Consider the following 137,524-nt stretch of genomic DNA (forward strand, 5'->3'; position numbering starts at 1 on the left):
GGGGATCGTACAGCTTGAATCCTAGAAGTTGGGACTCAAGAGAACCACAGTGTAATTCTCCTGACCACATCTCTCTGTCTCAGGGCAGTCTCTCCAGCAAACCAGTTTCAGACTGACTTTACTCCTGCTTGGTGACTCATGGCTGCAAAGCAGCATGTCCCGTGTTTTATTCTTTCCACTGTCTTTCCTTCCTGATGTGCCAAGAGTCTTCTATTTTCTTTCTGTTTAGCAAACTTCCCTGAGGCTTTCTTTTAGGGTAGGCTTGCTGGCAACACGTTCTCTTAATTTTCCTTTATTTGAGCACATCTTTATTTTTCTTTCTTTCCTAAAGGATACTTTTGCCAGATATGGAATTCAGGGTTGACAGCTTTTATTTCAGCACTTGGAAAATGTGCCACTTCCTTCTGGCTCCCATAGTTTCTGTTGAGATACCTGCTGTCATTCAAACTGCTTCTCCCCCTGGGGGAAGGTATTGTTTTGCTGTCACCAATTTCAAGATTTCAGTTTGTGTTTGGTTTCCTGGAATTTGATTATGCTGTGTTTTGGCATGAGATTCTTTGAGTCCATCCTGTTAAGGATTTGCTCAGCATCTCAAATCTCTAAGTTGATGTCTTTTGCCAAACTTGGGAAATTTTCAGCCATTATTTATTTGAATATTTTTTCAGGATCTTCCTCTTTATTCTCTCCTTCTAAGACTTGGAGGACATGAGAATTAGATCTTTTGTTATAGTCCCACAAGTCCCCGAGGCTCTGTTTCTTTTTTTAGTCTATTTTCTCTCTATTGTCCAGACTGGTTAATTTCTGTTGTTCTCTCAAGTTCATCCATTCTTTCTTCTGTACTCTCCATCAAGTTTTTAGTTTGACTATTTCAGTTGTATTTTTAAAGCATTAATTGATCAGATCATATCCTTATTTTAAATAGACTACATGTGCCTTTTAAACTGCTGTTTTCCTTGCCATATCCTTCTAGCCCCTGTCACAAACTCTACCTAATTCAGAAACACCTTTTAGTGAACACTGTGTACTTTTAAAGCTATGAAATCAGGGCTGGGCATGGTGGCTAAGGCCTGTAGTCCCAACACTTTGGGAGCCCAAGGTGGGTGGGCAGATCACTTGAGGTCAGGAGTGCAAGACCAGCCTGGCCAACATGGTGAAACCCCATCTCTACCAAAAATATAAAAATTAGCCAAACGTGGTGATGCACACCTGCAATCCCAGCTACTCAGGAGGCTGAGCAGGAGAGTCAGTAAAGCCTGGGAGGTGCAGGTTGCAGTGAGCTGAGATCCCACCACTGCACCCCAGCCTGGGTGACAGAGCAAGATTCTGCATCAAAAAAAAGGGGGGGGCTATGAAATCAGCCTCCAGGAATAATGTCAGTTCAGAACAGGTAGGTTCTACTCTGAATAGGTGAGGTCCCCAGTGTTCAAAGAGCTTACCCAATTTGTAACTGTCTTCCTATGGCAAGGCTTGGTGCCTGCATGGTGATCGGATCAGACATGAGTCCTTCTTCCCTATTTCTAAGATTATTCCTAATTTAAAAATCCTAAAAGTACTTCCTGGAGTCCTGGGAAAACCTCCTTTTGGGACCTGGGGGCCTCCTCCCAAATAAATCATGTGTTATGAGACAAGCCTTTTTTAGTTGCCACACTCTGCTACTTTAGTTGAAGCCTAAGGGTCTTAAAGATAAAAATGGCCAATTCATCTTGATTTTAATGCAAGGAGCTTGAATTCAGGCTCAGTCACCTAAGTTTGAAATGCAAGAGTGTCACTGACCTTTAGCTGTGTGTCCTTAAAGGGTCTGTGGGTCATTTGTGTCTGGGACCAATCCAGAAGGCCCAGTTGCTCTGACTAGGACACCAGACCCCAACTTTTGGGGCCCTAAGTCTGGCATACCTGCCGTCTGCTCTCTGGGACAGCTGAGGAGACGTCTGGACTCAGCCCCACTGCTGGTGGATGTGCTGGTCCTTTCCATCCAAGTCACCAGGGCAGGTGGTCAGAAAAGTCCTCCCAACCTTGCTTCTGTTAGAAAGCCCTGACCATCACTCGTGATGGCAACAGGCTGCTACCCCACTTGTTCTGTCTTCCTGCTCCTCCTTCTCCCCCAGTGGGTCTTTAGAGACTAGAAGGTGACACAAGGCTTTCTTTGTCTTGGTCATCTGTGTTCTCTGTGTCAGGGCCTATATTAAGTTTCCTGGCTGCCATGACTAAGTGCCACAAACTTGGTGGCTTCCAACAAAAGAAGTTTATTCTCTCACAGTTCTGGAGGCTGGAAGTCAAGAATCCAGGTGTTGACGGGATTACGCATCCTCTGAAGGCCCTGGGGGAGAATCCATCCTTGCCTCTTCCTTATTCTGGTGGCTGCAGGTGTTCCTGGTCTTGCTGGGTGCATATCTCCACCTCATTTTCATACGGCCTTCTCTTCTCTCTGGGTCTCTCCTCTTCTGTCCCTTGCAAGGACACTTGACATTGGATTTAGGGCCTCTCTGAATAATCCAGGATGGTCTCATCTTGAGATCTTTTACTTAATTACATCTGCAAAGACCCTTTTTCCAAATATGATAATTCATAGGTTCTGGGCATTAAGACATGGGCCTGTCTTTTCTGAGGGCCACCATTCAATGCGTGGAGGGCCCAGTTTTTCAGAAGGGCAGGAGCCTGCTTCAATTCCACCTCTGGAATCAAAGGTCAGTTCTTAGTAAGCTCCTCTAGGACTGCCGTCTCATCTCTGGAATTTCGTGTTCATGGTTTAGCTTGTTCCAGTCCCATCTCAGAACAATCCTGAAGATCCATGTGCAGAAACAATGGCCCAGTTCATTCTGACACCACCCCCATGTAGCAGGAAGTTTTGACCTATCCACGACTGATTTGAAACACTCCAGTGATAAAGACATTGTTTTCTTTCAAGCCATCTGGAAGTCAGAGCAAGGAAGTTCTCCAGTTAACTTTGCCACATCTGGGTGCTAGTGATTCACGGAGAAGCAGCCTTATTCTGGTTTTCATTTTAAGTGATGTTTACAAGGAATTTAAGCAGTCGCCTCTTGAAGGGTCTCTCAATCTATGGCCACTGCTTCTCGCAGAGCCCACTTCTCTATCTAAAAGCAGAATAACTTTTTCCACAACCCTATCTTAGGAAACGTTGGAAGGATTAACAAATTCCTATTTGCAAATCAATTTCAGATCTAGTGGTCTGCAAGTATAAGATGTTGTTATTTTATTTGCTAATTAAAACCATCTCCTTAAAATTTTGCTTTCCTCCCTCATTTGAATAACAAAGAGAAACAGAGATAGAACCACATCTGTTGAATTTTCTCAATTATTTCTGAATATGGAATGGAGAGAAAACAGGAGACATCATGAGCATGACGCACAGACACCGAGGAAACCATCGATGTGCTGCTGGCAGATGGTCGAAGCCCAGCGAGCAAATGTGTTTCTATTTCTGCTCTCAATTAAGTCTCAGCTCTCCAACCTCAAGTTCAGAGTTGGACCTGGTGTTCACTTTTTCTCCTTCATGACAAAATTGAATCAGTGTTATCCTGGTCTACATTTATTTTTTAATATACCTTCTTCCTTCTCGTCATCCTCAGCTTCAATTTTCAACTCAGAAAATGCTGATTACATTAGAACGTCCAGGGTCAAAGAGAAAGGGAAACAGATGGACACACAGTGGGTTAATATTAAGCGATTATGAGGATTATTCCAAATTCTTAAATGGTCTTGACAATACAATTTTTAAAACATTTTAAATTCAAACAGTGCAATTTGTGACTCCGTATTGCCAAACAAGCCAATGAATGTATTTCTTCTACTTCTCGTTTCTGCCCTTTGGCCTTTTAGACCTCAGTGTTCTCTTCTTACATTCTTACATGATCTTAGCCACATCCATCCGAGGGAAGACAGAAAATCCCACAGATCTGACAGTGCTTGCAATTTCTCTGATCTGACAGACACATCTTACACATCTCCTGCATGAGAAATCCCCTTTCCAGAGGCCAGGGACAGCCCTGGATGGAGGATTCTGGTTCACAGCTCCTTTGCTGATTTGTTTGCGTGTGAAACTCTGAATAAGAAATCTCCAGAAGGAGACAGTTCCCTGGAGTGGCAGTGGTGGGCTTTGGATGAGGTTTCCCAGTTCTTCAGGTTCTTTCCATTTTAGAAAGGGCAAGTGGGGTAAGTGGGGAGAGTCCGGCGTTGTCTGGAGATCAGGGGGCCTGGGCAGCGCAAGTCTGTCTGCCCTGCCGATCTCATTCCTCCAAGGGCAGCAGGAAGCCACCTTGCCCACTCGCATCCTGTCCACGAGTGATACGGGTGGGGCTGATCCCACGTAGGTGTCCATGGCCCATTTTGGTTCCAGCAAGCCTGGCTTACATCATGCATCCCTCTCTGACTCCTTCCTCTTTCAGCCTCGCAGCCAGTTTGTCACCAGGTCCCTCTGAGGACAGAAAACATCAGTGCCGTTTCTTGTGTTGCAAGGAGCCAGCTGTGCTGGACCCATTACTGTCACCTTCCCACGAAGCCCTCAAGACACCGCTGCATGGTCACATGGTGACTGTCATATCCACATTGTAAAGATGAGAAACCCGGAGCTCACAGGCCATTTGTGCTGGTAGCTGGGCAGGGGCCAGGTTTGGAGCCAGCCTTCCCGCCGCTTTCCCTTTCCCCACTCACCCTTTCCTCTCCTGCCCCTGCCTCCTGCTCCCATCCAGACTCTGATGCTCTCTATCTTCCTGGGCTATCGTAGCACCTTCCAGGCCGATGCCCCTATTTCCAGCATCACCTACCCTAAATCCTCCCTCCACCATTGCCAAAAGCAATTTTCCCTTGAAATCTTTAAGTCATCAACCTCCAAAGCCTTGGCCAGGCCTTCCTCTCCCTTTATTCTGACCCCTTCTTCCTGCTGGTCTCCTCCTTCCAGCTCCCTTTCTATAGAGGGAGATCACTCTCCTCCTCATTCCTAGGACAACTCCCCCGCTCCTTCCGTCATGCGCCTGCCCTGCTCTGGGAAACCACAGCCTGCCCCTGTTCCCAAGGACTTTGCAGTGCCTTCCCCTGCCCATACCCTGCCCACCTGGGAGCCAGGCATGACCACCTTCCACGGAGTCTTCCCTGAGCGCTTTGGACACAGGGAGCTCTCTGCCTCCCTTTTCTGTATCTCTAGGGCCCTGGAGGCCTCCACAGTGGTGCTCTGTCTTTTGTCTCCAACTGGACAGAGCACTCGCTGAGCTCAGGGCATGCATCCTCCTTCGCAGTTTCCCTACAGCGACTTTTTGGCTCTTCTTTGATGAATTAAACCCTTCTGTCACAACTCTACCATCAAAGCCCTTAGCAGCTTCACCCAGCCCTGCTTTCCTTCCTGGGACCTCTCTGATGTTCAGGAACCCACTGGCTGGCTCCCAGGCTCTCACCTCTCTTTCTAACTTGCCGAGTGATTTTAAACTGTGCTTCCAGAGCCTTCTGTATTTTCTGGGTTCCACTGAGCAGGAGGAGGGGCTGAAGCTGATGGGAGTCTGAGCCTCTACCTTCCACAACCCACCCACAGCCAGAGCAGGAAGCCTTGTCCACTCTGTAGACTGAGCAGCTGCTACCTTCCTGGGTAGACTTCCTGGTTCAAATCCTGGCTCTGTCTCTTCCTCTCTACGTGGTCCTTGGGTGACCTACGCAGCCACTCTGCTGCCTCCTTTTCCTCATCTGTGAACTGGAGAGGATATCAGCCCTCCCTTAAAGGTTGCTGTGAGGATGGGAGTTATCAGAGCATGCACTGAAGCTTCGCTGGGTGAACGAGCCGGTGGAGGGTGGCCTTGGCTTCTTCCGTTGCTTCAACCCATGGAGCTCCAATGTCTTGGAGATTACAGCATGTCTTTGGTAAGAGTTTTCAGCCAGCTGCAGGCCAAGCCAGCGCCGTTTCCTCCTCTATGGGGCTCTGGTGGCAAGTCTTCCACCCTGTGGGAATCTCTCAGCCTCTCCCGCTAGGGCATTTAGCGGTTGGAGAAGACTTATGACAGCAGAGTGAATGATGACTGAGTGCTCACCGTGTTCCCAGGGCTGTGTGGAGCAGCCATGGGCAGCCCTCACATGCCCGGGCTGTTCTGGAGCCCACACTCTCCATCTCTGCAACGCTAAGGCTCATTGACACAGTGCTGGAGTGGGAGTGCTTTCCTCCTGGTGGATCTCTCTGGCCTCTGCTCAGCCCTTCTGAACCACTATCATCTCCGGATAGACATAGGCTTCCAGCCAAGAAGGCAAACCAGACAGCTCCCACATGCCCTGGGCACCAGGTGAATGAGAGAGCTGCCACATGCCCTGGACACCGGGGCTGGCTGAGAACCTGATGACAGAAAGCTGGGATAAAGCTGGAAATATAAACATGCAAGGGAGTGAACAAAAGTACTACCCAAGAGCGGACTGTTTTTTGGTTTTTTGGGGGGTTTTTTTTTGAGTTTAAAGAACAAGATTCAGACTTCGGGTAAAACTCATTGGTGACGTAAGCCAAGCACAGTGAGAAGAAGGGTGATTTGATCCCATTTGGGACTTAACTGACAAATTGCGTTGTTGAAGCAGCGATTTGTCAGAGAACAGCTCCAGGGGCTTGAAGTGTGGATACCAACTCAAGCAGAGGCTGCATGGAACAATCCCTCCCACTCAGGGGGAGCGAATCTAGGACCTCTGGGTTTAATCCTGTCTCTTTCGTTTGCTTATTTGTTTGTTTCTTTGATGTATTGTTCTATTTTCTCAGAGACTTTCTTGATTTTTATCTCCCAAATATTCTGTTGAAAACTTTTTTTTAGCAATCACATGTTGTTGTTTCATAAAAAAGAAATTGTCCAAGGGCTTACGTCCCTCCTGTTTTCTACGAACCTCCTGTTCCCTTTTCATATCATCTTATTCTTGTTTCAAAGATGAACTTGTCTTCTCACTGTGAAGATAAACATTATTTGCTAGGATATTTTCATTCCTAAATTATTTCCATTTCTTTTCTAGTCTATTCTGAAGAGTTCACCCTCAGGCTGGCATTTGGTGCCCTTTTTTTTTCTTCTCTACCCCTTGCCTTGATCATCTTCCAGGTTAAGAAAAAAAATTTACGGCCAGGCGTGGTGGCTCACGCCTGTAATCCCAGCACTTTGGGAGGCCGAGGTGGGTGGATCACGAGGTCAGGAGATCGAGACCACGGTGAAACCCCGTCTCTACTAAAAATACAAAAAATTAGCTGGGCGTGGTGGTGGGCGCCTGTAGTCCCAGCTACTCCGGAGGCTGAGGCAGGAGAATGGCGTGAACCCAGGAGGCGGAGCTTACAGTGAGCCGAGATCGCACCACTGCACTCCAGCCTGGGCAACAGAGCAAGACTCCGTCTCAATTACATTTAAAATCTGGGTCTCTGTAACTTTTGTATTCCAAATATAACTGAACCTAGAAAAAAATTTACTGGTTTATATCATAGTTAACTGACTTACTTCCATTATATATGTAGCCAATCTAGGCTTCAACAGTAAACTGAATTGGGTTATAGAAGGTAGGTATTTAAATGGCTAATTTGGGATTAATTATAGTGACTACAATTCATGCTGTGACATGGTCCTGTTCATTTTAACTAGAATTTCATGGAACAGACATTACCTAAGTGTACCCATGTCCCAGCTTCCCTTGATTCACAGTGAGCCCGCCTTGGTCCCTCTGGTCAGATCTGCTTGGTGTCAGGGTGCCTCCTACAGGGCTTGGGAAATGCTGTGACCCTGGGCACCTTGTCCTTACACTGCAGCAAGTCTACCATGTTCAAAGCATGAGAACTCTGGGTAACATGCCTTGCCAGGAGAAACTGTGACCCCCAGAAAGCAGCAGAGGACAGAAACTCTGCTGATTCTATATATACATATATATATATAGAGAGAGAGAGAGAGAGAGATTTTTTTTTCCCTCACTCGAAATTGTGGAAGAAGTTGGGTAGTGAGGATACCTTAGTGTAAGCTGATTCCAGCTCTTAATGGCTACGTGAGTTTGGGAAAGTAATCTGATCTCTCCAGGCCCTTCAACAGAGGACTCTAGACCCAGCTCACCTACTCTTCAATGTCATGCTGCTGAGTGTGGTTTGGGGAAGGGATGGCATGAAGAGATACTAGCCAGCATGCCCATCTTGGAGTTCCAACACTCTTACTTCCAGGAATCCAGTATTCCTACCAACCAAAACATCGTATTAGTAACCAAGGCTTCCACAAAAAGCAGGCTCATCAAGAGCTTTAAAATGGAAGGCAGGAAGTGACAGGAGCTCTGGTTCCATCCTCATCTGCTATCCACCTCTCTCACTCGCTCTTCAAAGCAGACTTTGAAGAGAACTTTTTAAAAAAACATCTTTATTTGCCCAAAATGGAAAGAGTGATCTCATTAGACCCAGGGCTGTGATTTCACTTTAGGTTCAGTGGGAAGGATCAGCAAGCTCCTTGGTAACAAAGCCCATGAAACATACGCATGTTCACTACAGCAAGTGGACGTTGGCAGGACCTCTGTCATTCAACGCTACATAAACACTCGGCTCCACACTGCAGACTTCTAAAAAAGAATGTACATTTGACTCCATTTCAAGTTGAAGAGAGTTTAATGAGCATCCACGTGTGGTGAGCGTGTTGGCGTCTTTTCTTGGGGTGTGAAAATACGTATGCGTAGCACATGTGTGCATGTGCGTGTGGGGGCGTCCCCCTTCATGGAGCAGCCAATCTTGCTGCGGAGACAAGATTACCTCACATCTGATCATCAGCAGTAATCCCAATGACCTTAATAAAAACAGCAGTCCCCATTTATTGGGCACTTACTGTGTACCGCGTTCTGACCAAGGAGCATTCCAGGGCTCACACGGTGACTGGCACAGAGGACACTCAGTCAATAAATGTTAGTTTCTGTTACATCAGATTTTGCTGTGTTCAGTGTTCCTGGAAGGAGACAGCTCTGATTTGACCACTGACTGAAAAGGCCTAAAATATCCAGGCAGGCTCTGCACTGTCCTCTAGGACAGGTCTCATCACCATGGACATTTCAACTTGCCAGGGTGGAAACAGCCTAGGATCACTCCAAAGCCAACCTCTGCATCCTGCTCTGTTTCTGCAAGATTCCCACTCCAGCCCGCATCTGCCAGGCTGCCTGATGATACCTTTGCAGCTTTTCAGGTAGCACACAGCCTCTACACCGTGATAAAGAACACATTGATCACATGCACTTTCCTCTTCCTGGAGGCCTGCACGGTGTGAAATTCACTGTCAGTCACAGAGACCCTTCAGATCTGGGCAAGACCAGTCTCTCTGGAACCAAGGCCCTGAGTGAGGCATTTTTTTACACCCAGTTGGTTTCCATTATTATTCTAATTGAATTGCCAGCTTCTCTTGAAGTTAGCAAGGTTTGTTCCTTCATGCTTCTTAATTTTACACGTCGGATAGCAGCTCTGAATGTCAAAGCTAGAACAATTCAAAGTGATTTTTTAAATGAACAATAAGTCAGTTAGATTCCTCTGTGGCAAGCGTGTCACAGCTTCCTTTACCCCCAGGTCCCAAAAGCTCCTGCTAATGGTTTCCTACATTATTACACTAATGTGCCTGGGGGCTGGTCTACTGGGAAATGGATCTGTAATAAATATGTCAACAGCAGTGAAGGACAAGAAGCTAGTTCCTCTGCCCCCGGGCCCAGTGGGGCTGTGGCACAACACAGCTCCAGGGCACCATGTGCCCGCCCTGTTGCATCTTTTTGGGGTAGGTTTTGATGGTGAAAGAAGAATTATTGATCTTAATGAGGCTTCCTTGCACATTCGTCAAAACTGTTGTCACATTTGGTCAGAGGCGTCACATGGGGCCCTGGTTAGGGTGAGCCTTAGAAGGAAAATTAAGCAATTAAGCAAATCCAATTGCCTGGAGGCACAAGGGCTCCACAGACCAGACTTCAGCTGGAAAGCAAGAAGACTAATGGGGCTGCGAAGCCTGAACCTGTGACACGATCACTTTGGACTCACCGTGGGCGATGGGTCCAGAGGGAGCAGTGTCAGTTTCCTGGTACTGCTGTCACAAATCACCTCGAGCTTAGCGGCTTAAAACAACACAAATCTATGATCTTCTGATTCTGGAGGAGGAAGTCTGAAATGAGTCTTATGGAGCTAAGGGGGTGTCTGCAGGAATGTGCTCTTCTGGAGGCAAACCCATTGCCTTGCTCTTTCAGCTTCTGGAGATTGTCTATCTCTCTTCCTTGATATGATCACATTGTGACACTCAATCTCTGCTTCTGTCCTATTTCCAGTCTCTCTGACCCTGATGCTTCTGCTGAATTATAAGGATCCGAATTATAAGGACCTTTGTGATGACATTGGGCCCATCCAGACAACTCAAGACAATTTCCCTGTCTCAGGACTCTTAAGCTGGAAGTCTCAGCCAGAGCAATCAGGCAAGAGAAGGAAATAAAAGTCATCCAAACAGGAAATGAAGTCAAGCTATATCTCTTCACCAACGATGTGACTCTATACCTAGAAAACCCTCATGACTCCCCCAAAAGGCTCCTGGAACTGACATACAACTTCAATAAAGTTCCAGGATACAAAATCAATGTTGGAAAATTAGTAGCATTTCTATACACCAATAATGGTCAAGCTGAGAGCCAATTCAAGAAGGCAATCCCATTTACAAGGCCACACACACACAAATACCTAGCAATACATCTGACCAAGAAGGTGAAACATTTCTACAAGGAGAACTAAAAAACACTGCTGAAAGAGATCATAGATAGCACAAACAAATGGAAAAACTTTCCATGCTCATGGATTGGAAGAATCAATATCATTAAAATGGCCATATTACCCAAAGAAATCTGCAGGTTCAACGCTATTCCTTTCAAACTACCAACAGCATTTTTCACAGAATTAGAAAAAAAATTCTAAAATTCATACAGAACCAAAAAAGAGCCTGAATAGCCAAAGCAATTCTAAGCAAAAAGAACAAAGCTGGAGGCATCACATTACCCAACTTCAAACTATGCTATAAGGCTATAATAACCAAAACAGCATTTTACTGGTGCAAAAACAGACAGTTGGACCAATGGAATGGAATAGAGAACCCACAAGTAAAGCCACACTTCTACAACCATCTGATCTTTGACAAAGTTAAAAAAAAATAAGCAATAGGGAAAGGACTCCCTATTCAATAAATGGTGCTGGGATTACTGACTAGCCATATGCAGATGAATGAAACTGGACTTCTCTACCTTTCGCCATACACACAAATTAACACGAGGATTAAAGATTTAATTATAAGACCCCAAACTGTATGAATCCTAGAAGAAAACCTAGAAAACACCATTCTGAACATCATCCTTGGGAAAGAATTTATGACTAAGTCCTTAAAAGCAATTGCAACACAAATTGACAAGTGGGACCTGTTCAAACTAAGGAGCGTCTGCATAGCAAAAGAAACTATCAACAGAGTAAACAGAACAGCCTACAGAATAGGAGAAAATACTCTCAAACTATACATTTTACAAAGGTCTAATATCCCGAATCTAGTAGGATCTTAAATAATTGGACAAGCAAAAAACAACCCCATTAAAAAGTGAGCAAAAGATACGAGCAGACACTTCTCAAAAGAGGACATACTAGCAACCAACAGACATGAAAAAATGCTCAATATCACTAATCATCGGAGAAATGCAAATCAAAACCACAATGAGATACCATCTCACACCTGTCAGAATGGTTGTTATTGAAAAGTCAAAAAATAACAGATGCAGGTGAAGCTGCAGAGAAAAGGGAATGCTTATACACGGTAGGTGAGAATGCGAATTAGTTCAGCCACTGTGGAAAGCAGTTTGGAGATTTCTCAAAGAACTTGAAACACAACCATCATTTGACCCAGCAATCCTATTACTGGGTATATACCTGAAGGAAAATAAACTATTCTACCAAAAAGATGCATGCACACATATGTTCATTGCAGCACTATTCACAATAGCAAAGACATAAAGTCAACCTAGATGTCCATCACAGTGGACTGGATAAAGAAAATATGGTACCTATACACTATGGTATACTATACAGCCATAAAAAAGAATGAGATCATGTCCTTGACAGCAACATGGATGTAGCTGGCAGCCATCATCCTAAGTGAATAATTGGAAGACAGGAGGGTTTGTGTCAGTTAAACTGGAACAGAAGACCAAATATCACATATTCTCGCTTGTAAGTGGGAGTTAAACATTGGGGCTCATGGACATAAAGATGGCAACAATAGACACTAGGGGCTACTAGAGGAGGGAGGAAGAGAGGAAGGAGAACAGGGGTTGAAAAACTAACTGTTGGGTACTATGCTCAGTACCTGGGTGATGGGATCTTTAGTACCCCAAACCTCAGCATCAAGCAATATACCCATATAACAAACCTGCACGTGTATCCCCTGAATCTAAAATGAAAGTTCAAATGATTTTTTTCATGAAAAAAGTAAAAAAAAAAAAATAACAAAAAAACTCTTAATCACATCTGGAAAGTCCCTTTTGTTATGGAGGGTCACATATTTACGGGCTCTGGGGATTAGAATGTGGGCATCTTGGGGGCCATTATTCTGCCTCCACAGGAACATCATCCTAAATCAGAAGACAGAAGTGCTCCTTGTGGGAGAGGAATTACAGGAAGTGAAGCTCTGTGTTAGTCATAGGGTTCTCCTTGGGCTCTCTTGGGGAGAGGGGACAGGGACATGAAAAGCACAGCCTGTAAAACTCAAGGCAGTGTCTGCGAGAATGAGCATGAGAACGATCTTTAACGCCTACATCAGACTTCACTCTTGTGCACTCTTTGTCTTAGTCATTAGGGCCAGCTTACTGGATGTGTGCCATTTTTCATCCCAATTTATAAAAAAACAAATGAGGTCATGAAATGTTGAGTTACTCACCCAAGATCACAACTCTGTACATATCTGTCAAGGTGGTGAGGTCTGCAGACAAATCAAGGCCAGAATGCCCATCTTTCCCTTTTAAGGTGAATTCAAATATTTTAGAATCTCAGAGGAGCCCCTTCCAAAGAAAGGTGGCATTTTTCATGATCACTTTCCCACATGAAAGACCTCACTGAAGGAGCCAAAGAGTTGAAACCCGCAGATGCCGAACGAGCCCTTCTTCCTGCAATGCAAAGATCTTAAGCCATGATTCATGAAGCCAACAATCTGCTGCTGACTCTTCTAAGTGTAAATCAACTTTACAATGCACATTCTCTGCCTCACGTGCTCTTCAGACCCAGCCTCTTCACAGGACGCTGCTTCGTGATGTAAGCTCTGGACAATGTGAGCTGTGGAGTGTGATTAATGCGCCACGTGTCAGCAGGAGGATCAGAGGTTGTGTGTGTGCGTGCCTTAGTGTGTTGGTGTGTCCTCCCTGAAGTTCAGGGCTCTGGGAGTCCCTTCCCTACAGAGAAAAAGGAGGGGGAAGCACAAACTCCATTGAAAAAAGGAGAAAACATCAAAGGAGAATTTACTTAGCATGAAATATTTTCACAACCCAAAAAGATAAGGAATGTTAGGATGAAGAGAAAAAGGAGTCAAGGACAAGCATGAGCTCCAGGGTGGTGGGCAGTGGTCCCTCCTCCCTCCTCACTTGGGAGGACATGAACATGCCTTTGGCTCCTGGGTCTGTGCAGAGCTGCCCTTCATCATCAATACACTTGTCCCCAAACAAGTAGAAACTTCCAGGTAAATCTACAAGTGTGTGGGCCAGCTGTCCTAGCCGATGCAGACTTCCGATCTAAATGCTCTGCCTCTCTGGGCTTGGGTTCCATTGTTCACACCGCTAAGCCTTCCCACACCCAGGTCCAGAAGCATCCTGGCCACATACCCAGTGCCAGGGAAGGGCCCTGGAGACTGGAGGAGCTGAGCAGGAGGCTCCCCAGAGCTGCTTCCAAGGGCAGAGTCATGCTAAGGAAAGTGAGGGTCAGTGCTCAGGGACCTGAGCTATCATTAATCCAGGGGTGAGTCTGGGGCAGGAGAACACAGAAACAGTTCAGGAGGCAAAGCACTGTGCATCAAGGAGCTCTGAAAATGTTGGGCAGCTGAGCCCGTAGGGGTAGGGTACCCGTTTATTTTCTAAAAAATGATACTTGAGAGTGAAAGGGGGGTGTGATTCATACCAACTATGAGGGGCTATCCCTATATGGGTGCTGCAGATGGAAGGGAGGGACCCAGGACCCCACTCGGGACTTCTGCCAAATCCCTGTGTCTCACCTACTGCACAGGCGGGGACAGTGCTCTGTCCACATGGGTACTGGAGGATGGATGGTGCACTGATATGATGCACTTGATGGTATCAGATTTTAAGTAGGGAAAAGCTCACACTTGGAAAACCCCAGAAGTCCCACCTTTGCGAATTTACAAATTAGTTCCCTTCAAGACTTAGAAGACTAGAAAAATTATTCTGAGGAAAAGACTCATCGGCTGCAAGTGGGAGTGATAACTGCAAACATCATGAATGATCTACAAGACAACCTAAATGCTTCTACTGACCAGAGTCTTGACCTGGTGAGGCAACCATGCCACAGGCTTTCTATTTCTGCTTGGGCTGCAGAATGCTGCCAGAGAACAGTGTTCATACTCTAACCACAAGAAGACACCACATAATCTGTAAGATCATAAGTTTTCTTGAGAGCTGAGGGTACAAGGCAAATAGGTGAACCGAACCACAAAGGGTGACAAACCCACTGAGGAGAGTTGGGACATGTGGATTGTTTTATGTTTGGCAAAGTGTAAGAAAAGTTAACATAAAAACAAGCAAAAAAGAAATAGTTGAAACCTAATGGTTTATTAAATGCTGAGTATGGATACATCGTGTTGAATGGTGGCCCCCAAAAAAGGCATGTCCATGTCCTAACCCCTAGAAGTTGTCATTTGATTTGGTAAAAAGGTCTTTGCAGATGTAATTAAGGATCTTGAAATGAGAACATCATCCTGCAGTATTCAAGTGGGTCCTAAATCTTCTGTCAAGTGCTCTTATAAGACATACAGAGGAGAAGAAAGTCACAGAGGAAAAGGCGACATGAAGACAGGCAGAGATTGCAGTGATGTGGCCACAAGCCAAGGAAGCTGGCAAACCTAGAAGAGGCAAAGAATGATTTCCACACTAGAGCCTCTGTAGTAATAGGGCACTGCTGATACTTTGTTTCTAGACTTCTGCCCTCCAGAACTGTATGAGAATTAAGTTCTGTTGTTTTAAGCCACTAAGTCTGTGGTAATTTACAGCCCCCTTAACAAACCAATACAATGGGCTAGCATGACAGTGTAGAATTGACATAGGAGGAAGGACTGTATATCAGATGAGATTGAAGGCTGGCTGAAAGGGGTAAGAGGCACCAAAAGCACCTCTCCATAAGACATGCCCACCACCAGCACCATGACAGTCTACCATGGCCATAGCAATGCCTGGAGGATACCGCCCCTTTCCATGGCAAGGACCTGGAAGTTACCATGCTTTTCTAGAAATGTCTGAATAATCTTCTCCTTAATTTGTATGTAATTAAAAGTGGGTATAAATGTGACTGCCGAACGGCCCTGAGATGCTACTCTGGGCACACTGCCTATGGGGTAGCCCCACTCCACAAGGAGCAGGACCTCTGCTGCTGCTCTATTTTGTGGCTTCAATAAAAGTTGCTGTCCAACACCACCAGCTTGCTCTTGAATTCTTTCCTAGGTGAAGCCAAGAAACCTCCCAGGCTAAGCCCCAATCTTGGTGCTTGCTTGCTCTGCATCAGAATCCCTGGTAATTCTAGGCACAAGAGAGCCTGCACTCACTCACTGACTTTTTTCTATGGACCTTTACCAAGTACTTTTGTGAAAGATCAGAAAGAGGGAAGGAGACCTGAGACAGTCTGTATTAGTATACATGAAAGCCTGCCTACATCATGGATCCATGTCCAATATGTGGCAAAAGCCACGCTGGGAAGGGACAGCTCCCAGAAATCAGGCAAAGATGCTCTGTCTTTCAGGAAGGGGAGGAAGCAAAAGCCATCTTCTTTACAGGAGGGGCTGGAACCTGACTCAGGCACAGTGTCCTGCCCTGATACAAAGCAGAAGTCTGCTACTTATTGCTAAAGGAGGATTAGAAACTCTCTTCTACCCAAGACCCTCCCAGACACTAACAAACAAGAATTTGGTTGTCATGGGGGAAAGTTAGGGATGCTGCCAAAACCCCACCTTTGAGGCCCAGATGTACACCTATGACTGAGGCTGGAACAAGAGAATTGAGAAACCTCTCCTGACCCTACCCTAAGGCTTGCACCAAGTAACAAGCATAGCAGGCTGTGACTGGAAGAGGCTGTAACTGGAGAAAGCCCTTCTCTGTGGTGCAGATGTACAGGGCACATTGAGAGCTGAAGGTATAGCAGAAATATAGAGGGAAACCCTATAGCATTCCAGACCCAAGTAAGCACAGGGAAGCAGCAGACCTCCAAAGCAGAAATTTGAAGCCTGTACCCACTAAAGGTAACTCTAAGAACAGAAATTATACACCCAACTCAACTACTGAACAGATTGCCTCAACTCCTGTACAAAACACCTATCATCAGAAGACATATGCTCACTTCTAGGCATAAGTACTATTTAGATTAGCCTCTACTTTTATTTTATGTAGAATTTTCCACATTCAACAAAAAATTATGTAATACACAAAAAGGTATAAAAGATGACCCATTGTTAAGAGACAAAGCAATCAGCAAAATCAGACCCTGAGATGATCAAGATGTTGGAAATATCAGACAGGGATTTAAAATTACTGTAATTAATATAATAGAAGATCCAGGATAAGATAGACAATACATATGAACACATGAGAAATTTCAGCAAAGAAGTAAATACTATAAAAGAATCAAATGGCTGGGCATGGTGGCTCACACCTATAACCCCAGCACTTTGGGAGGCCGAGGCGGGTGGATCACAAGGTCAAGAGATGGAGACCATCCTGGCCAACATGGTGAAACCCCGTCTCAACTAAAAATACAAAAATTAGCTGGGCGTGGTGTCACACTCTTGTAATCCCAGCTACTTGGGAGGCTGAGGCAGGAGAATCACTTAAACCCAGGAGGCGGAGGTTGCACTGAGCTGAGATCATGCTGCTGCACTCCAGCCTTGCAACACAGTGAGATTCTGTCTTAAAAAACAAAAAAAGTGGGTGGAGTCAAGTGAAAGTGATAGAGATTAAAAATTATTAAAAATGTATACCATACAGTGAATAATTCCTTTGACAAGCTTATCAGAAATGTGTAGAGATATTAGAGGAAAAAATATTATTGAAGTTAACCAGTAGAAATCATCCAAGCTGAAACATAAAGAAGAAAAAAGAGTAGAAAAAAAATAACAAAACAGAGCACTCAAGAGCTGTGAGGCAACATCAAACAGTCTACATATATGTCATTGTAGTCCCAAGAAGAGAAGAGACAGAGAGCAAGATAGAGGGGCAGGAATAAGATTTGTGTGACAGTAGTTAATAATTTACCAAAATTAAGGAAAAATCGCCCAAGAAATCCCTGAAGATCAAAGAAGTTCAGATATATCACACAAGATATATTTCAGGACAAATAGAAACAAAAGATAAAGATAAGATCTCTTTAAAAAAAGTTGAAGAAAAATACACATCACACGCAGAAGATCAAAGATAAGAGCTAGGGAAGATTTCTTATTAGAAATGTTGTAAGCCAACAGACAATGAGGTGGCATCTTTGAATTACTGAAAGAAAATGTTGCTGTGTACCCAGAATTCTATATAATGTGAAAATATTTTTCAGAAGTGAAAGCAAAACAGACTTCTTAAGATTAACAAATAAGGTGTGTGTTTCCTGCACACCTGCACAACAAAAAATATTAAGGAAAGTTCTTCAGAGAGAAAATGTATGATATCAATGATACCAAATGCCTGTCTGGGTCTGTACAAATAAATGAGGAATGCCAGAACTCATAAAAATGAGTAATTATAAAAGATATTGTTTACTTACATTTTAATCTTTTTCAGAGATGATTGACTGTCTAAAAGCATAACAATGGTAAAATTCATAACATGTGAAGAATCAAAATGCATGACAACAAAAGCACAAAGAATGAGCAGGAAATGGAAGTACACTATTGTGAGGTTCACATACTACATGTGAAAGGGTATAACAGTATTTGAAGATAGATTGTGATAACTTAAAGATGCATATGGTAAACTCTAAGGCAACAACAGAGGGAGAAGGAAAGAGAGAACATTGTAGAAATAAATCAATTATAAGGTAAAATAGAATATACAACAATATTTAATTAATCCCAAAAGAAGACAAGAAAATTGGAAAAAAGGAACAGAGTGCAGAATTAATAAATGATAAACAAGTGGGCCCGGCAGGGTAGCTCACGCTTGCAATCCCAACACTTTGGGAGGCCGAGGCAGGCGGATCACCTGAGGTGGAGAGTTTAAGATCAGCCTGACCAACATGGAGAAACGCCATCTCTACTAAAAATACAAAATTAGCCAGGTGTGGTGGCGCATGCCTGTAGTCCCAGCTACTCGGGAGGCTGAGGCAGGAGAATTACTTGAACCTGGAGAGGTGGAGGTTGCAGGTGAGCCGAGATCATGCCATTGCACTCCAGCCTGGGCAAAAAGAGCGAAACTCGGTCTCAAAAAAAAAAAAAAATGGTAAACAAGTTATAGATTTAAATTCAACCCTATAAGCAATTACATGCAGACGCTCCAATTAAAAGGCAGAGATTGTAAAACTGGAAAGGAAACAAGACTCACTGTATGAGTAAAAAAAAACAAAACACTTTAAGTGCAAAGACTTAAAGAGGTGAAAAGAGAAAGGCTAGAAAAAGAAATACCATGTAGAGACCAATTAAAAGAAAGCTGAAGTGGCTATAATAATTTCAGAAAAACTAAAATTCAGCATAAGAAATGTTACAAAGACAAAGAAAGAGCTTATAAATCACTCGGTCAATTCATCAAGAAGACATCGCAATCCTAATTGTGTTTGTCCCTAGTCCTGAGCTCCCAAATGCATAAAGCAAAAGCTGAGAGAACTAAAATGATAAATGGGCACATCCATAATGATAGTTGGAGAGTCCCATACTCTTCTGTCAGTAATCGATAGAAAAAGTATACAAAATAATCAGGAGGGCAGTAGAAGATTAGAAAACCAGTACCAACCAACCTGACTTAACTGACATTTCTCAGAACACTCCACCGTCTTCAGAATACACATCCTTTTCAGGTGTACACAGAATATCCACTAAGATAGAACATGTTCTGAGCCATGAAACAAATCACAACAACATTAAAAGGACTGAAATCACACAAAGTGTATTTTCTGACCACAATTTAATCAATTTAGGAATGAACAACAGAATGATATCTGGAAATGCCACCAATAGTTGGCTGGTAAGTAGCAAATAATTCTTAGGTGGAAGAAGAAATACAAAATAAATTATAAAATGATTTGAATTACAAAGTAAAAGTAAAACATATCAAAATTTGTAGGATGCAGGTAGTCGTGCTTAGATGGAAATTCATATCATTAACTGCTTATTTTACAAAAGGTAAAAGGTCTGAAACCACTAAAATTCCACCCTAATAAACCACAAAAGGAGGAGCAAATTAAACCCACAGCAGACAGAAGGAAGAAAATGATAAAGAGCAGAAGTAAAAAAAAAACAGAATCATAAAAACAATAAAATATCAATAACCTCTTATCCAGAATGAATAAGAAAAAAGTGAGAAAATACAAAGTACCAATGTTAGAAATAAAGCAGATACTACAAAAATTAAAGGGATAATAAGAAAATGTTATGAACAACCTTATGACAATAAATTGGATAACTTAGATGAAACAGAACAATTCCTTTAAAAACACAAACTACCAAAATTCACTCATGAAGAAATAAACCACTTGAATAATCTACATCTTTTAGAGAAATTGAATTTATAGTGATTTGAATGTATTTGGATTCTACAAGGAAAAGCACAGGCCCAGATGGCTTCACAGATACATATTGCCAAACATTTAAAGAAGAAATAATACCGATAGCATGCAAGTTTTTCCAGAAAGTAGAAGTGGAAGAAACACTTCCCAAATCAACTTATGAGGCCAGGATTACTCTGATACCCAAATCAAGAAAAGGCATTACAAGAAAAAAAAATCAACTGACCAAAAAACTAAATTAGACACAAAAACCCTTAACAAAATATTAACGAATGAAATCCAGTAATATATGAAAGTGATAATATGTCATGTTCAAGTAGGGTCTATCCTATGGATGCAAGGTTGGTTCAACATTTGAAAATCAGTGAACATAACTGGCCATATCAACAGGCTAAAAGTGAAAAAAAAGATATGAAAAAAATGATATGATCAACTTAATTGATGCAGAAAGAATATTTGGCAAAATGCAAAACCAATTCATTATTTAAAAACAAACTCTCAGAAAACTAAAAATAGGGGGGAACTTCTTCAACCTGATAAGGAGCATCTATGAAAAGCCTACATCTAACATCATACTTCTTGGCAAAAGACTGAATACTTTCCTGCTGTGATTGGGGAAAAGGTGAGGATTTCTGTTCTCACTGTATTTTTCAACGTTGTACTGGAGTCCTATCCACTGAAATAAGTCAAGAAAAAGTAACGAAAGTCACATAGATAAGAAAGAATAAAAACTCTTTATTCATAGGCAACATGATTATCTATGTAGAAAATCTCAAGAATTTACATAGAAGCTCGTAGAACAATAAATGAGTTTAGCATGGTCACAGGATACAAAGTCAGTATACAAAGACCAGTTTAATGTCTGTATACTGTCAATGAACAGCTGAAAAAGAAAACATTAAAAGTGCTGTTTAGCATTGCACCAAACCAAGAAACAAACAAACAAACAAATAAAAATAATCGCCTAGGTATAAATCTAATAATATATGTTAAGGATCTGTTACAGTTTTGGAGACTCAATATTATTAAGATCTCAGTTGTCCCCAAGCTGGTCTGTAGATTTAAGGCAATGCCAACCAGGATGCCAGCAGGTATTTTTGGTAGAAATTCAGATTCTAACATTTATATGGAAATGCAAACAACTTAGAATAGACAAAATAATTTTTTAAAAGAAGTACAAAGTTGGAGGATTCCCACTACTTTAAGACTTGCTATGAAACTATAGAAATCTAGACAGTGTTTTATTAATATAAGAACAGATATATAGTAATGGAAAAGAACAGATAGCTCAGAAATAGTCTCACACGTACACGGTCAATGGATTTTTGAAAAATTTGCAGGAAAATTCAATTGGAAAAGAATATTAATTTCAGTAAGTGGTGCTAGAATAATTGAGCATCAACATGTAATAGAAATCAACCTCAACATTAATTTTACACTGTAAACAAAACTTTGCCAGAAATAAATCACATAAATAAAAGAGCTAAAGCAATGAACGTTCTAAAAGAAAATACAGAAAAGGTCTTTTTGATATCTGAGTTAGGCAAAGATTCCTTAGATATGATACAAAAATACAAACCGTGAAAGAGAAAGTGATAAATTGGACTCTCTCAACATTGAAAACTTCAACTGTTTGAAAGACTGTTAAGAAAATGAAATAAGATGAAAACTGCGAGAGAAAATACTTTCAAAATATACATTAAATAAATAAATTTAGAATTTATATAAAATTCTTATTTATAATTTATATAAATTTAGAACTGTATTTAGACTTTATGTAAAATTCTTATTTAGAATTTATAGTAAGAATTTATATACATTTAGAATTGTATTTAGAATTTATATAAAATTCTTACCTATTTAATAAGAAGATAAGTGAACAAATTAAAAATGGGCAAAATATTTGAACAGATGTTTCACCAAAGATGACAGACAAATGGCAGCTAAGTATATTAAAAGATGGTCAACAGATCTTGAGATTCTTGTAATGCCGAAGAAAAAGAAAAAGATGTGCTCAAAGATGATAGGACATATGGGAAAGACACAGGTACCAACATGAAAGTGACCCCAATGGTCAAAGCTGAGGCAATGAGAGCAACAGCATAAATGATAGTATTGGATTATACCCCACAGTGTAGAATAAATATCTATTAGTCAATAGTGATATAAATAACAAATAAATAAATAAACAGGGAACGGGAACTGCTCTTCTTTACAATAGAATTCTAATTCGTAAATGAAGAAATAATGCAAATAGAAAATCACTATTTGGCAAGCACCACAATAAAAGCTGTTGCAGGCAAGAGTCACAGATAGATGTTAAAATTATTGAGTAAAAATAGGATGAAAAACAGGATAGTCTCCTGGTCTCAAAGTCTCTTCCCACAAGATTCTTACTAATTTGGAAATTAGTAATTTCCACACTAAAGGAAAAGGGGTCACTTTATAGTAGAGAAAACTAGCATTCACCTAACCCAGTTATCAAAGCTGCATCAGCAGTAATAATACATTCCACATACATTATATCGCTTCTGTGGTATTCTTACCCAAAATGCATAACCTCAATATGTTCATGAAAGAACATCAGATGAACTCAATTTGAGAGTCATTCTTTAAAATCACTGGCCAGGACTTGCCAAAAGTGTCGAAGTTATGAAAGACAGACTGAGGATCTGTTACAGATTAGAGGAAATTTGACAGTTAAATTCAATGTTGCATTCAGGGTTAAATCCTGGACCAGAAGAAAAAAAGTGTAAAAACAGGAAAATTTGATTAAGTCTATAGATTAGTTCATAGTATTCTATCCGTGTTAGTTTCCTGGTTTCCACCACTGTACTATGGCTTTGTGAGATTGTGGGAGACTGAATGAAGGGCGTACGAGAACTCTCTGAACTATTTTTGCAACTATTATGTGAATCTAAAATTATTTCAGAATAAAAATGACATTGGGTAGAAAAAAAGCCAACATCATTAGTCATTAGAGAAATACAAATTAAAACCACCAGGAGATAACTGTGCATCTACTAGAATGGCTAGAATTAATAAGACTGGTGCTAGCAAGCACTAACGAAAATGCAGAGAAACTGAATTTGTTTCCTGTCTTTATTGTGGTAAAAAGACCCATCTGACGCATTTACGGTGTTGCACAACCACTACCACTACATATGAATAGTTCCAGAGTCTTTTCATCAGCACGAATGAAAACACTGTACCCACTAATACTCACTCCCTATTCCCCTCTGTTTTAACATATACCCAGGATTTGTTTTAATCGGGGGAAATAAGACACGCAGATATGGAAATGACTGTCATGAAGGGAGGAGTTTTATACTGACAGGTCCCTGGAAACAGGAGGTGCAGTACACCTGGCAGAGTCTTATGGCGAAGCACCAGGATCAATCAGGAGGCAGAAGAGGTGAGAGGCAAGAGTGTGAGAGATCCTCGATGGTGGTTTTCACTGCAGAGGTAGGGCAGGGTGAGCAAGCTGAGCATGTTTAGGATGGAATAGCTGAAACAATTTCAGCAGGCTCTGGGCTATAGTGGTCCCTAGTTGTCAGGATCTGGCTCTGGGGTGATTTAGGGAAGGGTGGGTAGTGTTATGATCTGCAGGAGGCTGATACAATCAGGTGGATGGGGATATTGGTTGGTTTGCAAATCAAGACATGCTCTCAAACAAGTTGTTTGCTATCTCCAGGAATTAGCAAACCCTGGGAGGGGCAGTCCCTCCCTGGGTCTGCAAGGACCCAAGATGTCAAAGCACCATAAAACACAGAAAATAAAAAAAACATGATTAACACATGCCCTCCTCCAAACCCCTGGCAATGACTCGTCTGCTCTCTGTCTCCTGGTTTGCCTATTGTGGACATTTCATAGAAATGGAACCGTATAATATGTCGCCCTTGTTTTTGGCTTCTTTCACTAACGTACTGTTTTCAAGGTCTGCCCATGTTGCAGCATGCGACAGTACTTCATCCCTTTACATGGCATGGCTGAGTAATATTCCATGGTATGGCTGGACCACATCTTGTTGCCCATTCATTCATGCATGGGCATGCAGGTGGTGTCTACATCTCAGCAATGGTGAATGATGCTGCTGTAAATATTCACGTACACATTTTTGTTCGAACAGCTGTTTTAATTCTTTTGGTTACATACCCAAAAGTATTAATAGGATTGCTGGATCATATGGTCGTTCTGTATTTCACTTATTGAGGAGTAGCCAAATGGTTATTCACAGTGGCTGTGCCATTTCACATTCTTACCAGCAGTGGAGGAAGATTCCCATTTCTCCACATCCTTGCCAAAATGTGTCATTTTCCAGTTTTTGTTTTTTATGTATCATAGCCATCGGCAGCTGAATTTGTCTACATTGCTGGTGGGAATGCAAAATGGTCCGGCCATTCTGGAAAACAGTTTGGTAGTTTCTTCTAAAGGTAAGTGTACACCCTCACAGGACCCAGCAACCAAGCCCCTACAAATACGAGAGATTAAATTGTCTGAGAGAGACCTGAGAGAGGTGAAACACATGTAGACAGAGGCAGCTTGACTAAAAATCACTCTAAACTGGAAACAACCTAAATGATCATCAGCCAATGAATGCATGAGCAATTGTAGTATATCCAGACCATAGAGTTCTCAGCCACAGAAAGCAGCAGGCTCAAATATGTGCAACGGCATGGGTGACCCTCCAGGGCATGAGTCTGAGGGTGAGAAGGTGGACGCGAAAGGCTGTTTTCTGTCTGATTTCATTTTTATGACAGTCTTTACAAAGCAAAACAGAAACAGAAATGAGATCAGTGGTTGCCAGTGGCTGGGACGGGGAGGCAACTGACTGCAGAGGGGTTCAAGAGCACTCACTGGAGTGATGAAAGTGTTCTTATGGAGATAGTTCCACATAGGAATTTTAAACTTGAAATGGATGGATTGCACTGTATGCAAACTATACCTTTTTAAAAATGGTTTTTTTTTAAAGCTTGCATGCTTTAGACAGAGCTGCTTTTCTGCTTTGTATGTGGAGCATGAAAACCAGCGTGCAGGTGGAGGAGCTCACGGTGTCTCAAGACACACAAAAGTTGCAGGAGGACGTGCACGTGTGGGAAACTGAGTCAGTTTCTCGATGTCAGCAGCAAGGACTCACAAGGCTGTTGGTTTTGTTTTTTACTAGGTGTTGACAGCGCCTTCTCCTTCACCTTCTCTCTCTCTTTCTCCTTGTCCTTCCTCTTTAATGAATTGACCATTTTCCTTAATTTGAGCATAAAGAAAATATCTTGTTACTTGAAGATTTCCACCACTTGCATTGTTATTGATTTTATACCAAAATATTATGTGTGAAATCTTCCTGGAAGAAAATACAATATTCCAGAGTCCTTGCACAAACAATTTTTAGAGAATGAAAAATTAGTGTCAATATTTTCCTCCTATTACATTTCAAACCTCTTTACTTCTGTGTGTGCATCTGCCAGCAGACCTGAGAGTGCTTCTGCTGAGCTGCTCAGCCGGGAGTCAGTGGCAATCCATGGATTTCAAATGGATTAAGACCACAGGCGACACACCCATCATGTGTGGCCCAGGGAAACAAAGGCCACACTCTCATCCTTTGATACCGTTTCATGAATTTCTCCTCAGGGGGAAAAGTAAGTATCTGTCAAATAATGCAATAGAGTCGTTTCACTTTCCTCTCGGAGTTCAGCATCTCTTCCGTGGGTAGGCGTGAGGGCCTTTTTGAAGGAGGAGGGAAAAATCCATCAGGAGTAGCAGAGGAAAAAGAAACTGGAGGGAGAAGCCTGGAGGGAAAGCCCGGAGCAGGCAGGCTTCGGCGCCTTGGCACAGAGGGAGGGGAAGCGGCGGCACTCCTGGCCGCCATCTATCCATCTTCCCTGGCAGGAGATGAAGAAATAAAGAAGGGAAACGGAGTCAAGGGAAATCATTAAAAACATTTTAGAAACTGTACAGCCTAGAGAAGTAACATATCACTCCATATCCCTACCTACCTACACACACACACACACTCTCTCTCTCTCTCTCTCTTTTCTGAACAAGGACACTCCATGGTTCTTTCCTGGTCTCTTGGGAGAGGCCTGTAGCCCACTCCAACTGCCCCGGAAAAGAGAAATTTACCATACACCCAGAAATATTCACCCCAGAAGCCTGCTTTGATGTGTTTTTATATTCCAGATATAATCAGTTTTAACACAGGAGTTTAATTCCAAGTTTATTGCTTCATACATGTTAGGTCAAACCTGAGTGTTTATTTAGATAAGTGTTCAGAACTTTTTAAAGTCAAATTTTCAACTCATGAGTTTAAAGTTTTCTGAAGAACATTTTGAAACATAAACATAGTTTTAATTTAAGATCTGCTAAGGCTCAAAAGTGTCATGCGGAAGGGAGGCCATAATTTCTAATTATAAAGTATCGGGGGCGATAAATTCACATGACCTTTGCAGGAAAGTTTATGACCACTCCACCACAGGGCAGGGGCTTTATGAGGGGCCAGGGCATGTGTGGCCACCAAAGGCCCCTGCATGTTATTTAGACAGAGTAAAAAATCACACTCCCCGCATCCCCAGGCCTGCTCTTTCGACAGCGCCACTGAGCCGCAGAGTGTGATACGTAGCTTCAGTACTTCAGTACCAAACAGGGATTTCCACTTCTGAAAATAGAACCGGGACACTATCATGCTGAGGGAACCCTAGGGATCATTCACCCCACCCTGTTATCCACAGAGGGGAAACTGAGGCCCACAGTGGCAAAGGGAATAACCAAGGTCATCTTCTAACCAATGACAGAAAACAGAATCCAGACTTCCCCTGGCCTGGGTCGTTTTCTGATCTTCCCCATAGCCTCGTGCTGTGGCTAGGTTTTGCTCTTTTTATTCTTCTCCTTCTCCTTCTCCCTCTTCTTCTCCCTCTCCCTCTCCCTCTTCTTCTCCCTCCCTCTCCCTTCTTCTCCTCCTCCTCTTCTTCCTCTTCCCCTTCCCCTCCTCCTTCTCCCTCTCCCTCCCCCTCCCTCTTCCTCCTCCTCCTCGTCTTCCCCTTCCCCTTCCACTTCCCCTTCCCCTTCCTTTCCCCTTCCCCTTCCCCTTTCCCTTTCCCTTCTCCTTCTCCTTCTTCTTCTTTTTTTTGACAAGGTCTTGTTCTGTCACCCAGGCTGGAGGCAGTGGCGTGATCGCGGCTCACTGCAGCCTCGACTTCCTGGGCTCAAGTGATCCTTTTGCCTCAACATCCTGAGTAGCTGGAACTACAGGCACACACCACAATGCCTGGCTGACTTTTGTATATTTTTTGTAGAGATGGGGTCTTATTATGTTGCCCAGGCTGGTCTCGTACCCTGAGCTCAAGTTATCACCCATCTTGGTCTCCCAAAGTGCTGGGATTACAGGCCTGAGCCACTGCAGCTGGCATTTCTTTTCTTATATGATAAAAAATAAGTGTTTCAATTGCCTGCCTTCCCACTCTCAATCGGCAATGCAGCAAGAGGTGGTGGGTCCAGGTGAGCTCCCACATTAGCCCAAGCCAGTCTCTAAACACTTCGCAGTCATGGGAAGAGAGGCCAAATTCTGCAGCTCCCACCTCTTGACTCCCCGCTCTCAACTCCCCCTTCGCTGCCTCCTGTTCCCTCTGCTGCCTCCTGTCCCCTCTGCTGCCTCCTGTCCCCTCCCCACCCACCGCTGTTCCTTGTCTGGCTGGGCACTGGGCTGGCTTCCATCTTCCAGATGGATCACTTTTTTCTTTAGAACTCTGGTTCATTTCCAGTTGTCTCCAGAAGGAAATCCAAACTCCTAACTGGTCCCACAAGATCGTTGGGAGCCTGGTCCCCACCTTCCTCTACGGTGCTGCCAGCACCCCCAGTGGACGAGCCTTGCTTATCTGCCCAGCACCTCTTTCCACTCTCAGGGCACCAACCTGCCCTTCTTATCCCACCCCATCACAGGAGCCCCAGCTGGAGTCAGGCCAGGAGAGCCCCATGCCTAGTGTCTCTGCCAAGCAAGAGAGGAAGGCTGTTTAATGAGCACTGCTGTCCTGGGAGGATGTGACCCTGGAGTATCCCACCTCCTATCATGCACAGGAAGAAGCAAGGCCCACACACAGAGGGAGGCAGAGCTAAAGCATGGAGAGAAAGGAGAGGGATATAGCATCATTGAAACTCCTGGATCCAGCTAAGCCTGAAGCCAGCCCAAGCCTGAACTTCCCAAGTAGTGAGCCAGTACATTTCTGGTAGGCAGGTTCAGGTTGAATGTCTGTTACCTACAACCAAGAGAGTGCTAACCACTGAGCCCCTGAGGTCTGAGCCACAGGGTGCTCTCCGTTTCAGGGACATGAATGCCTCCTGCATGCCTTTGGGTCTTGTCACAGCATCATCTCTTCGCCTGAATGAGTTTTCCTCCCTCCTCTGCCTGGCAGATGTTACTTGCTGTATTAGTCAGGGTTCTCTGGAGGGATAGGACTATAGGAAAGATGTATCTATGAAAAGGAGTTCATGAAGGATAATTGGCTCACATGATCACAAGCTGATGTCCCACAATAGGCCGTCTGCAAGCTGAGGAGAAGGAAGCCAGTCCAAGTCCCAAAGCCTCAAAAGTAGGGAAGCCGACATTGCAGCCTTCAGTCTGTGGCTGAAGGTCTGAGAGCCCCCAACAAAACCACTGGTGTAGGCCCAAGGGTCCAAAAGCTGAAGAACTTGAGTCTGATGTTCGAGGTCAAGAAGCCCCCAGCACAGGAGAAAGATGAAGGCAGGAGACTCAGCCAGTCCAGTCCTTCCACGTTCTTCTGCTTGCTTTATTCTAGCCTTGTTGGCAGCTGATTAGATGGTCCCCTCCCAGACTGCCAGGCGGGTCTGCCTCTCTTAGTCCACTGACTCAAAGGTTAATCTTTGGGAACACCCTCACAGACACACCCAGGAACAATACTTTGCACCCTTAAATCCAATCAAGTTGAAAATATTCACCATCACACTTGCCCCTTACTGATGTCTTTCCAGGCACCCTCCAACCCTGCAGATCATTCTCTTCTCAGTCTTCTCAGTGTGGATTCAAAACCCCATTACATCCCTCAGCATGCTGTCTTATAAAGTATCTGTCGGCCCGGCAAGATGGCTCACGCCTGTAATCTCAGCACTTTGGGAGGCTGAGGCAGGTGGATCACCTGAGGTCAGGAGTTCGAGACCAGCCTGGCCAACATGGTGAAACTCCGTCTCTACTAAAAATACAAAAATTAGCCAGGTGTGGTGGCTTGTGACTGTAATCCCAGCTACTCAAGAGGCTGAGGCAGGAGAATCGCTTGAACCCGGGAGGCAGAAGTTGCAGTGAGCTGAGATCACACCATTGCATAGCAGCTGGGGTGACAGAGCGAGACTATATCTCAAAAAAAAAAAAGTATCTGTCTATTGGCTCCTACTTCTTAGCACAATATGAAGCACAGTAAATAATGATTAATTAGAAGTTACTGTATTAATAATTTGCTGTGTTTGATTAATTTCTACCCATAGTTGTACAATAAATTACATTTTTTTTTGAGGTGAAGGCTCGCTCTTGTCCCCCAGGCTGGAGTACAATGGCGTGATCTCAGCTCACTGCAACCTCCGCCTCCCAGGTTCAAGCGATTTCCTGTCTCAGCCTCTTGAGTAGCTGGGATTACGGGTGCCCACCACCATGCCTGGCTAATTTTTGTATTTTTAGTAGAGATGGGATTTCACCATATTGGCCAGGCTGGTTTAGAACTGCAGACCTCAGGTGATCCGCCCACCTCGGCCTCCCAAAGTGCTGGGATTACAGGCGCGAGCCACTGTGCCCAGCCACATGTTTTTTTTTAATTAGGGTGCATCCCCAGTATGAGGTGAGGAGAGATGCCACCATGATTCCTATGATCCCTCCACACGGCCTTCATTTGAAAGTGCTATGTTTGAAGAAGTTAAATGAGTAGGGAGCTGAGCAGGGCAAGAAAGTGAGGGCATAGGATGTGAATGACAAATTTGAAGATTAAAAATCAGGGCAGGACAGTGAGAATTGGATACGGTTTGGCTGTGTGCCCACCCAAATCTCATCTAGAACTGTAGCTCCCATAATTCCCACGTGTGGTGGGAGGGACCTGGTGGGAGGTAATAATCATGGGGGCAAGCCTGGAAGGAGCTGGAATGTTACTCTGGAAAATCTGAGCCCAAAAAGAGAATCTGGCAGTGCTGACAGATGAGAGGGTTTGTACTGAAAAAAAGGTAAATGTGTGAAAATCCACATTCTGAATGATGAGATCCCCTGCCTAAGTCCCTTTCCCTCCTAAGTCTCCCAAGACACTGGAACCCAAGCTTCTGCCCCAGAGCAGGAGGTGGAAGAATTCCTCCCTGGAGAGAGGGGCCAGCCACAAAGAAAAATAGCAATGACTGGAGGGTCTTCCCCCAAGTATGACTGAGTCCCCAGCTGATCATCCCAAAGTAAACCTACTAGTGACAATGGTCCCTCTTCTCACATATACACCACACACACATGCACACACACAAATGCACACACACACACACACACATGCATGCAGTGCTGCCAATCAACTCTTTAATGACAAAGCCCTCAATCTGGGCTTGGTCTTGTGACTTAGCCCATGGAACACCGGTACATGTGTCAGGAGCAAAAGCTTGGAAAGCATTCGCCTTGGGGCTTGTGCTCTTCAGACTGTGGTTGGAGTCCTGAGACCACAGCATGAACAAACTCAAGCCAGCCTGCTAGAGAAGCCATGTGCAGGAGCACTAAGGGGTGAGAGCTGGTGCCTACTACCACCAGATCTGTGACAGAGGCCATCAGGCTTAAGCCATGAGATGACCACAGGCACATGAGTTGACACCAGGCAGGACTGCCAAAACAAAAAAACAAACAAACAAACCAAAAACCACCTGACTGAGCACAATCTGAACTCCTGGCCTACAAAACTGTGAGCAAATACAATGATTGGTATTTGAAGGCACTGCATTAGAGGGTGGTTTGTTACGTGATAATAGATATGAGATAGATTGGAAAGGTGTAAGAACATCAGCCACCTGGCTATCTGGGGAGCAGGAAGTTTCAGGTAGGCTTTTGTGTGGTGACATGCACTATGCAGGCAGGAACTGCCAGCAACCCAGAGTGACAGGAGTGGAGTGAGCCAGGGACATAGAACCTGGGATTAGAGAGGTCATGGGGCATGATCTTTGTCCGGTTGGGTGGGCCTTACAGATGCTGGCAAAGACAGTCATTTATACAAAGTAAAATGAGCCCTTGGAGGGAGCGGAGCAGAGGAGGGGTGAGATCTGACTGCATCCTGATGGCACCATTGAGCCTGTCTGCTAGCCCTGGATTTTCTGGAACTGGCTGCCCTAGCCAGGGGCTAGATGACTTGCAACTTCTCAAGTGATGCTGGGTCCTGCCTCCAGGAGGTGTACCTCTCTTTCTATGATGTTACTTAGCATGGACCAGCAGTGCCTGAATCCATTCTTACATAACAGAGATGTTATAATTCTACCGTCTGTCCTTCATTTGTTATCTGGAACACTTCTATAGAGTGAAATATTTTCTCATCAACTCATACATTACATTGAGGTATAATTCAGTAAGGAAGGCTAGTTACATGCATGATTCTTTCCTTTTACTTACCAATTTTTGGGACTGTGAGTCCATTTCCTAGCAACAGCCAAAAATGACCAATAAGTTTTGTATTCAAGTAACATTGAGACTTAAGGATTTTTACCATCTGTGATATGTTTCTGTCTATTGCAGTTACTTTTCTCATTCATTTGCCCTGAAGTGGGGAAACACTTTTCAGTTCCTTCCTGGTCCTTTTGACATGGATGTGGTAGTTGTTGATGGCTTCCTTGCCTTGTGGTGTAGTAAGATGCTCCAGGCTTATCTTGTTTTACCCTAGATCTAGGTCAACCATTTCTTCAAGGAGAGACCAAAATCTGCACATTAGCGGTGCTCATTGCCAGTGGATGGCTCATTGTTCTAGTTCTTTTCAGTGGTCAGGGTCAGGAAATACAGACCCAAGCCCATAGCTGATGTTTCCAACAAATTTAGAATTACATGGTTTCACTTAACTACTTCTTCTTTTTTTTTTTTTTTTTTTTTTTTTGAGATGGAGTCTCTCTCTGTCACCCAGGCTGGAGTGCAGTGGTGAGATCTCAGCTCACTGCAAGCTCCACCTCCTGGTTTCACACCATTCTCCTGCTGCAGCCTCCTGATTAGCCGGGACTACAGGTGCCTGCCACCATGCCAGACTAATTTTTTGTATTTTTACTAGAGATGGGATTTCTCCGTGTTAGTCAGGATGATCTCGATCTCCTGACTTTGTGATCTGCCTGCCTCAGCCTCCCAAAGTGCTGGGATTACAGGCTGGAGCCCAGCACACCCGGCAACTTCTTTTGTTTTACATTCGTACCTCTTTTCTTTGAGGTTGGAGATCTTGATCCCCAAAGACATGAACATAATTATTCATTTGGCTTAGCTCACAATATAGTTTTGGAATAACAATAGCAATTTTATTACTAGAAACATGAATGCTGAAAGGTTTAAGCCTTTTTTTTGCAGTTCTTTTTGCCTTTAGAGTATGTTTCACTAGGGATATAAGGCAATTATAGTGTTTTAAAGCTAACTTAAATTATTTCTGTCTGCATGGTTAAGCCACCAATATGATATACATTTGATGAGGTACATTTGTGTGATTTTGCTTTCGATTTTTTAGGGATTTCTATTTTTTTCATTTTACTTGATTATATATATATAATTATATGAACATTTACATGATTCCAAAGTCAAATCTAAAAAACAAGATTTATTTGGAGGGACTTGGCTCCCATCCCAGCCCCCTACACCCTATTCTTTCTGATTCTATTTATGTCTTGTTTGATCTTTCCATTTTCATTTTTTAGTTGAAATTTGGTATATATTCCAGGTTAAAAAAAGTCATATAAGTTTGATGCAAGAACAACTTTGATTAGATCTCAAAGGCATTTAAAAATGTGTGCCACCTGGGCACAGTGGCTCACGCCTGTAATCCCAGCACCTTGGGGGGCTGAGGCAAATGGATTACTTGAGGTCAGGAGTTTGAGACCAGTCTGGCCAACATGGTGAAACCCTGTCTCTACTAAAAATACAAAACTTAGCCGGGCATGGTGGTGAGCACGTGTGATCCTAGCTACTCAGGAGGCTGAGGCAGGAGAATCGTTTGAACCCAGGAGGCAAAGGTTGCAGTGAGCTGAGATTATGCCACTGCACTCTAGCCTGGGCGACAGAGTGAGGACTCTGCCACAAAAAATAAATAAATAAAATAAAATAATAAAATAAATAAAAATAAAAACGTGCCAAAGGCCAGTGTTAGCTCCACTTTACAAGCAGATGTTAGTGATGTCAAGAAGTCAAAGCCAAAGAATGGGGGGAGCCCTAGCGTCCACCTTCTGAACCACAGCCCAGAAGTGTGGGTGTTTCACCAGGATTCCATTATGGAGAAAAAGGCCCACATTGCTTAAGCAGGAAACGACTTATTAGAGGCTATGATGGAATCGTTTGTGGAGCTGGATGAGCAGGCTCTAGGTAGAGCTGTCAAGGCTGGCTTCTGAGCCATACTGCCGAGCTGGAGTTGCTGACTCATTGCATCCAGAAACCAGTGAATCCAGAACCACCTGGAATCAAGGAGCTGCTCCTGCTGCAGCCAGCTTCCGAGCCACAGTGCTCCTGCTGTACACCTCTCCAGGAACCCGATGTGCAGACCACACCTCTGGACATCCGGTGCCTGGACACCATGCTGCCAAGAAAGCCAAACACCTCCACCCTGGGCTGACCAGCAATGTGCAGGCATCTGCCCATTTCCCTACATATCCCTAGAAGTTCACCTCACCGATCAGGGCTGCCAGAGCCTGAAAAAGGTCATTTTCATCTTCCCATCTGCTGCAATTCAAGAAGAAAGAAGAGAGGCTAGATGGAAAGGAGGATGAGGACCCAAAACAGGGAGGAATGATGCCAGCAGGAGATGATGCTGTTCAATACTGCTGGGTTAGCAATGTCAGACACTCCAGGGCAGGGCCATTACACTGCAGCTGTGCCTCAAGCACCCCACCCCCAGGGATTTCTCAAGGGGATTATTTTTTATTTTCGATTTTTTAATGTTGATTGGAATCTATAACATTTACATTTTTTCTTGACACATTGGTTGGACATATTTTTGGGGTATTTTGACACCTGTACATGATGCGTAATGATCAAATCCAGATAATTGGGATGTCCATCATCTTGAACATTTGTCTTTCTTTCTGTTGGAAACATTATAAAACTTATTTTCTAGCTATTTTGAAATTATTGTTAACTATAATTTCCCTACAGTCCTGCAGAATACTAGAACTTATTTCTTCTATATGACTGTATTTTTGTACCCCTTGGCCAACTTCTCTTTGTCCTCCCTCTCCCTTCCCCTTCCCGACCTCTGGGAACCATGATCCTATTCTCCACCTCCATGAGATCTGATTTTTTTGGCTCCCACATGTGAGTGAAAACACAATATATTTGTCTTTCTGTGTCTGGCTTATTTCACTTAACACAATGACCTCCAGTTCCATTCATGGTGATGAAAGTGACAGGAGTTCATTCTTTTCATGTCTGAATAATATTCCATTATGTATATATATCAGAGTTTTGTATCCATTCATCTATGATGGACACTTAAGTTGATTCAATATCTTGATCATCATGAAGAGTGGTGTGATAAACACGGGTGCACAGATACCTCTTCCATATAGTGATCTTTCTTTCTCTTTCTTTCTTGCTTGCTTGCTTGCTTTCTCTCTCTCTCTCTCTCTTTCTCTCTCTTTCTTTCTTTCTTTCTTTCTCTCTTCTTTTTTTTTTTTGAAACAGAGTCTCGCTCTGTCACCCAGGCTGGACTTCAGTGGCTTGATCTCAGCTCACTGCAACCTCCGCCTCCCAGGTTCAAGGGATTCTCCTCCCTCAGTCTCCTGAGTAGCTGGGACTACAGGCGTGCATCACCAAGCCTGGCTGATTTTTGTATTTTTAGTAGAAACAGGGTTTCACCATATTGGCCAGGCTGGTCTCGAACTCCTGACCTCAGGTGATCTGCCCACCTCAGCCTCCCAAAGTGCAGGGATTACAGTTGTGAGCCACTGCACCCAGCCAGTATTTACTCTTTTGTGTATGGCTTATTTCACATAGCATCAATGAACTTCAAGATTAATTCACATTGCAGCAGTTACCAGGATTTCCTTCCTCGTGCTTCAGCCAGCAGAGTAGCTGGGATTACAGCCACACACCACCATGCCTAATTATTTGTATTTTTGGTAGAAATGAGATTTTGCCATGTTGGCCAGGCTGGTCTTGAACTCTTGACCTCAAGTGATCTGCCCACCTTGGCCTCCCAAAGTAGCAGTGGGGATTTTTAAAGGAGAATCCTGCCTGTACAGGATGTGTGCCCTGGGCTTTAGGTTCTGGCTCTTTGTAAGTAGGATTCCATCCTGCTGGTGTCATTGCTGAAGTTAGGCAGAAGACTGGCTCTTGGACTTGACAACCAGAAAGTGTTCTGATGCCTATCACCAAGAATACATTGCATTTTACGACTAGATTTGAGAAGCATCTTCAACCTTGGTTTTTAGAACTGAAAAATGCTTTTACAGTGACCCCCAACCCCCACCGCTGCTCTATCACACTGGGGAATGTGCTGGATGATTGAAATCTCTGGGGATGGCAGATGGTTGCAAGGAGGCATAAAGTATTGCCAGAATAAAGCCAACAATACATGGTACAAGGATAGCTTTTTCCCAGACAGCATATTTCTGGCATTCAGCAATATGATGCTGAAGACCCCTAGAATCTACACAGAAATGCCAAAACTTTGTCAGATAATTCTCAAGAGTCCATCTCTGAAAATTTGTGGTTTCTTAAAATAGTGGGTCATGTTCACTGTCACCTCAGTCCAAGAGAAAATAATTCAAAACGAAGGCACCAAGACTAGTTTGATGGAAAAGTGTCAATGGAGCGCTGTGTTAGTGTAAGACTGCCACTGCGCTAATGCTATTTGCTTTGCAAATAAGGAAGTGCTGTTTGACTGGGAGATGCTGTTACCAACGCCCGGATCAATGTCATTGATTCATTGATCTGTTGGATTGATTCTGTCACACAATTATGGGCTGCTCTGTCATCTGCTCTCAGTTCACTAAATTCAGGTGGAGGTAACAACCCACTAAGTCACTGGGAATGGAAACTAGACCTTTAACGATATCTTGGTTCGTGTCTCTTGGCTCCATCAAGAACTTCATAGAGTTAAACTACAAAAGGATCTGCTGAAGAACTCAGGTGGGTTCACCTGTGCAGGCATTTTGACAAAAGGTAGCGACAATAGCATTCAAATATATAAATTCATTGCTTTATTTAGGTCCTGAGAGTTTACTAAATTTTTTTCACATCTGAGCAAATACACAGTTTCTTATCCTAAGAAAGCCCAGGGGCTGTATAATTGCATCCTATTCTTTTTTTTTTTTTTTTGACACAGTCTTGTTCTGTCATCCAGGCTGGAGTGCAGTGGCATGATCTTGGCTCACTGCAACCTCCGCCTCCTGGGTTCAAGCGATTCTCCTGCCTCATCCTCCTGAGTAGCTGAGATTACAGGCATGCACCACCACGCCCAGTTAATTTTTGTATTTTTAGTACAAATGGGCTTTCACTATGTTGGCCAGGCTGGTCTCGACCTCCCAACCTCAGGTGATCCATCTGCCTCGGCCTCCCAAAGAGTTGGGGGATTACAGGCGTGAGCCACCATGCCCAGCTGCTATTCTTGAAGACTATCCCCAGGTGACAATCCCTGCAGTGTCATTCTACTGCAGCAAGATTAAAGCCAATCTAATAGCTGTCAAATTCGCTGTGAAAACATATCACCTTCTCTTACTTGCTGCCCTAAGGAAAATGCGCAGTAGAAGAATCTTTCAGAACACCAGGTCATTTTTTAAAAAAAACACAAAGTCACATGAAACAAAGCACACCTTTTTACATATATGAAAGGAAGCATTCACAGGATTTTCCATACTCAATAATGAATAAGTACCCCAAGAACTGTATTTACTTCCGTGAATCTTTATTGCGTGATATTTAACTGACGTCCAAGTGAGCCTGGGTGGTCCTGCAAAGAATATTGACACAGAGATACATTGTATTACTTATGCTATTAATAAATTGGCTTTATTAGCCTTATCACTGACTTAATTTTTGACAGAAAAACTCAAACTAAATCAATAACCTGAGTATTATTTCCCAAATTGATGACATTTTCATTTGGGTTTTAATTCAGCAAATTCCCCCCCTCAAAAGAGAGGAATGCTGTCACTTCCCCAGCCAACCTGCAGGTGACGTTGGAAACGCTGCTAAATGCCACTGTGCCTTAGTTTCTCCTATTTATGCAAGGGGTCACGGCCCAGGTAATGACTCAGAGGGGCTGGCAATACAGCATAAGAAAGACACTCCAAATTCCGTTAAGCAAGGTTTTCCGCAAGCAGCCGTCAGTATCACAGACTCCAGGACTATAATCATTGTTAAAGTATTTTAAAATAGACAAGACACGCCATGAAGAAAGTGCATCCAGACGGTTGAACTGGGCTGCTGGTTATGACAGCTCCAGGGCGCCCCGGGGGTCGCAGGTGAAATCCTCCAGGCCCATCTCCCCAGGCAGAAGTGAGCCTACAACCCAGCTTGCGCTCCCCTTCCAGGGCGCCCCAGGGGCTTCTGGTCCTCAGAGCAGGACTGGGCCCTGGGCTGCTCAGGACCAAAGCTGAGTTGTTTTTCTTTCAAACTAAACTATGAACTCTCTCTGCTGGAGAGAGAGACAGAAAGAAGGACAGAGAAAGAGACACACCGACAGAGCCAGAGTGACACAGGGGCATGCAGACAGGGAGACGAGGGTGGCGAAGCGGGCTACCAGGCAGCTCCTCTCCTCAGTAAAAGCCCTCCGCATCTGGGAAGGGGGAGATGTCGCTGAATCTGGGTCCTTGGACCCACACAGGGTTGGTAAAAGGGCAGCAAATCGCTATTGTCACTGCTGTGAGCAAAGAAACCAGGGAAAGGCCAGTTCGGGAAAAACAGGCCCTTTCCATCTGACGTGAAGCCCCAGGAAGGGCTGCAGCCCAGCACGGGCAGGACGGCTGGGGACCTGGCTTCTCTCTCTCTTGTTCCTTAAATTTTTATTTGAGAATTTTTAAGAAACGGACCTGGAAAGCTATTTTGCTGGGCTAGAGGGGCCGGGGCCTTCCCAGCGCGGAGGAAGGAGGGCGGTCAGGCCCTCAGGCCCGGTGGGGCTGGGTGCGGTGGCTCTGTAGAACCTTTAGTCATTGAACTGAAGCCCTGGGTCCCGTGCGCAGACACTGCGCAGGGCGCTGCCACCAAGTCACATGCATGCGCGGGCCCGCTCCTCGGCGTTCTGCCTTCCTGGACGGATTGTTGGTAAAATGTCCCCTAGAACGGCCGGAGCCAGGGCCCTCGGACAGGGGCGCGAAGGGCCCGCTCTTTGCAGTCCTCGGGTTTCCCAACGCGGTGGTCGTGGCCCGCGGGCCCCACCTCGCGGCCCGCCTGGCCGGCGGGAGGAGCAGCGGAGGCCGAGCACTCCCCGGCCTAGGGTTCAACTTCAATAAAAGGGCCCAGCCCGCCCTTGATCACGCGGCTTGCCTGACAGCCCGGCTCAGGCCGGGGCCTAATTGAGCCCGGGTCACCTGGGAATAGGTTCAAAGGCATCAAAGCCGTAAACCACCTCCAGGCCCAGAGCCAGAGCGGCCTGGCGAACAAAGAGCCCCCGAACCACTTCAAACGCGCTCGCGCTCGGCGTCCAGATGGCCCGGGGCCGGGGTCCGTGGTGTCGCTCACCGAGGCCGGGCCCCACACTCCAGCCACCCTGCGCCCTCCTGCTAGGAGCTGCCCGCGGGCGGCCAGCGCAGCGGAGGCTGGGCCTGGGGCAGCCTCGTGCAGCTCCCGGAGCGCCCTCCGTCCTCTGCTGACCCGCGAAGCGAAGGCGGAGCGCAGAGGCTGGGGCCGGACAAGGCGGGCCGGCAGACGCCCCAACCCGCGCCCAGCAACCCGGGCAGGGCCAGCCAGGCGGGCGCGGCGGGCACCGGGCGCTCCCGCAGAGGCTCGCTGTGGCGTTGTTTTAAAGCAGTTAGAAGGAAGGTTTGGGAAGGGCGTCGGGGCCGGGGCTCCCCATTAAGCCAGGGTGAGAAATGGTCCCCGACAGGCACGCTGGCCCGAAGGGTGGCATCTCCACGGATCTTGGCGGCATGTCCTTGGGCACGGGCGTCTCCGGGGGTCCCGACTGTCCTTACACTGGCGGTCGGGGCACCGAGACCCCTGCCCGAGCAGCTCCCCAGACCCCAGGCCTAAGCTTGCGGGCCGCGGTGCAGACTAGCTGTGCGCCCGGGGCGGCCAAGACCCACGCAGGTCGAGGAGGCTCCTGGCTGCGTCCTCATCTTCGGGGAGCGCATCTGGGGCTGGACTCACCTCTCGAGCCCCTCACGCCCAGAGGGAGAACCCTCCAAAGCCCAGTGGGGGCCGATCTCTACGTTAAGGCTCAGACAAAGCCAGGCTTGGCTGGGCCTAGGGCTCGGGGCGGCCTGAGAGTGCCCTGCGTTCGGGGTGGGGGCGCGGGCGGCGGGCGAGGACCCGGCCCCCGGGATGCCCTCCGCGCCGGGGCCGAAGGGGGAGGCAAAACTGAAAGTGCCGCGCCGGGGGGCGGGGGCGGCCGGCGAAGGCCCCAGAACTTGTCCTGCCCCCGGCCACCGCGGCCAATCAGCGCGCCGCCCTAGCTCCTGACAACTATTTAGCAACCCAGCCCGGCTAGAGTTTCCAAAAAAGTTAGAATAACTTCCTCTCCCGGAGACCTCGGTTTTGCACAAGCCGGCCTTGAAATCAGAGCCTTTCCAGCAACTCCGAGAGCGTGTGCTCGGCGACCGCGGGCTTGGCCAGCGGCGCGCGCTCGGCGCCCCGGCGCCCCCAGCCCCACGCGCGCCGGGCGGGCGCCATGGAGGAGGGCTCCAGCTCGCCCGTGTCCCCCGTGGACAGCCTGGGCACCAGCGAGGAGGAGCTCGAGCGGCAGCCCAAGCGCTTCGGCCGGAAGCGGCGCTACAGCAAGAAGTCGAGCGAAGATGGCAGCCCGACCCCGGGCAAGCGAGGCAAGAAGGGCAGCCCCAGCGCGCAGTCCTTCGAGGAGCTGCAGAGCCAGCGCATCCTGGCCAACGTGCGCGAGCGCCAGCGCACCCAGTCGCTCAACGAGGCCTTCGCGGCGCTGCGCAAGATCATCCCCACGCTGCCCTCTGACAAGCTGAGCAAGATCCAGACGCTCAAGCTGGCCGCCAGGTACATAGACTTCCTCTACCAGGTCCTGCAGAGCGACGAGATGGACAATAAGATGACCAGCTGCAGCTACGTGGCCCACGAGCGCCTCAGCTACGCCTTCTCCGTGTGGCGCATGGAGGGCGCGTGGTCCATGTCCGCCTCCCACTAGCGCCGCGCCACCCACCTCCGGACCGGCGCGCCAGGGTAGGTGCTGAGCGCGCGACGGGCGCCCTCCGCTGCGGGGGGCGGGCGGCAGGGGCGCAGGGGCACTGGGGCCTGCGCATGTCTCCTCGGGGAGGCCCCGCGGGCCGCGGCGGCGTGGATGCCGTGCGCTTTTCCTCTTAGCAAGGAAGGCGGGCGGGCGGGACGCTCACAGTCCCAGGGACACCCCTGAGTGCAGACTTCCACGCGAGGGTGTCAGTTGGGAACCAGCGGACCGGTGACTCCCCGGGTGGGGTCTTAAGACACTTAGACCAATGGTCGCATTTTTCATTCTCGGTGGTGTGTGGGTGTCCGTGGTTGGCGGCGGAAGGAGCGAGCATCAGAAAAACCTCCTGGGGCCGGCTGGGGACTGGGATATGAGGACCAGCTGCCGTTTGCGTCCGCCGCAGCGCAGGCCGCCGGCGAAGCTGCCTGAGCCGGGTGGTGCCGGGAGAATGGCTTCGCTTTCTTCCTGGGCAAGGGTAGAGCGCGTTCATCGGGCGGACACTCAGATCTCCCCAGCTGCTCGCGCCCGGGGTCCCCGGCCGTCGGCTCCCTGGCCGGCCCAGTGGGCGTAGAGGTGCGGGCCTGCGGCTCCGGGGTTTGCCTGGGGAGGACGGGAGGAAACTGCCCTGCGCTTCGGGGCCAGAGCAGCCACAGGGCCGGGAGTGCCCGAGAAGAGCCCTGGGCCGAGAGCGCAGAGCCTGGAGCGCTGAGGCAGGGGGGTCGGACGTAGCCGCGCGGAGCCCCAGGGCGCCGGCAGGCAGGTGGAGCTGACCTAGGAGCTGGGAGCCCTGAGTCCCAACCTTGACCATGGAGTGCCCGGGAGGGGCCCCGCCCGTGCCGCGTCCTGGGTCCAGCCCCGCAGGGGTGGGCGAGGGGTCCAGGCTGGGAAACAGGTCTGGGGGACAGGGAGGCTGTGCGCGCTGGGCCCTGCGCGAGGAGAAGGCTCGGGGGACACAGCTGCCAGGAGCACTCGAAGTTCTGGTTTCCTCTGGAAGAGCGATTAGGGCGTCCTGCACCGGGTCCTTTTCACCAGACACCTTCCAAGTCCCTTTAGACAAGCTCGAGCCACGGAGGCGCCGTCCTTAGGCTCTGTGAGCAGGCGAGCCCCTCTCTCATCCGCCATCCAGGGCCATTGGAGGGGCACAGGGTTCTTTTTGCTGGGGCCGCGTTAAAAATCCTTCCCCCTTAGTATGTTTTAGTTCCTCGCACATCTTGCGATGTTTTTATAAAAGTCTCTAATTCACACAGAAGGAATTTAGATTAATCAAGAGCACCCGGCCGCCTATTCTCCCAAACATATCTATTTCTTTTTTTATGTGGTTCTGTAATATCTGCGAATGTTGTTGCTGAGGCCACGAAAAGCTGATCTAGCACAGGTGGGTTTTATTTCATTTTTTTTTTAGCTTTTATTTCGGTGTCACCAAAAATTCTTTAGATGAAAGAACCTCCTGAGATAATGATAATTGTATAGTTTTTTAAAAATAATTTTCAGAAGAAAATAACTTGTGGGAATCTTCTCCTGTCTTTGTCAAAAACAGATGGAAAGTGTCTCAATCACATATTTCTCTAGGAAAGTTTGGATTGGCTGAGTACGAAACGCTACAGTGGGGTAATACATTAATTCTGGTTTTTGCTGCCTAAATAATGAGCTTCCATTAGTTACTTCCATTTATGCTTTACCTCATTCATGGTTTATAGCACATCTGAAATAAGAACAAACAGATGAGGAATGTCATCTTTTTAAAAACACACACATTGAGCCGTGTTTAAGGAAAATGTCACTGTAATTATCGTTAAGACTGCCCTCCAGAAAATTACTGAAAACAAATACCGGTGGATATGATGCTGCTAGAATTTAGCAGGAACATTTAAAATTCATTTAAAAATAATCACACTCCTCAAAACTTAGAGAATCAGCCATAGGTAACCATTAAAGATTATAGAAAAATAAAATGCAATACATGTAATAAATAAGTACAAACAGTGCTAAGAGCTTGTTTGGAAAAAAGCCCTTGAAAATATAATAGATAATTACACAGTTAGTGGGAGAGCTGATGATCTATAAGGAGCCTATTTATTTTTATTTTTACATACTGGACTATAATTGAGTAGTTCAAACAAGCTAGTTTCATTAAACAGATACTCTAAAAGAAGAGAAAAGAAATATGGAAAATTTTTATCCATGAGTGATTCTGGACACACCTTGTTTTTATTTATCAGGCACGTTAGGCAGACATCCTGTCATTCCTTTTGTTTTTAACTCATTATTCCCTATAAGATCAATACAATTATAATTGGTTTGATTTCCTGAAAATGTTGCTAAACAGCATTTGTTTTTATCTGTAGCATTTCTAAGAAGCATTAATTATATACATCAGCAAAGAATCTCTAGACATTTCAGTACACTGCAAGTGATTTTAATGTTTGATGTGGGATGTTTTCACGTATGTGAAGAAAACTGCGTTGAGACTAACAGCAACAGCAGCACAAAGCCTAAATTGTCCTTTGAAAGGAAGAGAAACGCAAGAGATGGTGGAGCGCGGGTGGTGCTGATATCTATCCTGCCTTTCTTCTTTGGCCTGGTATTTAAAAGCACAATTAGACAATAAATCAGGTGTCTTTGGCCAGTCAGTTGGATTCATCTAATGGAAAAATCTCAAAAGGATTTTTTTAGTATTCTCATTAAATGCCTGCACCTTCGGAGCAGGGTCCCGGCCACCTGGCTTGGAGGGTGGGGGAAGGTGACCATTACTTATTAGACATTTGTCCTGTTCCCTGCTGTGTGGTTAAAGAAAACATCTTCTCTAACTTCTGCAAAGTGTGCACAGATTTTCAATAGGTTACCTTACTCAACAAACTTTGTTTTTCTGAGAACTTTTAGCTACTTTGAAGAAAATGCATGACCCCTTCACCATCTAATATATGTTAGCCTTTTCCTCCCTCCTGAAAATTTCCTTCTCAAAGGTGTTTGTTAGCTGCTGTATTCAGGATGCTAGAAAATCAGTTCTTCGTGGAGAAGAACAGAAATGCAGAATCCCAATGGAGCTTTTGCTTGCCTAGAAGAAGTAGAATGAAAGGCTGAGCTCCCTGGAATATAAGCAATGTTTGGTTACAAATAAGATCTGATGTAGGGATTTGACCTGTTAATGTGGGTCTTGTCCTCTTAAACATCAGCAGTCCTTTCGGCCTTCCATCAGGGAAGTCTTGCTACTCATCTTGCTGGAGAGGGACTTCCTCAGACTTCAGTGGCTATTTGAGACCATTTGAGATAGAATACTTCACTGAGGTGTCCTGAAACTCATATTTGCAGACAGATCTTGAGCTGAACCATGTTCTTGTCATCCTTGCTTCACTCTCTTCTGGGTAGACGGCACAGATGCCGGATTCCTTTTGCCTGGCAAAAAAATTAAAAAAAAAAAAAAACCACACACATAAAGTAAACTCTTTCTGAGCAGAGCACTATAACTCATAACTTTAGTTTAAATCTGGGCTTTAAAAAAAACAAATATTTTAATAAGCCAATTTTAAAGGCTGAACTTTTATGACAGTTTTTAAGCTTAGTATTTATATTAATCTATTCTCACTGGTGTCTTTAAAAACCCTGTGAATGCATGCTGGAATGTCTGTTTATGTTTGTGTCTTTTCCTGGGAAAGGATAAATGTGCTGCAAAAAGCAAACCAAATACAGAACTCTCCGCTAGCAGAGAGTTCACAAATGAGGCAATAAAATTCAAAGAAGAGATGAATAAGTTACTGTAGCCAAGGAATGGAAAACCATAAAGGAGACACAGAATCTAATCGATACAGACATGGATGCTTTCAAATGTAAAGTCAAGATGAAACACTACAAACAGAAACTGATTAGAAAGATATTCCACATGGTCACCTGAGTCTACACGTGATAAAATTGCATAGCACTAAACACACACACACACACGCACATGCACATGCACACACACACAGGAGTGTATGTAAAACTGGTGAAATCGGAATAAGGTCTGGGGACGATATTGACGCCAGTTTCCTGATTATGATAATTGCAAGATGTCATCATTGGGAGAAAGGAGTGAAGATATGAGAATCTCTGTATAATATTTCTTGCAACTTCATGTGAATCTAGAATTATCTCAAAATTAAAATAAAAAGGTATTCCACAAAAGTATTAAATCTATATATTTAGATAAGCAAGTTATCTAAGAAATTACTACGAAGCTTTATCTCAGAGTAATAAACTAAAAATGTGACTTGAGCAAAACTCCACATTTTTTTTTCTGACGCCATTTGAGGAATCTCAATATATTTCCAATATATAACTAATTAGAAGTGGTTCCCTATAAGTCTTAAATAAAGAGTAGTATCCCAGAAATATGAAAGGCAAAATACCAATTATAATAGCAATACATTTATTCCTATACTAATAAAGAAAATATTTTACAAAAAATTTTTGGAAATATCTACCTTAAACTGATACCTGTGTTATATTTGCTTTTTAAGATACTAATTTTATATTAACTTTCATTAAGCATAAACACACAATTCTAAAGCCAATGATTTATAAAAATTATTCACCAAGAAGTATAGGGATTGAAGTTTTAGTATTTGGAGCCATAAGCAGTGGGAGGGAGAGGATATAGCAGAGGAGGGAGGGAGAAAGAGAGAGAGAGAGAGAAAGAGAAACTCAAACCCTAAGCCCAGTTATAGTTATTTTTAATGAATAATTGTTTTAGAAACATATTTTCTGTTTTTGTTTGGTAGTAACCCTTTGAATGAGTTTGAGTGATATTAAACTATGCCTTACCGGAATGCTGATTTGGAAATGAGGGCGGTAGCATTAACAAGGTGAATTTTAAGCTCTTGTAAACTGAGGCACAGTGTGATTTTTCTTCAGCGATTATTAATGGTTGTCACTTCAAAAGGAGACTTGGATCTGAAATTGGAAAAGCCAGCACATAACTTGATTCTGACATGAGGAAAATTTTTTAGTGTTTAGTCGAAAATAGAGTCATTTTGAACCCAAAGGGTATCTGACATGCTTCAGATATCTGGGCTATTTCATCCACAACTGCGGTGTTTAGAATAACATGATGATCCTGTGATTCTGAGGATGAGAGAGCATGATTGCGTGAGCTGAGTGCAGTATCTACTTGTCTACTGGGGCTGTCCCTCACTGAGCAGTTTTCTATCCTAACAGTGTTTTCCTCTGTTATTTGACCAGGGAAAGATTTAGATGACCCAGCTTCTGTCGGAGCCTCATGTAGAACTATAGTTTTACTTCTCAGACCCTAAGAGCAGTGCCTTTAAACTTGGACACATCTCTCCTTTCTTTAGTTCAGAATTTCCCTTCACTGAAATGAAAGACAGGGTTGAACTCAAAAGAGCTTTCGGTTATCACATTCGATTATCCTGGAAAATACTCCTGTCTTTTTAGTTCACATTCTGCCTTAAAAAAATAGCCATCAGCGTCTTCTGGGAGGAAATGGTAAATTTTGTTATGTGGTCTGGCATTAGATTCCTATTTCTCACTGTCTAATTTGACGGACAGTTCACCTCTGTGTTTCTGGATATGCAGGTCTGGTGTGTGACTGACCGGAAAGATTTGGGCAAACCCCTTGATTTGTATTAACCCTTCGACCTTGACTAAACATCAGACCCCACCCTGTGGCTGAGGTTTGTGGCGTGGTCACAGACAGAGCCTTTCCAGAGCACCAGGCAGAGCAGCTCCCCCAGGAGGGGCTAGGGCAGCTTTTTAGCCTTTTGCTGTGAGAGGGGAGGGTTAGAGATCCTTTTGCTGTCTTCCCCGTGGAGAAAAAAATGTTGCAACTTTCGTCGTTACTACTGTTTTTCTATCGCTATGCAGACAAAATGCCACCCGAGCATTTCTGTTCAGTCTCTGTAAGTAGATGCCCCTGCTGAAGGGTGGAGAGATTTTGGCCTGTTTCCGAAGCAGGGGCTCCATGAGGGACAGCTTGGAGCATGAACAACCTCCTAAAGGAAAGCACAGGCCAGTCATGTACAGTCTCGGGCTCTGCCGCCACGGTGGCTTTCTTTGTCTGTTCTACTTTGAATTAGCATTCTGTATGTGAAAATGCAAGCAGGCAGCGTTTTGTTTTAATCACGAGATCTAGAAGTACCGTTTCCTTTCCTTCATCTCTGCTCTTTGAGTGGTTCGTGTGGCCGGTGCGCAGAGCGCTCGGAGTCGCAAGCTGGCTGCCTGCGTGGACTCCCTGGACCTGTTACTTGTCCTTTAACTTCCACAGCTCAAACTTTTAGCTCGGCGGAAGAGCGCACAGGCGCGGCGGGAGCTAGCCTGCAGGGTTGGCAAAACCTATACCGACTGGGTCCCCTCCAGAAAGTTTGTGTGAACCTTAAATCTCAGTCTCAAGGAGATTGTTTTGTCTTGATACATAACAGAATAAGGCAGTTATCATTTCTTTGGGAAATGCCTAAAATACTGCAAATTGGAAGGGAAGGGAAAGGAAGGAGGAGAAGGCATACTCCTCTTTCTCAAATCGGGCATCTACACGCCTCTGTTCACATCATGGACACTAATGGGTGGACAGCGTCTTCATTGAGGATTAGTTTTCCTGAAATCAAATATTTATATATATATACACACACTACATATATACTGGTTTGTAACTAGTCAAAATCTTCAGCATATGCCCAGCCGCCTGGCTTTCCTCTCTTTCATGAGAGTCTGCATGTGTAGATGGGAAGCTAGGAGAGAAAGATGCGAGCATTTTGCATTCTTTTTTCTGTCTGGGGAACATTTCTTCTCCAGCAAGTCTTTCCTACCGCGTCCCCCAAACCAGCGTATACTCTTCTACATTCTTTAGTTGAAATAGCATCTTTTAAAAAAATGATTAACTGAAGTCCACTTGAGGTTTCACTTTATAAAAAAGTAATAGAGGAAGAACGAGAAGCCCACCATCAGGTAGGTCCCATGACAGCTCAGTCACCCGTGGAAATACAGACTGTAAATACCGAATGGCCGAGGACCCTCTGAGCAAAGCCTCGTGCGGCCCGTAGATGTGTGCTCAGCACCCCCGCCTCGGTGTGTGCTTGGCGACTCCCTCTCCTTCGTGAGATCATGTTACTATTTTCTAAAAGTATTGTTTCACTGATACCAGAAGTGCCCCAAACAGATATCTGTACCCTAAGAATCCCAAGGTGCCCTGTTTTTGTTGATTTCTCTGGTGTAGAAGGACCTGTTTCAACGATCCCCAAACTCCCTGGGGGCCGTGTGGTGGCTGTGGCAGAGGGGGTGCATCCAGGACTGGCGTTATATGGCCCCCGAGGTAGGGCCAGGAGAGAGCTTAACTTGAGGTCCAGTCTTGTGTGATTGCGAAGGTGTTAATAGGCAGGGTCCAGGTGGCCCATGCGAGCCGGCAGCATTGGAAGGGTAGAATTAATTGAAAGGCATTTTACTGGGTGTTAAATTATTGCTAATTCCAAAACTTTCTTTCAGACTATTTTTTTCTGAGAATAGAGATTTTCTTCTAATTAAACAACAGGCAAAAGATGAGCACGATTACTCACCTCTCTGCTCGTTTCAATGTTGCTGTATGTCGTCTCCTTTCTTGTTTTACTACAGTTCACAAGTGAATAATATCATGTAATTTCAGTGTGGAACAATGTAATTTCCACGTGCGTCCCCAGAAACCCTGTGCACATTAATCTATCATTTATAATTTATAACATGGAAAAGTCTTTTTTTATGGAGGACAAAATAAAAGAGAAGATTAGGATGTGAATAGGTCAAGTGATATATAAAGAATTTCACAAGGGATCAGGGCTACGGAAGGGACTCAGGTTCTCTTAAGACCAGGTCCCATTCTGTATTTATCTCCAGGATTGTGTTGGGGCCATGTGCCTCTCTCTGCTGCTGGCCACAGGAGACCCAGCACCTCTTCCTCAGTGTCCCTGAGAGACCTAGAAGACAGCGGTTTTTCAGAAAAAGCACCCTTCCTGCCATTCTCAGAAAAACAACACTGTAAATATCCAGCAGGGTCCCTCCACACTGCTGCAATAGTGCCATGAGGGAGGCTGCTGCAGACACTTGAAAAGGACCTCAGGTGCCTTCCGCTCCTGTTTGGTCCCAGGCATCAACACTGCCCAGCAAAGTGTGCCAAAGAAGCCCCAGAGGGGGCTCTGCCTCTGAGGGGCCTGTGACAATCACAGGTGATTCAGTTGCCAGAGAAAGCAGAGGCCCCCAGAGGAAGGTGGTCAGGGGGCCATCTGCTGTGCCTGGGGTCAAGGACCACTGGAGGGAGCTTGGGTTGGCTTGAGACTGTTCAGGGGAGGGGCACCATGACAGGCGGGCCCTCCCATGACAGAGGAGCCAGGGAGCAAGAGGAAGGACGCTGCTGGCTGTTTGCAAGTAGCTGTCCCACCACCCTGGCACTTCCCTGGTCCATGAGGCTGGACGGGCCTTGCAGCCCATCTTTGCTGAGGCCCAAGTCACCTATCAGGTCGTGCTGATGAATGTCTGAGCATGAGCTCAGCGCGGCTCAGCATTTGCCAAGGTTAAGGAAAGGAAGTGGTAACTCAGCATTGATTTCCTCCCCCGGGATTTAATAGCGATAGATCTAAACCTGCAGTCAGATACCACTTTAAAAGCCTTGGCTCATCTAAAGACAGCTTCCAAGAGACGATCATGCCAGGCCATCGCTGAGGTTTGCAGAGGAAGCAGAACCAGCCCTGTCTTTGCTGAGAGAAGCCAAACGACCATCTTGTCTGTCTTGTAAAGCAACCTTCTGCTTGAATAGCAGAGCTCTTTGAACGGCAATAAATTATTACATTGAGGCTGGGCGCAGTGGCTCATGCCTGTCATCCCAGGATTTTGGGAGGCCAAGGTGGGCGGATTACCTGAGGTCAGGAGTTCGAGACCAGCCTGGCCAACATAGCGAAACCCCATCTCTACTAAAAATACAAAAATTAGCCAGGTGTGGTGGCACACAGCTGCAATCCCAGCTACTCAAGAGGCTGAGGCAGGATAATTGCCTGAACCCAGGAGGCAGAGGTTGCAGTGAGCCGAGATCGTGCCACTGCACTCCAGCCTGAGCGACAAAGCGAGATTTCATCTCAAAACAAACAAACAAACAAACAACAAGCAAACAAACACCATTACATTGGGCAGATGACAGACTTTGTCCTCCCGGCTGGTTCCTCCAAAGCCAACTGGCCTGGGGGTTCTCTGTACCAGGCTTTTGGACAATCAGCTTTGTTGTACTGTTTCCTGAAAGTTGCAAATATTGTTGAATGTTAATTACATAATTTCACTTTTTCTAACCAGAAAGAGGAAAAGAGGAAGTGGGGAGACAGAAAGTGAAGCTGCTGTGCATTTCTGGCTCCCTGGGCGCATCCACTGGGCTTTCGCCTACTTGGTTCATCACAACGTGAAACCATAATTAACTAATTCTGAGAACTTTTAAATGCTTGTGACTATGCATGATCAGTGTGACTCTCTACAACAGATTTTGCAATTAATTTAAGTCGCTGTTTCTGGAATAAATTATATGTGATTCTTCCCTTTAGTAAGCTTTTTTGAGGTGGTATTTTTCTAATTTGGAAAATTCTAATTGGGCAGAAACCAAAGGCTGTTGACTTTGCGAGAGGCAAGCTAGCTCCCCAAGTGACTCTCTTGGGCAGAACCCATTGTCTTGTGTCTGGGGGATTCACGGTTCAGAATAAGACTTGACTGAAGTTAAGTCTTGACTGAAGTTAAGCAGTGGAGAACACTTTTCTGCCCTCAGCCTTGCAATTTCCCATGTGGTCTGAGGCAAGTCATGGCCTCTCTGGGCCTCAGTTTCCCTGTCTGTAAAATAATGGACTAAGTTTCTTATAGCCCTCTGGCTACTAAAATTCTAAGAACCAACATAACCCTGCAATTCCACTGCTAGGTATATACCCCAAAACATTGAAAACAGGTGTTCAAACAAAAATTTGTACATGAATGTTCATAGCAACATTATTCGCAATAGTCAAAGGATGGAAGCAGCAAAGTGTCCATGAACTGAGGATCAGTAAAACGTAGCCCATCCATACAATGGAATCTAATTCAGCCATAAAAACAAATGAGGTTGGGCACGGTGGCTCATGCCTGTAATCTCAGCACTTTGGGAGGCTGAGGCGGGTGGATCACCTGAGGTCAGGAGTTCAAGACCAGCCTGGCCAACATGGTGAAACCTCATCTCTACTGAAAATACAAAAATTAGCTGGGCATGGTGGCAGGCGCCTGTAAACCTAGCTACTTGGGAGGCTGAGTCAGGAGAATCTCTTGAACCTGGGAGGCAGAGGTTGAAGGGAGCCGAGATTGCACCACTGTACTCCAGCCTGGGCAACAAGAGCGACACTCTGTCTCAAAAAAAAAAAAAAAAAAAAAAAAAAAGTGTAATATGTGCTACAGCATTGATGAATCTTGGAAACATCATGCTAAGCTCAAGAAACCAGATGACTACATATTGTGATATTTGGGATTTCATTTATATGAAATGTCCCAAATAAGCAAATCCACACAGGCAGAAAGGAGACCGGAGGCTTCTCGGGCTTCATGGCGGGGTATCGGGGGTGAGTGCTGAACAGGTGTGGAGTTTCTGTTTGGAATAATACAAAACACTCCGGAACTAGATAGCGAGGCTGCCTTCACAACAAGGTGTATGCACTAAATTCCACTATACTTTAAAAGCTCAAATGATACATTTTATATTGTATGTATCTTACTACCATCACCAAAAAAAAAAAAAAAAAAAAAAAAGTGTAATATGTGCTACAGCATTGATGAATCTTGGAAACATCATGCTAAGCTCAAGAAGCCAGATGACTACATATTGTGATATTTGGGATTTCATTTATATGAAATGTCCCAAATAAGCAAATCCACACAGGCAGAAAGGAGACCGGAGGCTTCTCGGGCTTCATGGCGGGGTATCGGGGGTGAGTGCTGAACAGGTGTGGAGTTTCTGTTTGGAATAATACAAAACACTCCGGAACTAGATAGCGAGGCTGCCTTCACAACAAGGTGTATGCACTAAATTCCACTATACTTTAAAAGCTCAAATGATACATTTTATATTGTATATATCTTACTACCATCACCAAAAAAAAAAAAAAAAAAAAAAAAAAATCCTACTTCCCAGACCATGTGCATCTCTGGTAACTGAGGTGTTCAGTTGGGGGTGGAGGGGCTAAGGGGCTAAGTGTTCACCCATCACTCACTTTTCAGAGATGTTATCCAGTTTATCCTCCTGCTTCAGCGCTTATCCAACTATTCTAGTTGTGCCTATGAGCATTTTCCTTTCGACATCTAGTTCCTAATGTGTTTATTCACACACACACACACACACACACACACGTGCGTCAAACAATTCTGAGGCACACTGTTTCTTTTGCCTGCCCTCTGCTTTTTGTGACATGTCGATTACACCTCTTGAAGCCTCTCCACAGTAGACTGAGTTCTCACCCTCTGGGGGCCGGAGGCGGAGAGGGATTTACTCTAAGTCTCCATGCCTCTTGCAGTCAGCCGCTAGATGAGAGCCAGAAGCATCTGCCATAACTGTGGTGGGGGAGTCTGGTACCTGACGGGAAGACACACAAGGGTGGCCCATGAGTGCACACCCCTCGCCTCCGTCAGCAGGCTGTCCACAGCCCAGGGCTCGTCCGCCCGCTCGGTGGACCACTTCAGGCTGGTTCTGGGCTCAGAGGCCCTCAAGGGGTTGGTGCCACCTCCAGAGTCATGGGATTCCTGCTCTTCGTGTGTGCAGGTGCTGCTCCCAGAAGACAGGGAGACACCTGGAGACACCAGGAGGGTGGCACTAAATCGTTCAGCACCAGTTGTGTGTTTTCCTTCGGTTGCTCACTTTTCTTTTCCTCCTTCCTGATCTGTGCACCCTTTACATGCTCCTGCCCACCTGTGTTTGAGACACTGTCAAAACCACCCACCCAAGAGGATGGGCCAGAGAGCCGCTGTGAGTGCCCCCTCAGCTCTGAGTGCTCCCTCGGCCACGACGCCATCCTGTTTCTTTCTAAGACATCATCGCCTTTGTGGCGTTATTCAGTCCGATGTTGAGACACTTATAGAAGCCCCAGAGATGGTGTTGGGCTCCAGGATTGTTTGAATTTTCAGAATCCAGACTGAGGGCTCAGGAGAACTTGGAGCAAATCCCAAAGGATCTCACCAAGGGCTGACTTGCCAAAAGCAGACAAAAACTGTTCTGGGCCAGGCGCGGTGGCTCACGCCTGTAATCCCAGCACTTTGGGAGGCCGAGGCGGGTGGATCACTTGAGGTCAGGAGTTCGAAACCAGCCTGGCCAACATGGCGAAACCCTGGTTCTACTAAAAGTACAAAAATTAACCAGGTGAGGTGGTGGGCACCTGTAATCCCAGCTACTCGGGAGGCTGAGACAGGAGAATCGCTTGAACCTGGGAGGTGGAGGTTGCAGTGAGCCGAGATCAGGCCACTGCACTCCAGCCTGGGCGACAGAGCAAGACTCCACCACACAACAAACAAACAAGCAAAAAACTGTTCTATGTGGTGCTGCTGTTCCCCCATTCCCAGTCCCATTGCTGAGCAAAGAGGAAGCCACTAGAGAGGAGGCGCAAAGGGAAAGAGATTCCCAAAAGCTGCCGAGAGAGAGGATTCCAGATGGAGATGGGAGGACTGGCCGCTGGGGCCCTGGCCGCTTCCTTACTTAGTTAAGTTGTGCAGTCGGCTTGACAGGAACGTGGGTCACCCTCAAGCCAGACACATCTTGGTCTCATGGCCCCCATCAGTCACCACCGCAGGGGTTCTTCCCGCAGCTGCCGAGGCGCAGAGCCCAGCTGCTTTGATTCATTAGCACATTATTCACATTCGTAACACAGCACACTTGCTTTTCCTGGGGGACGCTCTGCTCTCCTTTCTGGCCACTTCTGCTTTGTGGTAACTAAATTGGAGGCTCTACCATGTCCAGCCTGTGCTCTGTATGCCTGGGGGGATACTGGAGCCAGCGCCCAGTGAGTGTAGGGTAACTAGAAAGGGCACCTCCGTCACTGATTTTCCCACTGACTTTCAGAGACACCATCTGGATGCTCTGAGCCAAGTCGGCACCCTTAGGCTCCGGGGCACAGTGTTTCTCCCTTGTCTCCTCCACTCCTCCTCCCTGTCTCTATCTCACTATCCCTGAAGGCGAGACTGTGGTGTCAGAGAATGCACTGAGTCAGCGTGCCTTTTAGCACACTTGCCACCACCTGACTAACAGCAAAGCCAGGCTTCCTGGTGAATCCCGTTACGGCCGTCCCGCTTATCTATGGTTTCGCTTTTCGGAGTTTCAATTACACACAGTCAACCACAGTCCAAAGTTATTAAATGGAAAATTCTGGAAGAAAAATTGATAAGTTTTAAATTGCACACCATTCTGAGTATGTTGATGAAATCTCGAGCTGTCCCGCTCCATCCCACCGGTCTCTGGCTCATCAGATAGAAAATACATACAGTATATATGGGGTTTGGTACCATCCTTGGGATTGAGCATCCACTGGGGGTCTTGGTGTGTATCCCTGTGGATAAGGGGCCTACTATAATTTCATCCCACTGAGGTGCCATGGCCCAGGCTAGCAGGGACAGCTGTGGACGGAGCACCACAGCCACACGTGGACGGAACACAGCGGGACATCAGGCCGGTGTCTTGCAGGTGGCAGTGGTGAACATCCAGTGAGCTGAAGTGGTGTTTACTAATGCAGGCCCTTCCTACCATCTGCTTCCAAAAGCTGACCATTCCAAGTCCAGCAATCATAAATAAAATAGCAAAATAATAACTCACTAAATTAAAATTCTAAACTTTCATATACCAAAAAACCATGACAATCAAAAATTCTAAAAGAACCAGGAAGAAAATATTTACAATCTATTTTGCAATGGGTTAAAGTTCTTACTAGAAAAAGGCCTTTAAAAAATTTAAAAAGACAATTACCCAGTAGGAAATATGGGCAAAAAGTATGAATTCATAAAAGGAGAAATTCAGTTGGCCAACAAACACATGAAGTGTTGAACTTCAACAGTAATCTAAGGAATTTGAAATAAAACAGAAGGATACTATTTTTTATTAAATTGGAAAAAATACATAATTATAAACCCCAGTACTGAGGAAGGTGGGGGAACCATGCCATCCTATTTGCCAGAGGGAAGAAAAACTGCACAGCCTTTCTAAAGGAATTTTGATGGTAGGTGAGAAAAGATCTAGGACTGGAAATACCCTTTGCATGAACAATTCCGCTTCTAGGAATTATCTTAAGTGAATAATGGCAGAGCTGCCTAGCAACAAAGAAATTCATATCAGCTTCATTAATATTGGTGACAAAATTAAAATGTCCTGTGAAATCGGTGGGGTAAACTCTGCTTGGTCCATATGCTGGAACACTAGGCAGTCAGCAAATGTGTGTTGTAAGTGGATGTTTAATAAAGTGACGGCCATGATTGTAGGGTGGAGCAGTTCATACGATCTCAGGTTGGAGAATCAAAGTGTGTGTGTGCGTGCATGGGTGTGTTTGTCTGGAGAGAGAGTGGCAAGAACGAATGTCTCTGGACCAAAAGTTGATGAAAGAGCTTCCTTTCCTTCTTATGTTTTTTTTTTTTTTAATTTCTAGATTTTCTAGATGCCCTGTATTACTTCTGCAATTTGAGAACACAAATCCAGAGGTGCCCAGTGCTTTGTAAAGATAGTGTGGCAGGCACATGCTGACCGACCCTCCCTCCAGAGAAGGGCAACCACTCCCAGTCCCATCATAAGGCGGTGCAGTGAAAATACAGCTGCCACCCACAGAGGAATGCCCGCACCGCAACCCCCACTCGGTGTTATGACTTAGGTACTCGCTGAAGTAATACAAAAGAGTGGCCTTCAAAATATATTTTTGTATCTTCTGCAATCTGCATTAAAGACACCCGTCCGTCATTTTCAGAAGAGGCCTTTCACGTTAGGATAATTCAGAAGGATGCACCCGGAATGTACCAACGCGGCTCCCTGATGGAGCTGGCGACGTCCTTTGGCAATGAGGGCTGTGCGGTTTCAGCTCTCCTGGCTGGCCTTTACCTGCTGGGCAGTTCCCAAATGGCACTTCATGATGGGACCGGCGCTCATCCCCACACTGTCAGTGTTAGCATCCTCATTTCTTCTGCCTTTTTTTCACTCCTCTCTACGTAGTTGGGGATATCTGTTGTTAACCATAAACCACTTCAGCTTTGGGGAAGCAAGCGGGAAAAAACCACAACGAACCCCTTAGCCGTTCCCCGAACCCAAATTGAGAAGAGGTGCTTTGACCCCGACTCACTCAGTAGAGCTAGAAAAAGCCCTTTCTTAGCTGCTAGAGACGTTTTATTCACTTTTTACCAGGATCAAAGATGAAAACCACGCGTCCCCCGGCCTTGTATGATGAATGACAAATGTATGGGACTGAGGAGAGGTCGGCCGTAGAGTAGGTCTACCCCCTGTCCGCGGGGCATCCCTGCGTGCCAGCTTCTCCAGAACCTACAGGGAGGAAGCACCAGGCTGCATCTCCTCGGAGGCTGGAGACCAACCAGGCACCGAATCTCTCGTTTCCTTTCAGATTCTTCGCCATAATCTAATTTTTGTTAAGCCTCTCTTCCTTTACACCCTGGGCTACATTTGACACATATTTCTGGCAAATTCTGGGACCACCCTTGTCAGATGACCAAATCCTTTTCAGAGAGATGACTGAAATATTTGTAAGTTTCCATCAGCATGGGGGGAAGGGGCTGGAGGTGAGGGGAGACCTCTCGGGCTGTGCTGTGGTATCCTCTCTTCTCCACATTACACCCCAAGCACGCGACTGTGAGTGGCGACTGGGGCCTGATCCTCAGTTCGAAGACACAGATGCTCACTGCTGTAGAGACATAAAGAAACCAAGAGGTTAACGGCCAGGGTTAGTCCCCTCCGCGGGCCTCCTGCATGAATCAGAGCCGACTGGGAGCAGGAGTGACTCAGAGCCATGGCTTTTTGTCCTCTGGCTGTGCAAATAAACAGAGCAGGAAGGTTTGAATGGGCCAGGCCTGGAGCAGAGAGCAGGGTTGGAGGCGGCTCCCAGTTCCAAGGCGAGCCCCACCCCGCCCCCAGGCCAGGTCAGCCCGGGGAGGGGAGAACTAAGGGCACCAGGCAGCCCACCCGGCCCGGCCAAGACCAGCAGGACAGGGGCCCAGAGGCTGGTACCCCCCGAGGTGCGGGGGAAGAGGAGGTGGGAGGGTGCGGGGCCGTGGCTTGCTCTGTGGGGACACTGCCCTGGGGTCCACCCTGTCCCGGGGTCCACTCGGTATAGGCACCCACCAGGCCTGCACCCTGCCCTGGGAAACACCCGTGGGGCTGTCCTCTTCTCTGAGCATCTGTGAGGGGTTTTCCTCTCCTTAAGGCCCCCTGGAAGGTCCAGAGTGCAGGGTGTGTGGCCCGGCCGGGCCTGGAGATCCGCCAGGAGCAGAGAGCTCCGGAAGGCCTGCAGGGAGGACCCGGAGGATGCATCTACTGCGAGGCTCGGTGGGCCTGGCCACCCGAGGGGCCTCTTCTCTCCCACTGCAAGCTGACTTAAAGGGTTTGAGAAACGATGGCAAAGCCACATTAGGTCACTCCATTGTTGATAGTCCACCCAGCAGGCATGCAAGCACTGGGCAAGCAAAATTATTTTCATCCTCAGAATGGCCCCATTTCACAGCGGGGGAAACTGAGGGACCCGTGTAACTCCTCAGCTGACAGCACAGACAGAGCAGTGGGCAGAGCCAGGAAGCAAACCCAGCCAGTCCGATTATCTAAAAAATGAGATTTTTCCCTCCATGCCAAGTATGGCCCCATCCTGCTGAGTCGGGTCATTCCGTCAGGGCTCTCTGCTTCAAACGACGGCGCACAGGGACCTCCCCATGCAGCAGGGAGTACCCCGGAGAGTGAGGGGGGCCTGGATCCAGCCGGGCACCTGTCGGCGTTCCTACACCCCTGCAGTCTGCTCTCAGGTGCTCCTGCGCTGGGAGCAAGGCCTGAGGCGCTGGTGTCAGGATTCCCCGTGGGAGATCGGGTAGCTTCAGCCTGGGCACAGGAGCCTCTGGGTCCAGAAGTGAGCAGATCAAACCCCTGCCCTACACACATCACCCACCTGGCGCCTCCTGGCTTTGGGTGGCCCAGCCACATGCCTGCAGGTTGAGTCTTTGAATTTGCAGTGCCAGGGCCAGCTGTGCCATCTGCTCTTTTGGAGTTTTTTTTTTTTTTTTCCTGTGGCATTAGACAGGCATCCTCTAACCTAGAGAACCCTCACTACCACTGCTCAGAGGTCCCTTTTTATACCTGGCGCCAGTGAATACACCAATTTAGATGCTCTCTGTAGGTAGGGAGCAATCCCCATGGTCTGTGCGATGTCACCTTGTGTGGTGGAAATGCCATTCGCTGTGATGAACCCTTTCCAGTCACTCCACCATGCAGTGCCCGGCCGGGGCCGGATCGGCCCTTCTTCCTGGTCCCATCTCCCGGGATCTTCTGTCCCCTCTTCAGGCTGTTCTTTGCATGGTTAGCCTGGGGTACCTTTCCCAGTCACTGATCTGACTCTGTCGCTTAACCTGTTAATGGAATAGCATGAACGATGCACCCCACACCACGTCTGGTGTTACCCGGGCCCACTGAATGTAGGTTCCTTTACCCCAGTTTCACCTGCTGCCAGTGGGATGGCCAGGCCTGCCAGGCCCCGCCCAGGTTCCCCATGGCACGGGCCCTGCCTGCTCTTCTGTGAGCTGCCTCTGAGCCTTGGGCACCCTCCATGGTGAGCTCCCCAGGCCAGGAGCATGTCTGTCCTTTTAACCCTGTACCCAGCACTTGGAGCAGTTGCCAGTAAGAACGGGGGTGAGGAGGTGAGCAAACCCACATGCTTGTCCTTAAAGCATGGCACCTTCGGCCAGGCACAGTGGCTCACACCTGTAATCCCAGCACTTTGGGAGGCTGAAGCAGGCAGATCACAAGGTCAGGAATTCGAGACCAGCCTGGACAACATGGTGAAACCCCGTCTCTACCAAAAATAGAAAAATTAGCTGGGCATGGTGGTGTGAGTGCCTGTAATCCCAGCTACCTGGGAGGCTGAGGCAGGAGAATTGCTTGAACCTAGGAGGCGGAGGTTGCAGTGAGCTGAGATCGCGCCACTGTACTCCAGCCTGGGTGACAGAGCAAGACTCCACCACAGACAAAAAAAAAAAAAAAAAAAAGCATGGCACCTTCATGTTCCATGGCTTCACGCAGCTCTCCTTTGACTAGAATCTCCCCTATGCCCGACAGGACTGCCTCCAGCGTCCCCTCCTTGGGGAGCCTCTAACCACCCCTCCTGGTGGCATTTGTGGTGACTCCTGAGGCCTCGTACATCCCCTAGTGGCCTGGTAGCTGCGACGATTCGTCTGCCTGTCACCCCGGGAGCACCTTCAGGACTGTGTCCTTGTCATGTATCTGGATGCCTGGCTCAGCCCATGCCCTGCACAAGTGAGGGTCATGGAGGGAGCCTCTGTTTCCCCACCAAGTACACAAAGAAACTACACTGTGTCTGATGCAAACGCATGTTTTCTGTGCATCTGTGATTTACAATTCCCCGGCTGCCTTCCAAGCAGAACGCACCTGGCAGCCTGAGGGTCTTGTGTTTGCCCCAAACAGAGGAGCCAGCCTCATGTTTCGAGGGCCTTTTCCATCCTAGAAGCCAGCAGCTGGAGGGAAGGAGGCTGGCTGTAACATTGGAGGGGCCGCAACCCCCACATTTCTTCTGCAGAAGAAAAAGGGGTAGAGGTGGAGAAAGAGAGGGAGAGGGAGGCAGGGAGGGAGGGGGAAGCCACTGTACATCCTAGCCTGGAGGCATCTCGGGGGAAAGTGATTCATCTGATCTGGGATGGAAGATTATTTTGGGGAGTAAAATGCCCTGCCTCCAACACACACACACACACACACACACACACACACACACACACACACACTCCCCTCAGTAAAATACTCAGTTATCGCCAGGCTTTATGCAGTGGCTCTGGGGGCAGGGGCACAATAAAGAGAAGTCCCAGCCAGCTCCTGGGGCAGTGTGGGCTGAGGAAGAGGCTGGGAGGAGAGAGTTGTGGCTGGGAACCCTTCGATAAACAGGAAAGAATATTTTCCCTTTGGCACAGGCCTGGCATGGAGGAGCTGTCAGCAAGCAGGCGTCTGAAGATTGAGATCACAGAGGGGTGGCCGAGGCTGGGGCACAGGCTGGATGCAAGGCAGATGCCGCATGGAACCCTTAGGTATTGAGTGCCCTGAAACTAGAAACTGAAAAGGCAGTCACATCCTCATCAGAAAGAAATCGATGGTGAGTTAGGAGGCCAGGAGGGAAGCAGCCGTTCCCAGAGCTGAGGGGCATCCCTCGCAGGCGGGAGGGAGAGAAGTGGGAGGCAAAGGCTGGGGATGGCCGGGTGGCCCTGGGACCAGCAGAAGGAGCAGGTGGGCTGAAGAAGGTGTTGGGGCAGAGACTGTGGTCAGCAGAAGGCATGAGAGGGGCCACCCTCCTGCATGGAGTGAGGCTCGGGAAACGTGGAATGAAAGAAAGAAAAAATGAATGCAGTATAATGGAAGTTCCAAGGAAAACTGCGGTTAGGAAGGTGGCTGGCATTCTGGAATTACCTCCCTGACCAGTGTAGTGACCCACAAAGACCGCATCCCTCAGACATCAGCCCCGTGCCCTGGGTTCCCTCTGGGTGCACCTGCCCAGGAGGTCAGGCTTTCTGCACGTGGCTCCCAGGGGCTCTGCTGAGAAGCCCTTAGACATCATCTAGTACAGCCCCTGGGCCCTCTCTAGGGTGCAGATGAGCTGGTGAGCTCCAGGCCTCAAACCCGACCACCCAACTGCCTGGACACCCCCGCCCCCCAACCTGCTCTGGTAAGCATTGGGCTTCTGTCCAGATGACACAGCTAAGCAGGGTTTGGAAGAACAAAAAACAAAACCCAAGTCTGCCCACTTCGGACAGGGGCAGGGTGGAGAGTCTCAGTGGAGGATGGGGGACTGGCTAAGTCAGGCAGACTCAGGGGGCATGGCCAGACGGATCCCAGTCTCCTCCCATTCCACATCCCTACATCATTCTATGGGACCACAGGAAACCAAACTGGCCCTTCTTGAGACAGAGATGGAAGATGCTGTTTCCCACAGTGGACACCAATCAGCCCTGGCTGTGACTGTGTCTGTGGGACAAGCCGTGTTCTGAGGTTGGTGACTCTCTGGGATCACCCGCCGCCACCATGACCGGTGTCCTCTGTTGCTCACATAGTCAGGCATCACTGGCCGGGCTCAGTGTGGTGCCAGCGTAGGCTGATCCACAGGCATGGTAGGGCCGGGACACAAGCCCGCGGCTCAGCAAGGCTGGAGGGAGTGCTGCGTGCCAGCCGGTGCAGGGGCTTGTGTCCATTTGACTCTCAAGATGGTCCAGTGATGGGGGTGGCATCCACCTGCATTCTCTCGCATTTTCTAGAGAAAGGAAGTTCATCTCAGAGGGGTCAGTTGGCATCGGTGTCTGGGCTGTGAGAGACAGTTTCATCCGCACCAGCATCAGGCAGCAGATGGCACGGGTAGGTGTGAGGGCAGCAAATGCTTGGCGGTTTAAGTGGTTTCCTTGCAAAGGACAAGGCTGGGGAGCACGCCACTGAGAGAAAGGCATCGACTCCTGCAAAGCCTGCTTCCGAAGCAAGCAACGTGGACTGGTTTGCACAGAATGGGAAATAGGTCCAAGTGCGGTGAGGAGTACTTTAAAGAAAGGATTTCACAAGCGGTGCTGGCACAGGCCACTGCAGCTTGTTTACTGCCACGGAGATGGAATTTCATACTTTCAAAAGGAACAATCTGGGATCTCTCGATAAAACTTCCAGGGCACAGGCAAGGAAAACAAAAATAGACAAATGGGACTACGTCAAACTTAAAAACTCCTGTATATCGAAGAACACAACAATGAAAAGACAACCTGTGGAATGGGAGAAAATATCAGCAAATTATCCATCTGATAGAAGGGTGCTCTCCAGAAGAGATGCAGGACTCCTACGATTCAACAATAACAATTAAATAGCCTGCAAAAAAGTAGGCAAAGGCCTTAAATAGACATTTCTACAAAGATGATATACAAATAGCCAACAAGCACATGAAAAGATGCTTGACATTGCCACCCATCAGAGAAATGCAGATCCAACCAGAAAGAGGCACCAGCTCACACCTATGAGGTTGCCTTCTCATGCCTGCAATCCCAGCATTCTGGGAGGCTGAGGTGGGAGGATCGCTTGAGGCCAAGAGTTTGAGGGCAGCCTAGGCAACCTAGTGAGATACCATCTCTACAAAAATGAAAATAAAAAAGTAGCAAGGTGTGGTGGCCTATGCCTATAATCCTAGCTACTTGAGAGGCTGAGGCAGGAGAATCACTTGAGTCCAGGAGTTTGAGGTTACAGTGAGCTATGCACCACTGCACTCCAGCCTGGGCAACAGAGTGAGACCCTGTCTCAAAACAAACAAACACAGAAAATAAATGTTGGTGAGGATGTGGAGAAATTGGAACCATTGGGCACTGCTGGTGGGAATGTAAACCAGTGCTACAGAATACAGTATGGAGGGTCCTCAAAAAATAAAATGCAGAACAAACAAAACGTGGTGTGTACACAGACACACAATACACCTCCCACACCCACACCACACCCCACACAACAAACCACACACCCCCCACACACCACACACCCACACCACACACACACCCCACACCCCACACACACATCACACACACACCCCACACCCCCACACACCACACACACACCCCACACCCCACACACACATCACACACACACCCCACACCCCACACACATCACACACACACCCCACACCCCACACACACATCACACACCCCACACACCACACACCCCACACACACCACACCCCACACACACACCCCACACCCCACACACACATCACACACCCCACACACCACACACCCCACACACACCACACCCCACACACACACACCCCACACTCCCCACACACACCACACACCCCACACACACATACCCCACACTCCCCACACACATCACACACCCCACACACCACACCCCACACACCCCACACATACCCCCCACACCCCACACACACACCCCAAACTCCCCACACACACCACACACCCACACCACACACCCCACACCCAACAAACACACCACGTACCACACACAAACCACATACCTCACACACACACCACACACCCCACACACCACACACACACCACACACACACCTTACCCCACACACACCACACACACCACATACACACCACATCCTACCCACACACACCACACATCCCACACACCACACACACACCACACCCCACACATACCCCCCACACCCCACACACACATCCCCCCACACACCACACACACACCCCACTCCGACACACACCACACACACACCACACCCCTCACACACATCACACCCGCCACACACCACACACACAAGCACACCCCACACACACACCATCACCCCCGCCCCACACACACGCACACACACACCCACACGATGGAACGTCATTCTGCCTTTAAAAAGGAAGGCTGCCCCGACAGGGACCATAGCATGGACGAACCCTGAGGACACGGTGCTGAGTGAAATAAGCTGGTCACAGACAAACACTGTATGTCTCCACTTACACGAGGAACCTCGTGCAGTCAGATTCATAGAGACAGAAGGCAGAACGGTGGGTGCCAGGGGCCGAGGGGAGGAGTGGGCAGTGTGTGTTTAGTGTGGACAGAGTCTCAGTCTGAGAGGAGAAAAAGAATTCTGGAGATGATGGTGGTTAAGGTCGCACAGCAGCGTGAATGTCCTTAATGCCACAGAACTCTGCGCTTCAAAACGTTAAGACGGTAAATTTTATGTCATGTGTATTTTACCACGATTAAATTATTTCCGGGGATGTTTCTGCCACATTAACTGGAAGGCAGGTGACTCCTGGGCCAGAGGGGTCCCACGGTGGGTCCTGCCTGCCCCCATGCTCTCTACCCCCCAGCAGTCCCTGGCCAAGGGTCCTGGGCCACTTGATGCCCTCAGACTTGTTGCTCATTTAACCCTTAACCCAAGGGGGTGGTGTTCCAGGGTGAGATTTGGGCTGGACACTGGACTGGGCTGTAGGCCAGGACGAGGGCCAGGCCAATGTAGGGGGATTGCGAGGCCAGAGGAGTGGTCTCAGGTGCACCACCCCGTGCACGTCAGGGCTTCCAGCACATTCTACTTGGAAGTGATGCTTACAGATTCTCAAGAAGATTGTATCCAAACCCTTGTAAAATTTGGGTCCTGTTGAGTGTCTTTTTGTTTATCTGCATTTAGATCTAGTAACATTTTGGCCAACCCTGTGCAGGGAAGGGCGATGCTCTTTCTTTTCCAAGAATTGGGGTTAATCGTCCATGAATTTGATACAAATGTGAGTCTTCAAGGTCATTCAGACAAAAGCTTTCAGACATTTTTGAAGCTGTGAGTTATTAAATAGGTAGCATCTACCCATGGGGGGAAGTAAGACACAGGCCTAGCCAGGGAGCAGGCACAGGTGCCACTAAACCTCTGGCACCAGGACGATTTACTGGACAGGTGACCAGTGTTGTTCCCATTCTGCAGATGGAAAGTCCGGAGGTCATGGGCATACAGCCTAGAGGCACACGCTCCGCAGATGGTTTTGCGGAGCTGGTATCATGTGGGGCAGCTGCAGGGTCCTTCGTGTTGCCCTCACATTTACTGAGCCCTGGCTCTTTGCAGTCCTTCTGCTGGGTGCTGGAGACATAAGAATGACTAGAATCTGTCTCTCCTGTGGAGGACTCACCATCCACGTCCAGCCAAGGAGACAAATCTACTGACAGCCATTCATAACACTGCATGTGGCTGTTGTACAACAACGGTTAGCAAACAAAGAAAACAAGGATGCCTTCTCCTGGACACAGCAGGGAGGCCAGACCAAGGGGTGGCACTTTGGTGGATCTGTCATGCAATCAACAAATGCTTGTTGAGAGCCTTCCACGTGCTGGGCTCCACATTAGAGACCAGGATATGGCGGGGAAGAAGTCAAGACAGTTCCTGTCACCATGAAGCTTGCCATGGGAGGGGAGGGGAGGGGAGGGCAGGCAGGAAGCACACAAGACAGCAGATGTGGGCTTGCTGACCACGGGTGCTGAGAAGGAAGCAAGAGGATGGGGAAGGACGTCTGAAGAAATGATGCTTGAGCAGAGAATGAATGGAGTGAAGGGTCCTGCCCAGGTTGAGGATTAGGTGCGCAGAGCCTGGGGTATGCTCTAGGGGTTGGGAGTGGGCAGGGGGATGGCTTCGTAGTAGACGGGAGCGGCAGAGATGTGCACGCATGAGCACGCACAAGAGCTACCGGGTCCTGCTGAGTGAGATGTTCTCAGGAAGGTGCACACCGTGCACAAGGAATACACAACAGGCAGGTGGGTCCGAGCGCCCCTCCCTGCACCCAATGCCTGGTGCTAGGGGAGGACAGAAGCAAAGCTGGGCTGAGAGTCATGCTGGTCTTGGAAAGGCTTGATGAGTGGGCCTGAGGGTACGTTCCAGAACATCTCGTTATCAGAAACCAAATAATAAAAAGCCTTTGTTCATGTCTCATTCAGGAGAAGCTGGAGGCCTGTGATTCTTCTCCTTTACTGTCTCTGCCTCCAAATCCAGACTGGGAATGGGAACGTCATTGTGCATCAGCTTGAAACTGGGTTGGTGGCCTGCTCTAAACTTGCTGATCCATGTTCCATCAAGGAAAAAACTCACTTGCAGCTCTGTACCTCTCTGAGATGGGGTTCATGTGTTAGAGGAGTTAGCAGCCTGTTTGGAAGACAAGGGGCCTGAGCTGCATCCCAGGCAGGATGCTGATGAAGGGGATGGGGATTATCTTTTTCAATGATGAGGGATGGGATCCCATGTGCAAAGAGAACCACACCCTCCTGAGAATTTGGGGACCAGGGCTGGTGACTCAGGGAAGTGCAGCCACCACTGTTCAAGGGAAACACAACTTGGGAACATGGCTGCCCAGATGCTTTTATTCAATCCTCATGCTTTACAGCATCCAGGACATGAAAATCTAATTTGTTTGAAAACTTAACTTTCCTGCTGTGGGTATCTTAATTTCACGTGCAGTATTTCTCTTTAGTTCCATGTTATTGGGTCTTAAAATGTCCAATTTAGTTACTTAAGGCTCTTCTTTTGCAAAAGAACAGAAAGAAAAATGTTAAGGATGCAGGCCCAGGAGACGTTGTGTTATCCCAGGACGTCTACAATAAAAAAGCGAGCTTTCGAAATGATGTGTGTCCTCGTTGGACGACTCTCTCCCTGGTGAATGCCAGTCTGCACCAGCCCCACCTCCTGGCCACTAAATATCTTTAATACCACATAGTACATATATTCATTCACCAGACATAGCACATTGAAAAGGCCCGGAGGAGTTTCTCTAAAGATGCAAATCTTGGTACTTTGCTTGTTTCTTGGAGAATCTACAGAGGCTCTCTGCCTTGGATGCTTACCCAGGATTCAGGTAGAAGAGCTGCCTGCCCTGGGCTCCCCACAGCACCTGGGTGTGCACCTGTGATTCAGGTAGGAGAGGGGCCTGGGCTCCCCACAGCACCTGGGTGCACACCTGTGATTCAGGTAGGAGAGGTGCCTGGGCTCCCCAGGGTACCTGATTTGCCCTTCAGGTGCAAGTGAGTTCTCAGGGGTGAGATTCTATGTTTTGGTGCCTCCCTCTCTGCCACACTGGCCCCTTCCTTGTGGAACATGTGTCTTCTTCCAGGCTCTGTTGATGACTTCATATAGAGTGCACAAAGGAACAAAAACAATGAAGTTGACCAAGGAGGAAGCTGGCTGGAGGGTTTGGAAGGACAGCAGAGCAGGCACAGCTGGAAGGATTTATTTTTCTCTTGCTACCAGAAGACTCAGGACACAATGCAGAAAATATGAAATACATTCATTCATGGGCTTTCCCATCTCTTAAATGGTTTGACCCAACTGGGCAAGCCCTGGCTGAAGAGATTGGACATCTGGAGTCCATCACTGTCTGAGGCCACGGTGGACCCAGCTCTTTTCTTTTCTCTGGGGTGAGATATGGTGGACACTCAGCCCTTTAAGGAGCCCTGACCACAGATGAGACAGAAGGTGCAGCTGTGGGTCTTCTCCAAGAAGAAGACGGCCTCTTCCGCGACTCCAACAGCAGCACCCGCTGGGTCAGACTTGTCACTGAGCGTCCAGCAGCTTCCTCTCTGGCGGAAAATGGATTCAGCCAAAAGATCAAAGACGAGGAAATTTAGAAGTCCATGTGATGCTGGCCAAGCATCCCAGTAAAGGGTATATCCTCTGTGGCTTTGTTTTTCACGTTACTGGCATTGGTTTGCTTTGTTGGGAAGCTATGCAGGGTTGCACATCACCTTGTAACAGAGGTTGGCTTCCAGGGGGCTGGACGTTTATGAACAGATGGGAGCCAGGAAAGTGCCGTGAACTTCAGCTCCCTGACCGGGGTCACGGGAATGCCATAAATCAGGCCAGACAAATTCCCATGATGTCGGTCACTCGGCCGAGTTTCTGGGGGTCATGAGTCTCTTCGCATTCTCCCCTGTCCCCAAGTTCCAAAAAAACAAATAAATAGATGGAAAGGTTACCTCACAGATCCTTGGCAAAGACCCCTGGAATAGCACAGCTTTGTCCCGAGTGAAAGTTTACTTCAGAAAATTCTGATGCAATGGAGAAAAAATAAATCGGGTGAGGGAGCCTGTGGCTTGTGGGGCTCTGCTATCCAGCAGGGCTGGAGCAGGCGCCAGGGTGCAGGGAGGGTGGGGGGCCCCAAGGCCCTGGCCAGGGTTCACATCCTCATCCCACTAGCTGTGGACGTGGGGGACCCTGGTAGAAAGGAAATCTGTCCAGTGAGCTGTGCTTGTCAGAAATCCTCCCGGTGCACCAGTCACTGCCCTCTTGGGTGGGTGTGGGTGGAGGGCGGATGGCCACATGGCCACTTGGGAAGTTCGGGAACGGCTGAACCTTACTAGAGTGAAATCAAGTCAGGCACCCAGGCGGCCTCTGCAGCGGGCACTAGGGGACTCTCAGCAGCTCAGAACTGTCCTTACTCCTAAGGAGTTTGAAATTAGGAAGCATAAAACTTAGGGGGAAAAAATGACTACAAAGTGTCTCCTGAACTGGCCCCACAACGGACTGCAGGCTCCAAGTGCTCCCTGTCTGGGTAAACGCCTTCTGCTTTCTAGGACTGCCCCCTCAGTTATTAAGCCCACTGCTGTGTCAGGCCAAGGGTGCAGTGATGGCAGAGACAAAGTCCTGCCTTTGGGGACAGTCCCCAACACGGCAGCAGCTAGATTAGAAAAAATAAAGATGAGAAAGCCTCTCAGAGCATCTGTCATGGTATCTGCCAAAACCTGTCAGGGATAGGAGAAACTCTCTCTCAGTAGGAGCTTAGATTAAATTCTAGGTAAAATATAAGAAAAGTACACTCAGCGATATGCCAAAAGAATAGGGCACTGTGAAGAAGGTGGATTTATTTGTGGAATATCAGGGCATTCAGATGCCTTTGCCAGGTTTCTGACACGCTTTGGCAATATGTGTCAAAAGCATTGATTGCTCAGATCCTTGGATTCATTTATGCAATGAGGCACATCTATAGTCAAAAAAGGGAAATAAAGGGAATCTATTCAAGAGATACTAAAATGCATCTGAGAAAAATTTAACATATTTCTGTTATTAAAACCTCCCTGTCTGATGTTTAAAATCTCAATAAGCTATCATAAAGAGATTCTTCCTTACCTTCAGCAGATCACCTGAGGTCAGGAGTTCGAGACTAGCCTGGCCAACATGCTGAGACCCTGTCTCTACTAAAAATACAAAAGATTAGCTGGGCGTGGTGGCGTTCACCTGTGGTCCCAGCTACTCAGGAGGCTGACGCAGGAGAATTGCTTGAGCCCAGGAGGTGGAGGTTGCAGTGAGCTGAGATCGTGCCACTGCACTCCAGCCTGGGAGACAGAGCAAGACTCCATCCCAAAACAACAACAACAAAAAGCCTGTGTAGCACTCAAGTCTTTTGTATAAAAGTCAGCAGGTCTCTCGCCAGTATACTGTTTTGTAACATTTGTCTCAAACTTTAAAAAATGATTCTATATGGATCACGAAAAAGACATAGACATAGGGCTGTTGGCAGGCAGAAGATAAAAATATTAACATTTGTAGACGATACCATTGTTTACTAAGAACCTTGCTGTCTACCCCATATCAAAAAAAGAAATCATTTGAAAATCTTTAGAAGAAATGAAACAATTTAGACTGAAGGCAATTGCTAAGTGAAGATAATTTTTCACAAGCACTCTCACACACACTAGCGATAAGCAATTCAATCACATAATGAAACAAAAAGATGTCATTCACACAAACAAAAATATTTATGCTTATGAGATACCTTATATACGTTTGGTGAGAAATATGGAGGACTTTTATGAAGAAAAATATCTTAGCTAGAGAGTCCAATAGAATATTTTTTGAATGAGGAGTTCCATTTATTAGGACTCTGTTTGGAAATACATATTACTGTGAACATATCATTTCTTTTACAATTTAATTTATATATTTAATGAAATGTTTAATTCAATAAAATTATTCTCAGGTGCACCTGGAAGACTAAGAGAGCAAACACGTCCAAGAAACTTATGAGAAAGAAAAGTGAGGAGAGAGGTTTTGCACTGCCAGGGACTGTAATCCAGAACTTTAATATTCAAATTACTGGGTGCACTGGGGGCCAGGCAGAAAACGCAATGAAATGGAACTGTGGAGAGCTCAGGGCAACCCTGATGCTTGTCCTATTCAGGTACAGGGTAAAGGAGACAATAGCCACGAAGAGGGTGGATTATGCAGAGCATAATTCCAAAAAGGAATTACGTGGAGACTGGTTTTGTGCAGGTCTACCCAAGAACAGCCCAGGAGCTTGTTAAAGGCTGATGTTCTCTATTAGCTGGTAAACAGCTCTCATGGTGCCCTCTCCCCTGCTGTACCCCTCCCTGTCCATGCACCAGCAATTCAATAGTTAACCCCTGGATCCCTGTGCCACCAGTGGGGGCCTAGGACATCAGCCACCCCAAAGCTCACTTATCCGGGTCTGGCTTGCAGGCAGGCCCACTCTTGCCTTTTATAGTTATTGTGACACTTTACTTTTTCTTAGAATTTTCTAATCCAGAGTTAAATGGCCACCAGAGAGTATAAACACCAGAGCATGATGAGAAAAAGAAGATGTCAGCTCCTCACCCTAGCGCAGTGGGGCCTCCAGAGCTTATTAAGGCCATGGGAATCTGCAGACCCAGTCAGCATCCCAGGTCCTGGTGATTGTCAGAGGCCAGGCTGTGGGGACATGGGTCACCTCTCACCACTTGCTGTAGGGCTCTGGCATGGTGCAGGTAGCAGCCCCTGTTGATTTTTTTCCCCAGTGAAGTTGTGCTCCTCATTTTAACCTGGAGTTTATTCCTCCAGGAGGTAAAGCAGAACACAAACCTTTCTCTGAGAACAATAGCAACGCACAGATTTAATTCTGAAACAGGGGCTCTAATAACCGTCTGTGACCATGGGGGCAAATGGAGTGGAGAAGAGAGGAGGCTGTCCCAGCAGTGGGGGGTCTGTGCTCTCAGCTGGAAACTCAGTGTGTTCTCTCTTTACAGACCTCCACCTTCAGGAGCTGACTTTCCTCTAATGTTTCTTTAAATGCTAATGTTGGCACCTGCGGTAAGAACTCGGATAATTACACACACCAAGTGAAGGCATGTAACTGTGCAGAAGGGCTCAAACACCCAAGGATGAAAAGTGAGACCATCGTTTTAAAAAATTCTAATTGTATAATATCACATCGCATGTATGCTTTATACAGAGAAGAATCCAGCAAGCACAAAAGGCAAGCTGACTGAGGTTGTCTTGGCCGTCCTGGGTGGACACACAGCCTTCCTGGCTCTGTCCCCTCTGAGACTGTGAGCCCCTCCTGGTGGGGCTCTGACCTTGCCTTACCTAGACCCATGTGTCTTAGAGAGGCTTCGAGTCAGTACCTTCTTGATGAGACCAACAATCAGGGCTCTGCTGGGCTGAGTGGGGGTGGGGGTAGAACATCAGAAGTGGATGACCTCTTGAAAAGGTGACAGTCCCTCCCTATCAGCCCACAACTGTTCTGGCTTCCTCTTGTTCTCCAGTCGTGATTATTAATAGTGCCCCTTTCATTCCCAAAGCATCTCATTCTACATGTTGGGTCATGTGGTTATCCTGTCCAGCAAATGCACACCTCCCTCCAGCTGGGACTACCTGGCCACTAGGCCACACTCACCACTCCTTAGGGTCACTCGTGGAGTCTCCTAAAATGCCCCTTCCTTGCTCTGCCCCACTACCCGCCCCCCATTCTGACATGCCCAGCTAGGAAGGCATGCACTGCAAATCACTCACCCAGAAACCAGAGATCTAGTGTCAAGTTAGTGGTTAGCAGGATCCCCTGGCCATCCTGGATCAAGCACCAGCTATTGAGTTGTGGACATGGACAGCCCTGCCAGACCTTGCCCCATGCAGGCAGTACCTATGGGAAGTTCCCTGGACCTGCAGAAGGGCATGATTGGCTGTCCTATTGTGGTGTGGTCAGGGAGGGCTTCCTAGAGGAGGCAGCACTGACCAGCACTCAGAGGTGCAGAGAGCATTCTGCACAGAGGGAGAGGCAGAGACAGTTTATGTGGAGGACCTGCTATGACTGCCAGCTAGGGCATGGTTCAAAACCCAGGAGGAATGAATTCCCTATGGAGAGTGCTTGCCCTGCAGGCAGAGAGAGGCCTCCACAGGGCACTGGGCTGCCAACATTGTAGGGCATTATTTAGTGTGAGTGTTAGTGTTAGTATTAGTGTTGGTGTTAGTTTTGATATTCGTGTTAGTATTTATTTGTATTCATGTTAGTGTTAGTATTAGTATTAGTATTTATTAGTATTAGTGTTAGTATTAGTATTAGTGTTAGTGTTACTATTTATTAGTGTTAGTACTAGTGTTAGTGTTAGTATTTATTGGTATTAGTGTTAGTGTTAGTATTTATTGGTATTGGTGTTACTGTTAGTATTAGTGTTACTGTTAGTATTTATTAGTATTAGTGTTAGTATTTATTGGTATTAGTTTAGTATTAGTATTTATTAGTATTAGTGTTACTGTTAGTGTGTCAGTATTTATTAGTATTAGTGTTAGTGTCAGCATTAGTGTTAGTATTTATTAGTGTTAGCATTAGTATTAATGTTAGTTTAGTATTTATTAATATTAGTGTATGTGTTGGTAATATTTATTAGCATTAGTGTCAGTGCTAGTATTAGTGTTAGTGTTAGTATTTGTTAGTATTAGTTACTATTTATTAGTGTCACTGTTAGTGTTAGTGTTAGTGTCAGTATTTATTAGTATTAGTGTTAGTGTATTAGTATTAGTGTTAGTGTTAGTATTTATTGGTATTAGTGTTAGTGTTAGTATTTATTGGTATTGGTGTTACTGTTAGTATTAGTGTTAGTGTTAGTATTTATTAGTATTAGTGTTAGTATTTATTGGTATTAGTTTAGTATTAGTATTTATTAGTATTAGTGTTACTGTTAGTGTGTCAGTATTTATTAGTATTAGTGTTAGTGTCAGCATTAGTGTTAGTATTTATTAGTGTTAGCATTAGTATTAATGTTAGTTTAGTATTTATTAATATTAGTATTAGTGTTGGTAATATTTATTAGCATTAGTGTCAGTGTTAGTACTAGTGTTAGTGTTAGTATTTGTTAGTATTAGTTACTATTTATTAGTGTCACTGTTAGTATTAGTGTTAGTGTCAGTATTTATTAGTATTAGTGTTAGTGTTAGTGTCAGTATCTATTAGTATTAGTGTTAGTATTTATTAGTGTTAGTATTTATTAGTGTTAGCATTAGTATTAATGTTAGTGTTACTATTTATTAGTATTAGTGTTAGTGGTGTTAATATTAGCATTAGTGTCAGTGTTAGTATTAGTGTTAATGTTAGTATTTATTAGTATTAGTTACTATTTATTAGTGTCAGTGTTAGTGTTATTATTAGTGTTAGTATTAGTATTTATTAGTATTAGTGTTAGTGGTGTTAATATTAGCATTAGTGTCAGTGTTAGTATTAGTGTTAATGTTAGTATTTATTATTATTAGTTACTATTTATTAGTGTCAGTGTTAGTGTTATTATTAGTGTTAGTGTTAGTATTTGTTAGTATTAGTGTTAGTGTCAGTATTTATTAGTGTTACTGTTAGTGTTAGTGTCAGTATCTATTAGTATTAGTGTTAGTGTCAGTATTAGTGTTAGTATTTATTAGTGTTAGTATTTATTAGTGTTAGCATTAGTATTAATGTTAGTGTTACTATTTATTAGTATTAGTGTTAGTGGTGTTAATATTAGCATTAGTGTCAGTGTTAGTATTAGTGTTAATGTTAGTATTTATTAGTATTAGTTATTATTTATTCGTGTCAGTGTTATTGTTAGTATTAGTGTTAGTATTTATTAGTATTAGTGTTAGTGTATTAGTATCTATTAGTGTTAGTATTAATGTTGGTGTTAGTATTTGTTAGTGTTGGTATTAGTGTTGGTGTTAGTATTTGTTAGTGTTAGTGTTAGAATTTATTAGTATTAGTGTCAGCATTAGTATTAGTATTAGTGTTAGTATTTATTAGCATTAGTTAGTATTTATTAGCATTGGTGTTAGTATTAGTGCCAGCATTAGTTCTGGCTGGGCTGGGCTGGTGTCCTGGGTCTGAGCTGTCTGCATCCCCATCTCGGCCCCTCTTGAGCGTCTCTCACATCTGCAGTCCTGCACAGCCCAAGTCCCAGTGGGAATGCTGCATCTATAAATCCCTACATAAGGAAATGTTATCCAGAGGAGCCACTTGGCCTTCAGATGGGAAACGTTGGACATGACAAGGGCTTTAGGGAGGAGAAGGTGCCACCTGCTGTGTGCCTGGGTTTTCCATCCAAGAGAGCCCGTGGGCATCACAGCCACTCCATGAAGGGACTGCCTGGTTTTTCTCTTCCTGTCTCTCTCTCCATCTGTCTCTCTTCCTCTGTCTGTCTGTGTCTCTCTGTGTGTCTGTCTCTGTGTCCCTGTCTGTCTGCCTGACTCTGTCTCTCTCTCTCTGTCTGTCTGTGTCTCTGTGTCTCTCTGTGGTCTTGTTTAGGGGCACTTGGCAAGTCAGATTTAACCCTGGGCCTCTGGCTCCCAGGTCTCTGTTCACACGCCAAGTCCCACTCGCCTCCTCTTCTCTGGGAGGCTCTTTTCCCTCCTCTCCCAGCAGCAGCCCAGGTCCCCTGAGCCTGAGGGTCTGCTATCTGCATAGTGCACTGTCCTGTGCTTCCCGAGAGCGTGGGAGTCCCCAGCCTCTTTCCAGCCCATCCAGTGCCTACCTGTGTTAACTGGACCCAAAACCTCTGAGGCCATTCTGTAGGGTGGTGGCTGGAAAAGAGATCAGCACTTTTTTCCACTTTTAGACTGCAGCCTGGACAGAAATGCAAACGCCTTGTGTCCTGTGCTGTGCCAGGGTGCCCTGCCTTACAAAACAGACAGCTCTGGAGAAGCATGTGTAAATTTAATTTGGGGTAACATTGACTCATGTTAGGATCATTTGAGCCTCTTCACCTTGACGCCAATTGGCCTCCGAGGCAGCACCGACTCACACTCCAGCTTAGCTTGCCTTGGTGCCCTGCCTTCCAGACCAGGAGTTAATGATCTGTAAAAACACTTAAATTCATGGGGAAAACTCCTTCTTGAAAGGAGCAAATGTGTTTGTAACTTACATATTCCTTTTGTCCCATGATGAGGGAACTTCCTGGGAGGCTATCTGCTTGAAGTCCTGGGAACTGATATCTCGATTTTAAAAGTCCTCCACGATCAAATCTTCTTTTAACAAAGTCAAAGGATGCTTTCTGGGTTGCTCTGCTGGAAGCTGGGGCAGGTGACCATGGTCCAGGAGTGGCCCCTCGGATGGATGCGGGTCAGGGAGGTGTGGTCCAGGGTGCAGATATCTGAGTCCTTCCTGATTTGAGGGCAGCTCTTGACATCGTTCCTTCCAGTTTGGGGGTGAGATGGACATGAACATTTCTTCTGTGATTCCTTCTCCTCTAGGTTCCTTTTTTCTGTGAATTCTTCTAGAAACCTGAGCAGGGCCTTTGCGTTTCTGAACCTCCATTTTCTGCTTTTTTATTTACTTGGGTAGTGCTCGAAGTTCCTTGGAGGACAGCCGCGGTGTTTATGTGACTCTTGTTTTATTACCGGGATTGGGCTGGTGACGGTTCCTCCTCCCAGGCAGTCGCCCCTCGTGGACTGTTTATCCTTGTGGAGACGTGCGGGATCCACGAACACCGTGGGAGCCAGCCAGGGCCCCACAGGGCTGCAGATGGGCTCCGTTCACCACATTGCTCATTTTAAAAATTCTCTGCTGATTTAAAATCCACTCAGCTTGCCGCTGTAGCTGGTGGTCTCTGAGGAGCTGAGCTGGCTCGCTTGACATTAAACAGGAAAAATAAGGAGAGAAAAAACAGAAAGTGAGGAGAGAAGGGACGGGAGACGCCAGAGCTGCAGAGCAAGGCAGAGATGGCCCAAGCCTAGCCTTATCACTCCCTACCCTTTAATTCCAATAGAAGGAGAAGGATGGGGATTTTGAAGACAGATCAGGGAAAACATTTAGCATTTGAGCAGAAGAATTTTCTAGAAGCGTGGCCAGGAAGGGGCTCTGAGCACACGGAGGGAGTTGAGTTAGAAGAATTCCCAGCTCCAAGGATCCTGAGAGGACCCTGGGGAAGACCATGTTGATTCCGTGCCTTGCAGAGAGGGAGGCGGTTTTCAGGAATGAAAAGCTGACAGGGTTATGTTGTTGCTGGTTTCCCAGCTGTAAGATGCACATAACTGTGGCTTTTCTCTCCTTCTGCATCTGCAAGGCTTCGGTAATTGATGGCCGATCAGAGTCACCGGGCGAAGCCAGAGCCGTGAGCAGCGCTGTGGTTTCCGTCCTTCCCTCTCCTCTGCATTAAATGTGATTGGCCTTTCCCCTGGGGTTAATCTGAATTCCCCTAGGGTTAATCCAAATTCCCCTAGGGTTAATCCGAATTCTTCCAGCCTTCCTCCCTTCGGAAATCTGTGCTCAAAGTTCAGCCCGTCCACAGAAGTCACCGCGAGCGCCCACCCAGCTGAACATCTTCTGGGAAACAACGGGGCTGGCACTTACAAGCCAGTTCTTTAAGATGGGGTCGTTGGCTGCCGATCATGCCTGGGCTGAAGTGCCAGTGGGCTGCCAAGTCTGCCTCAGGGATCCCAAGGCTCCTGGGCCTGGGATTGCAAGACTCTGAGTCAGGGCTCCCCACCTTCACCTGGAGAAGTGAGGTCCCAGTGAGGCCAAGACCAGGCCAAGGTCCCCAGACAGCAAGTGGTACAGGTGAGGCCGGAGGGCCGCTTCCCATGCTAGTGACCTCATGCCACAGGTGTGTTCTGAATCTGGGGCTCTTCTCTGTGTAGGGCTTCTCCCCCTCCCCTGCCTGGCCATGCCATAGGTGTCCAGGTTTAAGCCCCAGAACAAGATTCTAGGCATGGTCTGATTCACGGGCACATTCAAGGGTGTGGTTGCCGCCCACAGTCCACCAGACTGGGCTGGCGAGGTGAGAACGGCACCTTCACACCTGCCAGGGAGCTGGTGCAGGCAGCAGAGGTGAGGCCCATGGAACATAGCTCTATCATGGAGAAGGGCTCAGATGAAGCGTCCAGCTGCTGCTGTCCCATGGTCCAGCAGACCCAGCCCCCAGTGCCGGCAAAAATGTACCTCGCAGGCCTCCCCCAGGTCAGGAGCACAGGGAGCCTTCCGGAAGCATGGCCAGGAAGTGCCTGCTCCCTGGGGCTGGCTCACTGCTGCCAGAGGAAGATTCCAGGGCTGAGCTGCGCACACCCAGTTGACTCTTCCCAAACCCACCAGTCCGCAGGTCACTCCAGCTCCCCTGAGTGGTGTGGGTAAGGGGCAGAAGAGGCCAGGGCATCAGTGGAGCATCCCCCCATGGAAGAGAATGTCCACGTGCTCGTGGAGGCACGTTTCTCCTGAGAAGCCTGGAGCGGGTGGGGGTCAGCCCTGGTCTGTTAGGAGCTTCTTCACCTTCTCATGCCTCTCAGTCCTCAGTGCCCTCCCAGATTGTGCAGATGTGGGCAGGCTGCACCACTGCAAGCATGAGGTGCCCCCTCCCTCTCAGGGTCCCCATGGCCGGGTGTTCCGAGCAGAACCCTGATTCCTGCCCTGCCTCGTTTGCAGGGTGGAGGTCCTGGTTCCCCTGGATGGTAGTCAGTCTTCCCTCTGTCCTCCCTCAGTGCCACACAGTACCTGGCCAAAGCCGTCATACTGCCTGACTCAGCTTGCTTTATTTAGTCCAGGCAAAGTGATGGAAAATGAAAAACTGGCCTTCTGTGGCTTTACAGTGCACATTTGACCAAGGGAAGAATCAGCCCAGAAACGTACATTGATGAGTCTGCTGTTTCTTGCTGGCTATCTACTGTCCTTGACGTCTACTGCATCAGCCATGGCACACAGGAGATGTCTGGTCCTGCACCTTACCAGTGTCTTGTGGGTGTTTGGTGCCTGTTAGCAGAGCAGGAGAGATTCCAAGTGCCATTGAAAGTGATGGTACAAATTCACCATCAGGAGCCCCAAGAGTCCTGCAAGCCACATTATAAATGCTTTGGCTAGCCCTGGGGAGATGAAGGGAGTATTACTGGGAGGCTTATCAGGATCACATCTTAAAGAGAACCAGTGGGTTTTATACATTTTAAAGTATATTTGTAATCTTGGTTTTAAAATCACATTACTGGCCAGGCGTGGTGGCTCACACCTGTAATCCTAGCACTTTGAGATGTTTGGGGCCTGGGGCTCACCAGCTCCAGTCTGCACCCCCAGAGAAGGCCCAGAGGCTGTACTGAGGCCTGGACAACATGGTGAAAACCTGTCTGTACTAAAAATACAAAAATTAGCTGGGCGTGGTGGCAGACACCTGTAATCCCAGCTACTCAGGAGACCAAGGCAGGAGAATCTCTTGACCCTGGGAGGCGGAGGTTGCAGTGAGCCGAGATTGCGCCACTGCACTCCAGCCTGGGTGACAGAGTGAGACTCCCTCTCAAAAAAAAAAAAAAAAAAAATCACATTACTGATGATTTTCTCACTAGGATATAAAATGCACCGTGAACTTTGTTCCACAAACAGCAGAACGGCTCTCACGATGCCTGCCTGACCCTCTACTGGGCTCTGAGTCCCAGGCTGCAGGGAAAGGTCATTATCTTCTGAAGCACCAAAAACCCCAGGGCAGAGCTCTTCTTAGCATTAATTATGTTTTCTACTCAACAGTTCAAATACCCGCAACCGAGGGTAGACTATTTGGGGAAAAAGTGGTTTCTTTCTGCATCCTTTTGTTTTGCTAAAAGTTTCATTTATGAAACTTCTCTGGTCCCTCGTATGAGGGAGAATTCGAATTTCCTCTCAGAAGATGCCGTAAGGGTTGCTAGTGCCTTAAAGATGAGCATATGTGTACGTGGTATTCCCTCCCCCAACGCAAGCTCACCTCACCCCAAATCTAAGGAAGTACACTTCTGGGCTATTGTCTGGAGCCCCGGGGACATGGGAGGTTTGAGGCTCCAGGCCTTATCTTGGTGAGTGATTCTGGGAGCCACCTACCAGTTGAGTGGAGCGAAGGGTGGAGACGGAGCGTAGGTGGGGATGCAACGTTGGAAGGGTCATGTCTTTGGGCAGTGGGGGCTCTGTTCTCACCACAGATTTCCAGTAACAGGAGACTCTTCCCACCAGAGGCAATTCTGAATGATGCTGCCATTGCCAGACCTTCTGCTACCAAAGAGAGCGAAGAGGAAGAGGGGGCAGCATTTGGTCAAGACAGCCCTTGAAATGTTGGCGGGAGTGAGCACATTAGCAATGGCTAAGAACATGTTTGAATCATTTGTAACAACCCAGGACAGAGATGCCACAAGAGGACTTCAGGGAAAGGCGAATCCACTCATGCATCTTGGAGTTGTTTTTTCAAGTTCAGAAAATGAACCTTCACCAAGGTCTTGGACCATGAAGCAGAGACGCTGGTGCTGACTCTATCATTTGAGCTCCTAAGGGCACTCATGCCCAGTGAAGCCTGAACACCAGTGACACCACCAACACCATCTCGATGTCCCACCCCTTAGAGGAGGAAGAGGACACAGAGGGGAGCCCCGGTAATAACCCTCCTTTCCTCTCTTCCACCCCACCACATCATCTCAATAAAACGTGAAGGTAACTGAATGAGTACGGCTCCCTCATCATCAATTTAATCCTCCGTCTCTGTTGATGTTGGTCAGTTAAGCTTATTCACGGGCTCATTCAGTATCTCGCTCTCTCCGTCTCTTTCCCTATGAGACTTACACTCCTCCGGCCAGATTGTGGTGCCCTGGCCATTTTTAGGAATCAAATCCAGGCATTTGGCTGAAATTAATGCAATTAAATCATCAGTTTCTCAAATGCCATCTACAAATTACTTTTTTGTTTGTTTTAGACAATCCTTTGTTTTGGCACTGGAGGCAGACTCGGTGGCTCCCTGGAAAGTTGACTCTCTCCCTTCACACTCCTCAGAGCCCCTGTGGCTAGGCAGGGCCATAAGACTAGTTCCAGCCAATGAGCTTTGGGAGGAAGCCTTGGCACAGCTTCCAGGCTAAAGTACGGAAGAAGCTATGTGCAGCACGCCAGGTGTCTTCTGCTGCCCCAAGTGCCTGAAGGGGCCGCAGGTTCTCAAGACCGTGGAGGCTTTACCAGCCTGATTCCCTTCGTGACTGCGTGGAGCAGAGTCCCTGCCAACCTGAATGAGCAAGAAGCAAATGACTGCTGCATGAACCACCTGAGATTCAAGGGCTTCTTTGTTGCAGCATGAAGCCTAACTTGTTCTGCCTGACACAGCACTGACGTGAGCAGAAAAACCAACTCATAACCCACGGTCGCCTCTCGTGTTGTCCTGAAAGCCCTATGCAGGTGGACTTTGCATGTGAAATGGGTGGGCCATTTAAAATTCATGTGAGGGAGCTCAGTTCCGAAAGGCACTTTTCACTCAAGTTTTTTTACAAATCACAAAATGTTCCCAAGGTGTAACCATAGCTTCATTTGTTATTTACTAAATGTAGCTCTATATGCCAGATTTCTTTAAAGTAACTCAAAGGTTAGGATGTTGACAGATGTAACCATTTTGCACTTTGCCTAAGTGTTATTTGAATTCTTATCTTTGGCTCAAGGTCTACTGCCCTGTTTTCAGAGTCCTGTCTCCATTTCAGGTTTTGTTGAAGTGTTCTTCCCTCTGCTCACTTTCATCCTTCTTGTTTGATTGCAGGGCCGTGCTTTGTTTTAAAGCAGATTCAACCTGAATTCTTTAAAACTGCACAGAACATCTGCATCACATCTATTTATTGACAAAGCTTGATTAAAGACAACCTGGGAGGGAGGTGGATTTCTGGACCAAGGATTGAAAGTAGATGGCTGGATTCCCTTATAAACATCGACTTTGACACTGCTCTGTATATTCATAGAGTCTGTATTAGCAAAATAAATTACTCTAGGATGTTGAGATGAAGTTTAAATGGTAATTACATGCATTAAAAATGGCCATTTAAGGAAAGGATGATTCCCACGTACGGAGTGTAAGGAGTCGTAGCTCCTGATTTAGTCAGAAATATTGTAGCAAACATTTGGAGACTTCAGTTCGCTATGCAGCTTGCATAATAACAGCGAAGTCCTGTTCAGGATCCCTAGATCTTAGCTCTGCCATATTTCAACCAAAATTAGTCATTTCTGGCTTTCAAACTCAGGAACATTGTTGCAACTCATGAAGAAGTAAATGTGAATATTTGGAAAAATACACAGCTATGCATGTCACACGTGCATATGAGATTCCCACAAATGACCGTCCAGGCTGATTCTAGCAGAGAGGAGGAGACTGGAGATGTTCTTTGACACGCAAGTGGTTGCAAATGTTCTCTTAAAAAAATTCCAGTGTCATCCTTGGGCCTGCCCTAGCCACACATTCCCAGGGTGGCAGCAGGCATCATAGGGCAGGAAGGGATCATCCCTGGCGCCCTGGAGCCCTGGATCCCGCAGAGGACTCCTGGAGGCAATCTGAGAAGTCCAGCCCAAAAGAAGAGCCAGGTTTGACTGGACTGTCATTCAGTTCCCCGAATTACACTGACTTCTGAATCGTGGACTAGTTAGGAACAATGTGAGTGTAAAATCTCCACCCTCAAACCATGAATTCAGTAAATCATGACTCGGGCAAACTTGGGACAAGGGTGGCCCTTCTTAGAGAAGCAGTGTGTGTATATGTGTATCTGCATGTATATATGGTACATATATTTATATATACACATATATACACGTGTGTACCATATATACATAGACCGTAGACGGTGGGTGTGTATAAATATGTGTACACCAGGTATATAAATACCAAAGACCCTAAAGCCACTGCCAGCCTGCTCTTCCAGATCCCAAACTCTCCCCCACCCATCCCTGTGTTTCTTGGGTCCAGAGCAGAGCTCGGCACTCACTCTGTGCATGATAGGTATTTGTTGTTGAGTTGTGTCATCTCAAAGAAAATTGTATTTGTATTTATTCCTTCATAGTTACCTGAGTTATCTAAGCCGCAGTGAATAGTCCTCTACAGCCCTAGTGCAGTCGTAACATGGAGTAGGATTCCACCCCTCACAGGCTGGTGGCCACATTTGTAAATGACTGCTCTCATGCTGTCATGCTCTGATGCTCTGATACTCAGTGGGTTAATTACAGACTTCTTAACATTAAGTGAGCACCTGCTACGTGTTGTCCCACTTGCAGGGCAGGTAGTACCAGCCCATTTTATAGATGAGAAATGGATTGCCAAGGATGATATGTAAGTGTAAGAACACACCTGTCGGCGAGGGAGCCCAGCTTGCTGGAGAGAAGAGCTGCCTGGGTGGAGGCTGCCCAGCCTGGCCTGTGCCTTCACAGAGGTCCCAGGGAGTGCAAATGGGCCGGGGGGAGCCTGCTCCCAGGGCTTAGTTTTCAAGGACAGCTGCGCGGAGGATACATTCTTAAAGCCATCCCTGGAGAGCAAGGTTCACCTGGGGCAGTGGAGCAGCCGGAGCAAAGGCCTGCACTGGCCTCTGCACATGGCCAGGGAGGTGACAGTGCCAGGGATGCCACACAGCCAACAGCCTGCTGGGCTGGGGTCAGCCAGGCCACCTGCCATGCTTGTGGCCACTCCAGCCTGTATCCCACAGATGCTGACCACTGCTCTGTGCAGGACCAGCACAGCAAGAGCACACCCCGGCCTGGGCAGGGCAGGCACCCTCCAGAGGCTGGGTGAAAGGCCGGCACCTCCCCATCTGGTGTGAAGGCGTCCTCAGCTTAGGAGATGGCCAGTGAGAGCCCGCGATTGCACAAGGCTTGTGAAAGAGAGGGAACGCATTCTAAAGCCACACAATCCAGGTGATCCTTCCCCACTTAGGGTTTTTGTTCCAGAAGTAAGACCAGAAATGTGTGTGCATGTGTGGCCAACTCTCATTCATGTTATTTTCTAGTTCTGGAAAAAAATTCACTGTTTAGGAAAATACAGAATATTCAAAAACACATTGAAAATAAAATCAAATGCCATAAGACTCGTTGGAGCATGCTACAGTTTATAAACATGGGGTTTTATTGCAGGACTGTCGAATTTTTAAAAATTGAGTAATCATGACTATATTTCTGTATCTCTTTACTTGATCCTTGAGGCTGCGGGTCTTCTGAGGCAGGGGGATTAGTCTCTAAGCTCTCGCATCAAAGACAGCCTGAGAAGGTGTTGAGGGATCTGTTCTCCCAGGGTCTGCCCTTCCCAGATTGAAATTGTTCTGCCCACCGTCATCACAAACAGCACTGAGACACTTGACTCCTTAAAGTTCTCAGATGCCACGGTGTAGGCTCACCTGCACCCCGGGACCTTGCCAGCTATTTGTGGGCTGATAAGAATCCGTGCACTTTCACTCCCGTTCTCGGATCCCCCGAGGTTCGGCGCGGCCCGGCTCTCAGTGCTGCAGTTCTCTCACCACTTTTAGACGGAGGACACCGATTAGATTTGTGGATCATGACATTCGCAGTCTGATCTCAAAAATGAAATGTCAGGAACTGCAGCCTTTTGTTAGAGTCTGATGCAGGAGATCTCGAACACGTTTTCCAGAGCCGTCCTCAGCCCCAGGTGCTCTTAGATCAGCAAGGCCACCTTGACCCTATCGGGAGCATTCGGACTCCTGGTAAACCTCTCTCAGTGGACAGCAGAGCTGTGCTTGTCAACGGCCTCCGGGCCCAGCGCCCTCACTGCCCTGGTGGAGATTATCACTGGTCACGGCTGATGACTGGCTGAGCACCTGTGTGTCTCCTCAAAAGGAACCTGGGGCTTGGCCGGCGTGGCCTCTTCCTTGTGCTGGTCTGCATTTCTGCCTGGACTGGTGTGTCTGTTTGCTGTCCTGAGGCCTGTGGGCTCCCAGGTGTCTGTGTTCCAGTGTAGGGGGAGCTGGAGGGTGAGAGGACAGTCTGGCAAACGTCCTTCCCCTGGCAGATCTAGGAGGCATGTGAACAGGGGGACGGCTTCCCCCAAGAGGAGGCCGAGGTTCTGAAAGGCAGGTGGGGGCCTCGAGACAAGAAAGCGTGGAGGTTTGAGGGTCAGGGGTCATCCTTGGCTGGCTGACAGCACCCTCACTCTGGGAGCTGGAAGCTGGAAGACAGAGGCGTGCACATTTTCCAGGCTTGAGTCCAAAAACCTCGCTATTCTCCGAGTCTCTGCTGCCTCGCTGCCTTCCTCTGTTTGCCCCTAGAGACCCAAGCGCTGGGTTTGTGGAGTCCGCGGGGATGTCTTTCTGTGTGAATAAGCAGCCACTGAGTGTGGGAGGATTGAGCTATGTAGGACAAGCTGTATTTGTGCACCTGCCCAAGATGGGACCCAAGGCGGAACCACTGAAATTTAGCCTTGGAGTTCATTCATGGAGCCGCTGACCACTTACCCCTTCCTCTTCAGCTTGTGCCTGCTGCTGAGCCATGCGGGTTCTGTGTTCTCTGTTAGGTGCGGGTGTGTGGACTGGAACCCGCCTGCAGCAGCCACTCCCACCTGCCCTCGGGACCCTGACTCTACATGGGCTGAGCCAGGCAACCACCGGAAGGGTGAGTCCTTCTCCAGGACTCAGCGGGTGAGACTCCAGCTCACCTCACGGCGGAACGCAGACACCTGAGGGCCTGCAAGCCTCAGGACAGAGAGAAACAGAGGTCCAGGTGGAAATGCAGAGGCGTCACGAGGAGGGGGCCATGGCCTGGGTGCATGTGCGCTGTGCTACATGTTACACGTGAGAAGACACACAGATGCTCCGCCGGTCACCAGTCAGGACCTTCCCCCGTCGCCTGTCCAGCCTGGGCTGTTCACTCATCCTGTCCAGCCCCTGAAATTTACTTTTTCCCTCTAATATGGTTTTTTTTGTTTTGTTTTGTTTTTGTTTTTGTTTTTGAGATGGAATCTTGCTCTGTCGCCCAGGCTGGAGTGCAGTGGCGGATCTCGGCTCACTGCAACCTCTGCCTCCCAGATTCAAGCAATTCTCCTGCCTCAGCCCCCCAAGTAGCTAGGACTACAGGCGACTGCCACCACGCCTGGCTAATTTTTTGTATTTTAGTAGAGACGGGGTTTCACCATGTTGCCCAGGCTGGTCTTGAATTCCTGAAATCAGGGAATCTGCCTGCCTCAGCCTCCCAAAGTGCTAGGATTACAGGTGTGAGCTGCTGCACCCGGCCTTCTAATATGTTTTTTTCAGTCACCACTACAGGCCTCTACTAGCTGATTTTACCTTAACTGAGGCAAAGTCTTCAACACTTAGTGTGTGCTAGTTGATTTCTTAATATGATGTGTTTCTCAACAGAGATCAGTCTTATTCATGTGGTGCAGAAGTTCGAGAATCTGAAATGGGCTAAAAGTAACTCAGTCCAGCGCTTGGGAAGCAAAAGGCCGGTCCCTGTTGCAGAAAGGCCTGGTTAACCACGCCCCCGAGCGCTCCGCCAGAAACTCCAACTCTGCAGGCCGAAAAGCACCTCCGCCACACTTTCAGCTGAAATCTGAGTTCCCAGGGATTCGTGGGACCCGGCATTGAATTATCGGAGGATTCTTCCCATGGCTTAGGTTTTTGCATGCTTCTGAATGTAGGTGAATAGATGCAAAAAATTTCAAAAATAGCTTATTGTATCAGAGGCATTTGAAAAAAAGACTGCCCAATAAAACAGATTTAAGTAGAGTTACTCTTGTACACAGTTTCGCATTTTAAAAACGGCCTATTTTTTCAAGATTAATTTGAAGGACTAAAAGCTGGCCTTAGTTAGAGATATGGCTTATGGTCAGCGTTGTTTAATTATTCAGATCAGTTTTATATCCCCCAGTTAAAAATTGTTCAAGGGAGACCGTCCCAGAATCATTCTGCCACACTTCCCAGGCTCCGCACTCCCCAGAAATACAGCCTGTGCCTCGCCACTCTGAAAACAGGCCCCGGAGCCCGGACACCTGGGCTTAATTCCCAGGGCTTTGTTCCTCCGCTCTCTGAGCAGAGTGGCTTCCTGCCTCTCAAAGCCTCCGTGGGCTCAGGCTCGGAACGTGGAACACGGGAGCATCGATTGCGTGGACGGTTGAGAGCCTTCAGCCGAATCCCAGACATGCAGTGTGGGGCCCGGCACTCAGGAAACGCCGAGCGCCGGCCGCCATTGTTCGCAGCTTCTGGCACTTTCGCTGTCCCATCAAATGTGTGGAAGACCATTCCCAAGGAGCGCCGACCCCCTGGCCTCCGCAGCAGCCTGCACCCGGCTGAGCCTGCTCTTCTGAAGTCCTGGACCCTGGTGACCTTTCCAACGCCCTGTCCTCCTGCTGGCAGGGGGTGGTGCTCACCAGCCCTCCCTTGACATCCCCTGGTGTCAGTTCTCCCTGGCCTTGCCTCTCCTATCAGACGCCTCCTTCCCAGCCTCCCCCTCCGCTTGCCCCTAAATATCTGCCTCCTCCAGTTCTGCCATGGACGGAGGTGTAGATCAGGAATCTGAGCCCATCTTTGGAATCCAGAGGCCTGGGTTCAAATCCTAGCAAAGCAAGCATCTCAACCTCTGTGCCGATTCCTCCTCTCTCGAAGGGGAGAATAAAGTTGGCCTCAGTCTGGAGAATCTGCCTGTGAAGCCCCCACCCTCTTCTGGGGTTCCCAGCATGTCGCTTTGCTGTGTGAACTTGCCCTTCAGAGTGTCCTGAGGACTCCAGCAGCTCCACGTGGCTGACACAGGTCTTGTTGCCCCCGAGATGACTCCTCTCCAGATCTGAGTCTAGCTTCTGGGTCAGGATGCACCCAGCCACCCAAGCAGGGCCCCTGAGCCGCCCCTCGCCACCCCCACACTCAGCGGGTCACCGTGTCTGGTGGGTGGCCCCTTGCCGCCTGCACAGCTGCTGTCTCCGTGTGGTCCTGGCCTCCCTCTGGGCCACTGGGGGAGCCGCCCTGCCCAGGCCCCACCTCAGGGCCTATCCCCTGCCAGCCAGAGCTACCTCTGACAGGGAGATCTGATGGTGTCTGTGGCCCCCCAAACCTTTCCTGGCCTCCTTGTCGCCTTGGGGAGTCCTGCCAATTCCTGTCCCCTCCCCAGAGTCAATGCTTTCTTTACCCCCAGATCCCTCTCCCCACCCTCCTGGCTGTGCCTCCCATCTCTGCCTGTGCCCACAGGCCCTTCCACCCCTCTCAGCTGGGACTGACCTGCTTGAAGACCTAGCTGCAATCCTGAATTCTGTGACGAGCTCTCCAAACCCTCAGAAACATAACTGTCACCTTCCCTGTGTGTTTATTATGGACCTTTTAATCTCTGTATTATAATAATACATTTGTAGTCATCACCTATATTTATATTTCATAGCAAGATTGTTGCAGACCTGAACGTACTTTTATTGTACTTTTATTATTATATTTTTGTGATAGTGATTTGTTCTGCTGCTTGTCTCCCCAAATGAACTGTGAGCTGGCTGAGGCAGGTGCCTGCGTCAGGCAGAGTGCCCTACACCGGCAGCCCTTCTGTCCATATTTTCGTTCGCTGCTGCTGCTGTTGCCGCTGCTGCTGCTGCTGCTGCCGCTGCCACTGGGAAGGCTGTGTCTTCAGATAGTCATGTGTTCTGTCAAAAGACATTTGTAAAGTTCATGCCCCTGGTTTGGACCAGTGTGTCAGTGCTGTGGATACAAAAGGTATTTCCAGCCCAGGGCTTAGCTGACTTGCATTCTGGGGGAGATTCTGCACCCACTTGGTGACTCGGGATGTCAGGCCCTTCCTCACCTTCCTGTGGCCCCGTTCTCTCCGTGTCTGAAAAGACACTGCTTGGCCAGATGGCCTCCAGAAGGGCCTCCAGCACCACCAGCTGGAAACGGGGCCCGCAGGGCAGTTTGTGTTCCACCATCTTCCACTCATGGGTTTTATTTGGAGACTGAATTTGGTGGCATCTGGAGAAGTTGTGACTCACGGGTTGAAGGGGTTCCTGGACTTGCAGGCCCCAGGTACTGGGAGCAGTGGAATGCTCTCCTGCCATCTGGCTGCTCGTGGCTGGCCAGCCCTCGCTGTGTCTGAAAGTTGGGAGGGGTCCCTTTGCAGTGCTCGCAGGGCACTCATCGTGGGCAAACGGGAAGGTCTTGCAGAGAGGAAGAGGGTGGGGCAGATCCTGAGGGACCGGTCAGACCCTGCAGCCTCAGCCCTGGCAGAGCCCGCCCTGGAGAGCCTGGGGGTTGCCAGGTAGACGGGGCAGCTCTGCAGGGTGGCCTCTCCAGCCATGATGCTGGGGGCTCCAAGGAGGAAGGAGCCGGCCTGGTCCGCTGCAGACAAGCTCGCCCTCTCCTCTGGTTTCCTTGGGCTGACTCCTCCTTGCCAGATAGGCCATTCCAAGCACAGTCAGCCTGAGTCCCTGAAGCCAAGCCCAAGCTGAGGGAGAGAGACAGCCTGGCTTCCAGCTGGCGTGAAGTCCTTGCTCCCCTGGAGGAGCCAGGCCAGGCCGATAGCCACCGGGAGCCCCGGGGTTGTAAATATGGTCATTCCCACATTCCCAGCAGGATTCCTCCTTCTCAGGCGCAGCAGGCAAGCCGGGGTCAGAGGCATGAGTCATGGAGCAGGGAGAGAGGGGCGGGGATCCGGAAGACGGCTCCGCAGTCGCCTGACTGCACCCTGCCTACTGACCCTCCAGACCCTGACGGCGAACGCCCCATGTGTGGGGCATTCAAAAGCATGCCTGCCATGCCATCAAAGCAGACAGGGATGCAGAGAGCATGGGAGACATCCATAGCATGGGGAGCAAACAGGCCACTGTCCCCAGGGCCACCAGGCTACGCTGGAATCACAGGCTCCCTGCAGGACCCTATTTCAAGCCAGTGGTGCTGGAAGTCCCTCTGGAGGCCGCCTGGCCGAGCAGTGTCCTTTCAGAGATGGAGGGACCTGGGCCACAGAAACGTGGGGTGGGGTGTGACTTATCCCAAGTCACCGGCTGGTTCCCTAATATCAGGCTGCCACCTGACCACGTCCTGAGCCACTTGTCTCAAAAATCCTCAAGGCCCTGTAAGAGCTCAGAGCAGGCAGCACCTGGTGCATTTGTCTGACCAGCAAACACCCATCAGTCCTCTGGGGGTCCTAGGAACTTTGGGGTGTGAGTGGGGGAATCTCACCCATGCAGTCATTCCTGGGAAGGCCTGACTCTCCAGAGGGGAATGGGGCCAGCCCCTGCCACACACACACATGCTCTGGGATTTTAGCTCTAGCCCATTTCTTGGAGTACCATGGGCACGTGGTGGCCTCCTTGTCACTCACCAGCCTGCTGAGAATCACATGGCAGAGGCTTCCACCCGGAGCCCGCAAACAGAGACCAGAGGGTCCTGCCTGTAACAGTCACTGCTTCCGTTTGGAGAAAGATAGGCACGCCCCAGGGGGAGGGAGGCATCGGAGTTTAGGAGTGAGGGGCGCCCTGGCATTCAGGAGAACATTGTTAAAGACAAATTAATCCCAGAATTCCAATTGTTTCCTGATTCCCATTTGCTTCCAAGAGAGAATAGAGCCTGCTTTCCATCCCTTTCCTCTTAGCCTCACCATCATCCCACAGAAATATTCACCAAATCCTCCAACGCCCCCTTTGAAAGTCACTGTCAGCGACAGTGTCCCTGCGTTCCTCCTGCCACACTTCTCCCTTGGTTGCAGACATTGATTCTTAGACAGTCCTGTGGTGGGACTAAGGGGGGATGGTAAGCTTTTGCTGTTTCCCTTGTGATTTTCTGTCCCCTGTGCGCCCCCCTGCCCCCATGTTCCCCAAGCTTCCAGGGCCTGCTTACAGCTGGAGGAGCCACAGAGGTTGGCCAGGAGGAGGGGAGCCTAACCCCCAAGGACACCTGCCTTTTTACCAAGTGGGCACCCCTTGCCACCTTCCCCCTACAGCACCCAGCAAGGGTGGCAGGGCAGCTGACTTCCTGACATGCCAGGCCCCACCAACCCAGGCCACCCTGGTGCCTGGCTCCCTAGTGACGAGTGGCTTTTCCTGCTCAGGGCCAGCCTTGTGCTCAGCTGTGCAGCCTCCGAGGTCCCCTGCTCTGCTTAAAGCTCGCTGTGCAGATGCGGCCTGGAAGGAGGCGTCACGCTCTCTACTGTGAAAGCAGCACTCTGCATTTCCTCCCCCGCCTCTGGACAAGGCCTTTGTCAAAAAGACAGTGCACTGGGGAGGAGGTTCTAGGGTGGAGGTGGCCAGCTTCATGCTGGCACTACCCATCCCAGCCCGGGCTGGCAGCAAGCTGGGAGCCTCCCCGGAGCCGCCTGGCCCTCGGTGGCCAATGGTCTCTTTGAACCCTTACCCAGATGGAACAAGGAAACTCGTTCAGCAGAGCAGGAGGGACTCTCCCGAGAGTCTCCACGGGGCCTGCTGCTGGCACCCTGATGCCTGCCCATTGGGTGGGTGATCACTGAGGCATGGTCCACAGTGCCTGAGGACTCGGCCTGGGTGCACAGCTGTGTCCACTAAGTGTCCGGCCTGCCCCCAGGCCCTCCTGCCTGCCTGAGACTGTCTCGAGGGCTGGAGGCTGTGTCAGGACCCTTCGGAGGAACTGCAGCTGGTGAACGTGGTCTCAGGGCCCGGGTGCTGGGGGGTGGGGCCGGCCCCTAGCAGGGAGCATCTTGCCTGTAACCAGCTGCCCCGAGCAGAGACCATGTTGCCTCTAACCAGCTGTGTGACATAGTGTGGCCCAGCCTCAGCTAACCCCTCTGAACAGGGCTGAGTTGTCACAGGAGATGAATGGCAAGCCCGGATATGTTCGTCTTTCTGCCCAAAAACATCTTAGATGAACTGGAGATTTTGTCAAAGTGCAGATGTGGACTCTGAGGCTCCGAGGCCTGAGACTGCCTCTCTGAAAGCTCTTGGGGAATGGTGCTGTTGCTGGTCCGGGAACCAACTTCTGGGTAGCAAGAACTTAGAATGCCCATGAGGCCATTGTGGATGCAGAGATCGCTTGGGTCTGTTGGATTGGTACAAAAGGGGAGTTCCCGCCAGCCGCTCCTGAGACACAGCTCAGGTTGGGCTCCGTGTGGGCGAGAGCTCCTTGGGTGCAGCTGCCTTGAGGGGGCTGGCCTTGCTTTCTCCTTCCTCTCCCCTGAGGTGGGGGTGAGTGCTCTGTCCACTGTGGGGAGGAGGCACCCATGTCGGCCCAGCCTTCCAGATAGTGCCCTCCTGCTAAGGGCTTTGAGGCTTCCACTGGGGTGGGGGCTGGATGGGCAAAGTCCTGGAGGGGAGGCCCAGGGAGAAGTTGGCAGAGGGTCCCAGCCCTTGCGTCTTGTGGCCTTTCTGTCTGCCCAGGTTCCCTCAGCCACAGCTTTGTTATTTGGAAGCCTGTGGTCAGGCAGCTCTGGTGCCGGCTCCTGGTGGACCCCTTGGCACTGTGTGGTGGTTGGGCAACGTGACCGATGACTGCTTCCCTGCATAGTACGTGCCTGGGTCAGAAGGTGGGCAGAGGCTCCCATATGTGCCCTGCTGCCCTCCGGCATCCGACCTGGCACGGCCCAGCGTTACTGGCCTCTTTGCTGTTGGTATTTACAGCCCTGACCATCATCTATCCGGTCCTGGCCTTGGCCTGCCGAGCCATGTGCCTGCTGGCCACGGGAGCCACCTGCTTGGTCTGCACGGCCCCCGCATCCCTAAGGCTTCCGCTGCTGGTTTCTCTCTGGTCTCTTCATTGCAGTCCCTCTTTCAACAAATACTTAATGAGCACTTACGAAGTGCCAGGAGCTGTTCTAGACCCAGTTGGGGAAGAAAACAGCTCCTTGCTCTCTTGGGCTCCTGTTCTCATGGCGACATGTGTGTTGACCATAGATCAGGCAAGGCCAAGCCTTTCCGGTGAAGTAGCTCATTGAGCCCTCACAGCACCGATGCAGCACGTCCTATTGTTACCCTCACTTGGGTGTTTTGCAGAAGTGGAAACTGAGAGCTGGACAGGTTAAGCCACTTTCCCAAGGCTGCGCCACAGAGAGTGGCAGCTGGGTTTCAGCCTCGGGCCAGGCTCCGGGGCCCGTCTCAGGGAGAGCTCAGGAAACCAGGCCTTGGAATTGCACACACGCCTCTCCATGCCCATCCCGGCATGCCCTCACCGTCCCTCCTTTCACAGATTTCCAAATGGTAACATTCTGCATTCCTGGAATAAACCCTTCTTGGTCATCTGGAATTGATTCTTTAAATAACCGACTTGACTTGATTTGCTAATGTCATAGGATTTTTTGCATTTAGATTCACAGGCGGCAACGTTCTAGCCTTTGGTTCTGATGCCATCAGGACAGGTGTCCAAACTGTGTCATCTTTTTATGAAGGATGCGGGGTATGGGTGGGAGCAGAGGGTGTATGGGAAATCTCTGGACCTTCCTCTGAATTTTGCTGTGAACCTGAAGTGCTCTAAAAAAATAAAGTCTGAAAGAAAGAAAGAAAGAAAGAAAGAAAGAAAGAAAGAAAGAAAGAAAGGAAGAAAGAAAGAAAGAAAGAAAGAGGAAAGAAAAGAAAGAAAGAAAGAGAGAGAGAGAGGAAAGAAAAGAAAGAAAGAAAGAGAGAGAGAGGAAAGAAAAGAAAGAGAGAGAGAGGAAAGAAGAGAAAGAAAGAAAGAAAGAGAAAAAAAAGAGAAGAGAAAGGAAGGAAGGAAGGAAGGAAGGAAGGAAGGAAGGAAGGAAGGAAGGAAAAATATTGGGAAGTGGTCCTTCATCTTTAAATTCTGGAATAGTTTAATATAGATGGGAATTGTCTGTTCATAGAAAGTTCTATTTAATTCTCTCATAAAACAAGCGGGTTTGTTATTCTTCGTGGCATAGACAGACCTTCATAACCTGGCCCACATGTCTGATGGCTATCGACACATTTGGGTTTCCTGCTTTTTCTTGGGTGAGTTTGGTAACTCGGACAGCATGAGAATTAAGAGTGTGAGTTCACGAATCCGATTGTCTGGTGTCAGTCTGGCTCCTGCTGTCCTTATTCGTTGTGTGACTGGGCAGATAGAAGCTCGAGGTGACCGGGGACCCACAGATGTGCCTGGTGTGGCCGGCAGCTGTAGGGGTTGCGCACCCCCTGGACTCCTGCCTCCAGTTGACCGTGGGCCTCTCAAGATTTTCCTTACAGCCTCTTTCCTTCTCCCCAACATTCTTATTTGCTTGTTTTGCACTGGGGGATTAGTCCATCATTTGTTGTCGTGCTTGCAGAGAAAGAAGCCCCAGGAATACCTTTCCTTTGGACAGAAGGCATTTCTAGTGGAATTGCCCAGGAGCAGCCGCTGAGTGGTGCACATTCTGCGACTGCATTGCTTCTCTCGCTCTCCGGCATGGTCCCTGGACTCGCTGGGTATGGACTTTCGGGGCTGCCCTGCTCTTTCCACCAACACTCTGGACATTCTGGGAGTGTCACTGAGTGGGAGTGGTGAGCTTGTGGGAAGCCAGCATGCATCTTCTGGTTGTCTAGGTCTGGAAGCCGTAGGAGGTTGCCCTACTCTTAGAGCCCAGAGATTTCTTCATGATTCAGCTGGGTTGCCCCTCCTCTCGTTTTCCTTCCTGGAACTTGGTGTTCCCTTTTAGTCTGAAGATTATCCTTATAATCTGAAGATAATCCTGAACGTGGAGACATGTTCCTCTGCCATTTTTTCTGATCGTTTCTGCCCTATCCCTTCTCCTTCCCCCCGCCCTTTTTTTTTTGGAGTCTCGCTCCATTGCCCAGTCTGGAGTACAGTGGTGCAGTCTCAGCTCACTGCAACCTCCGCCTCCCAGGTTCAAGTGTTCTCCTGCCTCAGCCTCTGGAGTAGCTGGGATTACAGGTGCATGCCAACCATGCTGGCTAATTTTTGTATTTTTAGTAGAGACAGGGTTTCACCATGTTGGCCAGGCTGGTCTCAAACTCCTGACCTCAAGTGATCCTCCTGCCTTGGCCTTCCAAAGTGCTGAGATTACAGGCGTGAGCCACTGTGCCCGGCCTCCTTTGCCTTTTGCTCAGCATGCTGGGAGACTTCCAGGAGCACTCTCTGATATATTCGTTTTTTTCATTTTTAAAATTTGTAAACCTTCTTCTGTTTGTTTTGTTGTTTCCAGCAGTCCTGGTTTTGTTTCCTAATGGTTCCTTTCTTTGAAGCAGACAGTTCTGGTTTTATCCAGGCTCCTCCTCAGAGGGTGAATTCTGCTGCTCTGAGGCTAGCTCCCTGTCCGGAGGCCTCTGCTAGGTGTTCAGCCTGGAGGTGCCCCCTGAGTGGCCCTCGAGTCCCTGAGGTGTCTCCTTGTCTGTTGTGCACTCAGGCCGATGGGAGGTCTCACTGATCACACTGAGCGGTTCCATACCTCTGGTTGACTCGGGGTGGCTGAGGTGGGCGTCTGAGGGGTCAGGAGGCTGTGTCCAGACTCGGCAGGGGGCAGAGAGCCCCCACTGAAGGACCGCGCCCACCAGGCACTCAGGAGAAGAGAGGACTGGCTTTGCGGGGTGGCCAGGACCCATCGAGACCCATGGGGGTGGCTGGCAGCTGGGACTTCTCCATGTCTGTGAACTCTGCTGTGATCTCACCCTGGCACGTTCCCTAGCCCTGAGCATCTGGAAGCCCAGGGTTGAGGGTGTGGTGGGGGAGGGAGAGGAGGTGGGGGTGAGAGCGTTTTCACGTGAACTGGGTGATGCCAGGGTCCTATGGAGGCAAAGCTCCTCCGCTGTGATGCCAGGGCTGAGGACAGGCAGGGAAAGCTCAGGGTAATGAATGTCCTGGACATCCGCTCTATGCTGTGGACCATGGTCACAGCCCATGCTTCTGTGGCCAGATTCTGACCCCTGATCCTCACTTTTGCCCCTCCAGGGTCCCCTGGCAGAACCTCGGGGTATGTAATGGTGTGTGTGTGTGTGTGTGTGAGAGAGAGAGAGAGAGATATGGGGTATGTGTGATGTGGAGTATGTGTGTGTGTGATGTGTGTGGTATGGAGTTTGTGTGAATTGGGGTGTGTGTGTGATATGGGGTATGTGTGATATGGGGTATGTGTGTGTGATGTGTATGTGTGGTGTAGGGGGTGTGTGGTGTTGGGTTTGTGTGAATCGGAGTGTGTGGTGTATGTATGTGTGTGGTGTTGGGGTTTGTGTTAATCAGGGTATGTGTGTGATGTGTGTGATATGGGATGTATGTGAATTGGGGTATGTGTGAGGTGTGTGTGTGATGTGGAGTGTGTGTGGTGTGGGGAGTGTGGGTGATGTAGGTGTGGATGTAGTGTGGGGTGTGTGTGGTGTATGCATGTGTGTGTGTGATGTGGGGTTCATGTGTAATGTGAGTTGTGTGTGTTGCAGTGTGTGTGATGTGAGTTGTGCGTGATGTGAGTTGTGTGATATGAGGTGTGTGATGGGGTGTGTGTGATGTGTGTGTGATGTGGGGTGTGTGTGATATGGGGTGTGTGTGATGTGTGAGGTGTGTGTGATGTGAGGTGTGTGTGTGATGTAGTGTGTGTGACGTGGGGTGTATGATGTGGGGTATGTGCGTGATGTGAGGTGTGTGTCTAATGTGAGGTGTGTGTGATGTGTGTGTGATGTGGGGTGTGTGTGATGTGGGGTGTGTATGTGATGTGAGGTTTATGTGATGTGGGGTGTGTGGAATGGGTGTGTGTGTGATGTAGTGTGTGTGTGATGTGGGATGTGTGATATAGTGTGTGTGACGTGAGGTATGTTTGAGGTTGTGTGTGATGTGGGGTGTGGGTCTAATGTGAGGTGTGTGTGATGCAGTGTGTGCGTGATGTGAGGTGTGTGTGATGTAGTGTGTGTGTGATGTGGGGTGTGTCTAATGTGAGGTATGTGTGGGATGTGTGATTTAGTATGTGTGATGTTAGGTATGTTTGAGGTAGTGTGTGTGTGATGTGGGGTGTGTGATGTGGGGTGTGTGTGATGTGGGGTGTGTCTAATGTGAGGTATGTGTGGGATGTGTGATTTAGTATGTGTGATGTTAGGTATGTTTGAGGTAGTGTGTGTGTGATGTGGGGTGTGTGATGTGGGGTGTGTGTGATGTGGGGTGTGTCTAATGTGAGGTGTGTGTGATGTAGTGTGTGTGTGATGTGGGGTGTGTGTGATGTGGAGTGTGTGTGTGATGGGTGTGTGTGATGTGAGGTGTGTGTGTGATGTGTGTGTGATGTGAGGTATGTTTGAGGTGTGTGTGTGTGATGTGAGGTATGTTTGAGGTGTGTGTGTGATGGGTGTGTGATGTGAGGTACGTTTGAGGTAGTGTGTGTGTGATGTGGGGTGCGTGTGATGTGGGGTCTGTGTGTGATGGGTTTGTGTCTAATGTGAGGTGTGTGTGATGTGGGGTGTGTGTGATGTGGGGTATGTGTGTGATGGGTGTGTGTGTGTCTGTGTGTGTGTTCGTGTGTGTATGTCTGACTAGAGGAGATTTCACATGTGTGCTCACCCCCCACCCTTCTTCCCTGCCATGGTGGTTCTGACTGTCCAACAGTGTCCGTGGTACTTTGCCCTTGCCTTTCTGTTGTAGTCTACCTGCACTTTAAAAGGTGATCCTTATCTTCCCTGTGTTCTAGTTGCTTACAAACATGCTTCTGCCCTGCTAGATTTCTCTGATTCATCTCAGCTTTTTCAACAACTAGCAGCATTCCTGGCACATGATAGATGCTCAAATATGTCGCAGGAATGGAAGGAAGAAAGGAGGAAAGAAAGAAGGGAGGAAGGGGGAAGGAAGCGGAAGGAAGGAAGGGAAAAATGAATGAATTGGTGAAAGGATAAATGGATAAAAGGAAGGAAAGGTGGATAGATGAATGGATGAGTGGAAGGAATGAAGGACGGGTGGTAGATCAATGAATGGATCAATGAAGAAATGGATGGATGGAAGGAAGGAAGAAAGAGAGAAAGAAAGAGAAAAAGAAGGAAGGAAGAAAGAAAGAAGGAAAGAAAGAAAAAGAAAGAAAGAAAGAAAAAGAAAGAAAGAAAAGAAAGAAAGGAAAGAAAGAAGGAAGGAGGTAGGTGGGTAGCTGGATGGGTGGACAGGTGAGGAGGTGGATAAATGGTCTTAGAGTGAAACCCCTCTCCCTTGGCCCACGCTGCCTCTCCTAGCCTTTTCCATAATGCTTCTGTCCCTTTGTTAGGCCTTGGGGATATAGAGTTGAATGGGGCCTTTCACCTGCTCCTTAGGGCCCCGGTCTGGTGTGGAAGAGACAACTGAGGCACTCTCTTGGTCCAGCCACAGCTTTGCAGCTCCACCACCCCCTCCATCCCGCCACTCCTGGGCCAGGCAGGCAGATACAGGGAGGTAACTGCACGCAGGGCGCATGCACACAGTTCCAGGTGGCCTGTGTATGCAGGAGGCACTCCCCAGCCCCAGATGTTTTACATTTGTTGCAGAGAACACGGCCCATGTCAGCAGACATGGCTGGGGTCAGGGTGACATCAAGGGGGCCAGGCCCAGAGGCGCTCGGTCAAGAAGACTAATGAACCTGCCGCCCGTTTCTGCCTGAGCCTGGGTCCCCTTGGGCATGTGAAGCAAACCCTGAAACCCACCACTGGCCAGGGGACGGCCCCTGTCATTTTTGGCTTTTCATGGGTGATACGGTATTTCCCCTCAGAGGGCTGGTTCAGCTCATATATCAAAAGCTGTGGTAATTATTTCCTCCCACTGAGGAAGGCTTCCATTTAGCTTTCTCTACCCCCCCACCCCTTATTAATTATCTAATTACAACCACATTCTCCAAGAGAGAGCAGCCTTTGACTTTCTGCCCAGGACCACTTAAAAAAGGCTTAAATATTTGGAGTGCTCTGAAGTTTGAAAAAAGTGTGTGTACGTGTGTGTGTGTGTACTGTGTGTGTGTGTGTGGTTTTCATATGCATGGGTTTCAGGGAAAATATGTCTTGGCCTTTTCAGACCCTTGTCTTGGTTCAGCAAAGGTTCCCGGAGGTCTCTGAGGATGTAGGCTGCTGGGGTGAAGCCTGGGGCTGGGGGTTGGGAGAGGGCTGGGGGTGAAGGAGTGGAACCACACGTCCCCCCTGCACACTGCTGCGTAACATCAGACACCCACACCCACAGGGACACACACGGACCCACGCACACGCACACAGATGCACACACCCACACAAAAACATGCACACTGACACTCCCACAGGGACACACACAGACCCACTCACGAGGATGTACATACTTACACACACACACAGACACATGGACCCACTCACGTGGATGTACACACTTATAAACATGCACACTAGCACTTCCACGGGAAAACACACACATGGATGCACACACTCAGACATACACATGCACACTGACACTCCCACAGGGACACACACAGACCCACTCACGAGGATGTACATGCTTCCACACACACACACATACACGGACCCACTCACGTGGATGTACACACTCACAAACATGCACACTAGCTCTTCCACGGGAAACACTCACACGCATGTACACACACACATACACGTGCACACTGACACTCCCACAGGGACACACAGACCGACTCATGGACGCACATGCTCACACACACACACGGACCAACTTACACGATGCACATGCTCACACAATTTACACAACTTGCACATGGACACACACTCACACTGGACATTCTTTCATACTCACCCACTCTCACACTAGTGGGCACACTCACAGACACACACATGGTAGTCACCGAGCACCACATCACACGTCCCTCCAGCTTCCACATCCTTCCCCCAGTGCCTGGGGCCTCCCTGGGCCTCCTTCCCTGCGGCAGAATCCTCACGGTGACCCCTCTCCTGGCGGCCGTCTTGGGGAGCCCATGCCTGCCTCTGGGCTGACACCCACCCCTCCCACCACGCTCAGCCCCTCTGCGGGAGGAGGGTCTCATCACGCTGGTTTGCCCCTTGGCTCAGGGGAGCTCTCCAATACTTCTCACTGAACACTCACCTCCAGCAAGCTCTGCAGGTCAACTGGCTATTCTCATGTTAGTGCAACAGGTGTGGGAGTGAGCACTTACACGGGCAGGCCCTGTGGGGGTCAGGAAAGGTCCCAGGGCTCAGGGCCAGGCTTCAGAGATCCCTGCTAGAGCTCAGGTCTCCTGGCAGGGCCGCAACACAGCCTGGGGGCTGCTGCAGGATGGCCTGGGTGTGTGGCAGAAGCGGCCCTGAGGCGTGGTGCGGGGCCCACCTGTGTTCGCCACACCCCCGACCAGGTGCTGATGCCACTGGCGTGTCCCCCGCCCTGTGGGACCCACTGAGGTGCCCCAAGACCTTGGGCTTATGACACCACATCCCTGTGCACCCTGGGTCTCAGACGCTGGCCCCGGCCTCCTCTCAGCACCTTCTCTTTGAGCTTGAGAGGGAGGTGCGGGATTGGGGTCTCCACCCCGGCTTCCTGGAGGACCTGGACTTTCCTCCTGCCTGTTCCTCTGCAGGTGGGAACGAGGCTCTGGGTAGCGCCTGAGCGGGTTCTTTCCCCAAGGTGCTCCCGGGACAGCTGGTTGCAGCCCCGGAGCTGCACCAAGCCTGGCACACCCACAGTTTGATTGGCCCACAAGTGCACTTAGAAGTCACTTGTGTGGCACGAGGGGACCTTGTGGGGCTGGAAGAACTGTGTGTCTTGATCACAGTGTGGGGTGCAAGAAACAACATGCATGATGAAACTGCAGGAAGTACACATACACCACTCTCACACACACACACACAAACGCACACAATACACACACAAACGCACACAATACACACACACAAACACACACAATACACAAAAACACACACAAAAACACACAAACACTGCATATACCCACGTGCACACATAAACACACACCATGCGCCACACAAATATACCACACACTACACACACCCACACTGTACATACACACACATACACACACATACCACACACAAACACACCACACCCCCACTTACAAACACACACCACCCACACCACACACAAACACACATCACACGGCACACAAACATAACACACACTACACACACACCCCACGTTGTACATAACGCACTACATACACAAACACATACCACACAAACACACCACACCCCCACATACACACACAAACTCACGCCACATACACCACACACCATACAAACATACCACACACACACAGACATACCACATACACATACACACAGATAACATATCATACACACTACCCACTACATACCACATATACGTACCCCACACCACACACACATACATACGCCACACTGTACACATATACCCCCCACACACAAAATGCCACAACCCCCCACACAAACACACACCACATACACCATGCACCATACATACCACACACTACACACACACTTCACACTGTACATAGACACCACATACACACACATACCACACACACACAAACACACCACACCCCCACATACACACAAACACAAACCACATGCACCACACACCACACAAACATACCACACACTACACCACACACCACACACAACATACCACACACTACACCACACACACACACAAAACATACCATGTACACTACACACTATATACCACACATACATACCCCACACCACACACACCCACACAAGTAACATGAATAAGCTCTTGGTCCATACTGGTGCCAGATGCCTGGGTGTGATGTGGTGACACCGCTGTATGTGTGGCATATAATGTGGTATATAATATACCATATGGTATGTTGTCTGTGTGGATATGTGTGTGGTATGTCTGTGCAGTGTGTGGGGTGTGTGTAGTATGCAGTGTGTTTGTGGTGTGTGTGTGTATGTGGGGATGTGGTGTGTGTGTGTGGTATGTGTTTGTGTATGAGGTGTGTATGTACAGTGTGGTGTGTGGTGTAGTGTGCGGTATGTCTGTGTGGTGTGTGGTGTATGTGATGTGTTTGTGTGTGGGAGGGGTGTCATGTGTTTGTGTGGTGTGTGGTGTATGTAGTGTGTTTGTGTGTGTATGTGGCAGTGGGGTGTGTTTGTGTGTGGGGTATGTGTATGTGGTGTGTATGTAGTGTGGGGTGTGTGTAGTGTGTGGTACGTGTGGTGTGTGTTTGTGTGTATATGTGGGGGTGGGTGTGTTTGTGTGTGTGGTATGTGTATATGGTGTGTGTGTAGTGTGGGGGGTGTGGGGTGTGTAGTATGTGTGGTGTGTGTTTGTGTGTATGTGGGGGTGGGGTGTGTTTGTGTGTGTGGTATGTGCATGTGGTGTGTATGTAGTGTGGGGTGTGTGTAGTGTGTAGTATATGTGGTGTGTGTGTGTGTATGTGGGGGTGGGGTGTGTTTGTGTGTGTGGTATGTGTATGTGGTGTGTGTGTAGTGTGGGGTGTGTGTAGTGTGTAGTATGTGTGGTGTGTGTGTGTATGTGGGGGTGGGGTGTGTTTGTGTGTGTGGTATGTGCATGTGGTGTGTGTGTAGTGTGGGGTGTGTGTAGTGTGTAGTATGTGTGGTGTGTGTATGTGGGGGTGGGTGTGTTTGTGGATGTGGTATGTGTGGAAACTGGGTGAAAGGCACGTGGGACATCTCTGTGTTGTTTTTGCAACTTCCTGTGAATCTGTAATTGTTTTGAAAGCACACATTTTAAAGCAAGAATCAGCCGTTGACAGCTCCCCCCAGCGGCTGACCCACTTCTCTGCGTCCTCCTCGCTGAAACACAGCCCTCTGCTGCCCGAAACCCCGCAGCTCCCTCGGGCCTGCACTGAGCCTCTCTTGTCCCCAGGCAGCCTGTTGTGAGGGGCTCACCCACAGCCAGACAGCATTCACGGCTGCGCTGAGCACGGGCCAGGGGCAGGCCCCGGGGTGGTGAGTGTGAGAAAGGGCACTCACTCGGGGGTGGGAAAGGGTGCTCTGGGCTTGGCCTGGCCTGGGGGGCAGGGGTTGCGGAAGCCTGGGCTGGCCCCGTGGCAGTCACCTGTCCAGTGTCTTTTGGGAGGAACGTGAGTAGAACAGAGCCAGCTCTCTCAGGGCCTGCCTGCACCACGTCCCGTCCCACCCAGCGTTGGGACAGTCTCAGGACGATCCTGCAGGAAGCTGAGAGAGGCGGCCGTAGCTCACCGTCCCCCTTCCTTATCTTCCAGGCTGTCCGTCGCGTCGGCGGCGCAAATGGAGTTGGGATGCATTCGAGTCTGTAACTTCTGAAACCTGAACAACCTCAGGAGGCCCCCACCTCTGCCCTCCACCAGCGTCGAGAGAAGGGACAGCAGTGACATCGGACAGAAGACCCGGGCTCCCGTCCTCCCCCAGGACGGTCCCCACATAGGAAGGGCACTCCCAGCCCTCTTGCTGGTGACATTGTCATGGTCATCTTGTCTGTTTGGATTTTTCTTCTGGGTCTTATGTTTGGGGGGAGGTTTATTCTTTCTGAAAATGTCTAGATTCAGGAACACATTTATGAGGATTTGGATTTTGAATTTGTATTTCCCTCTAAGTGCCTTTTTTAATGTCTATTTTTTTAATAAAACAGAAATGCATTCTTGTACGATTCTGTTGAAACTGGACCAAGGCTCTCAGAAGAGGACCCTGAGTTCCTTCCCCTCCCCTGAGCCTCTGCATGATTGTTCCAAGTCAGCCTGGAATTCTTATTTTCATGCCGCTATTCTTTTTCTTTCTCCATGATTGCTCGGCTAGCCATTTTTAAAAAATATTCTTTGTTCAGTGTATATGTTGCTTGTTTGTTTTATTTATTGAGATATTTTTACAAGCTAAGTGACTGCAGTGTGGCTGTGTATCCTGCTCCCCACCCAGGAAAAATAAAGACGTCCGCGCAGCCATGGTCTCCCCATCTCTGTTCTCATCTCTACTTCGCAGCTCAGGGCTCTGCCTGAGAGAGTCAGAACCGGTTGCAAGAATCACTATTACTTCACTTTAAAAGGCACAAGAGAGGATGTGAGACATTTTATGCTGTGCATATTTGTAGAAATTTCTAGAAACTACCAACTCTAACATGGTTGCCAGTGTGAACAGACCCAGGCCTGGGAGAGCAGAGGGGGCCTCAGCCCTTTCCCAGTGCCTAGTCCTCTGCTGCTCCCCAGCAGCCTCAGCACAAGAGACCATTGCTGTCACACCCACGCCCCGCTCTTGATACAGAAGCGTGTCCATCCTGTGTGCCGCCCCTGCTGTCCAAAGTCAGGGCCAGCCTTCCCTGCTGCTCACCCTGGGTGGTATTCCCTGCTCTCCCAAGCATGGCATTCATTTGTGCCACCACCTCCCTGCTTCTCTGAACGAGTCACCGTCTACTCCACGTGCATCTGTGCCGTGTTGACCATGAGCGCAGCAGGCAGCTGGCTAAGAATGGAGCACCTGGGTGTGCGGGTTAGGTTGGCATCCTGTCCAGAAATCCCACAAGGACCATGATCTGCCATCAAGGAGAGTCAGCCCGGGTCTGGTGCAGGCGGGCACCTCTGCATGAGGGCAAGGGCTCCATGCCCTGCCCGCTGCCTCCTTATCATGCCAGCACCCATGGGCACTGGGGGCTGGGTGTTGCTTGTGGACCCCAGGGTGGAGGCTTCCAGCTCTGGAGACTGTGGGTCACCAGGTCACTATGCTGAGCCACCAAAGGCATGTCTCCTGGGGGGCACCGGGTACCGGGGTCTGCTGGGTGGAGCTGCCCACCAAGCAGTGGACACACAGAGCCCACCCAGCTCCTAGACAGAGCTTCTGGAAGTAAGGGTCACTGGCAGGATGGTGGTGGCCTGTGAGCCTCATTTCCCACTCCTACCCTGTCCCCAGGTCCACCACGGCAAGCACAGGAGCTCTGGAAACGCCAGCATGGCCTCAGCTTCCATCTGGCTCCTGTTGGTGACCTTGGTGCAGCACTGGCTTCCGCTGGGGCTGGCATCACTGGGAGGGGTCTTGAGCGCCTGTCTAGGTGACAGATCCCTGAAGCACAAGCCCCAGAACCCACTGCATGCAACAAGCACACAGACATACACACACACACATGCCCAGATCGCACATGCACACACCACACACATACACATGCACACACCACACACATGCATGCACACACCACACACACACACGCCCACACTACACACACACACACAGACATGCAGGCACACACACACCACACACACAATGTGTGTGCACACACTTGGCACACTTCAAACACACGCACATGTACCCATGCCACATGAATGTATGCACATACACACAACCAGCATACACATGCACACGTATGCACACACGAGACTCTGGGGAGATAGAATGGGGCAGCTGTGGTCCCAGCAGCGAGAGGCCCTGCCCTTCCCGGTACTGTCTGGCATGCTCTGCAGAGGCCTGCGGAGGCCGCGAAGACTGTGAAGGCCACGGTGCCCTCCCTCCTGACGTGAGTCAAATAGAAATAATCCCGAGTCATGTAATGCAAAGCTGATGGACGGTGGGGCCAGAGGAGCCTCTTGCTTGGTTTCCAAGTTGAAAACTTCATTCTTCCTCTGCCGGGTGCCCTCAGTCTGGTTTCCTGCTGAGCAACAGCCGCTTGTCACCTTTGTGGGGGACCCAGCCCTGTGAGTGTCCATACCTAAGCCCAAGGCAGAAGGGGTGAGGAATGAGAGGGCCCTGTGCAAATGAGGGGGCACCCTGGCCCCACGTGGGAGGTCAGGGATGGAGTTCAGTAGGGGCCTCAGAGCAGTGACCCAGCTGAGGGGGTCATCCCAGGGCCTCCCTGCGGCGGCCGCATCTCTGGGCATCACTGGCTGCTGCCTGTTCCCAGCCCACCTGCTGCACACTCTGGTGGGCATATCAGGGTGTCTCCCTCCCCCAGCCCTGGCCTCTCCTGGGGTCTCTTCTGGGGCTTTTGTCTCCAACTCTGGGCATCCAAGGAGCGGGTCACCAACACCTTAGGCTACGTGGAAATACGCGGCTGTGAATACGGGCTCACTTCCTGTTTTCACCCCCGCACTCACATTCCTGGAAGAGATGCCGAGAGATGCTGGCTTCCGGAACACGCGTGTGTGTGTCTATGGCTCCATACGCATGCTGGCGCGCATGAATTTGTATGTGTGCGATGCATGTCTATAGACGCAGGTACGTGCTCTCCGGTAACCTGCTGCTGGCTCCTCCTCCCCAGGCACGTCGTGGGGCCACTTCCCTGTGCTGGCTCCTGCTCCGGGGTCTCACAGCTTCTGTGGGGTCAACCAGAGCCCTCTGCAGTCATGGCCCTGAGAACAGACCTGTGTGAGCTGGTGTGCACATGTTTTCAGGGTCAGATGACTGGTGAGTCCGCAGAACAGGAGACTGTTCAGAGCCCCAGGGGCTGTCTAAAGGCAAACCTACCCCAAACCCGCCTCACTTCCACCCGTGTTCAAGGGCAGCCTGACAGAGTCCCCAGCTGTCAGGTGACCAGGTCAGCCTGAGGTGCCTGGGTGCAGACGTGGGGTGAGGGGACCTGGAGGGGGCAGCAGTGCTGCCGGGACCCCTGCACCCAGCCAGGCACTGACATCGCAGACCATCCTTGAGGGAGGGCCGCTGGCCAGGCAGGTGGGTGCCTTGAGTCTGAATTTCCCCTCAGGGCGAGACATGCTGGGGGCGGGGGCTCCTCTGCAGGTCCGCAGTCTCAGGTCTGAAACAGCCTTGGGCCTGTGCAATGGCCAAGACCAACACATCTTGATGGAAGAAGTCTCACTCTTTGATTTTGAAAGCGACTGCAGACAGAGGTGGGGCTTCCAGGTTGTAGCTGATGGAACACAGGCCCCATGGGAGCCAGGAGTCATGGAGCAGCAAAGAGGCAACGGGAACTCAGCCCGAGGTCAGCCATCTCCCTGCAGCCCCAGTGCCATCTGCAGGATGCTGCGTGGCTCTGAGCGACATAGTTTGAAGGGTTGCTGGCAGCCCTGAGCACCCCAGAAGAGGAGGTGGGGGCCCTCAAAGGAGACCAGACAGCCTCTGGTTAAGGCAGAGCGGGGATAGGCTGTCCGGAAGAGTGCGACCTGGGTGGGCAGAGTGGGTCCTGGGGAGAGGCGGTATCTTCTATGTGGCTACAGAGGTCGGGTGCAGCCTGTGTTATCCTGCGCCTGCAGGGCCATGAAAACGGCTGTCAGTCACAGAAACGGTGCCATCGGAGGCTCTTTGAACACCTCACTGTGTGTGGCATGGGTCTGCCTGCGGGCCGCCACACGTAGGGGCCAACATGTACAGAGGCACTCTGCTCCACAGATGCCTTCAACCCACAGGCTAAGATGCCATGTCGTCTGGGGCCAGGGCCATCTGAAAGAGGGGGCACCCAGAGCAGTCACCGCATGCAGAGGAAGAGTACGGGCATGTGGCCTACCCCTGTGTACCGTCCCTGCATCCTGCTTCTCTGTAGGCAGGGTCATCCACACTCTGTCTCCCGCTTAAGCCCTTTGGCTTGGGGCGAGACAGGTCTAACCCTCCATCCACGGAGCACCGCCTCACTGCCCACACAGGACGGGAACCATCTGAGCTGCAAAGGCCAGAGCAAGCGAAGGCCCGGAGAGCGCAGTGATGACAGCCCTCATGGGATTGAATGTGGGCACCTCATAAACCATAGTGCAGAGGTCCGTTCTGACCCCGGCCCGCAGGAAGACTCAAAGCGTCCTTTCCCTTAAGGAAGCCGACAGCTGCCTGGGAGGGTCAGGGCTCTTTAGAAACAGCCAGGCCCTTTGCCTGCTCATGGCCACACCGGTTTGCACCCTGGTGGACTTGACTTTCCCCCTCCAAGCCCCAGTCTCCCTGAGATGAAGCCCCCAATATCTACTTCTGGGCCTGCTTGTTGCCAACTGCCAGTTCTGTCCTCCTGAATAAAGACTCTCATCCTGAGCTGGGCTGGGCTTGGGGCTGCCTTTTTCCTGCCGCCCCATCCAAGGCTGAGTGGACTCGCCCATCCTCCACACATATTTCCAGCAGGTCTCATCACTCGCTGACTCAGTGACTCAGGAAACAGGCCCGACTGCTGAAAGAAAGTGGGGAGGGCATGAGTGGGAGCCAGAGGAGGGGAGAGGGATGGGAGAGGCGCTGGGGTGCATTGGCCGGGAAGGATGACCAGGCCATGCCCGGGTTCCGGGGGTCTAGGGATGAAGCGTGGGAGGGAGCAGGGAGGGCAGGAAGCTGTCCGGCAGCTCTGCATTGCAGGATGCGTGTTTAGGTGTGACTGGTTACACATGCATGATTATCAGTGTTTCCCCCTGAAATCCTCCAAAAGATATGTTTACGTCTGAACCCCTGGAACCTGTGAATGGACCCTACTTGGAAAAAGTCTTTGCAGATGTAATTAAGTTAAGGATCTGGAGATGAGACCATCTGGATTTGGGGTGGCTCCTAAATCAAGGATGGCCTTACAAGAGAGGGGCAGTGGGAGATTTCAGAGAACACTGGGAGATGATAGAGGCAGAGATGGGAGTGATGTGTCCACAAGCCGAGGAACGCTGGAGAGCAGCCTGGAACAGGTGCTCCCTCGGAGCCTCCAGAAGGAACGAGCCCCACCCACACCTCGATTCAAATTTCTGCCCCCAGAACTCTGGGAGAATCCACTTCTGAAGCTATCAGTTTGTGGTTGTTTGGTGCAGCAGCCACAAGGAACAAATACAGCCCCCAAAAGTGACATCAAAGAAGGAATGACCTGTGAATGCACAGGAGAGAGGGACGGGGGCAGCCTGCAGACAGGAGACCTCGGGAGATTCATGGAAGATGAGTGGGAAAGGGTGGGCAGCCCCTCGGCTGAACCTCGAAAGGGGAAATGCAGCAGGAGGGCCTGAGTTGGGGAGGCTGGACCAGCAGGCTGGTCCCAGAAGGACTGGGGACTGGCAGGTGACAAAACCTCTAATTCTGAGGTACAGCATGGGGCTAAAGCCGCAGGACCGGCTGATGATCTGCAAGAGACATGGGGAGACCCTCTTCCCAGCACAGAGTTGATGACCACTCTCCCCCTCTCCTGCCAGCTGGAGGGGTCCAGTAAGTGTCTGAACCCCAGCACAGCTGTGTGGAGCAGGTGGAAACGGAGGATTCAGGGTGACTCTAGGAGGCTCCCCACTTCTCCCCTTCTCAATGCCAGCTGCTGGAAGCCCAGCCTTGCCTCTCCAGGCAGGAGGCTGGAGAACGCCTCTCAGCTTCCATTATAAATGGACACCCGGGACAGACAGGCCAGAACAAACACACAGAAGAAAGAGCACAGAGGAAGGGGGAGAACCACGTCAGAGGTGCCGCTGGAGAGAAGGTCCCATACCTCCAAGATACAGCGACTGGCGAAAAAGAGAACTGAGAATTCCAGTGATCTCCTGTGAATTAGGAAAACCATTTCTTGAATGGAAATTTTAGTAGCAGTTTTGGAGGATGAAATGAGAGAAATCACACGCAGCAGGGCAAAAAGACAAAGAGAAGAAGAAAAAAAAACAAGATTTGAGCAAGAATCCAGGAAGTCCAACGAGGAGTCCCAGAAAGACAGAACAGAGAAAAACAGGATTCAGAGCTGAGAGGCGTGTGTTTCTGGGTTGAAAGGGCCACGGGAATGTCCTACACCGAGAAGGAAAGAAGGAGGAGGGAGGGAAAGAAGGAGGAGGGAGGGAAAGAAGGAGGAGGGAGGGAAAGAAGGAGGAGGGAGGGAAAGAAGGAGGAGGGAGGGAAAGAAGGAGGAGGGGGGGAAAGAAGGAGGAGGGGGGAAAGAAGGAGGAGGGGGGGAAAGAAGGAGGAGGGAGGGAAAGAAGGAGGAGGGGGGGAAAGAAGGAGGAGGGGGGAAAGAAGGAGGAGGGGGGGAAAGAAGGAGGAGGGAGGGAAAGAAGGAGGAGGGAGGGAAAGAAGGAGGAGGGAGGGAAAGAAGGAGGAGGGGGGAAAGAAGGAGGAGGGAGGGAAAGAAGGAGGAGGGGGGAAAGAAGGAGGAGGGGGGAAAGAAGGAGGAGGGAGGGAAAGAAGGAGGAGGGGGGAAAGAAGGAGGAGGGGGGAAAGAAGGAGGAGGGAGGGAAAGAAGGAGGAGGGAGGGAAAGAAGGAGGAGGGAGGGAAAGAAGGAGGAGGGAGGGAAAGAAGGAGGAGGGAGGGAAAGAAGGAGGAGGGAGGGAAAGAAGGAGAAGGGAGGGAAAGAAGCGCGGCCGGAGTGGCATACGCGGTGCTGATGTCGAAGCGCCAGTTCTAGGATGATCGAGGGGGCTAGTAGTTATCGTCCCTCTCCCCTGCCCAGGTTCTGAGCAATATGGAAAAATAAAACAACAGAGAGGCGGGAGAGGGCTAAGTGTCAACTTTACAATCAGTGGAGGCTCAGCCAAGTTCAAGACCATCTGTGGGAACCCAGTGGGCCTGCCCTGGGGTACCCAAGCCTGCTACCTTGCCCACCCACCCGGGCTCTGGGACTAGAAGGAAGGTGGGGTGGGCTGCAGGAACCCGTGATTCTTTCTGAATCTCCAGGGACATCACTGCTCCACGGTGGAACAGAGAGAGCCATGCGGGGAGACAGACTACAGGAGACCCCATTGTGAAAACAGGAGTGGGGAGAAACCGGGCCCCCGGCCTCAGCAAAGCCTTGTCCATTGGAACCACATTGGACGGCCCCACAGCAGTGCTGGGACAGTGGGGTGATGCCTTCCACCCCCGGTGTGTGGACCCAGGTGCCCTGTCAGTTGTGAGTGCAGAGTAAAGACATCAGCAGCAGCCCCAGACCTCCCCACCAGGGCGTGGCAGAACACCAGGCCCACGCCCAGATTCCACGGTTTGAGGGAAGTTTGGCCAGAGCTATGTGCGAGGTGCGGCAGAGCGTGGGGTGCTCACAGCCGGGGTGGCAGCAGGCGGTGGGCTGCCACTGGGGAGGCACGGTCACTGGAGCCCAAGACACTCTGTGGAGGCTCCTGAGGGCTGTGCATGACAGGGAAGGACAGAGCCAGGGTAGAAACTGTGGCTTGCTGTCCTCCCCGCCCACCGGTCCCCTTCCACAGGCCCCCACTTACCCTCGACCAGAGGGCAGGGAGCCCACAGATGCAGCAGGTGGGCACAGAGCAGGGATCTCCCGGGCAAATGGGAGAAGGTCAGCTCCCTTCCCCGCTGGCCGGGCTCAACAAGCTCCCCAAAAACTAGGGCGAAAACCAGCAGATCTGGGGAGCAAAGCATCCCACCTAGACAGCAACATCCCAAGCGGGGTTCCAGAGTGGCCTCGGGCAAACCAGCCCAGGGCTGGGCGCGTCACCAAAGAAATGTCTGCGAGGAAAGCAATGGCGCTGAGAGACCCCGGGTGTTTTTTGTGGTCTTTTTTTTTTTTTTTTTTTTAAGCAAAGTTTGGGGCTGAATTAGTGAAAAGTTCATAAAAAGCCACACACGCACCAAAAAAAAAGAAAAAGAAAAACAGGAAACAAACAATGATTAACTTGAAGAAAAACGAAAAGTTTGAAAAGGAAAGAAGTGAGATTACAGTGCAGTATGTGATTTTGTTTTGTGAACTGTGATTGCATCACACAGCTATAACTACGGAAACAGTAAAACAGATTCAACTATTAATTAAGACTTAATTTTGAGAGGCACACGAGGAGCAGAAACAGGTGGGAAGGTGGATGTTAAAGAGCTGAGTCCTCGGCTCCTGGTACAGAAAGACAGAAGATCCCGTCTAGAACTGAAGAATTCATAAAGAACATTCTAAGCATGTTATCATCATTATTATTATTAGTATCATTATTTGAGATGGAGTCTCGCTTTGTCACCCAGGCTGGACTGCAATGGCGCAATCTGGGCTTACTGTAGCCTCTGCCTCCCGGGTTCAAGAGATTATCCTGCCTCAGCCTCCAAAGTAGCTGGGATTACAGGCACCCACCACCACGTCTGGCTGATTTTTTGTATTTTTAAGTAGAGACGGGGTTTCGCCATGTTGGCCAGGCAGGTCTTGAACTCCTGATCTCAGGTGATCCACCCGCCTTGGCCTCCCAAAGTGCTGGGATTGCAGGCGTGAGCCACCATTGCCCACCTCAGCCTAAGCATGTTATTTTAAAATGTGGAGATAAATACCAGAAGAAATGGATAAAAACACTGAAAGAGCCCTCCCAACGCTCGGGCTCTGGGATGTGAAAGGGAGGGAGAAAAGAGCTATTTTCCATTTTAAGCTTGTTAGTATTTTAGGATAGATAGATAATAGGTAGACAGATAATAGGTAGGTTGGTAGATAGATAGATAGATAGATAGATGATAGATATAGATAGATGATAGATAGATGACAGATAGATGATAGATGATAGATAGGTGATAGATAGATAGATAGATGATAGATAGATAGATAGATAGATAGATAGATAGATAGATAGATAGAGATAGATTCATCTGAGATTAAAAGCTTAAACTTAAAAATTACACCATAGTGAACAGGGAACACTTCTACGCTGCTGGTGGGAATGTAAATTCATACAACCACTATGGAGAACAGTGTGCAGATTCCTTAAAGAACTAAAAGTAGAACTACCATCTGATCCAGCAATCCCACATCCCACTACCATATCTACCCAGAGGAAAAGAAGTCATTATACCAAAAAAATACTTACACATGCATGTTTACAGCAGCATAATTCACAATTGCAAACTCGTGGAGTCAACCCAAATGCCCGTCAATCAACGAGTGGATAAAAAGCTCTGAGATATATATATGATGGAATACTATGCAGCAATAACAAGGAATGAATCAACAGCATTTGCAGTGACCTGGATGAGATTGGAGACTATTATTCTAAGTGAGGTAACTCAGGAATGGAAAAACCGAACACAGTATGTTCTCACTGATATGTGGGGGCTAAGCTATGAGGACTCAAAGGCATAAGAATGATACAATGGACTTTGGGGATTTTGGGGGAAGAATGGGGGGCGAGGGATTAGAAGACTACAAATGTGGTGCAGTGTACACTGCTTGGGTGATGGGTGCACCAAGATCTCACAAATCACCACTAAAGAACTTACTCCTGTAACCAGATACCACCAGTACCCCAATAATTTATGGAAAATAATTACACCACGGCAGAGAGATTTTAATGGTCGTTGTGTGGTAATAAAGAGGCCCATGTCTGCACACACATTTCAGGCTTTATCAGTTTTCCAACGGTGCCCTTCTAGGGTTCAGTCGCGTCTCCCGGGACAAGCTCCCAGCGCCACGTCCCCTTGGTGCTGAGTCGCAGTTGTGTCGTTGGATCCACCGGTCGGGAGAGACTGCCCTTAGGCGTGCCCGAGAAGATGGGAGGAGCCACCAGGAGTCAGGGGCAGGGACGTCTGAGTGGGGACGACGCAGTAAGTGGCCGGTCCATTGGTGACTATGTCTATGCCACAGTCACCTTTGCTTTCTCACACACTCGTTGGGCAGAGAGGGCTAAGCCCATAAAAAAGCAAGTAACAGGGACTCTCTCCCTTGTCCCCATTTCACAGAGAAGCACACAGATGTCTGGAGAGGTGAGCTGCCTTGCTTGGGAGTAGGGGGGCTGTGATTCCAGCAGGGCCTGCCTGACTTCCAAGGCTCCAGAGCTCGGAGCCTCATGCCACTTCCTCCCCTGTCTGTGGGCACAGGCATGACGTCCTGTGAAAAGCCTGGAAAGTAAAGTGGATCTGTCTTAAATGCACTGAGAGAGGGTCTAATTTAAAATATGTCTTCAATGCATTTTAATCAAGTATTTCTCTTGCAGTGAGAATGATCATACCTCAGTCTGAGAGTTTCTTCAAATTGTGTTATCTTAGAATACTCACCTGTGTATGCCTCCCTTGACCAAATGAGATAGCTCCTTAATGGACATTAAAACTGTGCTCTGAAAAGCTTGTTGAAAATATGGACAGAGGCACGTAACATGTGGGTCACTGGAAGCATTTTCCAAAAGGCACAACCTACATCCCTGTGGGTCTCCAGGACCGATAAAGCCAGGAGCCCCATTCCAGCAGGACATGCATCACAGAAGACACCAAATAAGACATTTATATAGCAGGTCCGGCCTTTCATCTAGCAACAACTGGGACGGCATTAGGCAGCCCATGCTCCCACAGTGGCATCAGTCCTTATGAAAGAAATAGGACCTGCTGGATTAACTCCTCCCAAACTGAGCATGCCCAGCAAGCATTCATACTGGAGGACTCTCCACCAGAAACACTGGGGCCAAGGATTTATATTTCAACGGAGAGACCCACCTTCCCATCTTTTTGACTTAGCCTGTGGCAGCATGTACCTTCAACCTGCGTTTTAATGACTCACCATCTGTACCACTCCATCTGCTTCAATATCCCCTTTGTTGACATCATCTCCACCTTGGACGTGGTGCTGGAGAAGCAGAAACACTGTGACTCTCTCCTCCCCGATCTGAAGGGGAGCTGGGAGGGCTGGGCCTGCATTCTTGAGGGGCTCGGGGGAGTCTTGGCTCCGTAAGCTACCAGCTGTCCAAGCTTCACAAGCAATGGGGTGGAGATGCCCAGGAAATGTGCAGAGGGAAGAGTGCCCTGGGCTCTCTGAGGGGAGAACGCCCTGTGCTCTCTGCTCCCCTTCCCCACCTGGGGGCGGTGGATTCTGCCTTTGCTGGCTCAGTGCGTGGACTTACATGGCGAGGCCTCAGGGCTGGTGGAGAGACAAAGGTGGAGAAGTTGGGACAGGGTGGGGACTGAAAGTGGCTGGGAGTCATCTGCGGAGGAGAAGGAAGGACGGGACAGAAGCAAAGTGGGAGGCGGAAGGAAGTGCAGGAGTGCTAGGGGCTGGGGTATCTCTGGATTCAAGGCTGAGAGTGAGGGGAGCAGTTTGGGGGGAGTCATAGCAAGCAATGTGGAGAGTGGCCAGGGAGAGAGAAATGTTAAGATGTTTGCTGTGCGTTCGGAGTACACCTTCCTCCCACAAGCCTCTTGGGACTTCAGTAAAGATTTGAATTATTGGGGCTGCTCTGCCTATGGAGTAGCTATTCTTTTATTCCTTTACTTTCTTAATAAACTTGTTTTCACTTAAAAAAAGATTTGAATTATTTTGGCATTAGATGGTGTGATGATTAATTTTATAGTCAGCTTGGCTGGACCATGGTGCTAAGATAGTTCATCAAACATTACTCTGGATGCACCTGTAAAGGTGTTTCTAGATGAGATTAGCCTTCGAGTAAAGCAGGTGGCCCTCGTCAAAGGGAGTGGGCCTCACCCAATCGGTTGAAGGCCTGAATAGAACAAAGAGATTGACCAGCCTTGAGCAAGAAGGAATTCGGCCCCCAGACTGCCTTAGGCCTCGAACTGTGACGTGAGCTCCTTCCCAGGTCTCCAGCCTGCCGGCCCACCCTGCAGAGTTTGAATTTGCCAGTGTCAGCCAGTTCCTTAAAATCCCTCTCTTCTGATGTGCACACCTTGAGTGGCTCTGCTGCTCTGGAGAACACGAACTAGCACAGTTAGTGTCTCCATGAAGATGTAAATCCTGTATTAGAGGGGCCCCTGGAAGGGACAGGCAGGTGCTAAGCTGAAGGCACCCACAAGGGGACACGATTGACGTCTATCCTGGGGCCTGGGAGGCACACAGGGGAGCCACGATCTGGGCTGGGACCAAGGGAAGGCGGCTTGGGGATCTGTAACCCACACAGAAAACAACGAGATAAGAATAAAAGCAATAAATGAGGCACAAGAAGAAAAAGACGAAGGCTCTTATAATAAGAAAAATACAAACACCCAGTAATAAAATATCCACCTCCTGAGATGGGCCTCAGCTCCTGCCTGCCCTCACCTTGGCCTCCGTCTTGATGATGCATGGGGCTCACAGCACCTTCCTCCAGGATGAGCTGGGGCAAGGCACAAATACGCTCTGCATGGGTCCAGCACCAAGGAAGTGCCCAGACGTGGGCGCAGTTGCTGCTGGCCATGGAAGGGGTGGCCCGACCACCTCCCCGTCTCCACTTGTCTTCTGCCTCCATAAGCCATGGGGATCGGCTGGGTGTCTGGCAGAAGCCATCAGGTCTGTAATGGGCTGAAGTGTGTCCTCCTGAAAGTCACACATTGAAGTCCTGATCACCAGTGCTTTAGGCTTTATCCAAAGAGGCTTTATCTAAAGGAGGCTTTATCTGGAGGCTTTATCTGAAGGAGGCTTTATCTGGAGAGAGGGTCTCCACAGAGGTCGCTGATTTAAAATGAGGTCATTAGAGAGGGCACTGATCCAATAGGGCCGATGTCGTCATAAAGAGGAGATGTGGGGACAGAGGCAGACACAATTAGAGGGAAGGGGAGGTGAAGGACACAGGCAGAGCCAGCACCTGCACACCCAGGAGAGAGGCCTGGGACAGAACCCCCCAAACAGCCTGGGAAGGACCCAGCCCTGCCCACACCGTGATCTCGGGCTTCAGCCCCCACCGCTGGGACAAGATCCTTTTCTGTGGCCTGAGCCCCCAGCCCTTGGGGCCTCTTTGCAGCAGCTCCAAGACACGGATACAAAGCTGTCACACTCCCTGGCCACGCCTGCCTTGAGAATCACATGAACAGTATAGAAAATGATACAGAGACCAGGGGTGCAAGGCACCGTGGGGCCTGTTTGACATCCTGAGATTGCAAACGCCTTAGGTAGAGTGACAGTTCCTGTCACCTGTGCCCGGGTCAGACTTCCCTGGCTGGAGGAAGGACGGGAAGGTGCCAGCAATGAATGAAGACAGTAGTGATGCCATGAGGCCAATGATGGCGATCATTTGAAAACCAGACAGAAATGTTGTGTCCCATCCTCCCTGCCGGCACTCGGCATAGAGTAAAATCACGCACAGGTACAGAGGAGGGCAGCCCCAGACAGCCACCTCCTCCTGCCACCTGCTTCCCTCCCTACCTGCCTGCAGGAGAAGCGGGGGGCAAGGCCACACACCCTCACTTTGAGCACATCCTCTGTGGAGACTTGGAGCTAGAGAGACAAGAGGGTCCCTGGCTAATGGCAGATGATACCCTAGAGAGGGGCCGTCTTCCAGGGATGCTGTGTCCAGCCCAGACCACTGTCTGATTGGTGATGTCCCTCTAAAAAGCATAATGTGGCTGGGCACGATGATGCATATCTGTAATCCCAGCACTTTGGGAGGCCGAGGAGAGCAGGTGGCTTGAGTTCAGGAGTTTGAGACCAGCCTGGGCAACAGGGCAAAACCCCATTTCTACAAACACACACACACACACACACACACACACATTAGCCAAGTGTGGTGGTGCATGCCTGTAGTCTCAGCTACTCAGGAGGCTGAGGTGAGAGGACTGCTCAAGCCTGGGAGGTCGAGGCTGCAGTGAGCTGAGATGGTGCCATTGCACTCCAGCCTGGGTGACAGAGCAAGACCCTGTCTCAAAAATAGGCACAAATATTTTAAGTTGAGCTTCAACTTCAAAATCCTCTCTTAGGGGTAGAATGCCATCACCCCCCTCTTCCCCCGCCCCCACCTGCAGACTCCCAACTTCACAAGTCTTCTGGGAGGTTCTCTGCTGTTTGGGAGTTTTCAGTGGCAGATGAAACTAACAATTTGACCCCCTCCCACTGTATCTAATGCAGCTCTGAAGGACCTCTAGCCTTTCTGAGTGACTCCCTGGGCCCGTCAGCTCATCTAAATATACTAAACTCACGGCTTCAAAATCAAGGCTAAATTTCAGAGGGCCAAAGGTCTGATTGCAGGGCCATGGAAACTCACCGATTCCCAACAGGCTGTGTTTAATGCAATCTGCGGGGTGGTGGACGGAGGGGCCCCTGCTTTAATTTTGAGTCTGCTACCTCCAGGCCCAACACATCTTCAGGTATTTTTACTCTCAAAAATGTTTCCAACTGGAATGCAGTAAATTGGGACCATCTCCTTGGGCAAAAATGAGATCGAAAGGCATTTAGGAATCACTTTCAAAATCCCAAGATCTGAGGAGGAAGAAGGAGTTGAGACTTTAAAGGTTGAAATCTCGGCTGTTCTAGAAGCGCGTGCTGTGCAAAGCGTGCCTCTGACGTCACCCCTGCCCTTCCTCGAGCGTGAGCTGCACGTGTGGACGCTGATTCTTCTCTGCCAGAGCAGCTCCAGGGACGCCCTGGAGCCTTCTGAGTTTGCTGGGAAGGAGGTGGAGTGTTGGCGTCCCCTGCTCTCTCTTTGAACTGGGTGCTGGGAAGGAGGTGGAGTGTCGGCGTCCCCAGCTCTCTCTCTGAACTGGGTGCTGGGAAGGAGGTGCAGTGTCGGCGTCCCCAGCCCTCTGTCTGAACTGGGTGCTGGATGTAGCTTGCTTCCTGTTTCATGGTCTCGGTCCTGTTCTGGGGTCCTGGTCCTGTTCCGTGGTCCTGGTCTTCTACCTAAAGTGTTCTATGCTAAAAGCTTTCCAAGCATAGATCCATAGAAATCGAGGCTCACAACAGTGCCCCAGGCGGACTTGGGCCAGGACACTCTTTCAGAGAGGGTTTTTGGCTGTTTAACCCATCAATAGGTAAAAAAGGAAAAAAAAAGGAGAGAAGTAGGTATTTAGGAGAAGGGGTTAGGGCTTAGCACCCAGCATCACCCCCACTGTTTCAGCCGCCTCCCCTTGAAGGGTTCAGTTCCAAATGGCAATTTTACTGCAGAGGAAACAAGCTGGGGAAGGGAATGTGGACTTGACCTCGGTCACACAGCAAGATAACAGCAGAAACCAGCAAAGATCCAGGGCCATCCAAAGCCAGGTCCCTGCTCCAAGGGAAGAACAAGGAGAACCCAGAGCCTGCCTAAGATGGGAGGCCCAGGAAACCACAGCCCTTTGCAAACCCCCAATGCCTGCTATTCAAACACACCTTCTGGGCTCTCCATCATGCCCAACCTGGGACAAGAGAATCGGCTCATCCCAGAAGGATACTTGGCACAGCCACGCAACCCCTGTCCTGCCTCTGCGACAGCAGCCACTGCAAGCATGGACGGGAACCAGTTTGGCAGCTCCTCACTGGCTCTAGGTACCTGCAGCGTTGCACACGGTTGGCAAAGGGTCGGAGCCAGCTGCCTTTCCCTTGCTTCCTGCCATTTTGGCATTGGCAGCTGTCCACGTGCTTTGTCCAAGTGTTTGGGTCTTTTCCCAGCATCACTGTGGAGCCTGCAGAATCCACTGGGACAGGCTGCAGGTGGGACCCGGAGAGCGAGAGGCAGACGGCCTCTGCGTAGCCGCCCTGGGAGAGGTAGATGGGGAACTCCGTGCAGAGCCTGTGCCTGGGCTCCTGTTCTCAGGGCAGGAGGACCAGCCGACCCGTGGAGAGGGGAGCTGTCTTTGCTTCCATCTGGGCTATGACAGCCAAGGCCAGGAAGGTGTCTGCGCCTGGGACCTGAGAGCCTCGGGTGTTTGGCCCTTGGGGTTTGCATTCCAGGGCTTACGGCGAGAAGCCGGGGAGCTGAGATTCAAACCCAGCCAGTGCTGGTGAGGACGGGCATGGAGGGGAGGCAAGGCGAGCTCTCCATGCTGACTCCAGAGCAAAGCCTTCCCTTTGAGCGTGGCTGAAACATTTGCTGCACTCCAAGCCATTGAGCAGTGGGGCTGAGAGAAATGGGGACGGTTTGGGTTCTGTTTTTGCTGAGTGTCGTCTCTCCTTCGGTTGTCCCACAGCTGAGGTTCACAGCACGTGTCATGCTGTGTTCCTGGAAGAAGCAGAAAGCCACTGTTGGAAATGTAATTTGGGTCTCAGCTTCCTCAGCTATAAAATAGGGATTAGAAACCTCAATTCTACCTTTCCTGTGCGTTTTTATGACAATGAGTAAGATAATCTACATGAAAACATTTCGTACAGGAGCTGATGATTGATTTTGAATAAAATAATCAGATTATGTGCAACATGATTTGACACAGATTCTTGCCCCTCTACTTCCCAGGCCCCTCAGTGGCGCCCACCTTCGTTTTAGCCCCGTGTGTGGGGGAACGGCCCAGCAAATCTTTGCAGAGCCTCCTGGGACCCGAGTGCCAGCTGAGGCTGGGGCCTGCGGAGGACAGGGCCTTCTACGTAGAAGAAAGTCTGAAGGAGGAAGGGAAATGGCCCCATGCTCCTCCGAGGTGCACAGAAGACGCTTTGCGGAGCTGAACAAGCAGTGAATAAAATAACCAATGGATTCCACAGTCAATGAGCAAAATATCCTACACAAACCTTATTTGCACTATGCACATAAGGCACAATCTGCCTGCCCTCACCACGTACTTCACTCAGCCTCGGGGTGACAGCTTGGAATGAACAGATGACATCACACCACTGCCCTGGTAACACAATGCTGAGGGCTTTTTGTGTGTTTGTTTTTAGCCGTTTGATTAATTGTGAGGCATTGGGACTAGTGCATATAGGATGAGCTTGGGCCCACCCTCCTCAGGAGCTGGGCCAAACGGCCCTCCCCGATGTCTCCCAAGGACCTGACCACTGTACCCTGAACTTTCCCCCTTCACACATACCTATTCCCACCCATTCAGTAAAGACATTCAAGGAAAATGTTTTCTCTGCACATACCCCAACTCCCAAACGTTCTTTCATTTCTGTTTCAAAACAGTGAGCATGCTGTTAGCAGAAGCTTAGCTAAGCCACTGCACTCCATCCTCAGGTCTCCAGTGAGGGAAAGTCAGGTTTCAGGTGGGGAGGAGAAAGGGCACACACAGTCTCCCCTGCCTCCCAGGCCCTCAGCCGCCCCCACCTTCCTGTGGCCGCTTGTTTGGGGAACAGCCCAGCTAACCTTCGCAGAGCCTCCTGGGCGCCAGGTGAGGCTGAGGCAGGACTCGCAGAAGACAAGGCCCTCCACACAGATGAAAGTCTGAACCAGGAGTGGGATGGCAGAGTGCTCCTTGCAGGTGCTCAGAAGGGGCTTTCACAGAGGAATATCTGTCTCTCGGACTTTCCGGGAGCGGGGTCCAGCTAAGCTCAAGGCCAAGGAACTTCACAGAACAAAACTGCCCCGACCCTGCACTCAGGAAGGATCAAGGCCTTGTGCCGGGGGCCACAGTGTGGGGCGTCTCAGCCCTGGCTGGACTTGGGGGAGGTGACAGGGGCTGTGAAAGGGCAGCCACATGTCCTGTCGTTTCCCAGGCTCTGCATGGCTGGGCATGGAGGGTGGCCAGAGGCTGCCGCCTTGTGTAGGTAGGAGCCAGGGGTGGGGCACAGAGGAGGGTGAGACTGCTTGAGGTGGGAAATGGAGGAGCAGGTGATCACCAAGAGGGGACGTGAAGAGGAGGGGGAGCAGACCAGTCTGGCTGCGGCAAGGGGAGGCGATGGTGCCAGCCTCTGTGAGCCACCAGGCGGGTGAGGCCTCTAGGTGAAGTGTTCAGGAGGCATTTGGAAGTTTGGATGTGGCCTTGGGTGGATGTCCTGTGGGAAGGGAGGTGCATTCGAGGAGCTGGGGCAAGGTTTCCAGGCAGGTACTCTGGAGCAAGGGCTGCAGTGGCATGGCCACCTAGGCGGCAGGATGCCAGAGGAGAGGGAGGTGCAGAGTGACCTGGGAGACTCACTGCGTGAAGCCAACATGGAGGGTGGGAGCAGGTGGCCTGAGTTGAGACGCAGGCAGCACCTGGCAGGTGTGGTCAGTGGTGAGGGAGTGTAGAGTCCCAGGCTCTGTGTGGGGTACAGGATAGGGGGCAGCTGCAGGGGAGGAGAGGAGACAGATGCAGAGCTCTGTAACCCCAAGGAGAGCAGAGGGGCCTCTGCAAAGTCCAGAGGGTACAGGAGAGATGGCAGCTATAGGGGACAGCTGGTGGCCTGGAAGCAGGAGGGTGTGGGATGACCTCTCGTGCTGGCAGAGCTGGTGGATGGGGTGCAGCAGGAGGCTAAGTTGCACAAGGTAGGAAGCCTGGCGGGAGGGCCCGTCTCTGGTGGGGGGCCTGCAGGCCCACGGGGCTGGAAGCAACAGGTTAACCCGGTTGTGCTGCTAAGTTCCCACTTGGGAACATCTGAGCAGAACGTTCTCCACGTCACAGAGGGCACTGCTAGCTGAACACATGCCTCTTCCTGGGGTCCCATGGTGTTTAAAGCCTCGGGTTTCTAAGGGAGTCCTGCAGCAAGTGCTTCATGGACAGTGCACAGAGATGTCCAATGCAGTCTCCATGGCCCCCATCACCTGGGAAGGCCTTCAGGGGAGGTGAGAATAGCTCTGGGTTGGGGAAGAAAAAAGAAGAGGGCTCAGCCAGCGTGAACCCTGGGATTCTAGCTGGGGCCGGCTGCCTTTCTTCAGGGTGGCCTTCTGCAGAGCTGCCAGGGCAGCATGGGGAGCCCCTGGGAATGTGGAGGGAGCAGGGCACCCAAGGGCTCTCGGTCCCTGCTGCATCACTGAGCGGCTGGATCAAACTTCTCCTGAAGGTCTCTGAACCTGTGGCCTCTCCACCGAGGTGAGTGCACCATCCTTATTGCTTACCTCCATTTGGGCTGGATCTCCTGTCTGTTTTCAACACAAAAAGTTCCAACTGACAGGGTGCTCAAAACTGCCACCAAAAATAGAGATTACATCACTGTTGCTAAAAACAGTCGTGTGTGCAGAATTTCAAGAGGGAGAATACGGAAGCCTTTCTTGATATATTGGCACCCCATCAACCCACATCCAAACAGTAGTATGTCCAATGACACTGAAGAAAACAGGAACTGCTGCCAGGCGTGCCATCCTGGGAGTCTCGGCGAACATGGCGACCAAGGGCTCACCTTGACCCCTGCCAGGTGTGGGCGGCCTCTGCACAGCCCGTTCTCACTGCTGGAAATAGAGCAAACGAAGAGTTTTCTGATTTGACAAAACACAGCACAACAAAACCATAACAGAAACAACAGCAAATAGCCCGAGTTTTCCTCCACGTCCCCATCTGTAAGGAAGCGACTGTGGAAACCAAATAGAACCAGCAGGGCCATTGGGGAAAGTAATGGGCTGATAAACAAGCAGAAAGGACCACCCAGGTGTTAGCTGTCATGCGGGGGGGCTATGTGGGTACTCCATGTTTTCGATGTCCAGAGATGACAAGTTCCAGAAAGGTACTGGAAGCTGAGCCCAGCCCCTGCTCCTCAAGCTGGAGTGTCCTGGCCTACATCCTGCATGTCAGCGTGGCTGGACTGGCAGGTGGGAGGGCGCTGATTTCTGATGGACACGCCAGAGATAAGGCCCTCGAGACCTGTGCCCATGCCCTTCTTGTCCCGTGGGTGCCACTGCCACCACAATGCCCTCAACAGAACCCTAAACAAGGTGTGCCCAATGAGCAGCATGCGGAAGCCCCAGAGGAGGTACTGGTCTAGAACCCGGATCCCCACACCCTCACATCAGAGCAGAGCACTCAAGCTTCCCACAAGGGTGGGGTAGGTCTTTATTCAGCACACAGCAGAGGGTTTTTTCTCATCTGTGTTTTTTTCTTTGGAAACAGACTTTCCACACAGGATGTGACTTCTTTACTGCTTAGTCTTGCTTCTTTAAAACTTGTTACTTCTTTAGTTTTCTTCTGATTTTGAAAACACATCATTTTGATGCCAAGATTAACAAATGTGGCTCTTTATCATGTTGGAATTGACCCAACAATTCACAGATTTAAAAAAAAATAAGACAAAGCGAATCACGTTGGAAAAAGTTGCACATTCTTTTCGTCACATGGTCCTGCTGACCCCACAGGCCCAGTTCCTCCCACTGCCCATTCTTGGGAGTCGTAAGAATTAATAAAAAACAAAACCAAAGCTCCCTGCCTTCATTTTTATGTCCTTTGTGCTGACAGTGTCTTCCTGCCACAGCCCTTCTGTGTAAACAGCCAAATCTCTGTCCCTCCCCGTTGGCTGATTGGAGCAGGGTGAACGCTAGACCAGACGACAGCCAACCGCTAAGCTGCCAAGGGCTGTGGCATGGGTGGCCTGGATCAAAAAGATGAGCCAGCCAAGCGGAGTCCTCCTGGGGACTGGGAAACACAGAGGCTGAGCTCACTGACTGCAAGAGCGGAGACCAGGAGGATACCTATCTGGATTCAGCAGCAGGGGCGGGGGAGGCTGCAGCGTGTGAGCCCTGAGCAAGCTGGGGAGATGAGGGACCAGGACCTGTGAGGACGGAGAGGGAGCAGGCTGGCAGAGGAGCCATGGAGGAAGCAAAGATGACCACACTGCCCCTGGAGTAGGTGGAGCGGGGAGTCACCCTGATTCCTGATTGTCCCTCTCCTTCCAGACCTTTTGTTTAACGGTACATAGCCTTGTCCAGACATCTTTTAGGGCCTCTCTCGCATCTTCTTGACCTGCCTGTGTCCTGATGGTGCTTCACTAGGACGTCAGGTTCTTCTCATCATCTGCCCAGGGCTTCCTGGATGCCTGTCATGGGATAGAACTCATCTCTTCTGGTGCCCATAAGTGGCAGCACAAGGGAGTTCACAGACCCTGGAGCAACTCTCCAACCATGGGACAGAAGCAGGAAGATAAATATCCCTCTTCCGCATAGTAGAGAAGGGGACAATTCTGACCCCATCGTCCATGACTGCTCAGAGGGTCCTCTGTGTAACTGAGCCCCTGTTGCCAGCAGTGGCGACTGGCTCGGTGACACAGCCTTGGGTCAGCTTTCCCTCCTCCCTCCTTCATCTGCCCAGTCCCCCTAGTCCCTTTTCCCCTGGGAACTTAAAAAATGAGTGATCTATATAAAAACTTGGCCTCAGAGTCTTCTTTGAGGGGGAAGCCAAGCAGTGGCACCCATGTTGTTGAGGGAACTTCAACGAATCGCTCTTATTTTGGACTTGCAACCAAAATAACTCAATCTGGAAGGTCTTTTAAAAAGAAAGAAACTTCCACTTCCAGGAAAATAGCAAACTAAGTTACTCAAATAAAATTCCTCCTGAAAACAAATTAAAATGCTGGAAACATGTTTTTAATTCTTAAAAGCAATGAAAAGCAAACAAGATAGTAAGAAATAAACAGGCTAAACTATTTTTAAAAAAGTGGAATCCAGATAAAAATGAAGAATGTAAGCGGATAGTACTCCAAGGATATTTGAAGATCGAGGCAAAATTGGACTGCAGTAGCTTTGCTAGTCTACATGGTGCAGAGACCTCTTAAGATGGGGAGTCTAATGAGAGACCGTCTTCACATTGATCTGAGATCTCCCCCAACTGGACCACCACATTCTCCATACAACACCCAGGAGACTTGAAGGAGAGTTACCTTCAAGGCACTGAGCAGAACACAGAGGAAAACCTACTTGTGACACACATTTGCACCCTACATTTAGATGCCTTTGGTGATCAAAACAAAAATAGAATTCTAAAAAATGTTAAGGTAACCCCCAAAAAGATGGAAAAAATGAAATAGAATAAACAAAAAAATAAAATAAAATGACAGACTTAAGTCTTAATGCATCAATAATTATATTAAATGCAAGTGGTCTAAAAACACCAATAAAAGATAGAAATTGACAGGTTGGATTAAAAAACATTTCTCAACTACACACTGTCTACAAGAGACTCACTTCAAATATAATGATACAAGCAGATTGAAAGTAAAAAGATTTTTAAAAGATACTTTATGCAAACATTAATCCAAAGAAAGTAGAAGTGGCTATGTCGATATCAGATAAAGTAGATTGCAGAGCAAATAAGATTACCAGAATCAGAGAGGAGACATTATATAGTAATAATGATCAATCCAACAAAAATACATAGCAATCCTAAATGTGTATGCAGCAAACAACAGAATTGCAAAATATGGGAAGCAAATATTAATAGAACTGAAAAGGGAAATAGACAAATCCACAATTATAGTTGGAGACTTCAAATCCCTTTATCAACCATTGATAGAACTAGAAAAAAGATCATCAAGGATATAGAAGAGTTCAAAACACCATCAACCAATAGTATCTGATCAATATTATTAGAACAGTCCACCCGAGAACATCAGAATACATTTTCTTTGTAAATCCCAACAGAGCATATATTAAAACAGACCACATCCTGGGCCATAAGACAAATTTCAAAAAATTCAAAAGAATGAAAATCATGCAGAGTGTGTGCTCCAGCCACAGTGCAAGCAAACAGAAGTCAATAATAGAAAAACAATAGAGGAAAACTCCAAAAACCTGGAAACAAAAAAAGTCACAAAACCCCAAAACCACACATAGGTCAAAGAGAAAATCTCAGGGAAATTTTAAAAAATACATTGAACTGAAGGAAAATGAATATACAACATCTTAAAATTCGTAGGACAGAGCTAAAGCAGTGCTAAGAGGGAAATTTATAACACTAAATGCATATATTAAAAAGAAAAAGTCTCAAATCAATAATCTTTTTTTTTTTTAATGGAGTCTTGCTCTGTCATCCAAGCTGGAGTGTGGTTGTGCGATCTCGACTTACTGCAGCAACTTCCACCTTCCAGGTTCAAGCGATTCTCCTGCCTCAGCCTCCTGAGTAGCTTGGATTATAGGTGAGCGCCACCACACCTGCTAATTTTTGTATTTTTAGTAGAGACAGGGTTTCACCATGTTGGCCAGGCTGGTCTCAAACTCCTGACCTCAGGTGATCCACACTCCTTGGCCTCCCAAAGTGCTGGGATTGTAGGTGTGAGCCAACAAAAGGAAGAAAATAATGAAGATAAGAAAGGAAATCACTGAAATTGAAAACAGAAAAGCAATAGGAAAAATTAGTGAAACAAAGGGAGTGGCACTTTGAAAAGATCAATAAAATTGACGGAACTCTAGCAATACTGACAAAGAAAATGAGAGAAGGCAGAAATTACCAATATCAATAATGAAGCAGGCAATATCGCCACAAATTCTGCAGATATCAAAAGGATAGAGAGGGAGTACTATGAACAACTCAACATAAATTTGTCAACTTAGAAGAAATGAACCAATTTCTTTATTTAAAACAAACACAAACTCACAATTTACCCAATATGAAACAGATCATTTGAATAGCCTATATATATATTACAAAAATTAAATTCATAGTTTTAAGACAAAAAAACTTTATGCCCAGATAATTTCACTGAGCATTCTACTAAACACTTAAATAGGAATTAATATTAATTCTACACAATCTTTTCTGGAAAAAAAGAATAGGAGATAACAGTCAATTTTATGAGGCTAACATCACCCTTATACCAAAACCAGACAGAGACAGTACATAAAAGAGTATACTATAGACCAATATCTCTCATAAATATCAGTGCAAAAATTCTTAACAAAATATTGACAAATTAACTTCACCAATATATACAAATAATTATATACTAAGACCAAGCAGGATCTATTCCAGAGATGCAAGGCTTGGGCGGTATTTGAAAATTTTAAATATCGTTCATTATATTAAAAGGCTAAATAAGAAATCAATTGATTTATTAATTGCACAAAAAGCATTTTAAAATAGGCAATACCAATTCATGGCAAAAAATAAGATTCTTAGAAAAATATGAACAGAGGGGGACTTACTCAACTTGATAAAAAGTGTATACAAAAAACCTTAGCTACCTTCTACCTGATGGAAAAAGACTGAATGCTTTCCCTCTAGGACTGGGAATTTGGAAAGGATGTGGACTTTCACCACTCTTACCTAATATATTGCTGGATGTGCAGAAAGAAAAGGAAACAAATAAAAGGCATATATAATGGAAAGGAAAAAATGGAACTCCCTATTTGCAAATGGCATGGTTGCCTACATGGAAAATTCCAGGGAGTCTATTAAAAAAAAATTCTAGAACTAGTGAGTTCAGCAAGTTCACAGGTATAAGATAAACATACAAAAATCAATTGTATTTATATATGCTACTAACAAACTTGTGTACACTGAAATTAAAAATACAATGCTATTTACAATTGTTCCAAAAACTTGAAATTCCTAGGTTCTAATAAATCATGTACAGGACTTGTATGCTAAAACCACACAGTGCAGATGACAGAAAACAAAGGAGATTGATATAAATGGAGGGATATACCATGTTCATGGATTGGAAGACTCAACATAGTAAAGATGTCTGTTCTCCTGAAACTGATGTGCAGGTTTAACAAAATTTTGGTCAAAACCTCAGCAAGATTTTTTGTAGAAATAGACAAGATTATTCTTGTCTATTTATCTGAAAAGGCAAAGAAATTAATAGCTAAAACAATTTGCAAAAGAATAAAGTGGAAGGAATCAGTCCATCCAATTTCAAGACTTATTGTGTAGCCAAAGTAATCAAGAGTGTATGACATTAGCAAAGGGAGAGACACATAGATCAACGGAACAGAACAGAGAACCCAGAAGTAGACCCACATCGATAGACCCAACTGACTTTTTAAAGAGGTACAAAGACAATTCAAGGAAGGAAAGATAGCCTTGCACTATATTGTGCTGGACATCTAAAGGCAAAACATGAACCACAGCCTATCTCACTCCTTATAAAGTATTAACTTAAAGTGGATCACGGACTTCAATGTAAAACCCAAAACTGTAAACTTTTAGTGGGAAGTGGAGGGAACAGGAGAGAAAATCTTTGAGTCTTAGGGCTAGGCAAAGCCTTCTTAGACTTGACACCAAAAATCCAAGCTATCAAAGGAAAAATTAATAAACTGGACCTCATCAAAACCTTAATACTTTTTCTCTGTGAAAGATCCTGTTAAGAGGATGAATAAGCAAATTATATACCTGGATAAAATATTTGTAAACCACATATTTGACAGAAGAGAAGTATCGAGACTATATAAAGACCTCACCACTCAATAGTAAAAAAATCAAACAATTCAAATAGAAAATGGGCAAAGAAGGAGCATATTTTACAGATAAGAATCTACAGATTGCAAATAAGTATGTGAAAATATAGTCAACATTATTAGCCACTGGAGAAATACAAATTAAAGCCACAATGATATATGATTTCACACTTATCAGAATGGCTAAGTATAAATAGTGACCACCCTAAAGGCTGGTGGGAATGTGGAGAAACTGGATCATTTGTATATGTCTGGTGGACCATAAAATGATGCAGCCACTCTGGAAAACAGTTTGGAAGTTTCTTAAAATACTAAACATTCTGAGGTGGGCAGATCACTTGAGGTCAGGAGTTTGCAACCAGCCTGACCAACATGGGGAAACCCCATCTCTACTAAGATACAGAAAACATTGGCCGGACGTGGTGGTGCACACCTGTAGTCCCAGCTACATGGGAGGCTGAGGCAGGAGAATCGCTTGAACCCAGGAGGCAGAAGTTTCAGTGAGCACAGATCGCACCACTGCACTCCAGCATGGGTAACAGAGCTAGACTCTCATCTTAAAAAAAACAAAACAAAAGAAAGCTAAATATTCAATACGATATGATCCAGCAATTTTACTCTTGGGCAGCATTTCTCTGAGAGAAATGACAACTTATATTCACACAAAAACCTGTACATAAATGTTCATAGCAGTTTTTTCATAGTGGCCAAAAATTGGAAACAACGGAGATTTTCTTCAAATGGTGAATGGTGAGATGAGGTGTGTACGCTGCATCCATGCCATGGAATACTATGAGGCAATGAAAAGGGGTGTGTATTGAACACACAGAAACCAGGGCAAACCTCCAGAGAACTGTGGTGAGTGAAAACAGCCAGATCCAAAAGAACGCATGCCGCACCATTGCGTTTACATAACGTTCTTGAGATGGCAGAATTGTAGACATAGAGGACAGATGAGCAGTTGCAAAGAATTAGGGTGGGGGGTGCCAGACGTGGTGGCTCACACCTGTAATCCTAGTACTTTGGGAGGCCAAGGTGGGCAGATCACCTGAGGTCGGGAGTTTGAGACCAGCCTGACCAACATGGAGAAACCCCGTCTCTACTAAAAAAAAAAATACAAAAAATTAGCCGGGTGTGGTGGCACATGCCTGAAATCCCAGCTACTCAGGAAGCTGAGGCAGGGGAATTGCTTGAACCTGGGAGGCGGAGGTTGCAGTGAGCCAACATCACGCCATCGCACTCCAGCCTGGGCAACAAGAGCGAAACTCCATCTCAGAAAAAAAAAAAAAGAAAAAAAGAATTAGGGTGGAGGATGGAAAGTGGGTACGGCTGTAAGATGACAATGTGAGGGACCCCCACGATAAGGGACAGTTGAAGAAAGGAATGGTGGCATATTCTGACCATGTCAATGTCAGTTTTCTGGCTGTGAGGCTGCACTGTCGTTTTCTAAGATGTTACTATCAGCAGGAGCCGAGTGAAGCGTGTGCGGATCTCCCTGTATGATTTCCTACGGCTGCATACGAATCTACAATTATCACAAGATAAAAAGGTTGATTAAAAACAAGCAAAAGTACACAAAAATAAAATTTTATAAAGATGATACTCTTGTCTGTGAAGTTACCTCTGCGTGTTACTGTGTGAGAGCAGGGACCAACCAGGGTCAGCGTGGGGACCTGTGTTTAGTGGCAGCTGCAACCTTTAGCGGGCACTGCTCTTCACTTGGTCCTTGGCATCCCCCTTCTACGTGAGAAATGCAAGCTCTCCAGACTTGAAGAGAAACCCCCAGAACCCTCTCGGCTTTCTTCTTCCATGTTGCAGGCATGGTCTGGGTGCCTGTACTTGTTAAACTCATAACCATGCTTCTTCACTATGCTCTTCATGAGACACCAAGGGACGAGGGTGCAGAGCTGGAATTTGCCTTCCTGCCTAATTGCATGTCTCTACCCACTGCAACTCAAGCCCTGTGAGGGTCTGGCCACTGTCTCCTTTATTCCCTGCTGGACTCTGGTTCCTAGTGTGGTGCTTAGCATGTTGCATCTGCCTGATCAAGTGCTGAATCCATAGACCCACAGCAAGTCCATCTTGGTCCAGCGTAGCAGTGAACACTGCCATTCCCTGGGCCAGGGCTCAAGCGCTGATGGGGCCTCCCTGTGTGTGTGCAGCACAGGTGTGCATTTGGTCCACGTTTCCAGCATACTCAGCCTGTTCTACCACATCGGGCCCACCCTCAATTGGTAAACCACAGTGATCTGTGAATGCAAAGTGCACATGTACAGGTGAGCGCAGTGAGTCCCAGAGGCACACAGAGGTGCATATCACACTCTGTGCCCCAGAGTCCCCCTGCTCCCTGTCCCAGTAATTTGAAGGTCAACCCTTCCCACTCCCTTCCCACCAAGCTACCTTCCCTGTTCTGAGATAAAGCCCTGTATTTCCCACAGTATTTCCTTACACGTTAGGAGTCTAAGATGTCTCTGTGACTGCGTCGGTGCATGGTCATGCCTACCATTCCCGGGTCAATGCCTTGGTGACGGCATTTGGGACATGCTACCCTGTGGGCTCTTTGTGCCCTCTGCAGGGTAAAACTTGCAGCCCTCAGAAGTCACACCACTGCCCACCAAGCCTATCCTAAAAAAGCACCATGGAGGCCGGGCGCGGTGGCTCACTCCTGTAATCCCAGCCTTGGGAGGCCAAGGCAGGCAGATCATGAGGTCAGGAGATTGAGACCATCCTGGCTAACATGGTGAAACCCCATCTCTACTAAAAATACCAAAAATTAGCCGGGCATGGTGGCGGGCACCTGTAGTCACAGCTACTAGGGAGGCTGAGGCAGGAGAATGGTGTAAACCCAGGAGGCGGAGCTTGCAGTGAGCTGAGATCGCGCCACTGCACTCCAGCCTGGGTGACAGAGCGAGACTCTATCTCAAAAAATAAAAATAAAATAAAAAAAAGCACCGTGGAATGACGACTGGGTATTTCCTGTGGGCCATGCCTTGTTGAGTTTCCTGTTCTGTGTTAACTCCATAGTCTTCTGTGCTGGTGCCATCACCATCCGCATCGTCTGTGGGTAGAGGACCTGGGGCCCACACAGGCTGGTCCCTGGCCTGGCACTGTATGACCAGCAGAAGCGAGACCTGGAGAGTCCTTGCTCTTAATCTCTGTGTTCCCACCTTGATTTCCCCCTGGCTCATTGCACTTTCACCTTCACCAGCTTTGAAACATTCAGCCACCATTTGGTCGTTCACAGGTTTGGAAGAGAATACTACTTCTTCCTGAACAGCACGCTGGCTCTGTGTGCTCAAACCATTCCACGGGGAACCTGGGTGAAGACAAGCTGCCTCGTGCAAGGCTAATATGTCTTCTATTGCCCAAATGGAGGGCTGAGGGTCCCTGTGCACACCCGCAAGCTGCCTTTGTGGAGCTTGGCTGGAACGCCTGCACGTGGGACGTGCATTGCAATGAAATGCAATGTGCTTCCTCTTAACTGTAAATTGAGAACAATGGATGCTCCACCCCCTAATCTCGACTCCCCCAGGAGCCTCAAGTTGTGGGTCCTTGCAGCCCAGCCAGGTGGCAGTCGGCTCTGCAGCCACAGTGTCCAGATATGGCAGGAGGACCCAAAGCCACTCATCACGGGGAGAGAAAATACACGTCTGGGTGTCTTCCCATCCTCGTACGCCATTTCTAGGTCGGGTTGCAGATCGTTTCTGCTTTGTTCACTTTCACCAATGTGTTATGGAAGTGAATGATCCTTTGTGCTCCTTCTCTACCACCCAAGCTCTCAAGCAGAACTGGGCCAGCCAAAACGGCTTTGCGTGGTCGGGGCCAGCTGGAAGAGGTGACTTCCCACCCGGGTGGCGGCTGAGCTGGGGAGCCCAACAGCTCCCTCTGCTCAGGCTTCCGCTGTTTTCCTGGGAATCTAAACCCTGGAGGGCCCAGCAGGTCTGTCAGTCTCCAGTGGGGTGACCCCATGGGGAAGCATGCCTGCCAGATGTCCCTGCCAGCTCTTCCTGGGAACACCCACCCAGAGCCTGTGCAGGAGTGTCCACACGCACACACGCACACACCCATTAATCAGGGCTCGCCTCTATCATCCCCCTGACCTCCCGCCAAGGCTGCCTTGGTCGAGGCGATTCCCACTGCATGAGGACCGGGATGCTTTCTGAGGGCTGGGAGGCTTTTCGTCAGCTGGGCTCCGTCCAGCATGAGTCACTGTCCGCCTCTTCTCATTAATTAGTGTTCTGGGAGTTGCTGGTGTAACTCTGGTGAAGTCTAGAGAAATTAATCAAAGTATATCTTACACTTGAAACACAGTGAGAACCACCATCCGGCCAAATCCCCCAGCACTGGCGCATGGACAATTCAAGACTTCCCTCCTCTTTTTTTTTTTTTTTAAATTAATTTGCAATTTCCCACATGCTTAACACTTGCCGTCCTCCCTGGATCTGGCACTCTCATCTTTAGTATTGTTTTTCTGGCAGTTTTTATGCTTGTTTTTCCAACTATGGCAATTTCTCAATCCACTACATACCATCCCTCTCAATAAAACAGTTCTCATGGAACGCAGCGGCCCAGAAGGACTTGGCCAAAGGCCTCTCCTGGGACACAGCCCTGTCTGTCTGCACACTCCCTGCACCACCTGGGTCATGGTCACCCCAGATACAGAGCAGAGGCTTCCATCCACCACTCATTGAGCCCCCCGCCCTCTGCTGATCGTGAGCTTGTATTCCAGCCTCGACAGGAGCTACTCTGGGAGGTGTTTCTAGTGTGATGATCATTACATCCCAAATAGCCCCCATTTCACTTAAGAGGCTGAATGGACAAATGGACAATGACCAGGCCATATGTGAAAACAGAACCCTGAGCCATGACCTGCAGTAACAAGCCCTAGAAGCCTGCCCATCATCCAGTCACCAGCCCATGAAGCCCACCCATCATCTACAGTCACCCACCTAGGAATCCCATCCATCATTCACAGTCACCAGCCCATGAAGCCCACCCATCATCTACAGTCACCAGCCCTGTAAGCCCACCCATCACTCATGGTCACCAGCCTGAGAATCCCATCCATCATCCACAGTCACCAGCCCGGGAAGCCCACCCATCATCTACAGTCACCAGCCCGGGAAGCCCACTCATAATCTACAGTCACCAGCCTATGAAGCACACCCATCATGTACAGTCACCAGCTTGGGAAGCCCACTGATCACTCACAGTTACCAGCCTGGGAAGCCCACAGATTATCTACCGTCACCAGCCCGGGAAGCCCATCCATCATCTACAGTCACCAGCCTGAGGCCAGCCTGCTTGTTCTACAGCTAATCTGGAAAGCTAAGCAGTAACTTCTGTAACAATTGGACCTAGGTGGCCAGGACTTGATTAATAACTGATCACTTCCTTAATTTCTGTCTCAACTTCCAATTTCGGACCAACCAGAGAAAGTCGAATACACCCCTAACTAATCACATAGGATCTCTGCTTCTAGTGAGCCACCTCCAGCCCAACAGCCAACAGGCACACCTGAGCCTCCCTTTTTCCCCTGTGAAACTTCCCTTCTCGGCTGCCTGCCTCCCAGTCTCCGCCAGACACAAAGGATGGTGGCAGGTTCTGAATAAACGGTTGTGGTTCTCACCTGGGTCATCTGTTTATTTCCATACACTTTGCATCACACGAGTCCTGCTTCTTCTGAGGTGCAGCGCGCCTGGCGCTCCTCGGGGACACAGGAGGCTCTCCTTCCTTCTCCTTGACGTTCATCAAAAGCTCTGAACCCCCTCCCCTGAGGCCCCCACAGTTCCCTATAGACGTTCCTACGCAGCATGGGCTGGCTCCAGCCCAGGCTCTAACTGTTTTGAGGGGCATTGGCGGCTTTGTAGAAGGCCTTACATGGTGGCACGGGGCCAGAAAGTGGGCAGCAAGGGCCTCCCGTGGCTTGTGCCAGCCATATCCTCGGACAGTGCACTTGACCATTGGTGGCCAGGCCTCCAGCCTCACTCCAGCTCTCCCGCGTTAGATGCGCTCGGGACAACTTGATTTTACCCTGCCTGTACTCAGCCCAGCCCCAATGGCTGGAATGACTTTCTTGCTTCCCCCATGTGTTCACTTCTTATACCTTCCAAGATTCCTCTTCCAGGAAGCCCACCTTGAGCTCAGGCAGGTCTCTGTGGGCTCTCATTTGTCCACAGACCATGTGTGTACTGCTCATCTATCCATGGACCCCATTATGGAATCCTTTTCTCCCACTGGACTGAAACCCTCCCAGGTACGGACGGCATCGACCTATCCCTGCATCCTCAGCCACAGCAGGGCCCAGAAGACAGTGATATACAGGGGTGGACCCGTCCAGCCATGAGCAATGCTGCAGCCATGATGCCAACTGCTCTGCAAAGATCACTGGACAAAGGAAGTGGAGGGTATGGAACACTGGAAGGCAGAAAGGCGTTCGGACAGCGGCCCAGGTGGGGCCTAGGGGCCAGGGCAGGACGGAAGAAGGCTGAGAGTGCTGAGTCATCAAGAAAGGACCTGTCCCTGCCGTGAAGTCTCCTTAAGAAGGCAGAGTCCACAAGGCCCTAGGATTTCCACCCAAAATGGTCAACTGTCTGTATGGTTTCATGCTTAGAAGGATTTAAATTTCCAGGTGTCTTGAGAGGGATTCCCCAGCACACTAGCATCCGGGGTGAGCACAGAGGTTTTGTCCAACCTGGTTCACCTCTGTAAATGAAAGGATATTAACAATGACACAGGGACAATGGGCCTGGGCTGAAAGCATGTCACCTACCTATTGGGTCACCCTGAGTAAATAGATGAGCTGCTCACTGAGGAGTTAGAGTAACTCTGCGGACTGTTAAGAATACAAACTTTACTTTGAAAATTGAGACCAAATCCCTGGCATTGGCTTGAGCAGTTGCACAGAAGTGGGCAAGGATGGACGTGTATGTCCTGGAAGGGCTCCGTTACAGGCACAACACAGGCTGGGTCCCCACAGCAAAATGCAGAAAGCAGAAGCTTTTGGCTGAGCTCCTGTTGCTGGGTAAAGGAGCCCTTCTTCCCCAGCAGATGTCCAAGGGGCAGGAAGCCCAGGAGCTTGTAGCAACTCAAGCCGGACAAGGAACAAGATCTCCTAGAACACGGCCCAGCTCTGATCCGGAGGCCTGGAGATTTGCAGCCCAGGAGGCAGCTCCTGGGACACAGGCGTGGATACTCTCCTTAGCACAGCATCAGCAGAGCAACCGGGAGGCCCTTCTGGCTACTGGGAAGGAGGTGAACACAGCGAACGGGCCAGAGCAGGAGACCACCAAGATGGAGGGCAGCCCCCATGGCACCTGCATGGATGGGCTGTACTGTGGCCAGGGAGCCTCCCCGCAGCAATGCCTGGAAGGAACCGGCTCCTCCTGCAGAGCCAGGTGAAGCAGAGGAGCTTCGTGCTGCCCAGCACTGGTAACCCTGGTGATGCCCACAAGCTTCTCATTTCTGACCACAGTTAGGTGACATTTTTATGTCCTTCTCCTCCACAATGTAATCATTCTAGAAGATGTTGTGTAATCAGAGCTTCTATTGTCATTACCCGTCAACAAGATGCCATTCCTCCTGGGTGCCTCTTTCCAAGCCCTGCCTAAGGAAGCCACGTTTCCTGGCTGGTCTCTGCTCTTCCTCCATCCCCTGCTCACTGCCAAACCCCCAGAATAATAATTTTGTGTCTTAAATCATTTTCAGGTTTTCTAATCACATGACATATATCTCAAAGAATGCCTAGAAACAAATTATATGCCATAAAAATGACTTGTTCCTTAAAAGGGTAAGATCAGTCAGATAACCTACCACATACACTGGGTTTCCTGATCGTTTTTTTTTTAATTTGAGGGCAGTCATTCTCGACCAGGAATGACTTTTTTTCCTTTGGGATATTTGGCAAAGTCTGCAGACATTTTTAGTTGTCACGACTTGGGGGAAAATAATGTTCCTGGCACCCGGTGGGAGGAGCCAGGGCAAGCGTGGAGCACCCCACAGTGCAGAGGGTGGCCCCTGGCACAAAACGCGAGCCGGCTAGAAGCATCACAGTGCGTGGTCAAGAAGCCTTGCTCTAGGTTAATTCTAAATACCCCTCTAATTTGTTTTGTTTGGACGAGCTCTTCGTTTTAGTGACTCATTTAAGTTTTTCTCACATATAAATCCATCTATTTCTACTTGTTATGTTTCCCTCCAATTTTCTTAGATTTTCTTATGATCTTAAGATCATAGGTTGTAGACTCAGTTTGGGCATTTTCTGTTCTTATTTTGATAAAGGAGATATTAAAAGGCCTGGAAATCTTTTTAAGTGCTGCTGTGACCCTAACCATTTCAATTCCATTTTAAGTGTGATTGTTCCCTGGTCTTCATTTCCTCCTTGATCTGTTTGTTTCCTAGGAAGGTCTCTTTCAGGTCAGGGCACAGTGCTGGCATGTTTGTCACTAATGCGCATTTTACTGCCTCGTGTGCCTCTGTGTGTCTGTCGATGTCTCAGTCTTTTTGTGCACGGTCAGTTTGGGGACCTGTTCTACGAGAACCCTATTTCATTTTCCCTAGCCGTCTATTAACTCTACCCCAGCAGTGATTCTGATTTAGATTTTATGACACTTTATGGAATGGGGCAGAGACAGAGGACTTAGTATCTCTGCCCCTCTCCCTCTGCCCTCCCCAGTCCATTCAGGCCCTGCTACGTCTGGGTCCCACCACAGATCCTGCTCCCAGCTGGGCTGTCTGATTGGGCTCAGGCCCAGGCCATCCTGCCAGTCTCCACGAAAGTCAAGGCCCAACTGGAACAGCAGACTGGGATGCTGAGATATGGACTGGGAATAGCCAAGTCCATGCACATGAGAATGTGGGAAACCTGGATGCCCTGACCCACTGGAGCTGTGGACATGCCCCCTCCTCCCTGGTTAAAATCTAGGGCTCTGCCCTTGCGTGGGGAAGACAGAGAGGCCTCTGCTTTGCGAGACAGCACACACAAACACACACACACACACACACACACACCCCACGCAAAGGATTAATCCCCACCTCCCCTCCTGGTCACCAGACAACAAGTGGACTTGAAGGGCAACTTCACCCTACCAGGGCCTGCAGGGCTGCAGGGGGAGGAAGGGGCCACATGCCGAGCTGTGGAGTCATAGGAACGTGACTGTGAGGGGGTGCCAGTGTCCCTGAGCTCCGTGGGGTGTATGCTCTGTAGACCAGGAAGGTTGGGGGGATACTATTGCAGAAGTGGGCTCCCAGGCAGGAGTGAAGATGACAGAATCCTGGAATGTTAGAAGCTAGCAATGGCACTTCTCCATCAGCCGCAAGGTGGGCAAAAGTGTGGCAATGAGTGGCAAGTTGGAGGGGAGCCAGGAAGGCCTTTCCCTCTGAGAACTATGAGGTGGTTAACAGATATGGCATATCTAGGGCAAAACAGACAGGCAGCCAATGGGTGTTCCCAATAAAAGTCATGATTTTGGCTGGACGCAGTGGCTCATGCTTGTAATCCCAACACTTTGGGAGGCTGAGGCAGAAGAATGGCTTGAGGCCAGGAATTCAAGACCAGCCTGGGCAACATAGTGAGACCCTGTCTCTACAAAACTGTAAAATAAAAATAAAATAAAATAAAAGTCATGATCTCTTGCCCATCTTATGTGATGTAGAGGAAACACACTAGAAAAGCTTTGGATGGAGATTCAGAGAATTCAAAGGTGAGAGATAGCAGATCCCTGATGACCTGGCTTTGAAATCTGGCTCTGCCATCTCATGGCTGGGCTATCTTGGGGCCAACACTGAGACTCAGTTTCTTCCTCAGAATGCTGAGTGTCTTAGTCTATTTTCTGTTGCTTATAATAAAACATCTGAAACTGGGTAGTTTATAAAGAAAAAGAATTTTTTTTTAAGTTATGGAGGCTGAGAAGGCCAAGGTTGAGGGGCTGCATCTGGTGAGGGCCTTCTTGCTGGTGGGAACTCTTTGCAGAGTCCTGAGGTGGTACAGGGCATCCCATGATGAAGGGGCTGAGCATGCTCACGTGCTAGCTCAGGTTTGTCTTATAAAGCCACCAGTCCTACTCCTATGATAACCAATTGATCCATTAATCCTTGGATGGATTAATCCATGTATTAGGGGAAAGCCCTCATGACCCAATCACCTCTTAAATGTCCCACATCTTAATACTGGCACATTGGGGATTAAATTTTGACGGAATTTTGAAAGGGACAAATATCCAAACCATGGCACTGAGATAGTATTAACAGCCACTACCCCACCCTTCTTACATGGTGGTTGTGAGCAGCACATCTGGTCATCCAAAAGACCATATCATGGACACTCCAGGACAAGGACAGGCCCAGACCTGTCTTCCAACCCTACCAGTTGCTGCTGGCCTAATGCCTGCCAGAATCTAGATTCCAAATGTCACGGGGCCTAGACAGTTCAAGGACTCACCTTCCCAGAGACCAAAAGCCCCTTCCACCTTTTTTATTTTTAAGCAAGGGCTACTGTTGACAGGAACTGATTCCCCAGCACCATGGCCACAGCCCCACCCTGGCTGCAAGCTCTTGAGTTTTTTGCAAGCGAGAGCTGGGCTGACATCTTGGTTGTTGGTTTTCTTTCCATGCAAATTCAGTTCTTGCTTCCCTCTATCCTTGATGTACATCTCAGAGAATTCTCCAGGAAGAACACTTTTCTGCCAAGCACTGGAGCAAAATCTGGATTTCACCTAAGATTTTATAGGGAAGGGCAGAGGACTCCTGCAGCCTACCCAGAGGGTGCCCTCCAGCCTGCCTTGCTCTCTGGTGCCACCAGCAGGCGGGCCCCACTCTGCACTTCCCTCCTTGGCCATGGTTCACTGCTTGTCCCTGTAACAGGGCTGTGGCCTCAGCCCCGCAAAACCCAAGCAGCAACACACAAGCCTTGGAGAAAACCCTGCTGGCCTCTGCTAAACCAGCAGCTTATTATTGCCAGTTACTTACTGGTGCTGAGTGTGCCCCTGAGGGACTCATTGCCCACCCAATCTAGTTATCCTGTTCCCACCAGCTTCATAAACGATGTCCCCTAAGAAAAGATTGA

At 48.7% G+C, this 137,524-nt stretch overlaps 1 protein-coding gene and 1 pseudogene across 2 annotated transcripts; one reads left to right on the top strand and one right to left on the bottom strand.

Annotated features, from left to right (window-relative positions):
- Positions 1 to 38,372: 38,372 nt before the first annotated feature.
- On the bottom strand, positions 38,373 to 39,926 carry LOC129488832 (trithorax group protein osa-like; annotated as a pseudogene).
- TWIST2 (twist family bHLH transcription factor 2) lies at positions 39,752 to 101,763 on the top strand. 2 transcript variants are annotated; one of them, XM_055287884.2, is made up of 2 exons: positions 39,752 to 40,442; positions 101,073 to 101,763. In XM_055287884.2, exon 1 carries the CDS (start codon positions 39,925 to 39,927, stop codon positions 40,405 to 40,407), a length of 483 nt encoding a protein of 160 aa, XP_055143859.1. In that variant the 5' UTR covers positions 39,752 to 39,924; the 3' UTR covers positions 40,408 to 40,442; positions 101,073 to 101,763. The 2 variants fall into 2 exon arrangements, with proteins under 2 accessions (XP_055143859.1, XP_055143860.1); XM_055287885.2 differs by lacking the exon at positions 101,073 to 101,763 and adding an exon at positions 78,312 to 78,791 and having other exon boundaries at positions 39,783 to 40,442.
- The last annotated feature ends 35,761 nt before the right edge of the window (positions 101,764 to 137,524 follow it).

This window comes from Symphalangus syndactylus, chromosome 8 (genome assembly GCF_028878055.3).
Source record: "Symphalangus syndactylus isolate Jambi chromosome 8, NHGRI_mSymSyn1-v2.1_pri, whole genome shotgun sequence".
In the NCBI taxonomy this organism is placed as follows: domain Eukaryota; kingdom Metazoa; phylum Chordata; class Mammalia; order Primates; family Hylobatidae; genus Symphalangus; species Symphalangus syndactylus.

Bases quoted from the DNA above. Each gene is read 5' to 3' on its own strand.
- TWIST2 (XM_055287884.2), top strand. From the start codon at position 39,925: ATGGAGGAGGGCTCCAGCTCGCCCGTGTCCCCCGTGGACAGCCTGGGC.